General features: G+C 39.6%; 1 protein-coding gene across 2 annotated transcripts; it reads left to right on the forward strand.

The window, feature by feature from the left end:
- The first annotated feature begins 45,842 nt into the window (after positions 1-45,842).
- ZC3H12C (zinc finger CCCH-type containing 12C) lies at positions 45,843-116,528 on the forward strand. Of its 2 annotated transcripts, none has more exons than XM_060104556.1 (6): positions 45,843-46,176; positions 79,881-80,629; positions 99,130-99,269; positions 105,356-105,590; positions 108,512-108,618; positions 109,258-116,528. In XM_060104556.1, the coding sequence occupies exons 1-6, from the start codon at positions 46,153-46,155 to the stop codon at positions 110,652-110,654; spliced, it is 2,652 nt and encodes an 883-aa protein (XP_059960539.1). In that variant the 5' UTR covers positions 45,843-46,152; the 3' UTR covers positions 110,655-116,528. The 2 variants fall into 2 exon arrangements, with proteins under 2 accessions (XP_059960539.1, XP_059960540.1); XM_060104557.1 differs by lacking the exon at positions 45,843-46,176 and adding an exon at positions 46,313-46,398.
- Positions 116,529-144,179: the final 27,651 nt, after the last annotated feature.

Genomic DNA, 144,179 nt, shown 5'->3' on the forward strand with positions numbered 1-144,179 from the left:
ACCAGAACCTTCATTCATTGCTGGTGGGTGTATAAAATGGTACAACCACTTTGGAGAATACTTTGGCAGTTGTTTATAAAGGTAAACAGATCTTTACCTATGAACCAGTATTTCCACTCCTAGGATTTACCAAAGAGAAGTAAAACATATTTTCCCCAAGAAAGAAAAAAAACTAAAAACACCCTTTTATAAGACTACATACAGAAACCCTGTTTATAGTTGCCAAATAGTGGAAACCATCTCAAATGTCCATCTACAGGTGACTGGGTAAAAAAAGTGTGGTATATTTATACAATGGACTCTTACTTAGAAATAAAAAGGAACCACCACTTTCACAAGCAGCAACATGTGTGAATCTCACAGATATTATATTGAGTGAAATAACCTAGACACAACAGAATACATGCAGAGTGTTTCCATTTAAATGAAGTCCAAGAACAGGCAAAGCTAATGAACAGTGACAAAGTCAGAAAGCAGTTGCCCCTGAGTAGGAGAGGAATTGACTAGAAAGGGGTATGAGGGAATCTTCTGAGGTCACGGTCTTATATCTTATTTTGGGTGGTGATTAAATGGGTAAATGCAATTGTCAAATGAACTGAACACTTAAGATTTGTGCATCTGAAGGTTAGTGTGGGTACATCATACAGCAATTTTTTTAATGTGACTTTTTTTAAAAAAATGTATTAGAAAACTAGAAAAAAAAACTGGAAGGAAACTTCTTTTACTTGATAGAGTAGCTTCCTGAAACAGACATCATAAGTAATAGGGAACCATTAAAAACAGTCCCATTAAAGTCAGAGGTGAAACAAGGATTCTTAACACCACTGCTATTCAACATTATCCTGGAAATGCTTGTCAAATAATAGTACAAAAAAAGAAATAAGAGGTAAATAAAATGGAAAAGAAAAGACAAGTTTCCCATTTGCCAATGATTGTCTACCTAAAAAATTTAAAAGAGTCAACTGAAAACATATTAGAACTAATAAGAATTTTAGAGATGATCAGACATAAGATCAATATACAAAAATCAATTTCATTTCTGTTTCCTTGATCTTTTCAAAGCACAATGAAAACTATTCCATTCACAACAGAATCAAAACTACAAAACAGCTATGAGTAAACCTATCAAGAAGAGTAAGAGAAAACAACAAAGAAAGCAATAAGAAGTAAGCATTTTTTTAAAAAGACCAAACTAAATACAAAATTTGTAAAGTTTCTGGATGGAAAAACTCAAAATTGTAAAAATATCCATCTTTCCCAATTAATCCATAAATTCAATTTAATACTAGATAAAGCTTCAACAAGAATATTATGAATCCTTAGCTGATGCTAAGTTTCATATGATAAAGAAAATATGAGTTAATAGCCAAGATTAAAAAACAAAAATTATAAGAAGAAAGCACTCTTCCAGATAGTGTTTAAAATATTTTGAAGGTACAGTAATAAGATTAATGTGATATGGATGTAGAAATATATAGATAAATAAAACAGAATACAAAGTCTAGAAACAGACTCATATGTAAATAGGACTTCAGTATATTCCATAAAAGTGGCAACATAATCAGTTAGGAAATGATGTACTCATTGAACAAATAGTATTAGAATAAACATCTATTTGGAAAAAATAAAACAAAACAAGACCTTCACTTTAACTTACATAAATACAAAATGGCAAATGTAATAGAGCTAAAGATGAGAAACAAATTTAAAAATTAGAATTAGAAAAACAAAAAAATCAATTTTGAAATCTTAAAATTGAAAAGGCTTTCTTAAGTTATAAAACTCCATAATTCAAAATGGGAAAGATTGATGGATTTAATTAAATAAAACTAAAACCTTCTTAATGATGAGATTTGCCATAAAGTTAAAACACAATGCCAGTAGAAAATAATACAACATAAAACAAATAGAGAATTAATATTCAATCCACATACAAGTCAAAGGTTGTATAAAGGTAATTGTCAGAAGATATCTAAGTGGCTCATAAAAACCTATCAAAAGTTGTCTGACCTCTCTAGTAATCAAGGAAATACATTTTAAGATAATATTTTTTAAGATAATATTATATTCCTCCCATCAAACTAATAAGAATTTAAAAGATTTATAATACCTAGTATAAGCAAGGAGGATGTGGGAAAATAGATACTGCTAGTAGATAAATTGGTAAACACTTTTTGGAAGGGATTTGGCAGTACTTAATGAAATTTTAAATGCATATACCTCTGGTCCAGCTATTTCATTTCTAGGAATTTAATTTACAAAAATTTTGTACATGTGTACAATAAATACACATTAGGATCTTCATTTAGTACTGTCCAAAACATTTAAAAATATAGCTACATATTAAAAAGGAAATTAATAAGAAAATACTGTAGTTAAATAAACCATGAAATAGTCATGTAGAATGTATTACTGTTACTCTAATGAGGCAGACTCGATTTTCTGATATGCAAAAATCTCACATGCATAGTGCAATTTGTAAAGCAATGCATATAGAATGAGCCCACTTGCACATTTTAAATATATATATATCTATATTGTGTAAATATTCAGAAAAAGACTGGAAGGATATACTTCCAAAAGTTATAGAGGTTACTTCTGGGAAAGGAAGTGTTGTAAGTAAGGATAGACAGCTTCTAACATTTGGTTCTGTGTATTTTCTATCATTTGACTCTTTTTTTGTTATACCTCTTTTATTAGATGGGACTATTTGAAATTGCTATTTGACCATTTTGACCTACAGAAATATAAACTTCATAAGATTCAGTTTAATAGAGTAAGAGTTTTTGGTGTATTGCCTGTGTAACTAAAATGAATGGATAAGAAAAGAAAAGAGAAAACTAGAATATGTATACACTCCCTCAGGACTGAGTTAAATGAGTAGCATTAGCCAGGACTCTAAGGATTTATGAGAAGCTACCCGAGAGAAGGGCCACCCTCCGTCACTTCTCATTTAAAATGGCTGCCCATTCATCATGTTGTCCTTCCGGCTGTTTGTCCAGGAGTTTTATAACCTTTTCAGCTTTAGAGAGACATGCCCCCTTGCCTCCTCACAGACCCTAGGACGCTGCCTACTGAGTGTGACAGTGGTTCCAGAACAATGTGTTCCTCTTTGAACACAACTTGACATTTTTGTGTGTGGGAAGTAAAAATACCACATTTTACAAGAAGCACTGAGAAATGTGATAGTCACTATTTCTACACCTCCATTAGTAATTTTCTAAAATAATCCTGAATTCAGTGGCGTATTACTGTAAAAGCAGTGACCCAGGCATCTCTTTTTTTTTTTAAGCCATTACCGAAAACCCCATTAGCAATCTTATTTGAATAGACTGAGCCTTTTCCTGTAACCACTACAAACAATTTTAAATCAATCCACCTTTTTTCTTACTTGAATATAGAATTGTTAAAAGCTTCATTTATTTTTTTAAACCATGCATTTTTATATTTGCACTGATTTACAGAGAATATATCATCTTAGTTAAGAAAAGAATCTCTCCTAGTCTATTGAAAGATGACAGGTATAATCACTTTTAAAATTTTTACCGAAGTAAATTTGAATAAGGTCTGTAGGTCACATAATAGTATTAGATTGATGTTAATTGCCTGATTTTAAAAATTGCTCTGTGGTTATAGAAGAGCATGTTCTTGTTTTTAAGAAATACACACTGAAGTATTTAGAGGTAAAGGAGTCAATATATCTCAACTTATTCTAAAATATATCAGAAAAAAATTATACACTCACTTATAGAGAGAACTATAAAATAAATAATAAAACACGTGTGGTATGATGTGAACATCTGGGTAAATATGGATAAAAGGTAAACAGGAATTTTTGTACTATTTTGCAACTTTTTAAAGTCTGAAATGATTTTAGAATAAAGATTTTTTTAATCTATATTTTCTCCCAAAGTGATCCATGGATTCAATAATGATAAAAATTTCTACTGCCCCTCAGTGCCTCTGTGTGCCACGTGTTGGGGCAGGCCTTTACAATTCCTGTCTCTGGGAAGTGACACTATTATCTTCACACTCCTGAGCTTGTGAAGGCCTTGGCTAGGAGTTCAGCCATGCTGTCCTGGGCCTGTGGTCAGCCCCTGATCTATGGCTTTAGAGGCTGTTCTAAGCCTGCACCACTCTCTTCAAGCCTCCTTTCTCCCTCACTCCCCTAACACCCTCCACCCCCTCAACACATTAATTCATTTCTTTGTTCATTATGCAATTATTTCATTTATTTTCTGTGTATTCTGAATCTCTTCCTCTCAGCTGACCCCCTTCAAGCCATACATGCACAGTGAAGTTCCCCCCATCCTATTTAAAAAGTCCATCCCTAACTCAGTGTGCTTCTCTGGCTTCCACCCTCTTGTCTTCCTTTCACAATCAGGCTTTTGAAAAGAATAACCCGTATCTCCAACCCTTACTTCATTCACAACAGTGGAAAGAAAGAATCTATATCCTACGCTGTGATTGATTTTTGCCAGTTTTTTTGGTATAGGCTTCTAATAAACAGGGAAAATTTTAATTAAGAAAAAGATAGTGATGGTGTCTTCGGGAAGGAAAAGACAGGTTTTCTCCTAGGTATGCAAAACACACAATGAATCGAACAAATATCTCCTGAGTATCTATGTACAAGGTGCTCTGTGAGGGATTATCTACTGGATGTTTAAGAGAAGAGTCTTGTTCATAATCTATTTCTGGCTATAAATATAAATCTCACCACCAGAAACAAAATAAATGCTAAATACAAAGATTCTTAAAGTAGTGGGATACTATCAAATAATCTCAACTTTTCTAGGTCAAATAAGCTACTGGCAACCAAGGACAAGGAACAAAAACTGCTGCCAGGTGAATCTGAGCTGTAATTCTTTCATCACCATAGGATAGTCAAGTAATGTTCTCACTTAGTCTTAACCATACCCAGAGAAAACCATAATTCAAAAAGACACATGTACCCCAATGTTCATAGCAGCACTATTTACAATAGCCAGGACATGGAAGCAACCTAAATGTCCATCAACAGAAGAATGGGTAAAGAAGATGTGGTACATATATACAATGGAATATTACTCAGCCATAAAAAGAACAAAATTGGATAATTTGTAGAGACATGGATGGACCTAGAGAGTGTCATACAGAGTGAAGTAAGTCAGAAAGAGAAAAACAAATATCGTATATTAACACAATATGTGGAATCTAGAAAAATGGTTTAGATGATCTTATTTACAAAGCAGAAATAGAGACACAGACCTAGAGAACAAATGTATGGACACCAAGGGGGAAAGGGGTGGAGGGTTGAATTGGGAGATTGGGATTGACACATATACACTATTGATACTATGTATAAAATAGATAGCTAATGAGAACCTACTGTATAGTACAGGGAACTCTACTTAATGCTCTGTGGTGACCTAAATGGGAAGGGAAATCCAAAAAAGAGGGGATATACGTATATGTAAAGCTGATTCATTTTGCTGTGCAGTAGAAACTAACACAACATTGTAAAGCAACTATACTCCAATAAAAATCAATTTAAAAAAAAGAAGAAGGCTTAAAATCCAGGACAGTTTGAGGCTTTGCTTGCTCCTTTGGGTTCAAAGTATCCAGTAGACCCCAATCTTGAGTTGAATGAGCCCCTTCCTGTTGCCTTCTCCCTCCAGGAGGGAGTTGTAGTTAGTTTCCTCACCATTCCCTGAGGGTAAGTCTTCATTCCCTGAATCTGGACACTTATCACTATACAAAGACAACTTGGAGCTGCAGGAACAGGGGGCAACATTCAGCATTGTTAAATGAAAGGATGAATGAATGAATTGTATCTCTAGTATCCAGCACATAGATGAAATTTTAGGAGTATTTCTTGAATAAGTAAGTAAACTCACTCCAATAGAGAAAAGTCAAGGCAGAATTGCTGGCCTTGCAATTATAATCCCAACCTTTCCCCACTGCCCTCCCCCATCCCCAAGCTCACCCCATTACTTGGAAATATTTGAGGAATCAGCAGAAGCTGAAGACCAATTGATCATGTTTCATCTAGGATCATTTCTAAGCTAAATGCAGGTAAAAGCAAAGAACTTGCATAGCCAGCTCAGAGGTGTGGGTGATGGAGAGCTAAATGCCATGAGACAGTACTGCACAGTTTTTCTCAGTTTTTAGTTTTATTTACCCATTCATTCAACAAATAGTTCCTGAAAAATTATTGTGAGCCGGACAGTTTTCTAGTCACTGGGGGCAGAGCAATGGACAAGCCAACAAGGTTCTTCTTTCATGGAGTTACCATTTCATTCATTCAAATGAAAAATAATGACTGTGCCAAGCCCTCTATAGGGCAGTAGATATACGTTCCTGCCTCCAAGAGCTCTACATACATATATATATATATATACCCAGAAATTAACAAACACTGATATATTGGAAAGTAATAAATCCTGGGGCTTTCAGGGCAGGTACTGAAACAGGAAAGGGGATGGGAGTGTGGAAAGAGCATGCAGTTTTAAATAAGGTGCTCAAGGTTGAACTCACTGAGAAAGTGATACTGGAGCAAAGTCCTGTAGGAGGTAAGGGAGCAGGACGTCCAGGGAACAGCATTCCAGGCAGATGAAAGCAAATGTAAAGGCGCCAAGTTGGGAACACTCTTGGCTTGTTCAAGAAACAGCAAGGAGCCTAATATGACTGAAGCAGACTGAATAAGGAGAAGAAATAAGATGAGGTGGGGGCAGAGGGAATTATGTTGGGTCTTGTTGGCCATTTTAAAGATTTTTCCCTTTCCTCTGAGATAGGAAGCCATCAGATGATTTCTAACAGAGGAATAACATGATGTGACTCAGGTTTTAGCAGGATCACTCTGGCTGTTCAGCTAAGAACAGGCTCTAGTGTGGCAGGGAAACGCTGTGATATCTGTGGGATTTTGTAAGCTGATTGTGAAAATATAAGAAATGATGCTCCAAGGAGAAGAAGGGATAATTGCTGGGAAATGTCCTTGAGTGGGCAAGAGGGGGATGGCTCTGGTACCCAAGTGGAGGAGCTCCCAACACAGAGGTTTAACCAATAGTCATAGGGGGAAGGCAGAGTTTATGGGCATAGATGAATGTAAGTGGGTAAATGTGATGGTGGGAGCTTGTGTTATCTGTCTCACATTTTCCTCAATTTTTCAGTGAAGTAGGAAACAAGACCATCAACTGAGAATGAAGATGGAGTAGGCGGTATTACAAATTTGAAGAGAAAAGAATCATCGCTACACGAATGCATTTTAAAATAATCCCTTAAAAAACTCATAATACACGTAATACTAAAATTTTGGCTATAGATGTGGTTCCAGAAAAAAAAGATCGAAAATGTTTTTACACACACACCATATGTAAAGCCATCTGAGTGCAACAACATGTACAAACCAAGTGACATGATTTGGCACTTTTCCGTGAAACAATGAAAACGGTAAGTCAGTTCCCTAATTCTATTGAGATTTGAATCAGGTAAACATCTCTTTATTACTGAAGTCTTTTAAATTTAGGTCATTGCATAGGAGTGAAATACTGGAGGGTAAAACACGTGTCCAGAGTTAAGCAAGTGAGAAACACTGGTTAAGGAGCAAGATTGTAGGGTCTGTCTCACACCCCCACACTGAATTTCAGCCACCAACTGCCTTTCGAACTGATTTCTGTGTTGTACCTCCCCCAGAGGTGAGGAACCTGGAATTTCCAGGGTTGTTTCACCCCTCCAGTCCCACTACAGGAAAACATGCTTACAGTACACTCAATGCCACTGCTGCATTTTACCAACTGGGTAAGACAACCTTGTGGTGTACCATGCAAAAAATTAAGGTGAAGTACAAAGCCAAACACACCTATTAAACATTTTTAAACCCAGAACATTTTAAAGCATGAGACACTCTCTTGGTATCTTGGGAAACTGTCTTCCAGCTGAACCTTTGACAACATTGTCCAGCGTCCAAGACTGCTTGTTTGTGCACCAAACTGGGCTGTCGTACTGCTATGGCCTAGGATAGGGACTCAGCTGTCCCACAGCACAAAGATCATTTAGCCAAGAAGACACGTGGGCATGGTGAGAACCAGCAGTGAAAGGGGAAGGCAGAGGCCACAGGTCCTTGCTCTGGGTCGTCAGCAATCTGGGGACTTACCTTGGAAGTAAGTGGCCTCATCCTGGAAGCTTTGAAGGTTTGGCCCCACATGGAGATCTTAGCCCTAGAATTGTTATCTGTTTTGCATTTTCACTTTCATTTTTAACCCATTGGATTTTAATTTTTTTAATTTCTCAATCTCTTGGCTTTATTTTAACACTTTACATTATTATATTTATTTTTGAAAGATCTTCTTGGCATATGATGGTTTTCTTTTGCTTTAATATTTAGTCTATTTTACCTTCCTTACTATTCAATTTTTGCCTTTTAATATTTTTAACAATATTCAAAAGCCTATATTTTATCTAGTTTTCTAGTCACTTTTAATTCTCTTACTACTTTTTATAATAGCTATATTTCTGTTTGTCTCTTTTTTTAACTAGTTGCAGGATTCCTTCTGATTTCTTAGCATTGCCTGGGGGTTCCCCTATTTCTTCCAGTTTTAACAGCCACTTTCCACCCACCCTACACACACCCAAACTCCCAGCTGAAACCTTTAACACAGACTATTCAGAAGACCCAGCAGCCACGATTCCTTCCTCAGACAATAAATTTCCTATTCTAGCTGCACATACTAGCACATTTGGGATGATGGTTGCTTCTCACACTGCACTCTGTGATGTCCTTCTGTAATGTCCTTCTAGCATCCATGGTCTCTGCTGTACAAATCAATGGATGGGAGCCAGACCTGTGGAGGATCACTACACAGCACAAGGGAGAGGAAGGTGCCAGGTTTCTTCCAGAGAGGTACCACAACATGCTGTTCTCAAGCTTATTTTAACAAGGGGGAGTCTCAAAACTTAAAACAACTCTGCTAAGAAGTCACATTACGGACCAACAGAACCTTCAAAATATAAACTCCCTCAACTTTCTATAAGTAATATAATTAATCTAGACAGGGTGGGTTGATAAGTGTCCATGATGAAAACAATATATGATATGATGCTGTTCATGTATGAATTTATATTTTTATATATACTCCTATAAAGATACACAAAAACAATGATCACCAAAAGTTAATGATGGTTATCTCAGGGTAGTGGAATTGAGATGAACCTGACTTTCTTTTTTTGTCTTTATATGTTGCTTGAATTCTTTAAGAAGAGCATGTGCTACTCTTATTTTATATAAATTTATTTATATATTATATCTGTGGAAATAAAGACCAACCAAATGAGTAAAGCAAAGCCTATTTATTCAGAGCTTGCTATAGCAAAGGCGTGAACTCCATCACTTGTGTTAGGCTCAGAGAGACTCAAAGGCAGGCAGAGGAGTGGGAAATGTTATAGCGGCGAAAAGAGAAGGCTTCAGGTGTGCCCTGACTGAAGGCTGTGGGCACAAGGAAGCTGTGGCTGGGCTAAGACTGGGGCATCCTTTGAGATTGGTTAGGGGTGCACATTTGGCTTTCTCAGGTTGGTCCTCAGCTGGAAGCAGGGACAGAAATCAGGGAAGCCATTAGTTATTAATCTAGTTCTGATCATTTTGGAGTGATTGTTAAGGAAGTTATTGTTTAGCTTCCTGGATTACCACTAGAGATAGCAAGCTGGCTTCCTGCAAGACTGATTTACAATGGGCTGGTTTCCTGGGCTCATTATTGTAGACAACGGGGTTGGTATCATGGGCAGGTTGCTGCAGGTTGTGAGTCAGAGTTCTATTTGTATTTATGGTCTGGCCATTGGCTGTTTGTATATTCAGTCTCTCACACTTTACTATATGTATAGATAGATATATTTATACTTATTGACAAACATATCTTATATAATAACTTTAAATTTTATATAAAATGACCAATTTAAATTTTATATAAAAATAAAGCTATCTAACTGTGAAAAAGGTAACAAAATGATATTTAAATAAAGTAGACAAATGAATGGTATAAAGGAAAAATGCCTCCTCTTCTTAGCCCTTACCTTAATGTAGTATTGGTTCCAAAACCTATTTATACACATCATCACACTATCAAAAATAGGAGTTTATTAAACTGAAATGGGAAGGACATTCCTACTTCTATAGGAATCTTTTTTAACTAGCAGGACTTCTAAATTCCATTTCCAATTGCACTAAGTACATCCTGCTGATAGATTGATAACCCCATCACCCTGCTGCAGGTGTTTGCTGAAGACTATTAGGCAGCAGGAATGAACCTGTCTTGGTTAGCTAGGTAAAAGGGCAGGCAATGTGCTGAACTGGCCTGGAAGCACCGTGATCAACCATCCTAGTCACTTGCCCCAGGTCCTCTCATTGAGGAAGTTAAAGGTAAAAAACACCCCAGATGAGGGTAGTTGGGGCAAGGGAGTTAACAAACAAGTAAGCCAAGCACTACAGCAGAGATGCACATAGCTCCTTAAATAATCCTAGGGTCGCTGGGACATGTCTTTTCTTTGCAACTGAAAAGAGCGAAGCTAACATGTAACCACTCAAGTAATAGATGATACTTAAAATTTTTGAAAGTATTTCATTAAAAAATGTAAAATATCAAGATAGGAGGCCCTATGTTTAATTTGATTAACCAATGACAAAGATGTGTTTATTGACAGTTTTCCACCGTACCTCTTTCAAAAAAAGATACTGGAAGCACAAATAAAAACTGTCTGAAAGGCCTATTTCTTCCAGCTTTATCGTTCTAAAGGGACCTTGTATGTCTCAGGTTCCTCAAGTTTCATAGACTCTAAGCTGTTCTCAAACTGAACCTGGTCACTGGTTTTGCAATTCATCTGAATATACCTCTTAAATTGAAGTTTAGGGTGACCCTGCTTTGTCACACAGCCATTTAGTACTTACTCCACTACTGACTATGTAACATTCTCATCTCATAGAGAAATCAGAAAAGAAAAATTTAAGACTGTGGAGTGAATGTCTGCTTGAGAATAAGTTTGCATTGTTTTCCTTCTGTTCTCCCTGAAGACACCTCTTAAGAAGGGGTGGGTAGAGATTTAGTGCAGCCACATTTAGGTCAGGGCAGGACTGTAGGGATTAAAGTTAGGCAGGCTACACATATATACAATGGAATATTACTCATCCATAAAAAGAAACGACATTGAGTTATTTGTAGTGAGGTGGATGAACCTAGAGTCTGTCATACAGTGTGAAATAAGTCAGAAAGAGAAAAACAAATACCGTATGCTAACACATATATATGGAATCTAAAAAAAAAAGGTCATGAAGAACCTAGGGGGCAGGACAGAAGTAAAGACGCAGACCTACTAGAGAATGGACTTGAGGACATGGGGAGGGGAAAGGGTAAGCTGGGACGAAGTGAGAGAGAGGCATGGAAATATATACACTACCAAATGTAAAGTAGACAGCTACTGGGAAGTAGCCACATAGCACAGGGAGATCAGCTTGGTGTTTTGTAACCACCTAGAGGGGTGGGATAAGGAGGGTGGGAGGGAGGGAGACACAAGAAGGAAGAGGTATGGGGATATATGTATATATATAACTGATTCACTTTGTTATAAAGCAGAAACTAACACAGCATTGTAAAGCATCTTTATACTCCAATAAAGATGTTAAAGAAAGAAAGAAAGAAAGAAAGAAAGAAAGAAAGAAAGAAAGAAAGAAAGAAAGAAAGAAAGAAAGAAAGAAAGAAAGAAAGAAAGAAAGTTAGGCAGCCTGGAAAGGAGAATGTTAGGATTTAGGGCTACTACGTTTCCAAGGGGTACATGGGTAGTTAGAGTGGTCACCTTTAGAAAGGAGAGCAGAGCCCCACTGACTGGAAAAGGTTAGAGAGTAAAGAGGTGAGGTCACTGGGGACAAGGAGAAGGACAGGACGAAAGAGCTGTGTCATAGAGAAGAGCAGGCACCTCCATTACTACTGCTTACAACTCTCAATGCCCTGTCATTGCCCTTTCCTTAGGGCAGCTTGCCTCTGGACCAAGCTGCATGAGCTCAATATACACTCTGGTTATTTATGTTCACACAAAATGAGGGTAGGCACAAGTGGTCTTCTGAGAAGTCAGGTGATAACCTCCAGTGGTATGTGTTCTAGCCCCACTTCTTTTTAATTTATACATTCATAGCTTGAAATTATACTTTAGATGCCCTTGAGGATGTCCCCTTCCATATATAACAAGAAGACAGGTATCTTCCTACATGCTATTAACAAGGTTTTATCATGAACAGGGAATGGATTCATAATCAATTGGTCCTTGAGTCTATTGCCAGAAAGAGAGGCTTGGTATTAATTATGTGAAAGCTAAAACACATTGTCTTTGATAGTCTCCAAAATTAACTCCAAAGTTTAACATAAACACTTACCATAAATTAATTTGATTCGTTATCTAGAGATACATTTTGTTGTTAATTTATCTTAGAAAATATCACAAGAAAGCAACTGAAAAGCTCTAAAATCCATCTCTTCCTCTTTATCAGCTCTGCCACTCATTCTTCAATGTTTCTTGACTGGACAACCATAAATGAGTTCTCACAAGAGTCCTTGCTTCTGGTCTGCCTCATCCTGGCTACTTTCAATGAACTCATTCTGCCCATACAGATGTGTGAAAATATAAAAGTCCCACCATTTAACAGTCCCAGTGTAGGTTCTCGCTTCCATCCTTGGAATTTACTCAAGCTGCCTCCTGTTCCATGTATTCCAATCTGGTACCCTTTGCTCTTGTCTCTTCTGGATTTCTGACCTCAGCATTAATGGTTTCCTTTGGACAATTCTACTCCAACTCAACTCCAGTATCTCTCTCAGACAGAATCCTGATATTCACCTCATATCATTCTCCACCTAGCATTTGGGTAAGAGATACCTCTAACCCTCCCCACACCAGTCTTTTAGCACCTATGCCAAGGGAAATTGGAAAGTTTCTAGTCTTAATTTCTTCATTATCTATCCTCTAAACTGAAGCCAGATTCATCTCCTAAAATTAAACATGATGTTTCCTCCCTGCTTAAAATTCTTCAGTGGCGAGCAGCATGAAGCGGACCCCAACAGCCGAGGAACGAGAGCGCGAAGCTAAGAAACTGAGGCTTCTCGAAGAGCTTGAAGACACTTGGCTTCCTTATCTGACCCCCAAAGATGATGAATTCTATCAGCAGGACTTCCGGGTAAGATGGCGGAAGAGTAAGACGCGGAGATCACCTTCCTCCCCACAGATACACCAGAAATACAGCTACACGTGCAACAACTCCTACAGAACACCTACTGAACGCTGGCAGAAGACCCCAGACCTCCCAAAAGGCAAGAAACTCCCCACATACCTGGGTAGGGCAAAGCAGAGAGATTCCCGCACAGAGGAGCGGTGCCGAGCGGCACTCACCAGCCCGAGAGGCTTGTCTGCTCCCCCGCCAGGGCGAGCGGCGCTGGAGCTGAGGCTCGGGCTTCGGTCAGAGCGCAGGGAGAGGACTGGGACTGGCGGCGAGAACTCAGCCTGAAGGGGGCTAATGTGCCACAGCTAGCCGGGAGGGAGTCCGGGAAAACTCTGGAGCTGCCGAAGAGGCAGGAGACTTTTTCTTCCCTCTTGGTTTCCTGGTGCGCGAGGAGAGGGGATTAAGAGCGCCGCGTAAAGGAGCTCCAGAGACGGGCGCGAGTCGCGACTGAAAGCGCGGAGCCCAGAGACGGGCGTGGGACGCTGGGGCTGCTGCTGCCGCCGCCAAGAAGCCTGTGTGCGAGCGCAGGTCACTGTCCACACCGCCCTTCCGGGAGCCTGTGCAGCCTGCCACTGCCGGGGTCCCGGGATCCAGGGGCGGCTTCCCTGGGAGAACGCACGGCACGCCTCGGGCTGGTGCAACGTCACGCCGACCTCTGCCGCTGCAGGCTCGCCCCGCACTCCGTGCCCCTCCCTCCCGCCCGGCCTGAGTGAGCCAGAGTCCCTGAAGAGGCTGCTCCTTTAACCCTGTCCTGTCTGAGCGAAGAACAGACGCCCTCCGGCGACCTACACGCAGAGGCGGGGCCAAATCCAAAGCTGAGACCCAGGAGCTGTGAGAACAAAGAAGAGAAAGGGAAACCTCTCCCAGCAGCCTCAGAAGCAGCGGATTAAAGCTCCACAATCAACTTCATGTACCCTGCATCTGTGGAATACATGAATAGACAACAAATCATCCCAAATTGAGGAGCCAGGAGTCAGTGCTGTGCCTCTGAGGTGGGAGAGCCAACTTCAGAACACTGGTCCACAAGAGACCTCCCAGCTCCACATAATATCAAACGGCGAAAATCTTCCAGAGATCTCCATCTCAACACCAGCACCCAGCTTCACTCAACGACCAGCAAGCTACAGTGCTGGACACCCTATGCCAAACAACTAGCAAGACAGGAACACAACACCACCCATTAGCAGAGAGGCTGCCTCAAATCATAAAAAGTCCGCAAACACCCCAAAACACACCACCACACGTGGACCTGCCCACCAGAAAGACAAGATCCAGCCTCATCCACCAGAACACAGGCAGTAGTCCCCTCCACCAAGAAGCCTACACAACCCACTAAACCAACCTTAGCCACTGGGGACAGACACCAAAAACAACGGGAACTACGAACCTGCAGCCTGCAAAGAGGAGACCCCAAACACAGTAACATAAGCAAAATGAGAAGACAGAAAAACACACAGCAGGAGAAGGAGCAAGATAAAAACCCACCAGACCTAACAAATGAAGAGGTAATAGGCAGTCTATCTGAAAAAGAATTCAGAATAATGATGGTAAAGATGATCCAAAATCTTGGAAATAGAATAGACAAAATGCAAGAAACAGTTAACAAGGACCTAGAAGAACTAAAGACGAATCAAGCATCGATTAAAAACACAATAAATGAAATAAAAAATATTCTAGATGGGATCAATAGCAGAATAACTGAGGCAGAAGAACGGATAAGTGAGGTGGAAGATAAAATAGTGGAAATAACTGCTGCACAGCAAAATAAAGAAAAAAGAATGAAAAGAACAGAGGACAGTCTCAGAGACCTCTGGGACAACATTAAATGCACCAACATTCGAATTATAGGGGTTCCAGAAGAAGAAGAGAAAAAGAAAGGGACTGAGAAAATATTTGAAGAGATTATAGTTGAAAACTTCCCTAATATGGGAAAGGAAATAGTTAATCAAGTCCAGGAGGCACAGAGAGTCCCATACAGAATAAATCCAAGGAGAAATACACCAAGACACATATTAATCAAACTGTCAAAAATTAAACACAAAGAAATCATATTAAAAGCAGCAAGGCAAAAACAACAAATAACACACAAGGGAATCCCCATCAGGATAACAGCTGATCCTCAGCAGAAACTCTACAAGCCAGAAGGGAGTGGCAGGACATACTTAAAGTGATGAAGGAGAAAAACCTGCAACCAAGATTACTCTACCCAGCAAGGATCTCATTCAGATTTGATGGAGAAATTAAAACCTTTACAGACAAGCAAAAGCTGAGAGAGTTCAGCACCACCAAACCAACTTTACAACAAATGCTAAAGGAACTTCTCTAGGCAAGAAACACAACAGAAGGAAAAGAACTACAATAACGAACCCAAAACAATTAAGAAAATGGGAATAGGAACATACATATCAATAATTACCTTAAATGTAAATGGACTAAATGCTCCCACCAAAAGACACAGACTGGCTGAATGGATACAAAAACAAGACCCATATATATGCTGTCTACAAGAGACCCACTTCAGACCTAGAGATACATACAGACTGAAAGTAAGGGGATGGAAAAAGATATTCCATGCAAATGGAAACCAAAAGAAAGCTGGAGTAGCAATTCTCATATCAGACAAAATAGACTTTAAAATAAAGACTACTAGAAGAGACAAAGAAGGACACTACATAATGATCAAGGGATCAATCCAAGAAGAAGATATAACAATTGTAAATATTTATGCACCAAACATAGGAGCACCTCAATACATAAGGGAAATATTAACAGCCATAAAAGGAGAAATCGACAGTAACACACTCATAGTAGGGGACTTTAACACCCCACTTTCACCAATGGACAGGTCATCCAAAATGAAAATAAATAAGGAAACACAAGCTTTAAATGATACATTAAACAAGATGGACTTAATTGATATTTATAGGACATTCCATCCAAAAACAACAGAATACACATTTTTCTCTAGTGCTCATGGAACATTCTCCAGGATAGATCATATCTTGGGTCACAAATCAAGCCTTGGTAAATTTAAGAAAATTGAAATTGTATCAAGTATCTTTTCCGACCACAATGCTATGAGACTAGATATCAATTACAGGAAAAGAGCTGTAAAACATACAAACACATGGAGGCTAAACAATACACTACTCAATAACGAAGTGATCACTGAAGAAATCAAAGAGGAAATTAAAAAATACCTAGAAACAAATGACAATGGAGACACGACGACCCAAAACCTATGGGATGCAGCAAAAGCAGTTCTAAGAGGGAAGTTTATGGCAATACAATCCCACCTTAAGAAACAGGAAATATCTCGAATAAACAACCTAACCTTGCACCTAAAGCAATTAGAGAAAGAAGAACAAAAACATCCCAAAGTTAGCAGAAGGAAAGAAATCATAAAAATCAGATCAGAAATAAATGAAAAAGAAATGAAGGAAACGATAGCAAAGATCAATAAAACTAAAAGCTGGTTCTTTGAGAAGATAAACAAAATTGATAAACCATTAGCCAGACTCATCAAGAAAAAAAGGGAGAAGACTCAAATCAATAGAATTAGAAATGAAAAAGGAGAAGTAACAACTGACACTGCAGAAATACAAAAGATCATGAGAGATTACTATAAGCAACTCTATGCCAATAAAATGGACAACCTGGAAGAAATGGACAAATTCTTAGAAATGCACAACCTGCCAAGACTGAATCAGGAAGAAATAGAAAATATGAACAGACCAATCACAAGCACTGAAATTGAAACTGTGATTAAAAATCTTCCAACAAACAAAAGCCCAGGACCAGATGGCTTCACAGGCGAGTTCTATCAAGCATTTAGAGAAGAGCTAACACCTATCCTTCTGAAACTCTTCCAAAATATAGCAGAGGGAGGAACACTCCCAAACTCATTCTACGAGGCCACCATCACCTTGATACCAAAACCAGACAAGGATGTCACAAAGAAAGAAAACTACAGGCCAATATCACTGATGAACATAGATGCAAAAATCCTCAACAAAATACTAGCAAACAGAATCCAACAGCACATTAAAAGGATCATACACCATGATCAAGTGGGGTTTATTCCAGGAATGCAAGGATTCTTCAATATACGCAAATCAATCAATGTGATACACCATATTAACAAGTTGAAGGAGAAAAACCATATGATCATCTCAATAGATGCAGAGAAAGCTTTTGACAAAATTCAACACCCATTTATGATAAAAACCCTGCAGAAAGTAGGCATATAGGGAACTTTCCTCAACATAATAAAGGCCATATATGACAAACCCACAGCCAGCATCGTCCTCAATGGTGAAAAACTGAAACCATTTCCACTAAGATCAGGAACAAGACAAGGTTGCCCACTCTCACCACTCTTATTCAACCTAGTTTTGGAAGTTTTAGCCACAGCAATCAGAGAAGAAAAGGAAATAAAAGGAATCCAAATCGGAAAAGAAGAAGTAAAGCTGTCACTGTTTGCAGATGACATGATACTATACATAGAGAATCCTAAAGATGCTACCAGAAAACTACTAGAGCTAATCAATGAATTTGGTAAAGTTGCAGGATACAAAATTAATGCACAGAAATCTCTGGCATTCCTATATACTAATGATGAAAAATCTGAAAGTGAAATCAAGGAAACACTCCCATTTACCATTGCAACAAAAAGAATAAAATATCTAGGAATAAACCTACCTAAGGAGACAAAAGACCTGTATGCAGAAAATTATAAGACACTGATGAAAGAAATTAAAGATGATACAAATAGATGGAGAGATGTACCATGTTCTTGGATTGGAAGAATCAACATTGTGAAAATGACTCTACTACCCAAAGCAATCTACAGATTCAATGCAATCCCTATCAAACTACCACTGGCATTTTTCACAGAACTAGAACAAAAAATTTCACAATTTGTATGGAAACACAAAAGACCCCGAATAGCCAAAGCAATCTTGAGAACGAAAAATGGAGCTGGAGGAATCAGGCTCCCTGACTTCAGACTATACTACAAAGCTACAGTAATCAAGACAGTATGGTACTGGCACAAAAACAGAAAGATAGATCAATGGAACAGGATAGAAAGCCCAGAGATAAACCCACGGACATATGGTCACCTTATCTTTGATAAAGGAGGCAGGAATGTACAGTGGAGAAAGGACAGTCTCTTCAATAAGTGGTGCTGGTAAAACTGGACAGGGACATGTAAAAGTATGAGATTAGATCACTCCCTAACACCATACACAAAAATAAGCTCAAAATGGATTCAAGACCTAAATGTAAGGCCAGACACTATCAAACTCCTAGAGGAAAACATAGGCAGAACACTCTATGACATAAATCACAGCAAGATCCTTTTTGACCCACCTCCTAGAGAAATGGAAATAAAGACAAAAATAAACACATGGGACCTAATGAAACTTCAAAGCTTTTGCACAGCAAAGGAAACCATAAACAAGACGAAAAGACAACCCTCAGAATGGGAGAAAATATTTGCAAATGAAGCAACTGACAAAGGATTAATCTCCAAAATTTATAAGCAGCTCATGCAGCTCAATAGCAAAAAAACAAACAACCCAATCCAAAAATGGGCAGAAGACCTAAATAGACATTTTTCCACAGAAGATATACAGACAGCCAACAAACACATGAAAGGATGCTCAACATCTTTACTCATTAGAGAAATGCAAATCAAAACTACAATGAGATATCATCTCACACCAGTCAGAATGGCCATCATCAAAAAATCTAGAAACAATAAATGCTGGAGAGGGTGTGGAAAAAAGGGAACACTCTTGCACTGCTGGTGGGAATGTGAATTGGTACAGCCACTATGGAGAACGGTATGGAGGTTCCTTAAAAAACTACAAATAGAACTACCATATGACCCAGCAATCCCACTACTGGGCATATACCCTGAGAAAACCATAATTCAAAAAGAGACATGTACCAAAATGTTCATAGCAGCCCTATTTACAATAGCCCGGAGATGGAAACAACCTAAGTGTCCATCATCGGATGAATGGATAAAGAAGATGTGGCACATATATACAATGGAATATTACTCAGCCATAAAAAGAAATGAAATTGAGCTATTTGTAATGAGGTGGATGGACCTAGAGTCTGTCATACAGAGTGAAGTAAGTCAGAAAGAGAAAGACAAATACTGTATGCTGACACATATATATGGAATTTAAGAAAAAAATGTCATCAAGAACATAGGGGTAAGACAGGAATAAAGACACAGACCTACTAGAGCATGGACTTGAGGATATGGGGAGGGGGAAGGGTAAGCTGTGACAAAGTGAAAGAGCGGCATGGACATATATACACTACCAAATGTAAGGTAGATAGCTAGTGGGAAGCAGCCGCATAGCACAGGGAGATCAGCTCGGTTCTTTGTGACCGCCTGGAGGGGTGGGATAGGGAGGGTGGGAGGGAGACGCAAAAGGGAGGGGATATGGGAACATATGTATATGTATAACTGATTAAATTTGTAAAATAAAAAAAAATTAAAAAAAAAAAAAAAATTCTTCAGTGGCTCCTTGTGGTCTGACTTCAAGAGATAGTAGAAATTCCCCGTGGCAGACATGGTGGACAAAGTCCTTTGTGATGTTGCCCCAACCACGTAATTGTGGTGCACAGGCTTAGTTGCTCCGTGGCATGTGGGATCTCCCCGGACCAGGGCTCGAACCCGTGTCCCCTGCATTGGCAGGTGGATGCTTAACCACTGAGCCACCAGGGAAGCCCTAATCATTTGTTTTTAATATTTGTCTTCTCACTAATTATCTTTGAATCCCTAGTTCCTCGGATAGAAACTGACCCATAATTATCATTGAGTGAAGGAACTAATAAATGAATTAATGAATGTTAGTGTAGATCCAAAACACATTCTTAGAATAAATGTAACATTACTTTTAGTGTATAACTCTACCAGAGTTGGGTAATATCACTGATTTTTTTATGGTGAAAGAGAAGAAAAAGAAGTAGGCATTCTTTAGTTTGAACAATATTTTGTGAGAGTTTCTCTTGGGACCCTGGTGATTCCTTCACATTCTTCAGGAATTCTGAAATAAAAGAGGTTGTAATGGAAAAGAAGAGAAGGAAATTGAAGGAAACTCAAAATGATAGCAGCTCATGGTTTTGCCAGGTAAAAACATTAAAACTTTTTTTTTGATAACAATTTCAAATATATGAGTTACTGAGAAAAACATATTAACCAACAAATATTGTACAAGTTAAGAGGGAAGGAAAATTTGCATCCAGTGATGTAAGTCTGTAGGTGATGCTATGAGGAAACATCATGCTGGCAGGCAGGCAGGACATCAGCCAGGAAAAGATGACACTGTAGTATTGTTATTATTTGTTGAGTTTTACAAGGGGCTCATAATTTTGCTGTTGTTGTTGTTGTTTTCTATCATAATCAAGGAAAAATAAGATATTTCTGTGTGGTATCAGAAGATAAATAGAACCCTGAGATCTGTTTTACAATGTACATAGCTGATTATATATGCTTTCGATGGTTTTATTAAATTTTTTTAATTCTGAAAAGTTGGATGGGAGGAAGAAGTTTCCTCCCCTACCCTACATGTCTCAGATGCTTTTGATTCTCTGATCTATTTCCATGTAGAGATAGAAATGATTATCCAAGAGCTTATACATTAATAATAGGATAACAATATGACCTCTATTGTTTTTATTTTCAAAGCACATATCGATCTCAACCAGCCACTGACAGAGACCACTGGCATATCAGGCACTGGACAGAGAAGGCAGCCTCAGCATTATCTACTTCCTACTCAGCTCCTATCAAGAGCCTCTCTGAGAGTGGTATGATTTAGAAATTATCTTTCATGATATGCAGTCCCTCTGTTCTTCTATGGTAGAAGATATGTTACTATGTTACTGCACCGAATCAAATCAGACTGCCAGATGAGATGTTTATCAACAAAACCTGCAAGAAATAGTAATATTAAGTCCCCTATTTGATTTCCCATAAAAAAATAAAATCACTGGAATCATTAATGACCATCCTTAACAGAAACTTTCGTGTGTAACATTTCTTAAGATAAAAAGAAAAAATAATAGGACTAGGAAAATCTCAGTTACTCTGAGATATTGTGTATGATTCCTCCTTTCTATTAAGTGAAGTCAAAATTTCAGCCCAGTAGCTTACTTCTCCAGGTCCTCTGAGCCCAGTTTGCAGTAAAAGCTCTGCTAGTCATTATCAGGTAATATGGCTGCTCCAGCCCTAACTTGTTATCTCTTGAGTTTACAATCCACCTTCTCCATTTATTCTTGCTTTTCCTTTATTTGCTTTAGGCTTAAGCCTTTTTTAGTGGTAATTTCTTAGTCTTATTCTTTTATTCACTCATTCAATAAAATGTATTGCCGTGTATTGAGAGCCCACTATGTGCCAAGTCTTGGAGCTTGTGATTAAGACAGAAGCAGTCATGGAGTTTACAATCTAAGCTAGGAATCAATTCACGCTAAGTTATTTTAAGCTCTTTTACAAACTTATGATCTCTCTGTCAAAAATTCCAGGCTCTTTGCAAATGTCTCATCTCCCAGGTTGGTCTCTCTGAACCAGAGGGCTCTGCAGACACTACCAGACACATGGCCATCAAGGACCTGCATAGCAGAGTAATGCAATTTTCCATTCTACCCGTGTGCAGCCCCTGACCCCAAGTTCATAATGGCCTTCTAGAAAGAAGCAATTTAACATAGGTGCAGATTCTGCCAGAGGCTACTGACTTTTGAGGATATTCTAACTCCAATGATATGATCCTTGTCTAACCCTTCCCGACTTCCATTCCTTGCACACTAAGCTTAATCAACACCAAGCTACCCCAGTTTCCTGAACACACCATGTCTTTCAATTCTCCACATCTTTGCAAATGTTCCCTCTCACCCTTCCTTTGCCAACTTGTCCATATGACATAGTGCCATCTGTCATTCAGATCACTGTTTAAGGAACGCCTCCTCCATGATGCCTGCTGTCCTCCCTCCTCCCTTTCTCTTCTCCTTTCCCAAAGTAATTCCTCCCTCTTCTGTGCTGGAGAGTTACAGTGCAATGGTTTCTAGCTTAGTCTCTGAATTCAAATTAACCTGAGTTCATCTCCTGGCTCCACCACTTAGAAACTACGTGATCTTGGACAATTTATTTAACCTTACTAGGTCTCAGTTTCCTGATCTGCAAAAGGGGACAATAATAGTATCTATCTCATAGGGTTGTTAGAACTAAATAATATAAGAAATTAAAAGTACTTATGTACTATCACATAGTAAGCACTTTTACCATTGATCATATGACATTGGGTTGTAGTTATTTATTTCAGTTTCACTCTACCCAACTAGACTGGAAGCTTCTTAAGAGCAAGAATTATGTCTTATTCATCACAGGGCCTGACATACAGTAAATGCACAATAAGTGGGTTTTTAACTAAACCTAAAAGTGGCATAAAATATGCATAATTCTTTGCAATTTAATGCAATTCAAATGAAGGACTTTTAAATAACTCCTACTGTACTAACTGCAATTAGAGAGCATCCTTCTCCCACGCCCTCTTTAAAATTTCCTACTCCTTTATGGCTTAACATCAGTCACTCAACAGTTATCTATCTAGTGCTGACCATGTGCCAAGCAATGTGCTAGGCAGTGGAACTTTCTTAGTGAACATGAAGCAGTTCCAAGCCTCTAGAGAAGAGACAGAGAAGTAAACCAGCTTACACAATAAAGTCCCATGGGAGTCACAGTGGGATAACATACAAAATGCCATGGGAAAACTTAAGAAGAAGCAACTATGCAAATTTTGGAGTCAGAGAAATGAAACCTGGCTGAAATTCAGAATGCAGGGCCTTTGGGAGGTATACTCTTTACCCACTAAGTTAATAGTTGACCAACCAGCTGCCCAGGGGCATCCCTGGTCCAGAGGCCCCCTTCTCTTAATATTAATGACAGGTTCTAGGGTACTCTAGAGAGCAGTACCTTAGGGTCTTGGGCGACCCTAACTTCCTTGCAACATTACTGCCTAAAGGATATTCAGCCTTTAGATGGTGATATAGTTAAATGCAAATACGTTGTGAAAAACACGAGATGCCTGGGCCAGTATCATCTGGAGCCTCCCAGGCCTCATAGAATTCACTGCAATAAGTCTTCCTCTTTTAAACAACCACATGTCTTTTCTTGGAAAGATCCAGGTTTTTTCAAAACACCTGTTAAAATTATACATGCATAAATTATTTTACTATGGTCAGAAAGATCTTAATTCTTTTTCCTGTAATCTGTGCTCTACATACAAAACATTCTGTGACAATCTCTAAGTTCTTTCATTAAATAAAACATTTATTGAGGTACTATGATTATTATCATTACCCCAAGGGTTAGCATAGCTTGAGTTTTTAATTCTTTGTTTCCTGACTCAATTATCACACACACTCAGTTTTCCCACACCTGTGGGTTTATTTATATAGTGAAGTAATTTGGGGAAAGTGTAAATACACCAAAGAACATAAAAGTCAACAGAATCCCTCATCAAAGATTAAAACGGCTTTTGGCTGTAGCTTCAGGGACTCCATTCTGGAACTTCCAATCTGTTTAGCAACGGTCCCTTCCTTTTTCTGAGCAGCCCACTGGGGCAGTTCTCTTTAATGAACGCCTTTTCCTTTCCATGTGAAGTATACCACTCCCCGCCCGTTCCATTTCCAACAGAATATAATTCAAGATGTTGAATTTGAGTTAACTGAAAGGTTGAATTCTGGATGTCAGGCAGAACTGGATTTGAATTCTGCCTCCAAATCATTAACTAGCGGTGTGACTTTGGATAAGTTACTTAACATCTCTGAATCTAGTTTTCTTATCTGAATAGAACTATTGTAAAGATTAAGTGAAATAACATTTATAACAAGTTTAACTACACATTGTTCTAAGTGTTTTATATGTATTAACTAATTTACCCTTTACCAGGTGTCCATCCCATAGGGGGCTAAGGGATAAATACCATGTGACCACTTTACTGTGAGTTCTACCAGCCCACATCTCTCCTACATGCCATATTCTGTACCTGCCAGTCACAAAATAAAGGCAGTTTTTCTTGCTGTGGCCAGCCTTGACATGCTACTAACCCTAGGCATCCAGCCCTGACCCCTTCTGAACAGGGCCTTCAATGTGCTCAGTGTGTCTGCTTGGCTCAGATAGGCAGCCTGCAGCCCTTTGCACTAGCTGCAAATGCATCTCTGCATTTTAATCCAGCAGAGCTGGCTTTGCTGACATTAGGGACATGATGCAAAGCACAGCTCTTTAGTTTCCAAATGAATGAAGAAATGGCACGTTGAAAGAGAGGCTGGCCACAGAATCTAGCTAGAAAACAATAATGACTCACAGGAAAGACAAAGACTGAGTAAGCACCAACGACAGGCCACTCATCCCTTCAACATCACTCTGGGAAAATATGGTCTCACTATGGAGCAACCAAAAACATATGGACAAGATCTCCCAGGCTTCTGAGGATAGTCTAATTCCTACCTGGCTTATAAATTTCATAACTTCTAAATTAGCTACACTAGGACTTGGGGGAAGATGTACAGGGACCATGGATAGTAGAAATATTTACATGTGGCATGCATCTGCGTCATGACTGGCATTGCTAATCAATTATGAAATGACTATTAGATAGCTTTGATAAGAGACCTTGTTATTTACAGTCTGGATGTTGGACCACAAAATATTCCACTGGTGACAAAAAGAGATTGAAGCTAGTTTCTGTATGTATACACTCTCAGAGGTCTGGGCAGAAATCTAAAAAAAATCTAAGAATACATAAAATATTTAGTGTGATACTCTTTCCTTAATGATGATGATGATGATGATGATTATCACCACATAATGCTACCTAATCATGGCATATTTTAAGTAGAAAAGTACCTTATTAATACATAAGCTTTTCTTTTAACCTATTCATTATTTTTACGGGTGATTATTCAATATATTAACAATTATCTTTGAGCAACAAAAAACACATCATAGGGCTTCCCTGGTGGCGCAGTGGTTGAGAGTCCGCCTGCCGATGCAGGGGACACGGGTTCGTGCCCCGATCCCGGAAGATCCCACATGCCGCGGAGCGGCTGGGCCCGCGAGCCATGGCCGCGGAGCCTGTGTGTCCGGAGCCTGTGCTCCACAACGGGAGAGGCCACAGCAGTGAGAGGCCCGCGTACAGCAAAAAAAAAAAAAAAAAAAAAAAAAAAAACACATCATAATTTTTAATACTAGTAAATGTTCAAAATTTTGAACTAAGCAAATGTTTACATAATATCCCACAGGGGAAAAATTACTTTGGTAAAAGGGTCTAGTGAATCAGTATTGCCTTCACTTTCTTTGGGATTTCTCAGGAATTGCCAACAAGTACTGGGAACTAAAAGGACATGTCTAGAAGACTGCGTGTGGTATGTTAAAATATTTTGAATTAACTAAATCAAGAGTTTGTTGACCAAAACCAAGCATTCTTAGAAGACAAACCTTGTATACACTTTTAATGTTTTTGGCTCCCCAGCATCTAAACCTCTTTGCTATGCATGAGAAACCTTATGAGATAGAACCCACCTTCTACTACAGAAGCTCAGCACTCCAGGTATTGGCTTGGCCAGCTAGACTGCTGTTGGTACATGGTCTAGATTCCTCTGATTGGATGCACCCACCTCAGATTTTGAACCAGGACCAAAGAAGGAGGAAGCTCAGAGTCCATTCTGAATAGATTAATAATAAGCAGGGACAGAAGCTGCGTTCATTTTCCAAAGCACAGTGATTCCAGGCCACCTCCAATGCCAGCATCAGGCTGAAGGCAGGGCAAGCTGTGGCATCTGAGCCTATCATAGAGACAGTGATATCTTACTGGGATGCTTCTGAGATATAATTTTGGACATGGTACCTGGTTCTATCACTTACAAGCCCGGTTTTCAAGCCCTTCTGTAGATTATATCAAAGACTAAACATTTTAAAATAAATTTTTTGTGTAAGACCAGAATCCTGACTATTTTGTTATATTTATTTTTAACTATTTTAAAATATAGAACTCATTACTCCAGCTATATGTGGTAGTTTGAGAAGGGGGTGGGCAGTTGGTAGCCATTGCAAAAACATTTGCTGGTAGTCAGGGGCATTCTCACTTTGAATTCCAGAATCTACCTTCCAGGTGGCAATGACTGTGCACGGACATGTGATGTGAATCCGCATTTAACTGTTCTCTCTTACTTGTTCTAGAGCCCTCACACCACACTATGGCTCCCAGACCGCTCTTCCTCTACCCCTAAATGGCCCACTCAGGGTGCTCGACTAGGAGTAATTCCGATTCCCATTCACTGAGAACAGCATTGAAATCCTAGGTCCACCTTTTTTTCCGCTGGACTTTCCCTCATTTAGTTCATTCTCTTTCCCCTTTCTTGTCAGAGTTCCTTAGTACAATATTCTGCTTCTTTGAAGAAAGAGCTTTAACTAGCTCTTCTACCCCATTTCATCCTACTTCTTAGGAGGTAAATTCATAGCAGTCAGTTGTGTATGTGGAGACTGTCCTTGTTGGCGTTACCCTATTATGTCTCATTAGTATTAAGGAATGTCTTCTCTCCATACCTCTGAAATATGAGAGAATCTTTTGTGGGAATTTTACCTTTGTTCTATTCCCAGAGAGTGGTGCCACTTTAAGTAGTATCTTAACAAACTTTTCAGTAAATAACTTAACTATTCAATTGAAACCACCTCTCCTTCTAAACAAAAAAGTTTATTTGGGACCTGGCTGATTCAAGGTAGTGACAGTTCACATAGAGCTTTCCAAAGCTAGCATCTGTGAAATTATGAGCATATCCACTTGATGGAGAAGTTAGGTGTTAAAGAAAGTTACTAACTTGCTCAAAGCACAGAGCTGGTTCAAAGTGGAACTGAATTGCTGGGACTCAAAACCCAAGCTTCAAACCCCTACTTTTCCTCTACATAACTGTACTTCTCAACTATTAGTGTCATTTGTGGTGCCTGCCACACCCAGAACCCAGAACCACTTCTAGGGGAAATTGCCCATCTTGAGTCCCTACTGACAGGGCAGCCCCCAGCCACGGTGGTTTGATCACACCCCTCTGGCCTCCACTAATTGAACAGGGGTGGGCAGCTGACCCAAAGGAAGCCAATTCAACAGACTGATTGGCAGTCTATGAGGTTGCCTGACACAAAAAGTTTTGACTCAACAGAGGTGACCTGAGTCAACCAGATCCTAGCTGAGTCTTACTCCTTCTAACCAAGAGGCCTAATTGACTCAAGCTTACTGTAGATAATTGTTGTATACATTATTCTAATTAACACATTGTGTGGAACAACCTTGTTCAATTTTCTTTTTCACCACTCTCATGTAAACATGTCCTAATGGAACAGGACATCACATGTTAGAAGTTCCCAATCTTTTATCCTCTGATAATTGGTTTTTTCTAGGAACTTTTGTTCTGTGGATTCCTTGACCCCACAGTCTTGGTCCTCTCTCTACTTTTTGGTCTGTCCTTCTTCTATGTGCTAGGCAGCATTCCTAGTGCTTTACACAAATTTTCTTATTTAAGGTTCATAACAACCCCATAAGATAAGCACTATCAGTATTTATATTTTACAGATGAAGAAAACGAGACACAGAGGTGGTGGTTTGGATCAGGGTGGCAGCAGAGGAGAAAAGAGGGCAGATTAACAGATGTATTTTGAAAGTGGAACCAGCAAGGCCTGGCCACTGGCTTACATGTGGAAGTGAGGGAAGGGGAGAATCAAGAATGATACTGAAGCAACAGGGTGAATTATGCAGCCATTTGTTCAGCCTCTTTGTCATCTCTAATTGGATGTTCCAGAAGCCCTTCCAGAAGACAAGGTCAACATGTCTAAAACTGAATCTTATTAATAATTCTTTCCATAAGACCTGCTCCTCTTTTTAATATATTCTTTTTCAAAGAGTGTCACCATCACTGTTATTAAATGGCAAGTATTTTATAGAAAGCAATGCCAATGAGAGAAGCAGTTAAAACTACAGTTTCAGATCCTACTATAGTGAAGATACTTCTAGTGTTCAAACTGTTGTCTCCAACTTACTATATTTACTAGACATTTAGCTCCCTCATTTGACCATAAGCTTCTCAAGGGCAGAGATTATGTCTGTAATTAGAGCTAACATTTACTGAGTATTTTCCAAAGGTCAGAGCTGTGTTAAGCATTTGTCATGCATCATCCCATGTAGTTCTCCCAACAGCCTTATGAGGCAGGGAATAGAGCACAGTGGTTAAGAACAGGGGCTAGACTGCCTGGGTTCAAATCCTGACCTTGTCACATGATTTGGGGGAAGCTACTCAACTTTTCTGTGCATTGGTTGTCACACTGGACTCTGGGAGAACAGAGGAGGGACATGTAACTCAGATAGATGAGATCAAAGACAGCTTTGTAGCATGAAATGAATCGCTGAGCTGAATCTTTGTTCACAAGGGTCAGAGTGTTGAAGGCAGAGAAAGCAGCCTATGTGGAGGCCCAGAGGTAAACAAAAGCATAGAACCTGATTGTTTTAAACTGTCAGTGCAGTTTCCCAAGAGCAAGGAAGGGTCACAAACTCAAATACCTACAAGAACCAGGCAAGTAAGGTAAGTAAAGAGACTGGCCAGGGGTAAGATAACAGTAAGGTGTGAGATCTGGGCAAACAGGAGAGCACAGGACTCACCTATAGGGGCCCAGACTCTGCTCCTGCCAAACTCCTTCCTGCTCACCAAGCTCCACTACACTGTCCTTCACTCTCTGCATTGGAAACCACTGAGCTTATACTGCCTCCAAGCTCCTTCACTTTCTGTTTCCTCTAACTGAACGTCCGTTCTTTGCATGGCTGGCTCTTGCATCATTTCAGTTCAAATGTGATTTAAAAGAGGTCTTCTCTGATGACCACCCACAAGCCAGTCCCAGACCTTCTAGTGATTCATTCTTATTTATTTTTTTCAGAGCACTTGCTACTATGTGAAATTATTGTACTCCTTTGCTTATTTGTGGATTTTGTGTATCTGTTTAATTATATACTGGCTAAGTAATATAAGTACTCCTGGAGCAGGAAACATTTCCAGCACCTAAAACAATAGCTAACACAACAGTAAGAGCCAAGAAAAAGGTCATTTATTCATTCTGAATTCATAAAAAGTGCTTTTATTGTGCACCTACTCTGTACCAGGTACTATAGGCTGCAGAGATTGAACAAACATCAGAATGTAGGTAGTAGTTAATGCCAGAGGAATGGGTGAGAAAACCCAGGACATGGGTCAGACAGGAGTTCTTTGTAGTAGAAAGAAGAAGAAATATCCCGAAGATACTGATCAGGGGAGATAAGGGGGAAGCAGGAGAGAAATGGTATCACAGAAGCTAAAGGAAATCAGAGTTCACAATGTAAATCACAACTTGATTAGATGATTTGCTGCTGGCTGATTATGATGTACAGTAGATACCTAGATAGCTAAGACTCCTCTCATTACATTTTCTCATTATTGTGCCCATCTGGGGACTTCTGAAGCCTCACCTACATATCTACTGTCTGTCTAGTTTTCCTGTAATATATCTCAATAGTGATGCCATGTCTGTTCTCCTTTTACCTATTAAAAAATCTTCCCTGCATTCTCATCTTCAAATAAATAAATTTCCATTTATATATTCATCCTATCTGGAGATACATAAATACATATATATATGTAATATATATATATATATACATATATATATATTATAAGTACTAAAAAAATAGGCAAGGTTAGGGGATGGATAGTGACCAGAATGTATATGAATGGAGGATATATGTGATATTCTAGATAAGGTGTTATGGAATGGCTTCTCTAACAAGATGGCATTTGAGCAGAAATCTTAAGGACATTAGTGAATGAGCCTTGTATATATTTGAGGAAGAGTGTTCTAGAGAGAGGGAACAACAAAACCAGCAAGAAGTCCAGGGGGGCTGGTGGAGAGTGAGTGGGGGTGGGGGGGGTGGAAGAAGACAAGTGGTTGGCAGTGAACAGGATAGACTGAAGGAAGCAGCAACTGCCTTCAGCTTAAGGATTCTCCAAGTCTGCCTTAGGAAGTTGGGTGCAACCTGCGCCCAGAACACAGTAAGTGCCCAATAAACATTTGGTGAATGAATGAATCCCTCAGGTGACAGAGAATTATTTGAGATCTGCATCATGGAGAACACAGCTTACTGAATGAGTCCTTAACTCAGGCAAGTTTGGCACTTAATTATATTTAAATTAATGTTTTCTCTAGATTTTATTCAAATGTATGTCTTACCTTTCTGAGAAAATATTTGGATTTTTTAAAGTTATGGACCATGTCTTTTATGATTCCAACTTCAGTACTGGAACTCAAAAAAAATAAATCAGGAAAGGCAGTGGAATATAGATATATAATGGAAGAAAAAGAAAAAAATATAAAGGGTGGTTGGTTATATCTGGATGATGGGATGAGAGATGATTTGTATCTTTGAAACCTTATGTTTTTATGTGTCTTAAAACTTTCTACCATATACATGTATTCTTGTTATAATTTAAAATGATACATTAGAATACTACAAGGTACTAGCTATTAAAGTCAGTGAAATCCACCTCCATTAACCCTTGTTCAAGATCCATATAGCTGAAGTATTTGAGTCTCAATTTCACTATTAGTCAGCTACATATATTTAAAAAGCCTTGGAGAGAGAGACTTCAAGATGGAGGAGGAGTAAGACATGGAGATCACCTTCCTCCCCACAGATACATCAGAAATACATCTACACATGGAACAGCTCCTACAGAACACCTACTGAACGCTGGCAGAAGACCTCTGACTTCCCAAAAATCAAGAAACTCCCCACGTACCCGGGTAGGGCAAAAGAAAAAAGAAAAAACAGAGACAAAAGAATAGGGACGAGACCTGCACCTCTGGGAGGGAGCTGTGAAGGAGGAAAAGTTTCCACTCACTAGAAGCCCCTTCGAGGGCAGAGACTGAGGGTGGTGGAGGGGGGAAACTTCGGAGCCACGGAGGAGAGCGCAGCAACAGGGGTGTGGAGGGCAAAGCGGAGAGATTCCCGCACAGAGGATCGGTGCCGACCGCCACTCACCAGCCCGAGAGGCTTGTCTGCTCACCCACCGGGGTGGGCAGGGGATGGGAGCTGAGGCTCGGGCTTCGGTCAGATCCCAGGGAGAGGACTGGGGTTGGTTGCATGAACACAGCCTGAAGGGGGCTAGTGTGCCACGGCTAGCCGAGAGGGAGTTCGGGAAAAAGTCTGGACCTGCCGAAGAGGCAAGAGACTTTTTCTTGCTTCTTTGTTTCCTGGTACGCGAGGAGAGGGGATTAAGAGCGCTGCTTAAAGGAGCTCCAGAGACGGGCACAAGCCGCGGCTACCAGCGCGGACCCCAGAGACGGGCATGAGATGCCAAGGCTGCTGCTGCCGCCACCAAGAAGCCTGTGAGCAAGCACAGGTCACTATCCACACAGCGCCTCCTGGGAGGCTGTGCAGGCTGCCACTGCCAGGGTCTTGTGATCCAGGGACAGCTTCCCTGGGAGAACACACAGCGTGCATCAGGCTGTTGCAATGTCACGCTGGCTTCTGCTGCCACAGGCTCGCCCCACACTCTGTGCCCCTCACTCCCCACGGCCTGAGTGAGCCAGAGCCCCTGAATCAGCTGCTCCTTTAACCCCATCCTCTCTGAGCGAAGAACAGATGCCCTCAGGAGACTTACACGCAGAGGCGGGGCTGGATCCAAAGCTCAACCCCAGGAGCTGAGTGAACAAAGAAGAGAAAGGGAAATCACTCCCAGCAACCTCAGGAGCAGCGGATTAAATCTCCACAACCAACTTAATGTACCCTGCATCTGTGTAATACCTGAATAGATAACAAATCATCCCAAAAGGAGGTGGACTTTGAGAGCAACTGTAGACTTGGGGTTTGCTTTCTGTGTCTAATTTGTTTCGGTTTTAGGTTTATCTTAGTTTAGTATTTAGAGTTTATTATCATTGGTACAATTGTTTACTGATTTGGTTGCTCTTTTCCTTTTATAGATAGATAGATAGATAGATAGATAGATAGATAGATAGATATAGTTTTTCCTTTTTCTCTTTTTCTGATCATGTGTATGCTTCTTTGTGTGATTTTCTCTGTATAGCTTTGCTTTTACCATTTGTCCTAGGGTTCTGTCTGTCCTTTTTTTTTTTAGTATAGTTTTTAGCGCCTGTTATCATTGATCATTGGTGGATTTCTTTTTTGATTTGGTTGCTCTCTTCTTTCTTTTTCTTTTTCTGTCACTTTATAATTTTTTATTTATTTTTAATAATTTTTTTATTTTAATAACTTTATTTTTCTTTCTTTCTTTCTTTTTTCTCCCTTTTCTTCAGAGCCATGTGGCTGAGAGAGCCTTTGTGCTCTAGCCAGGTGTAAGGCTGGTGCCTCTGAGGTTGGAGAGCTGAGTTCAGGACATTTGTCCACCTGAGACCTCCTGGCTCCATGTACTATCAAACGGCAAAAGCTCTCTCAGAGATCTCCATCTCAACACTAAGACCCAGCTCCACTCAACGACCAGCAAGCTACAGTGCTGGACACCCTATGCAAAACAACCAGCAAGACAGGAACACAACCCCAGCCATTAGCAGAGAGGCTGCCTAAAATCATAATAAGGTCACAGACACCCCAAAACACACCATCAGACATAGTCCTGCCTACCAGAAAGACAAGGTCCAGCCTCATCCATCAATAAACAGGCACCAGTCCCCTACACAAGGAAGCTTACACAACCCACTGAAAAAACCTTAGCCACTAGTGGAAGACAGCAAAAACAATGGGAACTACGAACATGCAGCCTGTGAAAAGGAGACCCCAAACAGTAAGTTAAGCAAAATGAGAGGACAGAGAAACACACAGCAGATGAAGGAACAAGGCAAAAACCCACCAGACCAAAAAATGAAGAGGAAATAGGCAGTCTACCTGAAAAAGAATTCAGAATAATGATAGTAAAAATGATCCAAAATCTTGGAAATAGAATGGAGAAAATACAAGAAATGTTTAACAAGGACCTAGAAGAACTAAAGAGCAAACAAACAAAGATGAACAACAAAATAAATGAAATTTAAAATTCTCTAGAAGGAATCAATAGTAGAATAACTGAGGCAGAAGAATGGATAAGTGACCTGGAAGATAAAAGAGTGGAAATAACTACCACAGAGCAGAATAAAGAAAAAAAAAATGAATAGAATTGAGGACAGTCTCAGAGACCTCTGGAACAACATTAAAAGCACCAGCATTCGAATTATACGGGTCCCAGAAGAAGAAGAGAAAAGGAAAGAGACTGAGAAAACATTGGAAGAGTTTGTAGTTGAATACTTCCCTAATATGGGAAAGGAAATAGTTAATCAACTCCAAAAAGTGCAGAGAGTCCCATACAGGAGAAATCCAAGGAGAAACATGCCAAGACACATATTAATCAAACTATCAAAAATTAAATATAAAGAAAAAATATTAAAAGCATCAAGGGAGAAGCAACAACACACAACAGAATCCCCATAAGATCTGCTGATCTTTCAGCAGAAACTCTACAAGACAGAAGGGAGTGGCAGGACATATTTTAAATGATTAAAGGGAAATAACTACAACCAAGATTACTCTACCCAGCAAGGATCTTATTCAGATTCAACAGAGAAATTAAAACCTTTACAGACAAGCAAAAGCTACGAGAATTCAGCACCACCAAACCAGCTTTACAACAAATGCTAAAGGAACTTCTCTAGGCAGGAAACACAAGAGAAGGAAAAGACCTGCAATAACAAACCCAAAACAATTAAGAAAACGGTAATAGGAACATAAATATCAATAACTACCTAAATGTAAATGGATTAAATGCTCCAACCAAAAGACACGGACTGGCTGAATGAGTACAAAAACAAGACCCGTATATATACTGTCTAAAAGAGACCCACTTCAGATCTAAGGACACATACAGACTGAAAGTGAGGGGATGGAAAAAAGATATTTCGTGCAAATGGAAATCAAAAGAAAGTTAGAGTAACAATTCTTATATCAGACAAAATAGACTTTAAAATAAAGACTATTACACGAGACCCAGAAGGACACTACATAATGATCAAGGGATCAATCCAAGAAGAGGATATAACAATTGTAAACATTTATTCACCCAACATAGGAGCACCTGAATACCTAAGGCAAATGTTAACAGCCATAAAAGGGGAAATCGACAGTAACACAAAAATAGTACAGAACCTTAACACCCCACTTTCACCAATGGACAGATAATCCAAAATGAAAATGAATAAGGAAACAAAAGCTTTATATGATACATTACACAAGATGAACTTAACTGATGTTTATAGGCCATTCCATCCTAAAACAACAGACTACACTTTCTTCTCAGGTGGTCATGGAACATTCTCCAGGACAGATCATATCTTGGGTCACAACTCAAGCCTTGGTAAATTTAAGAAAATTGAAATCGTATCAAGTATCTTTTCCAACCACAATGCTATGAGACTAGATATCAATTACAGGGGAAAATCTGTAAAAAATACAAACACATGGAGGCTAAACAATACACTAATAAATAACCAAGAGATCACTGAAGAAATCAAAGAGGAAATCAGAAAATACCTACAAACAAATGGCAATGAAAACACAACAACTCAAAACCTGTGGGATGAAGCAAAAGCAGTTCTAAGAGGGAAGTTTATAGCAATACAATCCTACCTTAAGAAACAGGAAACATCTCGAATAAACAACCTAACCTTGCACCTAAAGCAATTAGAGAAAGAAGAACAAAAACACTCCAAAGTTAGCCGTAGGAAAGAAATCATACATATCAGATCAGAAATAAATGAAAAAGAAATGAAGGAAACAATAGCAAATATCAATAAAACTAAAAGCTGGTTCTTTGAGAAGATAAACAGAATTGATAAACCATTAGCCAGACTTATCAAGAAAAAAAGAGAGAAGACTCCAATCAATAGAATTAGAAATGAAAAAGGAGAAGTAACAACTGACACTGCAGAAATAAGAAGGATCATGAGAGATTACTACAAGAAACTATATGCCAATAAAATGGACAACCTGGAAGAAATGGACACATTCTTAGAAAAGCACAACCTTCCTAGACTGAACCAGGAAGAAATAGAAAATATAAACAGATCAATTGCAAGCACTGATATTGAGACTGTGATTAAAAATCTTCTAACAAACAAAAGCCCAGGACCAGAAGGCTTCACAGGCAAATTCTATCAAACATTTAGAGAAGAGCTAACACCTATACTTCTCAAACTCTTCCAAAATATAGCAGAGGCAGGATCACTCCCAAACTCATTCTGTGAGGCCACCATCACCCTTATTCCAAAACCAGACAAAGATGTCACAAGGAAAGAAAATTAGAGGCCAATATCACTGATGAACATAGATGCAAAAATCCTCAACAAAATACTAGCAAACAGAATCCAACAGCACATTAAAAGGATCATACACCATGATCAAGTAGGGTTTATCCCAGGAATGCAAGGATTCTTCAATATAAGCAAATCAGTCAATGAGATATACTATGTTAACACATTGAAGGAGAAAAACCATATGATCATCTCAATAGTTGCAGAAAAAGCTTTCAACAAAATTCAACACCGATTTATGATAAAAAAAAAAACAGAAATTGGCATAGAGGGAACTAATGTCATATAATAAAGGCCATATATGACAAACCCACAGCCAACATCCTTCTCACTGGTTCTCATTGTTTTCAACGGTGAAAAACTGAAACCATTTCCTCTAAGATAAGGAAGATGACAAGGTTGTCCACTCTCACTACTATGATTCCACATAGATTTGGAAGTTTTAGCCACAGCAATCAGAGAAGAAAAAGAGATAAAAAGAATCCAAATCGGAGAAGAAGAAGTAAAGCTGTCACTGTTTGCAGATGACATGATACTATACACAGAGAATCCTAAGATGTTACCAGAAAACTACTAGAGCTAATCAGTGAATTTGGTAAAGTAACAGGATACAAACTTAATGCACAGAAATCTCTGGCATTCCTATACACTAATGATGAAAAATCTGAAAGAGAAATTAAGGAAACACTCCTATTTACCACTGCAACAAAAAGAATAAAATACCTAAGAATAAGCCTACCTAAGGAGACAAAAGACCTGTATACAGAAAACTATAAGACACTGTTGAAAGAAATTAAAAATGATACAAACACATGGAGAGATATACCATGTTCTTGGATTGGAAGAATCAACATTGTGAAAATGACTCTACTACCCAAAGCAATCTACAGATTCAGTGCAATCCCTAACAAACTACCAATCGCATTTTTCTCAGAACTAGAACAAAAAATTTCACAATTTGTATGGAAACACAAAAGACCCCTAATAGCCAAAGCAATCTTGAGAATGAAAAATGGAGCTAGAAGAATCAGGCTCAACTTATACTACAAAGCTACAGTAATCAAGACAGTATGGTACTGGCACAAAAACAGAAATATAGATCAATAGAACAGGAGAGAAAGTCCAGAGATAAACCCATGCACATATGGTCACCTTATCTTTGATAAAGCAGGCAAGAATCTACAATGGAGGAAAGACAGCCTCTTCTATAAGTGGTGCTGGGAAACTGGACAGCTACATGTAAAAGAATGAATTCCGAACACTCCTTAACACCATACACAAAAATAAACTCAAAATGGGGCTTCCCTGGTGGCGCAGTGGTTGAGAGTCCGCCTGCCGATGCAGGGGACACGGGTTTGTGCCCCGATCCCGGAAGATCCCACATGCCGCGGAGCGGCTGGGCCCGCGAGCCATGGCCGCGGAGCCTGTGTGTCCGGAGCCTGTGCTCCACAACGGGAGAGGCCACAGCAGTGAGAGGCCCGCGTACAGAAAAAAAAAAATAAATAAATAAACTCAAAATGGATTAAAAATGTAAATGTAAGGCCAGACACTATAACACTCTTAGAGAAAACATAGACAGAACACTCTGTAACATAAATCACAGCAAGATCCTTTTTGACCCACCTTCTAGAGAAATGAAAATAAAATAAAATAAACAAATAGGACCTAATGAAACTTAAAAGCTTTTGCACAGCAAAGGAAAACATGAACAAGATGAAAAGACAACCCTCAGAATGGCAGAAAATATTTGCAAATGAAGCAACTGACAAAGGATTAATCTCCAAAATTTACAAGCAGCTCATGCAGCTCAATATCAAAAAAATAAAAAACCCAATCCAAAAATGGGCAGAAGACCTAAATAGACATATCTCCAAAGAAGATGTACAGATTGCCAGAAAAAACATGAAAGGATGTTCAGCATCACTAATCATTAGAGAAATACAAATCAAAACTACAATGAGATATCTGCTCACACCAGTCAGAATGACCGTCATCAAAAAATCTACAAACAATAAATGCTGGAGAGGGTGTGGAGAAAAGGGAACACTCTTCCACTGTTGGTGGGAATGTTAATTGATACAGCCACTATGGAGAACAGTATGGAGGTTTCTTAAAAAACTAAATTAGAGCTACCATATGACCCAGCAATCCCACTACTGGGCATATACCCTGAGAAAACCATATTTCAAAAAGAGTCATGTACCACAATGTTCATTGCAGCTCTATTTACAATAGTCAGGACATGGAAGCAAGCTAAGTGTCCATCGACAGACGAATGGATAAAGATGTGGTACATATATACAATGGAATATTACTCAGTCATAAAAAGAAATGAAATTCAGTTATTTGTAGTGAAGTGGATGGGCCTAGAGTCTGTCATACAGAGTGAAGTAAGTCAGAAAGAGAAAAACAAATACTGTATGCTAACACATACATATGGAATCTAAAAAAAATAAATGGTTATATAGAACCTAGGGGAAGGACAGGAATAAAGACGCAGACGTAGAGAATGGACTTGAGGACACAGGGAGGCGGAAGGTTAAGCTGGGATGAAGTGGGAGAGTGGCATGGACATATATACACTACCAAATATAAAATAGCTAGTGGAAAGCAACCGCATAGCATAGGGAGATCAGCTTGGTGCTTTGTGACCACCTAGCCGGGTGGGATAGGGAGGGTGGGAGGGAGATGCAAGAGGGAGCAGATATGGGGATATATGTATATGTATAGCTGATTCACTTTGTTATAAAGCAGAAACTAACACACCATTGTAAAGCAATTTTACTCCAATAAAGATGTTAAATAAAATAAAAATAAAAAGCCTTGGAAAATGCCAGCTCCTGCTTTTGTACGTAAAGAATTGACCACCATGACAATACAAGTAATTGTTAGACCCAATCCTACCAACACTCTAAAATGTTCTTGCAAACACATATTTTAGCAAAGGCAACACAGAAGGTAGCAATAATACATTCATCAGGAAAGTGTCTTCTAGTAAACAAGTTGTCCTTGCCAAAGTTTACGGAACATTTAGCTGCCTCCTGTAGTTTTCCAAAATAAAGTGACAAGTCCCTGAATTTCTCTAGCAAGATCGCCATTTAAAAGCAGAAACTGCCAAAGACAAATAATTCTCACTTTTTAAAGTAGATGCTTGTAAAAAACAACCCAGAAGGCCTAGCCCTTCTCAGTAAAACAGGGGTCTGTGTATGAAACTAAAAAAAGCAGAGGAAGTCACATAATAACTGAAGAGTTAGAGAAACGTTTAAGGGGAATACTGACGCTTCAAATTAGGTAAATATTTGGACAAAAATGAAGGGCTGTGAGACATAGTAATAGATAAATGGGGACTTCCCTGGTGGTCCAGTGGTTAAGACTCCAAGCTCCCAATGCAGGCGGCATAGGTTTGATCCCTGGTGAGGGAACTAAGATTCTGTATGCTGCATGGCACAGCCAAAAAGAAAAAAAAAAAGAAAAAAGGAAGAAAGAAACAGATAAATGGCTGTACTATATCCCAAACTGTTAAAAGCCATCAGATAGCTCCAGTCTATTTATCTCTTCAGCCTAGATCATCTCCTCCCTGGGCCTGTGGCACTCGCTTGTGGAACTCGTCGCTGCCTGGCTGGACTCCTCATTTCCGACTCCTGGATGCTCTTTGGCTGAATATCCCCTGGAATGTCCACGTTCAAACAAAAATAGCTGACAGTGTAAATGTCCCATTGATTTCTACTCTACGGATGGAAGGGAGTACCTGGAACCACCTAGGTTACCCATTTCCTCTGTATTCCTCAGACCTTAGCGTCTAGGCTCACTCACCCCTATCCTAGACTCTGAAGCCACTGTAGACTCTAAATCAAGGTGACTCTCCCACCTCAGCCACCCAACTCTCCAGCATACAGTGACTCAGCAGCAAACTTGCTCTGTTTATAGTCCTGCTCTTCCTGTAAACTGCAGCCCTAATTATGCAGCTATCTCTTCTATTTTATTGTTGTGCTATTTTTTGTTTGGAGAGATTCCTTCATTTTAATTTGTTTTCTGGTTGGTTATTTTTCTTTTTTCCTTTCTTTTGTTTTTAAGCCAACACCTACCTTGTTCTGCTACTTCAGTAGTTGGTTCCTTGTTTTGTTTCTCCACGTTTAATTTAAGTATTTTTCTAATTCTCCAGTTGCTTTGAGGTTTGAATTCTGCTTTGCTTGCTTTTTCAGATACTAAGCCATAAAACTTGGTTCCCTTGGCCATGTCTTTACTATGTTCTAACAGATTAAGGCCTAAATAAGTAGCCACAGGCTGGAGAGTCACTGGGTGTTATGGTCCCCAGTTTCAGTAGTCTAGAACCAACCCAAGTGCCTTCTACATGTCAGGCACAGGAGAACTGAGGACACTGCCAGGAACAAGACAGACAAAGCTCCTGCCTTTGTGGAGTTTACGTTCTGGTGTGAGGATACCCAGTAAAATAAATAAGCAAATACAATCCTGGGTGATGAGTATCATGAAAAAAACAAACAAAAAAAACCAAAACCTGCTTCATCTGCCCAGGCCTACTGCTGACTTGTGATGCCTACAGCTTATAGGAACTTCTCCTGCATCTGCTGATGAGAATGTCCCTGAATGTTTCCCTTAGTTAAAGCAGTTCCCATCAGAAATCTTCACAGAATCTGAGTTTGGAGCTTTTGACAATTACGTTGTTATAAAAAAAAAAAAAAAAAGTGACCAGTTCCACTAACGCTGGCTGGGAATCCTTTAGCAATTATGGGATCTCCCCTTCCACACGATCACAGGACTCTTCCCCTCGTCTGGGAAGCCCCGGACTCCACACGTGCACCTCACAGGGCTCCTTCAACTTCCTCTTCTCTTTCTCTTCCTTTTCAACTATTTTAAAAAATAATATCTGCTTATTTATAGAATCAAATAGAAAGGTGTGGACGATAGTACCCATCACCAATGAGTGTAGACTTAAAAAACTTTTTTTCAAATAGCTAATTCAAGTATCCAATTTAAAATTCAAAAGTCATTATTGGGTATAGACTAAAAAGTGAATCTCTCTTCCACCTTTTCTTCCAAATCATCCAGTTTCCCTGCCCAAGACAACACTTAGCAGTTTCTTGTGTGCCCTCCCAGAGATGTTATATGCATGTATAAGCAAACACAGAGACATTCTTTGTCTTTCTCACAAATGGTAGCATACTATATATACTGTACCTTACTTTTCCAATAATCAATGGGTCTTGAAGTTTATTCCATACCCATAGAGCCACTTTACTCTCTTTAATAGGTGAATGGCATCCTAATATATGGCAACACTGCAACTTATTTAAATAGTTTCCTATTAATGGACTTTTAAATTGATTCTAATTTTTTTACTTTGTAAGTAATACTGCAATTAATAGTCTTGGATATAGCCTTTTAACATAAGATGTACTCTAACCTGAAATTTCCATAAATATGTTTCCAACTACCATCTCAGTTTTGTACATTTGTAATTCTATATACCAATTTCCTTATAAAACAGGAGATACTTTCAGAGGTGACGAGGATGTTTTTGGTACACTTAAAATTCCATGTTGAAACAAAAATTTTTAAACTTCTGGGAAGGATGAACTACAATGACAGGTGTGATCCTTGTCAAGATGGCAAAATGCCACCTTAGGAGCATTTCTTATTTTAAGTGTTTACTGTTTTCAAAATTTCTATATTGGTCAAATATGGTGAAATTAGGGCAGCCACACTGTCTGGCTCAGGTAGAAGAACAAGCACACAACTGTATGACACAACAGTATTGAAAACCTTGCTGCCTGGCTTCCCACATGCTGAAAACCAGAGTCATGCTGCTAGTATGGAATCCTGTGGTAACTCATCAAAAGAAAGAAGCCCTGGGATTGGCCAACAGCCTGTATCTCATGCCGTCTAGTTCCTTTCCCTGAGAGCTTAGTATTGAAAAGCAACTCTAACCAATCACTGAAGCACATGGACAAGAGTGTGTTGTATCCTTCCATGTCCGTCTTATATAGATCATGTGCTTGGGAAGTGGTCAGTTAGGGTAATAATATTAAGGAAACATTACATTTCATGGGCTGTTGGAATTAACCCTAACTTCTCTGAAAGACATAAAAGAAACTGTGAATGAAAAATCACAGTAGTCACCTGGCTATGTGTGTGAAGCTCTTCAATCAGAGGAAATCAAGTGCTGGACAAAGAGCTGGAGAGGAAGGTGCATCCAAGGGACTATTGACATCACTTTAACTAAGGTAAGTGTTTTGGCATAAATGATAAAGTAGGAGATGTGAGAACAAGAGAAATAATTCTCTTGCATCACCAAGTGTAACCAGTGGGTCCACACATTTTCACTAACTCTGGATAGAACTAGAAGTAGTTTCCAGGGTTGTGTGCCAGTTTTGAACCTGAGGGTGACTTATGGGCCATCATTTTTGAAGCTCTGAGAGGTCTTAGATAAGGTGGCTGGGCAGTTGGAAAATCCAGGCTGAGGCAGCCAAGTAGGGGATGATGAGCACCTGAAACTCTGTCTTTTAAGGTTCAAATGTGAATCTCAGTGTGAGGTAGTCTACTTGGGAGATACATTTTAGAAAGAAGTGCTGACATTGCAACCATTCTCCCTCCCACCTTCTGCTCACAACCTGTCCTTTCCAAAGCATTTGCTTTTAACTAGTGAGGCTATTCCAGGGCTTTGCCTGTTATGGATCCATAGCCACTCAAATTCTTTAATTATGTGCAATTCGAAGTCACAATTCCAGGTCTAGACTTGAGTTTACAACTAAAATACAAACAGGCTATCCAGAATTGGTCATAGCAAATGTGCCCTACTTGCCTAATGCCTATTTCGAAGTTTTAGTATCAGACATTCAAAAATGTGATCCTCATTTTCACCATTCGCAAGCTGAAAAGTGGGGTCAGATTCAATGATTTCTAAGTTTTCTTTCATCAGTCTGACATTCTCTGAAGCATGAAATGTCTTCCCTATACATTTTCTTTTCCTTTTAAGTAAATAGAACTTGGAGTAAAGAGAAGAGGAAGTCCCTAATGCTCATTTATCTGAGATTGAAATTTTCTTTCAACTCTGGTTTACTTAAGATGAAAACCATAGTTGGTTATTGTTATAACAGCGACCATTTAAAGTGTTCATACTTACTCTCTCAGTAACAGATAAAAGCCTCATTTACCTAACTCCCTGCCTTTTCTAGATAATACTATGAAACATTTCCACAAGCATATCCCCACTATTACCACAAATACATGCCTAAAACCAGATTCCTCTAAACATTTGCTCAAAACAGTAGTTCCTCTATCCTTAACTTCCCCTTTTTTCCAGTCGTTGATATTACAGGTTTCATATTCACACCCCCAAGTCATTTTGGACTTCTCCCTTTTCTTAGCTTCATCTCCATCAAATGTATCCAATCATTTACAAAGCTTCAGTGATTTTTTTTAAGTCACAATGTCTCACTAACTGGTCCCTTCCTCACTTCCCTCACAATTTCTTCATTATTCCCTGTCAGTGCTCCCATCTTGGCCTTCAAACCTGTTTCCCTGCTTCAATCCTTGCCCTTTCCAAACTATCTAATAACCAATACAATATCGGGTTTACTAAGTTGGGATGCTCTCCATGTTACCTTCTGTTCAAAACGTTCACAGACTTCCCAGTGTATATAGGAAACATTGAGCTCAAACTCTGTCTCTGTCTGTCTGCCTGTCTCTGTCTGTCTCTCTCCCTGTTTCTCTCTCCCTCTCTTATTTGCAAATCTGTGTAATTTGTTCCTAATTTTCCTTTCCAACTTCTTTTATCCCTATTTTCCAGATTTCCCTGGCAATCTATTTTTGTTTATGCTGTACCACTCATATGCCCTTCCTTATCCTCTCTGCTTATCAAAATACTATCCATCTTCATTATCGAGCTTAAATGTCCCCTTTTTGAAACCCAGAATCATCTTCTATGTAAGTCTTTCCAACCATTCCAACCTAAAGTGATTCCTCTGTCCTCTGAAACTTCATTGCATTTGTTACCCGTGACACATATTTAACAGTTAAGAATTCTCTTGCCTTCTTAGTTTTCTTTTAACTTTCATGTGTTTTTATCTCCCAACTACATAGTAAGGTAATTAAGGGCAGTTACTGTATCATTCACGTAATGAGTCCTGAATTGTAGAGTTAGAATGCCTGTGTTTTAATCCTTGCACTGTTATTTACTGACCTTAACCTTGGTCTCAGTTTTCTCATTTGTGAAATGGAAACAGTGATAGTTATTTCCTTGTAGGGGTTTTGTGGGTGTTATGTGAGAGAATATATGCAAAGTGCTCAGAATAGTACCTGGAACATGATTAGCACTCACTAAATGTTAGCAACTATAATAGTTATTCATACGTCTCACTTCCAAAGTTCCTAGTATAATGCCTTGGCCCATAACCATGCTTAATCAATATTGAGTGGAGTTCTGCTGAGTCAACTGAAGGAAATAAGTAGACTGTGTGGGTGGTATACTGTGGAATAGGGGAACTTCCTGGCCTCACTAAAATCATGCCATAAATGCCGTCACGTATTGTTGTCAGCAAGCCAGCCTCTTTCTAAGTCCCTGCCACTCCCTAATACTGCTCAAGAGGCTTCTGAGGGTTTGGCTCAGCAAACAGGGAATTCTTTCCCGAGCATCCCTTCCTTCCTGCCAATTCAAATGGATCTGGCTGCAGACAGAAGGTTGCCAAACTTCCTAAGGTGGTACTAAAAATATGGACCAGAGAATTCTCATATGCCCCCAAAAAAGCCTACCAGTCTACTATTTCATTTACTAGGCTCCAAGACTGGCCTGCTGTAGTGGAAAGCAGGCTCAGTGAGATGCTTTCCTTTCATCTCGCAGCGTCAGCATGCCATGGACACCAGCCAGCAGAATGCTCTCAGCTGGGACCCCATATCATCCATAGCTAAAGAGCAACAGATGCTGGCCAATGAGGCGGGGACATCTATGCTACTCAACTGAGCCATAAAAGCAGGTTTTTTTTAAAATAGAGAAACTATAAAGTTTGAATCCCAATAAGCATCACGGATATCACTACCATTAAGCAGCCCATGGATCAGATTCAACGGATCCATGCTTAAAGCAAGTATGCCCTCATTAAAAACAATTCAGAGAGGCAAGAAATAATTTTGTTAAGGGTGAAAAGTGTGATCAAAGGTGTGAACTCAGGTCCACTGAAACAAATATGTGCTTTGGATGCAGACAGACCTGGATCCTTCCTATGCAATCTGTGGACTTTTGGGAAATTTTTCTAATCTCAATATTCTGTGGGATAAAGGGGATTATAACACCTAGCTCAAGTGGCCGTGGTGACACTTAAACGAGATAATGCACTTAAAGCAGCTGCCAGGTCTGTGGCACGTGGTAGAGGCACAATCCAGGGACGGAGATATTCCTTTCCCTCTCACTCCAAAAGCAGATGCATTCTGCCCAAGGCTAGGAGTGAGGCGCCTGGTGACAATTCCACAGGCAGGTGAGTGAGATGATTTGAACATTTTTGAAATGTTGGCCTAGATTGTGCTGGTTGTTGGACAATTCACAGAAGTAGAAAGGCCCGCTGCTTTCAGTGCTTTCACACTTGCAACTCAGGAGCCCACCTCCGTGCAGAGGGCTCTCCTCCCAACCTCCCGAAGGAGATCTGGATTCAACCTGGCTTTCACCTCAATTTTGACATGTTGCCACTTCCAGCAAGGCCAGTTTCCTTACTGAAAGAAGTCCTTCCCCTGGGTAAAATCCCAACAGCTTCATTTGTTTAAATTCCCTTATTGGTCTTGCTAATGCCGGGTGTGGTTTTTCCTCATTACGGAATATTGATAACAAGCAAACCAGCACGGGAAAGGAAGCCAGCCGCTCGATTCCCTTGCTGCCCAGGGAATGATCCGTGGTACTGCCGGGTGGAAGAGGCGTAGCTGAGCCGAGAGGCGCCGCCGGCCCGGGCAGGGGGAGCGGAGCGGGGAGGTCGGGACCCCAGGGCTGGGCGCGAGGAGAGGCGGCGCGGGAACCTCCTGCGGCCGCAGTGGCCGGGCCAAGCCCGACAGGTTCCAGCAGCTCCCCTCACCCCTCCCCACGCCTCCCGGGTTTTCCCCTGGGTTCGGGGTTTCCTGTTTCAGTTCTCGGTGATCTCCAGCAGCAGGTGCTGGTTTGCCAACCTCAGCTCCAGACGAGGCGAAGGAGGAGAAGGAAAAGAGGAAAGGGGAGGAGGAAGCGGCGCAGCGGCTGCGGCTGCCGCTGCGGGCGGGCGAGGGGCGAGGGGCGAGGCGACAGCGGGAGATCCAGGCTCGCTCTCCCCGCGGAGCAGCGGCGCGGGCGGCGGGCCGAGCCGGGGCCCCGGCGTGTGGCCGGTGTGCGCGCAGGCGGCATGGGGGAGCCTCCCACTCGCCCCGCGCCCTAGCGGCGGCCAGAGGCTGAAGGAGAGGCGGCCGCCCGCCGGAGGGTCCCGGGGCGGCCCCGCTTCCAGGGCATGTGGTGATGGCTGATGAGAAGAGACTGCAAGTAGGTTGAGCAACAGATCCGGGAGCGCGCGCGTGGGGCGGCGGGTGGCGAGTGGTGCCAGCCGGGGGAGGGGGAGCCGGGGCTGCGGCCGGCGGGGAGGGCGGGCGGGCGGGCGGGCGCGGCGCTGAGCGGGGAGGGCCGAAGTGGCTGCTGTCGCTGCGGGCCCCGCTGCCGGCTCGCCGCTTCCTCGCGGGGCCGGCCATGCCGGGTAGCGGCCCCCAGGTTTGTCCCTCGGGAAGGGGGTGGAGGGGCGGACAGCGGCGACAGTGGCCCTGAGGGAGCTGGGCGAGGGGAGGGCCGCGGGCCGGGAGGCCGCGCCCGAGCGCCGGGCGGAGGGGCCGGGGCTGGGGCGGCCGCGCCGGCGGATCTCCAGGCCCAGGCGGGTCGGGCCGCTGGAAGTCGAGTCCCTGAGCCCCGGCTGCTCCCGGGGCTCGGGCGGGGTCGAGCGAAAGCCCAGCGCATCCTCCAGGGCGGGAGAGCCGGCCCCACCGGGGATATCGGGCGAGGGGAGGCCGGTCTCTTCGGCCCCGCGGCCTAGGGCTTCGGTCCACTCCCGGCCGCCCCAGGGCACGGCCGCCGAACATGGAGGCGGACCCGGGCGCCCCGGATGGAGACGGACCCACAGTCCCGCTCCTGGGGCTCAGACCTCGCGCGCTGCGGGGGGAGGCGGGGGGGGGGGCGGCGTGAGGCAGCATCCGACAGCTCGGATCCAGCCCCAGCCATTAGCTTTTATTATCCAACCCTCCAGCCAAACCGCCGCCCCCAGGCGGGCCGTGGCGAAACCCCCCTCTGCCCCCGCGTCCCCTCACCCCTCAGTCTCCAGCCAAATTCCCATTTTCACCCTGCGTTCATTTAGCCGGACCGGTCCCCACGTTTAACTCCCTACAAAGAGGTGTTACAAATACAACTTGGAGAAATAAATCCCGCATTCCCTCCCTCAACTGTCTCGTCCTTCACCCCTTCAAGACCTTAAAAACAGCCTAAGCTTCCAAGTACTGATCACTCTAACTGGACTTCTTGCCGTTTGGGTAACCGTTAACAATCCTGGTCTGTGCTCTGTGTTTTGTGATAAAGAGAAGAAATACTAATCCAGATTTAGGGAAAGTTTTCCTGTTGGTTGCAAGAATGTGTTGGAATATCCCCAGGCCCGTGAGGCGCTTATTGATTCAGGTTTTTTTTTTTTTTTTTTTAACCATCTTAGAATAGTTGCAGAGATACTTGGGGCTCAGTATATTTAGAAATTTGGGAAAATTCATCAGTTCTTCACTTATTTCCCCATTTAGTTTTTCTAATGTATATTATAAACAGAAAACCGTGGATATGCCTCATACAAGTTTTTGGACTTTGGAGAACTACAAGAAGTAGGAATGTAATGTGTTATTTTTTTTTAAAGTCTTAATATATTTAGGGTATGAGGGTATGACTTTCATTTATTTAATCACATATGCAATTAATTTTAGTCGCAATTTCTCAATTTTGATGTTATCTGTTGTTCGAATATAAGGATAGCTTCACCAAATATTTGTAAAATTGTCTTACTGTTGATAACCCCAGGAAGATGCTTATTTCAGACTTGCCTCTCTATTCACCTGCTTTCTTCCAATTTGGCATTTGGATTTTAAGTTACCTTAATCTGTCTACTTGAAGATACCCTAAACATCAGAATGGTCTAGTAACTGTGTATCTATGATTTGAAATGTTTCCATATTTTTACTTAGTTTAAAAATGGATTTTGCTTTCAAAGTAGGTTACATTTCTACCTCTAGCATCTGGTCATCACACAAGTACTTAAACTCTATATATAAAGTAAAATGAACTTTTAAACAAAACAACAGCAAAAAAGAGGCCACTATTTTTTTAACCTGCTTTTAATAATGAAAGTCTAATGAACTAGTTTATTATAATGGAAAATATTAAATGATAGGAAACAGAAACTTGGAATGTTTGTATGCTGATGGAAGTTTTTATTAGTCATTTCCTTTTACTACATTTTTGTTTTAATTATTATAGTAATAAAATTATCCTATTTTATACTACTGGCTTCTTTGGAGCTATGTTTTCATGGATTACATCTGCCAAATTGAACCCCAAGTGTTCAATGGGTATAGTGTTTTTTAAGTATTTTTCTCATTCTACAACTGGGTGACCTTGTCTTCATTCTAGCACACCACAATGTTTTCTACATTAATTTTAATTACTGTAACAGATGTAAAAGTGTTGCTATCATTTTATAGTTTTAATACCATTTTTATATCATTTTATACCCTTTTAGTGCTTTCCATTGCTTTTCTACATATATTCAAAAGAATTCTACTTTCATTCTTATTTGATAGCAGTTTTAAAGAAGCAAACATAAGATTTTAAGTAGGAGGTTTTTTTTTTATCATTTTTGTATTAGAATTAGAATGTAGGATTGTAAACTAATTGGCAGTTATTGCTCATGTGAGACTGGTAAACTTCTATTACCTCAGCAAATAATTATTTATTATCAATCTAGGTGCTGTATAAGGACCCTGACCTCTAAAAGAAGAGAGATTATTAACAGGGAGCACATAAAGCTAGATGGAATATTCTACATGCCATTAGCAAAGAAGTAGGAAATTCAGGCACTGGGAAAGGTGGCATGCCAGGCCTTAAAGGTGGGAGTCATTTCCAGATGAATACCCTGAGTCAAGGAAAGCAGGGAGGAGGTGATCCAGTGTGTCTGGAGCGTTCCCCGGATGGTAGGAGTAGTGGATGATTAAGGTGGCAAAGATGGTTTCAAGGGTATAGTTTTTGTTGGAAAGAAAAATATTAAGTAAGAAGGTCAGTGAATAACAGAAGCATATTAAATCAGGAATTCAAATTTAAGCCTAAAATATCGTGATTCTGGGCTTCAAAAATACCAAATGTTCTTTAAAAAATTTGTATTTTAAGTGCTGATATGCCTCCTGTATGATCATCTCTAGGTCCATCCACGTTGCTGCAAATAGCATTATTTCATTCTTGTTTTATGGCTGAGTAATATTCCATTGTATAAGCATACCAGATCTTCTTTATCCATTCATCTGTTGATGGGCATTTAGATTGCTTCTATGTCTTGGCTATTGTAAATAGTGCTGTAAGGACCATTGGGGGTGCATGTATTGATTCGAATTATGGTTTTCTCCAGATATATGCCCAGGAGTGGGGATTGTCGGATCATACGGTAGCTCTGTTTTTAGGTTTTTAAGGATCCTCCATACTGTTCTCCATAGTGGCTCTACCACTTTACATTCCCACCATCAGTGTAGGAGGGTTCCTTTTTCTCCACACCCTCACCAGCATTTATTATTTGTAGACTTTTTGATGATGGCCGTTCTGACGGGTGTGAGGTGATAGCTCATTGTAGCTTTGATTTGCATTTCTCTAATAATTAGTGATGTTCAGCATCTTTTCATGTACCTTTTGGCCATTTGTTTGTCTTCTTTGGATCTTCTACCCATTTTTTGATTGGGTTGTTTGTTTTTTTGATATTGAGCTGTATGAGCTGTTTATATATTTTGGAGATTAATCCCTTGTCGGTTACATAATTTACAAATATTTTCTCCCATTCTGTAGGTTGTCTTTTCCTTTACTTCATGGTTTCCTTTGCTGTGGCACACTGTATTTTGGATCCAACAGCATAAAGATAACTTTCAGATCTGTGATGTGGAGATATCAATTCTCCATCTTTGGTTTTTATAGCTGACATAATAATAGCTATTGTGTATTGTGCACTGATGTGCTAATGTCATGCTTATGCTTGCTTTTATTATCTTCATTCTATAGATGAGGAAACTGAGACACAGAAAGTTTAAATAACTTGTCCAAAGTCACACATCTAGTAAATTGCAGAGGGAGTTTGAACCCTTGAGTCTGACTTTAAAACTCATGCCCTTGGGGCTTCCCTGGTGGCGCAGTGGTTGAGAGTCCGCCTGCCGCTGCAGGGGGCACGGGTTCGTGCCCCGGTCTGGGAAGATCCCACATGCCGCAGAGCGGCTGGGCCCGTGAGCCATGGCCGCTGAGCCTGCGTGTCCGGAGCCTGGGCTCCGCAACGGGAGAGGCCACAACAGTGAGAGGCCCGAGTACCGCAAAAAAAAAAAAAAAAAAAAAACTCATGCCCTTAACCACTGAGCAGTTCTGCCTTCCTGTGATACTATTTTTAGTTCTGTAAAAAGTGTGTCATAGTGTGTGTGTTCGTATGTTGATACACATTGTTTCAAAATTAAGAGATGCATGATGATTCTATGCCCGGTGAACTAGCATAAAGTAAAGCCCATAAGCAGATGTCTGAACACTCAAAGCATTCTGCCTTTAAGATAAATTATCAGATCTCTAAAGGTAGATAGGGGGCTTCCCTGGTGGCGCAGTGGTTGAGAGTCTGCCTGCCAATGCAGGGGACACGGGTTCGAGTCCCAGTCTGGGAAGATCCCACATGCCACGGAGCAACTGGGCCCGTGAGCCACAACTACTGAGCCTGTGCGTCTGGAGCCTGTGCTCCGCAACAAGAGAGGCCACGATAGTGAGAGGCGCACACACCGTGATGAAGAGTGGCCCCCGCTCGCCACAACTAGAGAAAGCCCTCACACAGAAATGAAGACCCAACACAACCATAAATGAATAAATTAATTAAAAATTTTCAAAAAAAAAAAAAAGGTAGATAGGGAATAAAAATCCCAAGTTCTTCCTGCTTGCCTGGACACTGTTCCCCTACACCCCCTCATCTTTTGCCTGGCTCACACCTCATTATTCAGGCCTCAGCTTAGATCTCACTGGGTTTACTCCATTGTGGGTTAAGATTGATAATAGTAGGTGACACTTACTGTGCCAAGCACTGTTCTAAGTGCTCTACATATATTAATGCATCTAATACTTACTGCACTCCCATGAAGAAGTATTTCAATACTTTTTTTTTTCCTGATGAGGAAACCAAACTACAGTGTGGTTAAATAACTTGCAAGAGGTTTCACAGTTAATAATGGCAGAGCAGGTGTCCCAACTTAGGCTAACTACCAAATATTAAGGTCTCTTTAACCTAATACATGTTAATAAGTATATTATTGTGAGATTTAAACTATATAATAGAATCATCTCTCTTGGTAGTTTATAGAGCTTGGTGCCCCACCTTTCCATCCCCATTTAACATTCACTAAGGATTTTCTCATGACATTAAAAATATTTCAAACATTTTTTTCCTAAGAGCATATCATTTTACTTAATCATTCTCCTATTTCAGTTAGACATGTGTTTTCCCCCAGTATCTCAAAATCATAATGCTTTAGTTGAACATCCCAGTAAATATTTTTTTTCTGCACCTGTGTTCTTAGGATGGTTTCCTAGAAGTAATGATCAAAGAGAATAAGCTTTAAGGTCTTTGATGGCCAAAAAGTTTTCCAGAAAAGCTGTATTGGTATGTACACCTGTCAGAAAAATGTGAGAGAGCTGATTTCATTCCATGTTTGAATGAACTATTAACTGTAAAATTTTTTGACAGTTTGTTAGATGAACATTAATATCTAATTTTAATGCTGACCTTTTTCTACTTATATTTTAAGATATTAAAGTAGGCAGGTTGATTAAGAATAAGCAAAGAGAAAAGTATCTTCTTACCCATAAATAACTTCTGTAAATATTTTGATAAACACTCTCCTATTTTTTATTCCTGTAGTTATACTTTACAGAATTTTTACTTGAGTTTTAAATTTAAAATACAAGCATTTTCTAATCACCCATCTTTAGGCAAAATTATTTGTTTACTCCCCTGTGTTTTCAAAATACTTTAAATCCCTCTATAACACTTGTATATTTGGTGATAGTTAACCGTTTCTTCTTTATTTCTTTTTTGCTTTCTGTGTCTCTGCTCTTCATCTATAAAACAGAAAAAAAAATACTAGCTAGGGCATAGATTTGTCATAAGGATTAACTGATAATACAGAATGTTTATAACAGTACCTTATACTGTGCCTAGGATCTTCTTTATCTTATTTGTAGTCTTTAGGCAAGGACTCTGGTTCACATTGTTTTATCCCAAGTCTTCTACAGTGTTCAATACCTAGTAGATACTTCATGAATGTGTTTTTATTGTTAAAGGCCATAAAGCATGTTCTTTAAATGGATCTGCTGATGTGGTAGGGTGAACAAAAGTCAGTAGATGGTTATGAGATGATTGCAGTAATCAGTAGAGCAAATAACACAATTGGTGTACCCAAACATTTTAAAATTAACTTAGGATGTATGATGTGATTTCTTGAGTGGTCATATGCATTTACCCTTATCTACCCCACTTAGCTGGGGAAGGATATTATAAAGGCGAATTTCTAAAAGTTAGTCTTAAAGTCTTTCAAGAACAAAACATTTTAACTATTTTAAATGGAAAACTTTAAATACATGGATTATATTTTTCTACCTTCAAGTAACATGTAGCCTATAACTTCACTTATTATGAAGCATAATAATAGCTGACATTTATGGGGTACTAACTTTATTCCAGGTACAGAATTAAGCACTTTACTTACATTATCTAATTTAGTTTTACAACAATTGTATAAAGTTTATACTGTTGTTTTACCTATCTTCCAGGTGATAGAACAGGGGTTATCAAGATTTCTGATTTATCCTATCTAAATAGCAATGCTTCTTGCTTTTTTAAAAAAATAAAAAAGATGGTGAGAACAGCAGAACTCAATGATTTCTGTTGATTTATATTAATGATTTTTGGTCTTCTCTCCTTGCTGTTAACTGTTCCTTGCTGACATTGTCACTTCTTCCTTCTAATTTGAAGAAGATAACTGCTATGGACTGTGAAACTGAATGACAACAGCTAATATTATGGCTAACATAAAAGTATTTAGGCAGCAATTAAAGGCCTTTAGGACTCGCAGATTGTCTAGGTTGGAGAACTGAGAAATTGCACTTTCAGAGAGAGTAGTTGGGGCCTCTAACAATCAGATAGACCTGGGTTTGAATCCCAGCTCTGTCCTTTACTGGCTGTGACCTTAGACAAAACTCAGTTTCTCTTTGATTTCTTGTACTTTGCAAGTTGTTTTTACTGATTAAACTAATGAGTATAAAAGTGCCTGGCACATAGAAGGCAGTGAATGTTATTATAAAATGACTTAGCAGTATTCACTGAATTGATTAGACAGAGATTTTGTTTGTTTGTTTTATTTTTCTGTCTACTTATTCACTGGCTCTTAATTGTGTTCTGGGTAATTGGGCTTACCAGATGAAAAATACCTAAAAAATCAAGTTTACTGTTATTGGTTTTAATATGTCAGTTTATATTTTAGATTTTTCAAAGGGCTTTCAAATTTATTACTTCATGTCATTTAGGGTGAAGCTAAAATTAGTTTCTGTTCTTTGTTCTTAGTCATCTACTCATTTCCTATTCAAAATTACATGGGCTTAATTTTATCCTTATTCTGTGACTTAGTCTGTTTCAAATCTTGGCTTTTACTTTATAATTTATTTTTATTATTTTGTATACTTATAGGGAGCAGTTCTCCCATATAATTGAGGCTGCCTCCTCATTGTTGACTTAGATGTTTTTTAAGTCATCGTTTCTTTGAATTGCACCACTGAGTTGACGATTTTATGTATTAGATACTTCTTGGAATTTTGCTGTAATTGTAAATGATTAGTACAGATCTAAAATGCTGGAAGTGTGCAATAAATTATCTATTTTGATAAAGTAGGCATTATTTCTATTTTTGCTAAGATAGAAAAATGCCTTAAGTAACATAAAAATTGTGTTCATAAAGTATGTTAAAATTAGCAATATCATGCATAGGAAAAAATAGTTTTAAATAGGAGAGATGTTTTCCAAAGTGCATTTCTATTATTTTGACTACGTTTTATCTTTTAAAATTAAATTTTAAGTTAAATATTTTAACATTTTTATTTTATCACATTTTTAAAATAGAGAAAAAGTAAAAGTGATAGTGAAAAATCATCTATAATTCTCCCCTAGAGATAACTTAAAGTTTTGGTAATGTTTTCATTTTTTTTAAAATCTCCTAGTCAATGTAAACACATCCTTTAAAAAATTTGCATGCATATGTAGTTTTGTTTCTTGCTGTTCATTCAATATACCATGTTTTCCTATATCATTAAATATCCTTTTAAAAGATTATTTTTATTGGCTGAATGGCATTCAGTACATTCAAACACTGTAATTTAACCAAACTCATCTTGTTGATTATTTAGAGTATGACCAATATTTTTATTGTTATAGTGAACAATGTGATAAATGTCCATGTATGTAGATCTTTGTACACATTGATGAATATATTTTAAACAAATTCCTGGATGTGATCATGCAAATTGCCCTCTAGAAAAGTTGCACCAATTTATATTCTTAGAAATGCATGTGTGTCGCTCTCTGCACCCATCACAGTTTCCCTTCACAGCCTGTCTTTGTTAATTTGATAAACAAGAATGACATAATTGTGCTAAGAAGCTCCTTCAGTAGAGTCAGAGAGATTGAGTATGAGTTCCTGTTCTGACGCTTGTGTGATCATGGGCAAATTTCTATATTTTCCTAAGCCTCAGTTTCTTTGTGAAATTGTGATGATAGTACCTATTATCATGGTAATATCATATAATATCATGGTTGTGGCTATTAACCAATAATGTACATTGAAGTATAAGCCCTTGAGAGATGTTAGCTATCATTATTAATTATGAATGAGATTTCACCTCATTATATTCTATACTTGGTATGCCTATATTTTATACCTTGTAGTGGGTTTTATAAAGGAAAGTTAGTCAATTTTAAATAACCACCTTTTATATACTGTTAGTTACATTGTAGAACTTAGTTCCAATATTTTTTCAGTCGACTCTCTTGATTTTCAGGATATATTATAAGTGACCCCCAAATAATATAAATTTTTAAAAATATGTCAACTTTTTTTTTCTTGTCTTATTGCATTGGTTGAAACCATAGAACAGTGATATTAGGCATTTGAGCTTATTTCTTATTTTACTGTGTCTTTCTCCTTATTATTTCATTTTTTAAATGTCAATGGCTATTGTTTCCTGACATAGGTGTCCCCTGCTTACATACACATATTCCTGCAAATATCTATAAAAGCTGAACGTGAGAAATTTGAAAATAGATTTATATATTATGGGAGAATTCCCTTAAATTGTTAAATTCCTAAGTATCTTTTAGGCACATCTTCAAAAATATATTTTCAGCATTTGACTCATGTTCTCTTCTTTTTAAATTGAACATACAGTCAGTTTAAATAAGCCTAAATGTCAGTAAGGCTGAAATTTTGCTGCTTTCAACCCACTTAATGATTCCATCCTTTTCTCAGTGATACAGACTTTGAGATCCACTTTACTTTTCACCATTGTCTGCTATTACATTATATTTATAAAATACTAGTTAAAGTAAATGAAACAAATTTGCCCCTTGGAATAAAATCCTTATTCAAATAAAGTGTTAGGGTCATAGTCCCAGAGCCCTCCTTACTCAGCTTCTGAGGCATCTTTCAGAAAACTGTTTGAAAATGACTACCCCCCAAAAAGATTCAAATAATTTACAAATCACAAATATGACAGTGCTACTGAAACTGAAGTTTTCAGAGGCTAGCAGGAAACCCACCCTGTGATATCATAAGGTTTTTGTTAAATAATTTTTGTTCCAAAGTCCTGATTTAGCATGTTTTAAAAAATGATTAAGTATAGCAACATATACTATATGAAGATAAGGTATTCACAGATCTAGGTAGTGTCTTTCTATTGTTGGGTTACTAAAATTTGGATCCTGGACTCTCTTCTTTTTTGTACAGTTTTCCATCCATGCAAAACTATATTTTTAAATACCATCTACATGCTAATGACTACCAAATTTTTATCTCCAATACTGACTTCTCTCTTTTACCCAGCTGTCTTTGGACAGCTCTACTTGGATAGCTATTAGTATCTGAAGCAAAATTATCTAAAACAGAACTTTTGTCCTTCCAAATCTGTCCCTTTCCAAGTCTTCCCCACTTTATTAAATGTTACTACCATCTTCTCAGCTGCTCACACCAAAGATCTAGAAGTTCTTGATTCTTCATGTCTCTTTCATCTTCCACACCCATCCAATGAAAGTCTTTAATCAATACTTATGATTAAGTGAACTGAATTAACAGTGTTCAATATTAGAAAAATCTATTATCATAGAATGAAATCTACTAGTTAAATGTGTATTGTTATAATTTGAATATACTATATAACTTACCTTTCTTATATTTAGAACTTTTGTATAAAGTATAAGTAAGATTATACATATATTTGATTAGTTTTGGTGCCATCTTTGTTAGGTTTTGTCATAATTAGGCTAGCCTCATAAACCAGTTGGGATGCTTCCCATGTTCTTAGGTGCCCTAGAATAATCTCAGTAACAAAGGATTTTGCCAGAAAACACCCATAGAAAAAATAGGTATAGCATTCTTTGTCAGGAATGGAATAGAGGGTATAAATCTTTAACAAAGTTTTTATTTCTTCCATGGTTATTCACTTACAACCTTTTCTTAAGTCGGCTTCAATTATGGATTCTTATTTATTGGCATAAAGATTTATGCAAAGAATCCCTTCTATTTCATTGAACATTATATTTGTATTGTTAATTTATAGAGTTCCTCAACCTCTTGGTCACATTTTTAGGAAGTTATTCACTTATTCATTTATTCATTTATTTATTCATTCATATTTAGAACCAGCTCTCCATTATATTAACCATTTCTACATTTTTTTTTGCTTCCCAATTTACTTATTTATGCTTTTAATTTTATTACTTTGTCTACCTTTATTTTGGCTTGTTTGCTTATTTTAACCTTTCTAATTTAAATGTTTAATTCATTTATTTCTTTTTTCTATTAAATACATTTACACCATTAATTTTTTCATTGAGTATTAATTTGGCCACATCCCATAGGTTATAATTCTATTGTCATCCATTTTTAATGTCCATAAGTTTATTTTTTATTTTTCTTTTAAGGGTTATCTGGAAGAGAGTTTTAATGTACAGATATTGGGAGTTTTAGGGGTTAAAAAAAATTTTTTTTGGTATCAGATGCTAACTTCTCATTTTTGTGTCTCATAGTCAGAGTATACTTCCATTCTCTATGTTTGAGTTTTTCCTAAATGCCTTGAAAAAGTTGGTCAGTCGAGTGCAAATGTCCTCTGTATCTTATCTTTGAAGTCAAGAAGTCCCTAGCAATTACTCTGTGAGTACTTCAGATAAGGGCCATTTTAATTGTTGTTGCTGTTGTTGATTAAATATGCATATACCCTGGAATTTAATGCCATCATCATCATTTAAGGCCTGTGGATAAAAGAAGTAAATCTAAAGCTTTAGATTGTCAGGGCTTTTTGTCATCTTTTTGTAAGGATAGGATGGTGTAACTTTCAAAATAAGCTGATTTCTAAGTTTGTTTGAAAAGTATTTGAGTTCCTTAAATGGGGCATCTCTGCCTGCAGATCTCTACACCTCTTGGCCCTTGTGTGCTCCCTTCTGTGTGTGTTCTAGGATTTCCTGGGGTTGGAAGTTGAGCCAGCAACTCTGTTTTTCCATGGGCCCTACTATGCTCTTTACCAGTTTATAGTATTTCAGGGTGCATCTTTCAAATACTCTCACCCCCCAAATGTAAAGCTTTGGAAATAACAATTAGTTCTTCTTTCCTGACCTGTTTATGGATGGGATGAATAAATTGGCCAAGAGAAATGACAGAATTATAGAAAATACTCCACATTCTTTAAAATGGATGATGGACAATTCTAGTGATCCCTATAAGTAAGAAAAACAAAATGCTTTAAATTGCTGCTCTTTTATTTCCCATTAAGTTTTCTATTTTTCAGTGTTTTTTCAGGTCTTTTGATTACATTAAATAGAGGCTCTGCTAGGTCCTAAGGTCTTTAATCCCTCCCTTTTAAATAAGAACCTCAGTAGGGAATCAGAGGCAGCTAATGTTTGAAGTCAAATACTGATCCACAAATTAGAAAATTTTTCTGTACTAGGAGAGAGACTAGGTTTAGAATAGGTAGTATAAGTGTGATTTTGAAAAAAAAATCAGGAGTTGGCTTATAAGAAAAAATTTCACAAAATTAATTCTGTGAGTTTGGTTGATGTAGAAAATTTTAACTGCTAGCTTAGGTGACTGGGAAGCATGTGCCAGGTTGACAGCTGTAACTTAGCTTCTAGACCATCCCATGCTGGGAGAGCACCTGAGTGAAGATGTGGCAGGTAGAGAAAACACTTTGGGATTCCTGAGTGATAGCCAGAAGCCAGAATGCCAATTTGGCAAGAGTGCTACCAGGTGCTGAGTCTTGGGCCTGAGCATTCCTCAAAATAACAAGTAGATCATAAATGTTTATTTCCCACTTTGATAGCAAATGAGTACTTAAGTTTTATGTGCATTTTAATAGATTGAATACTATTTTATGATAAACACCTAATATAAGCTAATCCAGTTCAACATGGATTTATATTTGATCAAAATCCTGAAATAATTTTTTTCTCAATGTGTGCTAACCTCTTCCACAACTTTCTGTATTATCTCTTAAACAAATAATCAGAAGATAAAATAAAACAATCAGTTATTTATTTTAGAAATACTGGGTCTAGGGACTTCCCTGGTGGTCCATTGGTTAAGACTTTGTGCTTCCACTGCAGGGAGCATGGCTTAATCCCTGGTTGGGGAACTAAGGTCCCACATGCCAGCATGGCATGGCCAAAAAAATAAAAATAAAAATAAATAGAAATACTGGGTCTAAAGACTGATTAATTTGTTTTATTGCTAAATATTTGCTTCCCAATGAAGTAGCTTTTTGCTTACTAAACCCAAAGGCTTAAGAATCTCTTCCAAGAGTGGGAAATGCAGTAAGTCGTTCTGTCCTCCCTGCACCCCCTTCTCTCCATGCACATGTGTGCACATGCACACACACGCACACACATGCACACACAAGTGCAGAGGAGGAAAGGTGCCGACAAGGAAGGAGGTCCAGAGACCAGGATTACGCTAAGATTCTTATATTTAAAAATCTTTCATCAATCGTTTTATCTAAATAAATAGTCACTTGGTTTAACAAGCCATCCTTAGAGTATCCATTGTACTTATGCCCCTTCCTCAAGAATCTTTCATACTTAAATATTTAATAATTACTTTAATCATATAAACATCACAGTACCCTCACTGATCTTTCTTTTGGAGTTTTGATTTTTGCGGGAAGGGAGACTGGACGGAGCAACTAGTCTGGGAGTATCTAGACGACCAAGTGGCAGCATTAAGCCTCTAGGTATCTTGAGAGCTGGGAAAGAAGACTGAAGATGCGTTAGAAAAGGAGGCAGAAGAGCAACAAGAACGCACTTCCTGCTCCTGAACATTGGTGGTTCCCTGCCGGCGGTGCTTGTCCTCGCCTTTCACTCTTCACCCCAGTCAGTCCCGGCCTTCTGCGTCTTGTGGAGGCTGGGAAAGGACTGCAGGGTTGAGGGTGGTAGGCTGGTTAATTTTGACCGAGAATTAGAGGCTAAAGTAGAGACAACGTTTGCCTCATTGAACCAACTCTGTTTTCCCAATTCACCGCTATTCCTTCTTTTTTTTCCTCTAAGTTATTGTCCTTTTATTTATTCCCAGTCTTTAATTCATACATAGGTGGGCATACCTTTTTTCTCTCCTGCCCCATTAAATCCATTCTCCTGGTTTAAGTTCTTAAAAGAAAGAAAGAAAAAAAAAACTTACCCTCCCTACCCACCAAAATATCTTTCTATATCTTATTCCTTTCCTGCCAAACTTGTTAAAAGAATACATATGCTCTCATCTCTTCTTCAGCACACACTTACTCCTTAACTGGGAGTTTTTAGCCTGTGTTCTGTGGTTCCCCAAAGGGTCCATGGATAGAATTTGGGCATTCTGTGATGTTGGATGGGAAAAAAATTATGTATTTATATTCATACCCTCTGATTGAAATTTACCATTTCCCTCAATTATGAATGTAAGCAACAAGTCCAATTTTAATAACAGCATATATGACTGTGTCATCCACAGAAATCATAAATGTTTCCCTATCATGTTACAGTTGAAGTAAATACTCTGAAATATCATTTTTACTTTTAACTACTTCAAAATCATGGTAGTTATTAGGTCTGCTGCTACATCTTATTTTAATGTGTTAATAAAAGGCATATATTTTACTATATCACATTTTTACATATTTTGATGACTATTTTAATATAATTGGCTTCTTTGTAATGCAGTCTTTGTTTTTGCTTTATGCATGTAAAAGCATTACTTCGAAAAGAGGTGTATAGCCTTCATTAGACTGAGAAAGGATCTATGGCATAAAAATTTGGTTAGGAGCAGCTGCCTGTTCACCCCACCTGTCTTCAAATCTCCAAAAAAGCTCCCTCAGTGGTCACTAATCACCTTTACCCAATGTCCTCAGTCATTCTGCAGTGTATCTGTATCATTTGGTGCCATCAGTTATTTTTTGTTACTCCTTCCTCTTTTGTCTTTAGTATCAAATCCTTACTGGACCCATTGGCTCATCTTAGAAAGTATCTCTTATTTGTTTCTTTTTTTCTGCATAACTTTAGATACCAGTCACATTTTGCTTAGACCATTATGTATTATAATACCTTCCTAACTTGTCTTCTTTGAGTTTCTTGCCCCCTCAAACCTAACAGAGCTGGAATTACCATCCTAAAATGTAGTTAGAAACACATCATTCACATTCTCAGAAACTTTCAGTGGTTCCCCATTACCTTTCTTTTTTGTTATCGATAATTTTAATTTTTATTTTATATTATAGTTGATTTAATTACCTTTCTAAAATGTGGGTGGAAATACACCATTCCCTTTTTCAAAAACCTTCAGTAGTTTCCCAGTAACAAAGTTGAAACACTAGTATGGCATTCAAGACTTTCCATGAACTAACCACATCCTAACTTTCTAGCCTCTTCTACAGCAGTATTAATCTCACAGTATTCTGTATATTTTATCATCTTTCATGTCTCTGGGCCTTTGATCCTGTTTTCTCTGGGCAAAAATCCTTTCTTTCCCTACCTTACCCCACTCCCCATCTTGCCCTACCACAGACACATACACCATAGTATATATAGGAATGTGTCATCATCATCATTCTGTTCTCAGCTTATATGTTGCCTCTCAGAACCTTCTCCAATCTGAGCCAATGTCTTTGTCTCTTGTATTCTATGGTATATCACTATTAACAGCATTAATTTTGACATGAGCTATATTGTATAGGTATTCATCTATTTGGTTTCTTTAGTAAATTTATATTCCTTAGGGTAGCAACTGTATTCATGTTTGTACCCTCTCTCATCTTCTTCACTCAATGTCACTTTCTCATAGTAGGCATTCAAATAAATGTTTCTTGAGTGAATACATGAATTCATTGAATACTGGCTTAACCTCTGATTTAGCTTGATTGGGTAACCATGGACCAGGCTGCTGTTGTCCTGCGTTTGTTTCATCAGAGTATTACTTTTAAAATGTATTAGTTGTATACATTTTAAGATAGAATTTGATCACCTAGCTAACATCTGTAAAAATGCTGTAAGAACTAAATTACTCCATATTTAATGATATTACTATCAAGAATATAGATTCCTAAGTCATAGGATTTTTTTTCATAGAAGATTTGTTAAATAACAATTATTTAAGGGAGAAAATTATTATGGCTTTAATTTTTTGATAGTAACTTACAGATCTTAAGAGAAAGCTAATTCTTAAAAGTACACTAATTTATTACTTTATTAAAAGTTAATGAGATTATGAGAGAGGTGGGAGCCGATGGCTGATCTTTGTCTACAGCCATTTATTTTAAAATAATTTTGCACAGTCCACCATCTATATTGCTAAACTGAAAGAAGTATTTTCTCATTTTCCATAAAAAAACCTTTGTTTCCTTTCAGGTGCTTGTTATAATTTCTTCTAATTTTACTTCCATTTTCTCCCACATCCCTTCACTTCTGCCCACCATCAGATCAATGTATTTCTTCTAAATTACTGATTCCCAGCCATTTTTATACTCATGTTCCTTACTAAGCTTTCTACCATTATCTTCTTTTTTGAATATGTTTTTCCTCCAGTTTTATCAAGATATAATTGAGATAAAGCATTGTATACATTTAAGGTACACAGCATAGAGATTCAACTTACATACATCAAGAAATGCTTATCACAGTAAGTTTAGTGAACATCCTTTATCTTATATAGATACAAAATTTTAAAAATAGAAAAAAAAATCTTTCCTTGTGATGAGAACTCTTAGCATTTACTCTCTTAACATCTTTCACACATAATGTACAGCAGTGTTCATTATCTGTATCATGTTGTACATATTACATCCCTAGTACTTATTTCTCTTATAACTGGGAGTCTGTGCCTTTTGACCACCTTCATCCAATTCCCCCTCCCCCCACCCCCTGCCTCTAGTAACCACAAATCTGATCTCTTCCTATTTTTTGTTTGTTTGTTTGTTTTTGAAGTATAATTGACCTACAACACAATGTTAGTTCCTGTTACACAACATTGTGATTTGATATTTCTGTACTTTTCAAAACAATCACCAGGATAAGTCTAGTTATGATGTGTCACCATACAAAGATATTCATAGTTATTGATACTATTGTCTTCTAATTATCCTTATTAGCCAAAGTATTCCATGACACTTAAATCTTGAGTAAATTTTCTTACAAAAATGGATAGGTATGTTTGGCTTTTCCAAACTAAATGTCATTCCCCTTTCCCTCTGAGAAACATTGTTCTAAATTATTTTATTAATTTAACAAAATTCATGTTCTGAGATTATGAACAAAGGCAGAACTTTAGAATTATATTAATGAGAACATAAAATAATGAAAATCAGGTTTTCTATTTTTTTGTACTGAAATTTCACTTTTAGTATAAACTTTTAAGATAATACTTAATATTTACTATGTGCCAAACACTGTTCTAAGTTATTATATATATGTGTATATATATATATATATATATATATATATATATATATATATATATATATATATATTACAACCCTGTGCTGTTGGTGTTGTTATTATCCCCATTTTATGGTTGAAGAAACTGAGACAGAGCAGTTGTGTAATTTGTCCAGGATATTTGGATACTTTTTGGGAGAGGGTGTGTTATGGTGTTGGTTCTTTTTTTGTTTTTTTTTTTGTGGTACGCGGGCCTCTTACTGTTGTGGCCTCTCCCGTTGCGGAGCACAGGCTCCGGATGTGCAGGTTCAGCGGCCATGGCTCACGGGCCCAGCTGCTCCATGGCATGTGGGATCTCCCCGGACCGGGGCTCGAACCCTTGTCCCCTGCATCTGCAGGCGGACTCCCAACCACTGCGCCACCAGGGAAGCCCGGTGTTGGTTCTTATATCCATAAATTATAAGATCTCTCTCTTGCTCATCCTCTTTTCTTTGGACCCCATGCTGGAGTAAACTCTACCCTAGAACTTATAGTAAGGGGTCAGGTACACGTTTCAGAATACCAGTAAATCAGATATTAGAAATAGTGCTGCCTGTATAGGAACACATGGCCCAGTCTAGTCTAATTCCCTTTGTTACGTGGGGAAATTGGTTTGTCATTGAGAAAAAGTTTGGATGGAATACCATATCCCTTTTCTAACATCAGCAAAATAGTGGTACCCAAATGTGGCAAAGCAAATAAAGAAAATGACAAGCCAGTCTTATGATTTTTTTTTTTTTTTTTTTTTTTGGTACGCGGGTCTCTCACTGCTGTGGTCTCTCCCTTTGTAGAGCACAGGCTCCGGATGCGCATGCTCAGCGGCGATGGCTCACGGGCCCAGCCGCTCCGCGGCATGTGGGATCTTCCCAGACCGGGGCACGAACCCGTGTCCCCTGCATTGGCAGGCGGACTCTCAACCACTGCGCCACCAGGGAAGCCCCAGTCTTATGATTATTGATGTAAAAATTCCTAGGGAAATACCAGCATATACAGTATAATCCTCCAAAATGTAATCATGTTTCTATATTAGTAAATCTGTTAATATAGTTCACAATATTAGTAACTCAAGGAATAAATTGTATGATCGTCTTAATTTTTTTTGTGCGGTACGCGGGCCTCTCACTGTTGTGGCCTCTCCCGTCGCAGAGCACAGGCTCCAGACGCGCAGGCTCAGCGGCCATGGTTCACGGGCCTAGCCGCTCTGCGGCATGTGGGATCTTCCCGGACTGGGGCACGAACCCGTGTCCCCTGCATCGGCAGGCGGACTCTCAACCACTGTGCCACCAGGGAAGCCCTTAATATATCATTTTAATGCAATACACATTTTTAATTTTTTTCTTAAATCTTTCATGTAAGAGGAAAACATTTCTGTAAGTGACTTCTTAAAGGCTACATATTGTGTGGTGTGTAAATGTATAGTTGTATATAAACATATAATTACATACAGCTAACACTTAGTGCATACTGTGTGCCTGGCACTGTTCCAGGTGTCAAGTGTTTTACATGTATTAGCTCATTAAATTTGAAAACAACTATTTATGTGTGTGTGTGTGTGTGTGTGTGTGTGTGTATGTGTATTTTTTTTAACAGATGAGGCATGAGGAGGTAAATTTGCCCAACGTGATAGATGTGTATGTTTTATATGTATATGTGTGTACAACCTAACCAGTCATCAATATAATGCTTAATAATAAAACACTAGACACATTCCCATTAATATCAGGAATGACACAAAATAACCATTGTTAACATTACAGTGTAATTAGACAAAAGTATGAAGCAAGAAATGTAAAAATTGGTAAGGAAGAGGCAATCTGATGATTTTACATTATTATATATGCCTAGAAAACCCAAGAACCTCAGTGAAACACTAATAGAAACATTGAGTTCACTGAGATACCTAGTTCACTAAAGTTTTTATGTACAACAATAAAAATAATTATTTTTTAGACACCAACAATAACTAGTTAGAAAATATAAGGGAAGGAAAAAACCTCCATTCACAGCAAGAACAAAAGCAAAATAGTTTAAGACAAGTTTAAAAAGAAATTTATAAGCCCCCTACAAAGAAATCTAGGGGGCTTCCCTGGTGGCGCAGTGGTTGAGAATCTGCCTGCTAATGCAGGGGACACAGGTTCGAGCCCTGGTCTGGGAGGATCCCACATGCCACGGAGCGGCTGGGCCCCTGAGCCACGACTACTTAGCCTGCGCGTGTGGAGGCTGTGCTCCGCAACAAGAGAGGCCGCGATAGTGAGAGGCCCGTGCACCGCAATGAAGAGTGGCCCCCGCTTGTCACAACTAGAGAAAGCCCTTGCACGGAAACGAAGACCCAACACAGCAAAAATAAATTAATTAATTAATAAACTCCTACCCCCAACATCTTTAAAAAAAAAAAGAAATCTAGGAACTGTATTGAAAGAGGAAATTTCAATCAATTATTCTTGATTAAACAATATAGTAAATCAGTAGTGCTTTTTTAAGCAAGGATTACTACAACACAATCTCCATCAAACTCCCAACAGCAGCTTTTCTATTAAAACTTGTCAAACTAATTCTTAAGTAGCTGGAAGCATATACATGCAAAAGATTCTCATATGATTCCCACACTGCGTAAAGTTTTGAGGTGCGTTGCCCTTCAAAGCTCTGCATGACATAGCTTGTCTTGACCTTGACCTTTCTGACCTCATTTGCTGACTCCTCCCCTTGCTCACTTGCTGCCAGTCATACTGGCCACCTTGCTGTCCTGTGAACGCTCTCATCTCTGGGCTTTGTACTTAACCCTCCCTCCTCCTGTTACACAGTCCTTTCACTTCATTTAGGTATCTGTACAAATACCACCCTATCATAAAGGCCTTCCCTGATTAAAAGTTTCTCTATAGCATTTACCATCACCTGACATGTATTTACTGTTTACATTCTCTCCCTCTGTGAGTTTGGTGAGAGAAGAGACTGGCTTTGTTCTTGCTGTATCCCCAGCACCTGGCACCTAGGAGGTGCCCGTTTGCTGAATGAAACTGGCATTAAAAATTACAGGTAAGATCACTAAGAGTTCTGAAGAGAGGATGAAATTACAGTCAATCTTGTTTTTCTTGAACAGTTTACCCTTGAACATCAGAGGCATTAGGGGCAGCGACCCTCTGTGCAGTCAGAAATCCGAGTATAACTTCACAGTTGGCCCTCCTTATCCAGGGTTCTGCATCCCCAGATCACCAACCAAGAATCACATAGTCCTTATGTATCTGTTGAAAAAAATCCACATATAACTGGACCCATGCAGTTCAAACCCACTGTTGTTCAAGGGGCAACTGTAGTTATGTTCTATGAAGTCACTGCAAATACTGAACCATTGCTTCTAGAGGAAATACGGGATTAGGTTCCTGCAAGCCTCCGGTCAGAACATTTTCATGGACCAATCAATACATAACCTTGTTGTACATGCAGTACTGTTTAGAGACACTTTATTAAATATGTACTGTTGATTCATTAACACTGAACTCACAGCCAACAGCACCGTAACTCGTGCCTGAACAAAGCTTACCTAACACGCATATTTCTCCACAAGGCACATCACAGACTTCTTGCACTTAGATAGCACTTCAGCACTAGACTTGGGGGCCATTTAAACAGCAAATTCACCAACAGAAAGCACAAAAATGCAACAATCATAGCACTAACAAGCCCTTTTTAGGACACTTGTTTCAGCATGAGGGCTTTGTTCAGCCTCTGCTGGAATGCCTGTCTGGCAACTCAAATGTTCCACCTCTCTGCACATGCACATGGCCGTGGGGCGACTGTAAACACCGTGAGGATTTATTGGGGTTACAAATAAATTTTAGTGAGTAGGCAAATTTGCAAGTACAGAATCCACAGATAACGGGGACCAACTATACATCATTTTTTCAATAAATATTTACTGCATTTCTGCTATGTGCCATGCTCCCAGAGTTATTTACCACTCAGACATTTATCAATTCCTAACCTTATGCCAGGCCCTGTGCAAAACTCAAATAATCCAAAAATAAGTTTAACAGTGTTCCGGGAAAGGTTCCATGGCAGAGTTGGGATTTTAGCTGAATGTTCAATACGAGTAGATAAGATTTTAACCTGTGAAACTATGGAGAAAGGTATTTTAGAAGAAAGAATCTTAAACTTGGCTATACATTAGAATCACCCAGACCAAAAAATAAATAAATAAACATCTCTAGGGATGAAACTCTTACACCAGTATATTTTAAACCTCCCCAGAGGATTCCAGTGTGCAGCCAAATTAAGAGAACCACTGCTTTAAATCCTGTGTTTGTCTGGAGTGTAGGTTATGTGAAGGGATGTGTAAAGAACAAATAAATGTGGAAAAGAGGTTTTGGCCCAGTTATTGAAATGCTATCATTTAGCACATATTTATTAAGCACCTGCTGTTTGCCAGGCACTCTGCTAGTTGCTGGAGATACAGCAGAAAACAAAACACAAGAATCTCTGGCCTGTTAGAGTTTATAGTTGAATTGTTTTGGCAGCTGTTTAGGATGATTCATAGTCTAGATTTAACTTATAGTATATGATGATTTGCATTTAGAAGGGATCTTGTCCTAAATGCTCAGAATTCTAAATTTAATGTCTAAATTACTATATCATCCTCTGATATGAATAGAACTCTGTAAAGAAAAATTGTGTTGTGAACTTCTGTGCTAATTTGACTGAGCATTTTCTAACACAACCATTCGTTTTGTTAGCCTCTCAAAGTTTTTCAGTTTCTTGCACACTGAGACAATTGTCTAAAATCAGTAGAATGAGGACCATTGGAAGTACTAACTCAAGCATTTCATTTTCTCAGCTATAGGTGTTGGTGTGTAAGGAGCTATTATCTGTCTTGATTATTAGCAAGAATTTATACTTAGATCAAACTTATAATTAACAAAGAACTTTTATTGGGTCATAATTTGCTGTATACCATGTTTTATATATTTTTTCCTGAGTTCCCTTACATTTAATGTACCATTACATGTCTTCTAGACCATTAGCAAGAACAGAGACCTCTAATAATAGAGTCCTCTTTTAATTCTGTCTGATACAATTATTCTTTATAGCCTGAATCTGTCAATTTCACTTAAACTTTTGGTCAAGTTAGTTTGCTAAATAGAGTTATTTAATACCCGAAGAAGAATAAGACATGCACCGTCCTCAGCTGGTACACTCAGCCTGAGATGAAATGATGTGCACACATGAGCTCGCGCAGGTGGGAAGTGAGGGGTGCTGTCAGGAGTGAGAGGTACAGTGCTGTGGCATCAAAAGGAGAGATGGGTTGAGTTCTGACTAGGCTTGGAGAATGATGTTGTAAATCTTATCATTATTGTCAGAGACAAAGTGCCATTTAACTACCATCCACCTGTGTTATAATGCAGAGAATGTGTCTTGCATATATTTTATATAAAATTACACAGTTTTGGTCAGCTTTTCCTCAGTTTTAGTTGTACTTAATATAACTGTGTTTTGTTAATGTGGATGATATCGTGCTTTATACTTCTTCTAAGATCATCTATGTCCTTTTTTCCTCACGAATTTTCTCTATCCTGCTCCGCCACACATTAGCTGCTTTAGCAACCTAGTACATCAGCATTTTTTGGATGTCATTTGTATTCTCTGAGCTTTTCTAAAATTTCTCATTCCTTGAGTATTTACAAGTTATATAGGAATTGAAGATCATCTTTTTAAAAGACTTGCTTGTTTATTTGAATTTTTAAAAATACTAAATGGGGGGAATTTCCTGGCAGTCCACTGGTTAGGACTTGGCACTTTCACTGCTGTGTGCCCCCATTTGATCCCTGGTCAGGGAAATTAAATCCCGCAAGCTTCCCCCCCGCCAAAAAAAAAAAAACTAAATGGGAAGCTAATCTTTGGGAAATATTTGAAAATATAACCCAAATAATGATATGGGTTATATTGTCACTTAAAGTGACTATAGAAAAGTTTCTTTATTTTTAGACCACTGAGAAGAAATACTGTTTTTGTGGATTTCCTATTTGTCTCTGAACCCTGGAGAGACTTGAAAGATATCTGCTCTTAGTGATACGGCACTGAAATATTTTTATAATCAAACCCTAAGAATTTTGACTTGAAGAAGCATTATCTTCTTTCTTTGTCACAGAATTGGTTTTTTTTTTAACTTTATCCCTTCATACGTAGTTTTAACGTGGTCTGTTAATTTATGTAAGTCTTTTCATCACCTTTTTTTCCTTAATAGTTCTTTATAACAAAACTTATTATTACTGAACATTGTTTGAGGGGGTCTTTTTCCTGCCTTAGTTCTGAACCAATTGAGAAATAAACAAAGGAGCCAGGTAGATGGACATCAAAATACCATCTCTTTTTTTGATGGAGCTATTGCAGAACATGACTTAAGAGCACAGGATAAAGGACTTAGCAACATTGAACCCCCAAATTAAAAAGATGTAGTCATCCAATCTCAGGCAGTGCTGGAGAGCAAAGCAACTGTGTGCTGTCTGCACCTGGGCAGATCCCAAGAGAAATGTGCAGAGGAAGGGGCTGCACTTTGCTTACACAACTCCTCTTCCCAGACTTACCCCTCAGGTAAGTCATCCTCAAGTGAGGCGGAAGAGGCCAGAGCGTTACTCCAAGGGATGCCACTCTAGTTAGGAAACTGAAGCCAGAGAAGGAGACTGCAGGAAAAGACCTCTCATCCCTGCCAGGCTTGAGCTCACTCAATTTCACAGCTGCCTTGAATGTTGAAAGCAGCCCCAGCGGCAGAGCCAGGGCTACAGGAACATTGCAAATCACTGCGGGCTCTTTGATAAGCTCACCCTGTCACAAAGAGAAATAAAAACTAGCAGGGAGCATTTTGTTCATATGAATGCCTGCATTCAAATTTGCTGGAGCCTGTTTTTTACTGGTCCTGTTTTTCACTCAGATGTCTTCTAGATAGCAACACACTGCTGGGTACCATATAGGTTTTTTTGCTGTGTGGATTATCAAAGATTAAATGGATCTGCCCTCAAGAAGCTTACAGCCTGGTTCATAAATAAGTGCTATATTGTGCAGTACAGACTATTAATGTTATAGAAGTTCAATAAAAACCAGACTGGTCCAAGAAGATTTCTATAGAAAAATAAGCCTTGTGCTGGGCTTAGAACAACAGATGTGATCTGGGTAGGTGAGGTTGTGCAAGAGAACACTTGGGTGAAGGGACAGTTGTCTCAGCATCTGTGACTTCACTTTTGCTATTCCTTCACCTCAATTGAAGTGGGAAATAAGAATACAGGGCTAGAGGAGCTCTGGTTGTAAGAATCTTGAAAACAAAACAGAGGACCAGAGATGTGATCTGCTGAGATTTTTTTTAAACCTAAGCGTGGTGTCATTGAAAATTACTTTGGCAGGGATGTACTTAGGGGGCATTCAAGGAAGGAGATAAGTTAAGAAATGAAGGTAATCTAAGCCTAAGGAAATGAAATATATTAAAGCTCTCATGTCCATCTGATTTACTAAATATGATAACTTTCAGAGGTTAGAGTTAGTGCCTAATTGATTTTACTCCATTCTTTTACACCATGTGTATAAATTAGGTTTTTGGTTGGTTTTTTTTTTTTTATCAAAAATAATGAGAGCTTTTGGTTAAAAATTTAACCTTTCAATCTTCTGGGGACAATTGGGAAAATTTGATTTAATAATCTTACTTCTATGGAGGTGTTTTAGGATGAAAAGAATTGTAGATTGAAGGAGAACAAATCCATATTCGGAGAAAGGTACCCGGGAAGGCGGCTTGGATCACTGCTGACAAAGAGAATTGATTCCAACACTAGCATCAAAACCCACATGTTTCACATTCATACCTCAGCAAACAGTTGAATTTTCAAATTTAGAAAAGCCCTTGACATTGACAGATTTTAGTGTTATCACTAAAACCACACTGTCATAACTGTGCCCTGTGCTCAGTCATTTATTGCAGTGACCCAGACAGCCCAGTACAGCTGTTTGCGTTTTCTCTGCAGTGGGAAGTGGACCAGGGCCATGTGACTAAGAAAGGCAGGCAAGGGCCTTTTTCACCTACAGATGTTTTAATGTGCTTAACGTTATCCAATACTAGCAACCAAGGTAGTCTAAATACCACAGCAGGATCTGATTAGCTTTTTCAGATCACTGCCTTTATTTGCTGTTTGCAAAAAAGCTTAATCCAGTGCTAGGGATCAGGCTTCCTGCTGAGCTCTTGGGTAGTTTTCTCTCATTCTTTGTGTTCACAGTGGCAGGAATTAGTGAGAAGATTCCTCCTCCTCCTGAATTAAAGCTATAAAGTAGTAACTATAGTAGCAAAGAGGTAAAAAGAAGAAAGAAAGCCCAAGGGAAAGAGGGACTGTCTATTCATACTAAAGAGTGTCTTTTTTATATACAAAAGGGAAAAGATTTTAATGTAAATTCATAAATATTTACCTCGCTATCTCTAGTCAGTACATAGCTTAAGTTTTATTAGGTTTTAGTTGTAACTACTTTGCATGAATATATGTCATATTTTTCATCTTAATCTTATTTAATCAAACTCAGTTTTACCAGAAGTACATTTACTAACCATAATAGTGGCCTTGATTTATCTTTCTTACTTTTTTCAGAGTTGATGATAACTTTTTACTCATGAAATTAAACGAAAAAAATGACTACCACACCAACAAAAGAAATTCTAACTTGATTTCTGTGATGTTCATATGCTTACTCAAGACATAAAATTTGAACTCTATGTAATTCACATTATACCTTGCAATAAACTATAATATTAGAAATGCTTTATCTTGATCTTTTGTGGGCTTATGGAATTAGGCTATGGGTGTAACTATTGCAAAAACATTACTGTAACCCTTGGCAGAAAAAGAATAGTTCTTCCTTTAGAAATTAGTTTGACATTCAGAATCTAATAATTACATTTAGTTTAAAAATACTTTCACAGATTTTTTAATTTTCTAACATTTTTGGAATGACATACTTTCATGGAATATTAAGCTCTTGCTGAGGAAAAATATCTATAGACAAATGGTGATCTACAAATACCATACTTTGTATTTTAGTTTTCTTTCTGGAAACAGCAATAATTTTTAGGCGTTTAGTAGGCATAAGGAATGTTTTCGGTGAGGCAACTGAAAAATTTTAACCATTTAGAGTAGATTTTTCTCTTATTTTGTAAATAGAGTACCTCTCATTTACATTTGACTGGGCACAATAAGGACATGCCCAAGAGTCCCAACCAACATTAACTTTTTTTCCAAGTATTGTCACATGGTCCTAAATGTGAGTGGCCTCTGTTTTTGTGTGTGAGAAGAGAAACTGATTTAGATTGTTTGAGATTGTTTGGGGTGCTTTAACCAAATTTTATACCTTTAGGGTACTTGATTATATAATGGGAAAGCCCAGGCTCTGCATAAATCAGCCTATCTCAGAAAATTGTATTTTAAGACGAGCTTTTTCTTTCACTCTTTTAATTTGCACTGGAATGAAAAGGGAAGACCTGTGTGTGTGTGTGTGTGTGTTCTACATCACATAAGTAGGTAGTAGAACTGCTTTAGATTGCCTTTTTCTTTAGTGAGGAATTAGTATCACAACACCTGATGGTGTTTAAATTTTGATTGAATTTCTGTAATCAGAGGTCACTCAAGATACAATTTATGCAGCTCTCAAAAGCAAGTAGTCCATAACATTATAAATACTGTAGTCTGGAACTTTGAAATAAATCAGGGATGACAAGCTTCCTCACTGACAGAACTGATTTTTGTATACTCATATCCTTTAAAAGCATTACAATGTTTCTTCTTTGTAAAGTTAACCCGTTCCTGAACTGAAATTTGAGTATTACATCTTACAAATTTTATGAAACACAAATATAACAAATAACATCATGTATATCAAAACATAATGAACGATTTTGCTTTTATTTAATTACATGATTAACCAGTATCCATAATAAAAAAATTTTACACTGTTATTTGACATAAATAAAGTGGGTAGTTCTGGTGATTTTAGGTTGAAGTTAAGTAGTTTTGTCTAAATATTAAGTTTAGATGACTCATTTGGCACAAATTTGGCCAAACTTGTTTCATCTTATGAACTTTAAAAAATCAGTTCTGTTTGTACGCTTTTAAACCTTTTTCTTTTGCAATCTTATTTTCATCATCCCTTTTTTTGTTTGTTTTATTCTCTTGCCACAAATGAACCAATACTTACAAATATTTTATATTTCCCAGTATTTCCAGGGAAGTAGCTTTGCTATAATCTCTGTCTCATTTCACCAGTAAATCATTTATTAAAGAAAAGGGATTGCTGCAGTAGTTAATTGCTACTTTGACACACCTTGTTTTCTTTATTTCTCAGAAACAAAAAGCTAATAGACTAGAGGATAGCCTTGACTTTTTGGAAACATGCAACTTTTACTACTTTAAAATATAATTGGTTTCTTTGTTTTGTTTAAAACCAAGGAGGAAAAGCTGGTCTGCCCAAGCCAGGTGTTTCTTGTTGGCAGCCTGCTCCCTCATGGCTCTGCTCTCAAAGAGCAGCTGCCTACTACAGCTTTGTATGGCCTATTGTTGCCGCACACCCCTCGTTAATACACATGCTGCCCGGGGCAGACCCGAGAATGACATCAACTTGCTTATCTTAGAAACCTGCAAACCTGACGCAGGGTGCTGAGGTTGGCTTGCATCTGCCTGGCCGACTAATTGTGAGCTTCCCGGCCTATGATTGGTTGTTATTCCACTCGGTAATAGGTTAAGCAAAGACATTGCCATTCCATCTGTTCACCCATTCATTGTTCTTCTTGCTTGCCTGGAAGTCTGCAGCTAAAATTGTGTTAAGGAGTTACTGCTGAAGCTGCTACAGAAACCAATGTCTTTGTATTTTCCTGCGAATGTGAGTATATGTGCTACTTAATGCCTTGGAAGTAAAACTTTGCTAAGTATTCAGGATATTAATTTGAACTCTGTTAAGGATAGAATGCACCTCAAATGAAAGCCTACAAATTATTACATAGTGCCAAAATACCAGAAAATTAAATTCTTTCTGTAAAATATGTCTGTGAAGCAGATTTTTTACATTTTTATATTCTGGAGTTATATAAATAATTACAGTTTCATAAACATTCACAAGGCATTAGGCATGTCATGTAATCGTTTGTACTTAAAGATAAGTTATAGCGTGTTCTGATATTTTGATAAACAATGAATTTAGATTTTATCTTCTTGTCACATTCTTAGGTTTCTTAAGGTGTCACTGTCAGACCTAGGTTCTGTAAAATGATAGTAAGATTTAATAGATTTTTCCATTGTCTTAAAAATCTAGCTTGGGGAGATGGATTGCTATTAGATGTTTCAGCTTGTTTTAATTATGATGATTAAGTATTCAATTGCTTTGTCAGCAGTTTCAGTACTCATGTATAGTTCACAATTTCTTCTCCCCCCCCCCTTTTTTTTTTTGCTTACATTAGTTTCAGATATTAGATTGAAGATGTCACTTGGAGAACTGTTGCTTTCAAGAGATCTGTAATGGGGAAGGGAGGAGACAAAGACTTTCATCTATCAGTTGAGAGGAAAAGAAAGAGCATAAAGGGTTAAAAAGAGGTTTTCATTTCTACCACATGCCCTATTGTGTGAACATATGCATAAGTCTATTGAAAGTTTTCAGAAGATGGGCAGGCCACCAGTTGCTGGTCTCCTGCAGTTCCAGTAGACATCTGTTGCCCCAGAGCATTAACCAATCTGTTCAAAGGGACATCCTTCTTTTGTTAGCTAGAGAGATGCAGACAACAGCACTCACTAAAATACAGTGGTAATTAAATACACAGAGACTACAGCAGTAGGTATTTATTACATATTCATTATTTTATTTTCATTGTTCTCATGCTATTACCATTTGGATAACAATCAGAACCCACTTTATGGCATTGTAGCTTGATGTTACAAACATTGATTTAACAAGTTTATGGTCTAATATTCTTGATTAATATGATGCTTTTAGAATAAAAAAAATTTACTGGATTTGAGATGAAGGATTATCTAAGTTATCTAATGAGAACTTTCAGAAAATCTCACTAAATGGGGGAATGTTTGTGTATGCAACAAATTTCTAGTTAATAGCCTTTATATCATATAATCTGCTTTCAGCTAGTATAAAGCTTCTTTTTGGCAATTAAAATAATTGGTTACACTTTATCATCTATAAATGTCATCTATAGCATGACCTTTTAGTTCTTTTTCAACATATAGTATTATTTGATTTTTAACTTATTAGGACTTCAACAAGAAAAATTGTTTTAGTTTCTAGTACAATATTTGGAGGAAATCTAAAGCTCTGTAAGCACAGAAATCTGTTTTCAGACCAATATATGTTTGCTCAGTACCTTTTGTGTTCATGAATATAGTGTAAAGGCCAATTATAATAGGTCTCTGATAACCTAAAAGTTAAGCCGTATTCTTGGAGTTTTTTGATAACTATAGGAATATAAACATTGACCTACTTTGTGTGTGAAACTTTCTCTAGGCTGCTTCATTAAATTAGGAAAATTACTCTTGTTAATAGTTGATTAATTTAAAGATTATTTATATGTGTTTGCATTTCAGTAAATGGCAAAACTTAAAAGTCTAATTTAAAAATTTAAGGAGAAAAGTGTTTTCTCCCTTGCATGTAATAGTAAATTTTGTGCTGTTATTGTAGTCTTTGTTAATCATTTTCAAAGTTATATTGATGATTTTTTTATATTGATCATTTTTAAGACACTGAACAAAAATAAAGATCACATACCATTCTTTGTTCTAAGATGTAATAATTCCTTGTTAAGTTTTACACATTGCATTAAGTAGTACTGCAGCCTATGAAGATATTTTTGTCAGCTTTTATATCTTAAGACTTTTGTCAGCTTTAAAATTTAATTTTTTGTTGAATGATTTCAAAATATTGACTTTTTTTTTAGTGCCATATTAATTCAGGGCAATCTTTTTTTTTAACATCTTTATTAGAGTATAATTGCTTTACAATGGTGTGTTAGTTTCTGCTTTATAACAAAGTGAATCAGCTATACATATACGTATATCCCCATATCTCTTCCCTCTTGTGTCTCCCTCCCTCCCACCCTCCCTATCCCACCACTCTAGGTGGTCACAAAGCACCGAGCTGATCTCCCTGTGCTATGCGGCTGCTTCCCACTAGCTATCGGTTTTACATTTGGTAGTGTAAATATGTCCATGCTACTCTCTCACTTCGTCCCAGCTTACCCTTTCCCCTCCCCGTGTCCTCAAGTCCATTCTCTAGAAGGTCTGTGTCTTTATTCCCATCCTGCCCCTAGGTTCTTCATGACCAATTTTTGTTTTTTTAGATACCATATATATGTGTTAGCATACAGTATTTGTTTTTCTGTTTGTGACTTACTTCACTCTGTATGACAGACTCTAGGTCCATCCACCTCACTACAAATAATTTAATTTCGTTTCTTTTTGTGGTTGAGTAATATTCCATTGTATATATGTGAAGGGTGATCTTTTACTAATTACAAGTGAATAAGGAAGAATTTTAGAGATTAAAGTTTTAAAAACCAAATCTTTACCATTTGAGTCAATAAAAATAAGTTATTTCAAATTTATATTATGTAATAGAGAAAATATATGCAGCTTATAGGCCTGGTAATTGAACTTATTTGTCCTTATAGTCTGTTGGTTTATAGGAACTAAAAATTATTTAACTGCTTGTTTAGTACAAGATGACATTGGTTACCTCAAAGAAAGTTATCCAGTGAAATCTGGAAGATGAAGAGAGGCCTGTCAGTGTGAAAAAAAAGTTCAACCAAAATATTTTGAAAGAAAAGTTATTTTGCCTAACAAAATTAGGTGTACATTTTTTGAAGTAGTGTAAATCAAGCTTACACTTATACCTAATATTAAAAATCATGTTAGCTCACTTGGAAACATTATATTTAAATAGTATATATAAATTATACGAATTATCACAAGTTCAAGGTGTGTGGTATTCACTAAATACATTTGAATACAAATGAGTTTTATCTAGTTTAATATTATAAAAAGTAAACAATGGATAATCCCATTTTTCTCCCTATTTAATCATTATAGCCATATAACCAACACTTTTTAAATATTAGACTGAAAGTGATACTGATTTAAATATTGGGCTGGACAAAAAGTTTGTTTAGTTTTAGGTAAAAATAGCAGACATTTTTCATGTTCATGAAGAACTTTATTGAACAGCGTATTCACTAACTGAAAGAACTTTTTGACCAACCCAATACGTTTTTAGGGTGGATAATTTTCAGTTTAAAAACTTTATAATATCTGGTTTTGCTTCTTTGAAAAATGTGGAAATTAAGAATTCACTATTCTTTAAACATAACATTTCATTCTAATGTTCCCCACCGGCTCTATTTTTCATAAAGTATTAATCTTGTTTAAAACAGTCCAAAAGAAAAACACTACAGCTCAATATTAAAATAATATTTCTTAGTTCAATTCAGGGGTTTGGTCAGTGAGTCATTATCTTGAAAAATTATCTCACAACAGCACTTATGCAAAATCCAAACTTTTCAGGGGAGATCAAAAATGTTGCCCGTTAAATACACTTCCTGCAGTCAGAGCAGATTGTGGGGTTTACAGAACAATGATGTCGGAGCTTCCAGATTGGTTTGGCAGCTGCATTGTTCTCAGATGGTAAACCAGACGCACTTAAGTCCCAGTCTCTTTTATAGGCTTTTGTTCATACCAAATTATTCTTTTACTGTGCTAGCATTCATGATGGCACGTTAAAAGACTGCCGCTTAGCAACCAGCTCTGGTTGCCAGGCAGCCCAGCTTCCAATAGGTTTTCCTTGTTTAAGATACTTTTGGTGGGAGCTCTACCAAGGACACAGTGCAGATTTTTCTTTTTAACTGTATCCCTTTATTAGGATGCTGTTGTGATTTGTTGCTTGCATTATGGTGTCAGTATATTACAGTAGTTAATAAATCACTGAGTATTAAGATTTGCTTTCAAAACTGCTTCCTTTAATTCTAATAATTGGGCTCATGCATATCCATATTAATAGAAAAAAATTGAAATGGTTACAGCTTCGTAATGGAGCAGATGGATATAGAGGTCTCCCAAGGAAAATTTCTTTTTATCAGTTGTGCAGTCAGGAGCCAGGAGAGTGTGATGTTTCTTTAAAACTAATGAATGCTATATTAGTAGAACAATGATGTTAAATTTATCTGTCTTCTCAAGGGATAAAACTGAAGAAACTCCTGTAGAAGTGTGTAGGAGTTCTACACTGAAGGAATTTTAAGAGTACTGTTATCAAGCTAAAGATTCCACGCTCTGTTCTCTATTATTTACCATAGTTAATACAATTTATTTCACTGTATAGAAATACTGCACTCTCTAATAAGTTCACTCTAATGCATTCAAATGTGCAACTTCTTAGAAAATCACTTAGCATTTTCTCTTAACATTTATATAATAGCTCCTTTCTAGTGTAAATAAGATGTTGAGGAACTGTAGAATAAAATGTTTTTCCAATTTTCTTTTTTAGGTTATTTAAATAGGTGTTCTATGACAGTCTCATATTCAGCTACCACTGGCTTACTAATGTTATCCATGCGTAGAACACTGGAATTGCCTTAATAAGTAAACTACTGATGTGCATATAGTCCTTACAATGAAGCACAAGGGAAAATAATTTTATTTTGCTAACCTGTTCCTGGTAGAGAAATAACAATTATTCCCAGTAGACTTTTAGGAAAACAGTAAAACAGCCAAAGCCTTTTAAACAGTAAAAGCATTCCTCTAGGGGGAAAGTAGAATAAAAGATGACTTTTTAACCAAATGCAGATAATAATTAGCTAATTACCTAATATAATACAGAAGTATTTTCTGCCATAAAATTCAAGAAATTAAGATAACATTTATTCAGTGTACTTAATTATTTGCTAATTTTATTTATCAGCAAATATAATTATAGGAATATTCCATTCCTATGCTTTCTATAAATGTGCATAGAATAAGAGCTTTTTCCCCTGGAATGAAATAGATTGTAGCCCTTGGCACTTAATAAGGGTAGCACAGTGTTGTATTCTGTTACTGTGGTCAGGATTTACAAAATAAAGATTATTAGGGCAAAACTATTCATCTCTTAAGTGGAATATAATTCACTTTGTAATTATTTCATTCCTTGTTGGCTGTTGTAGAATGTATGCTCTTTCATAGCAGTAGTACTCTAAATCATTTTTGAAAGTCTTTAGATTGTTGTTACGCTTGATCCAAATTAACAATAACTTTTAAATTATAATAAGTTAATGTTTTCCTTTTCACATAGCTTTCTCTTTAAAAATTTTTTTTCCAAATTTTTGTGAATTATTTTAGAGAAAATGTACATAACCTGTCATAGCACATCTAAAACAGGTTTTTTTTTTTTATAATATTCTGTGTGTCACTATAGAAACTTAGGCCTTCTAACTGTGGGAAAATCTCTTCCATCAGGATTGAGAAGCAGCATGATATAGTGGGGAAAGCATGGGTTTCGGAGTCAGACAAAACTGGGTAAACAAACAAAGTTTGTTTATCAAACTTTGTTTGATATCAAACAAAGTTGATATTCAATAGTTTGGTAATTCTCTCCCAACTTCTTTATTGAAATAGAAATGATACTGAAATATCATTCAGTAGATATGAAATTCTAAATATTTTACATTTTTCTCTAGGAATACGGGGTGCTTTGCATTCAAGAATACAGAAAAAACAGCAAAGTGGAGTCAAGTACACATAACAGCTTCATGGGCTTGAAGGATCATCTGGGGCATGACCTAGGCCACCTTTATGTGGAGAGCACTGACCCACATTTAAGTACATCTGTACCTTGGTCAATGGTAGAAAAACCAACAATGGATAAAGTTAATTCCGGGAAGGAAGAAAAAGAGGTGTCTGAAGAGAATGCGAGCTCTGGTGACTCTGAAGAAAGCACAAATTCTGATAATGAGTCAGAACAATTGAGTAGCATTTCAGTAGAGCCATGCTTATTAACCAAGACTCACAGACAACTATGTAGGTCTCCGTGTTTAGAGCCTCACATACTCAAACACAGTGAAATTTTGCAAGACTTTAAACCTGAAGAGTCTCAGCCAACCAAGGAAGTGAGGAAACCTCCTGATGTGGTGCGAGAGTACCAAACAAAACTGGAGTTTGCACTGAAGTTAGGTTATTCTGAAGAACAGGTTCAGCTTGTGCTAAACAAACTTGGTACCGATGCTTTAATCAATGATATTTTGGGAGAACTTGTCAAACTTGGAAATAAAAGTGAGGCTGAACAAACAGTTAGTACAATTAACAGTATAATGAGGGAAACGTCTTCCCTGGAATCTCAGCGGTCTGAATCTCCGATGCAAGAGATTGTAACAGATGATGGGGAAAATCTGAGACCAATAGTTATCGATGGCAGCAATGTGGCGATGAGGTAAGTGGGGAAATCTTCACTCATTATTACCAAATAGTCTTTAAAACATATTTCTAATTTTGTGACTGTTTCTTTTCTAACAGTCATTAACGTCAAGGTTGTTCTGCATCCCAACATTAACTTCCATATTTCTAATTGTGTCTCTCTTAGTTTTCTCTCTACTTCCAGAGTGATCAACCACTCTTACCTCATTTGTCCCTAAATAAAAGACCTCCTTTTCCCTAGTTATGTCTTTTTTTTCCCCCTCATCTGATAAATTACTATGGTATAAAAATTAGCATATATTCCCAGTATAGTGTTAAACATTAGTTTTAATTGAAGAACTTGAGTATGATCATATTGAATAACTTTGGAACCTAGAGAGATAAATGGCCTATTTCTATACAAAGTCAAATAACCATAAGATAAAATCCCAGTTCTTTGAGAAAATTATTTTTATTGATTTCAGGAACAAATCAAAGCCATAATTTCAGGGGTTTTTTTTTGTTCTATTTAAGAAATGTAAATCAAAAATAATTTTTTAGGAACTGGGGGGAAAAAAACAAAAGCAAAGCTTCCAGAGAAATTTCTTTATGGATTTTGATGGCTAAAAACGTAAAGTGCTTCTAAATTCAATTAGTATATAGTTAACTGCCCACAGTGTTCAGAATACTGTGGGGATATAAAGATATGGAAAGGCATCAGTTCTTCTTTCAGAAAGCTTAACATTTCATATATTGTTTCTCAAGGTGACCTGAGGATAGCTGTCAAAGAATCATCTGGGGAACTTGTTCTAACTAGTGTACATTCTAGAGCAGTGCTGTTCAATGGAAATGTAATGTGAGGCACATATGTCATTTAAAATTTTCTGGTACCTACATTAAAAAATTAAAAGAAACAAGTGAAATTAATATGAATAATATGTTTTATTTAGGTTAATATAGCCAAAATATTATTTTGATGTGTGTTCAATAAGAAAATCGTTAATGAGATATTTTTGCATTATTTCTTTCATCTTAAGTCTTAAAATCAGATATCTTACACTTATAGCACATCGCAATTCAGACTAGCCATACTACAAGTGCTTAATAGCCACATGTAGCTTGTGGCTACATATTAAACAGTATAGTTCTAGAAACCTACCAAGTCCACACACAGACCTACCAAGTCTAGATCAAGGTGTAGCCGAGCCATCTCCTTTCGTAACAAATACCCCCACTAATAATGATGCCTACTAAAATTTGAGAACCACTGTTTTTTAGGTGATAGCAGCATTTCTGCATAGAGTATGAGAAGGACCAACTTGTAATCCTCAAAATAATACTGCTTCCACCTGATGGAAAGGTTATCTCTCATTTATAAGCAAATGAGATTTGCAGTATTTAAATTACTTGTCCAAGGTAAAATATAATTCAAACCCAAATATGTCTGACTTCAAAGTCTATACACTTTTCATCATAATGAAAGGTAAAAACAAACTGAAAATGTTCAAGCCAGATCTTCCAAGGCCTTCAATGGCAAGCTAGAGAATTTAAACTTGGCTCCAATCCAAAGGTAATTGAAGATTTTTGAGGAGGGTAATGTCAAGAGTAGAGCTGTGCCTTAAACTGATAATCTGGCCATGATATTTAAAGTGGACTACAGGAGATAGGAGATAAATTTGAATGCAAACAACCCTTTCTAAGGGAGTATAAAGGGCCTTAAGTGTCATAGAGGTATGAAGTGTACCTACAATCTTGAGAAGTCCTTCAGTAAAATAACCTCTCTGTTGTCTAATCTTTCCCCAATTTAGCCATGAAATGATTTTTTTTTCTTGTAATAATCCAGAACTAGTGAACAGTTACCTTAGCAGAGTGATAATGAGTAAAGCCAAAACACCATGGAATCGCCAAGCGAGAGAGTAATGAAGGAAGGTAATAGGTCCTGGAGAAACACCTACAACCATAGCCATATACCAAAAGCACCAGAGAGGTTCTTAAAGGGAGAATCTGGAGATTCTTGGAGAATCTTGGGGAATCTGATTCAATGGGGTATAGTAGAGCCCAAATAACTGTATAGTATTTTTAAAGCTCCAAGGTATTTCTGATGCATAGCCAGTGTTAAGAACCATTCAACATGGAAAGTATGGATATCAATAGGTTGGGAGGTAGAAGAAACTGATGATCCAGGGAAAGAGCAGTGTGAAAAATACCAGTCTTAGAAAAAAGTTTAGTGTGAAAAATACCAGTCTTAGAAAAAAGTTTAGTGCTAGTAAAACCAAGAGACATACAAATGCCATCAACTCAAGGAAGTGGAGGCTTTAAGGAGAGAGTATCGTGTGGGTAGAACTGAAAAAAAAAAAGATCCAGGGACATGACAGCCAGGAAATCATTGTCTTCAAGTATGCCATATGGTGTTAAAGATAGAAACCCAGTTACAAGATGTCAAGAAATGAAGGAATAGAGCTAGACTGTTTTTCTCAAAAGTTGACAGAGGAAGGGAAGAAAGAGGAGTAAGAGTTGAGAAAGGATTTTTAGTTTTATATAGAACAGAACTATATAAGCTGAGGGGATGGGGAAAAAGTCTCCACAACAGCAATAATATGAGAGTTTAATTTTTGAAGTAAAGTTCTTTGAAGGAGGAGACAATCAAAATACAAATAGAGAATTTGGCATTGGAGGTAAATACACTTTGGGATAGTCAGAAGAACACCTTGGAGGGGAAAAACAGCATCAGACTTATAAAACTTAGAGCCCATAGAAGTGAATTTTTTAAATGGTTATTTAGATAAATGATGTCACAGTTGGAGCAACTCACATGACTGAAACCTAGTTCCCAGTGGCAATTGAAAAGTACTTAGATAACTGAAAATTTGCATAAAACTCTAAACTTTACTTATCCCACATTATGAGATACAAAAATAAATGGCATAATTAAGGCATTTCAAGCAATCTACTATATGTAATTAGAAAACACTTCCACCCCTACGCTATTTTGGCCCCATTCTGTTTCTTTTTCTATAAAGATGGGACAATGCACATCATATGTTTTAATCTGACATGTAACCTGAGATGCTTCAGGCATTGCAGGAGAGAACAAGTTGACAGGAAATTTTATTATAGCAGCGTTATACTGTCGGTCACAATGAAATGTCGTACCAAGTCCATAACTTTGAAAGTGCCAGGATTCATGGAAATGCATAGTAAACTTTTACATTCTGCCACTTACGAGATCTACATAAAGTAATAAAAGTCATTTAGAAACGCATATCTACTTCAGATTCAAAGTCTTAATTTAACAAAATGCAGAGAGATTTTACCCATTTCCTGTTGCATAAAATATAGCAAAACATGCTTTTACTTTTTTTTTTTTTTTTTTTTTTTTTTCTGCGGTACGCAAGCCTCTCACTGTTGTGGCCTCTCCCGTTGTGGAGCACAGGCTCCGGACGCGCAGGTTCAGCGGCCATGACTCGCGGGCCCAGCTGCTCTGCGGCATGTGGGATCTTCCCGGACCGGGGCACGAATCCGTGTCCCCTGCATCGGCACGCGGACTCTCAACCACTGCGCCACTAGGGAAGCCCCATGCTTTTACTTTTTAAGTTAATGTCGTACTCATGTTACTTTAGCAAACCTATTATATAATAAATTTATATACATCATAATAAATTATAATAGGTAAATGCAATGATGAGTTAAGAATAGAGTACTATTTTATTTCCTTTCTGATTTCTCAGGCAGATATATTCCACAAATAAGATGAATATATTTTAGTTTCATTTAAATGCTAACAGTGGAACTGATATAAATGATTCTTTAGATGTAAATTAAAAGTAGGAAAGAAAGGCATTTTATTAAAATTACCAAAATAGACTTTAAAAAATAATTAATTCTCTACACACTACCTTTGTGATTCTGAGTAACTTGTTTAAACTCTCCAATCTCAGTTTTCAGGATTGTAAAAAGAGGAACTCGTCTTGCAAGCTTGTTATTAGAATTGAAGATAATTAATACCAAGTGCCTGGCATGTAGTAGATGCTCAGTAAATTACAGTTATTACTACATTAAAGAGCTATATTCTGTATTTTAATCCATAACATAATAACTAATGTAATGAAAACTTAGTTTTTCAGATTTTTTAAAATAAATTTATTTTTGGCTGCGTTGGGTCTTTGTTGCTGCTAGTTGTGGTGAGTGGGGGCTGCTCTTCGTTGCAGTACACGGGCTTCTCATTGCGGTGGCTTTCCTTGTTGCAGGGCATGGACTCTAGGCGTGCGGGCTTCCGTAGTTGTGACTCGCGGGCTCTAGAGCACAGGCTCAGTAGCTGTGGCGCATGGGCTTAGTTGCTCCGCGGCACATGGGATCTTTCCGGACCAGGGATCGAACCTGTGTCCCCTACATTGGCAGGCAGATTCTTAACCACTGCGCCACCAAGAAGTGCCAGCTTTTCAGTTTTTTTATTCAACATTTAACAAACAGCAGTTTAGGAGTCCATCCTATGATCTATAGGTATATTTTAATTCTTTATGTTTATATCATCAATTGTTTTCAATGATTTCTCTGGTTTCATAAAGAAGACTTGGGCTCTTAGATCTGGGTGACACCAAAATTGCCCAGGGACAAGCCATGTAACCATAATATACAGCATAGGTCCCAAAATTGCAGGAATCCTGTGTTGCTTTGCAGGAAGCATGCTTCTACTTTCAGCTTATTAATATCTCTTAAAAATGTGCCACATTGATAGAAGTTCTGGGTAAGTTTGCTGAATAAGCAATTCATTCAGAATTGACAAATACCTAGACCGTAGTCTAGCATAATTTGTGATAGCATTTCAATGTGAGGTATAAGAGCAAAGAGGACATAAGTATTCAAAAATAGAAAACAGCAAACTAATAAGTTTAGGTAAAGCCCTAAACTTTTGCACAAAAGTACTTGTTTTTTGAAATATGAAACAGAATAAATTTATATTTAGTGGAACTGGACTAACTAACAAGTACTGACAAAAAGCTGCAGTTAATTTTAATTCTTAAAAAAGCAAAAATGAAAAAAACTCTCAGTAATTTAGCAAATTGGTCATTCAGCAAATAGGCTTCTTTCCATAGTAGGGCAGATACTTCATAATATAAGTATACCATGAAATGTATACTCCAGATATAGAAACAGAAACAAAGCATAAGTAATATTTATCATATTTCTGAAATGAAATTCTCATGATATTGTGATTTTTATTTCCTCTAAGTAGCTTTACAATTCTTCAAAATCTGATTCTATTAAACCTGAGGTAGTTTGGCAATGGAGTATAGAATTATTCTCTATCCACATGTATCCAGTAGTTTAAATTCATTTTTCCTTAAGAGAGTCCAGTGTTTTAATTTACCCATGGTTTTAGGTTCAGATGACTTGTTCTGCCATTAACAAAGTACCATCTTGTGAGCCGTCAAGGATGGGAGTGTAAGTTGGATGTTGTTGCTCTTGGATTCCTAAAAGTCCTTGATTTCTTCAGTATGCTTCCATGACATAGTCACCTGACTTCATTAAAATTATATCTCCATATTTCTACTTCAGCTTCTACCAAATATGTGAAATAAGAGTGGTGAACAAGAGAAAACCCAGAGCCTCATCACTACCTCTACACCATGTGTAGCACAAATTCTCCAGTTTCGTGGAATGGAAGCTAGGCACACCAGCCTTCTCTTTTTGATATGAACAAACTATTGAGATCCTCCCCACCCTGACTCCCCTGTCATTGCAAAGTCCTCTCTCTTGGTCAGTGAATCCAGGCTTTTGGTTTTAGATAAAATCTCCTAACTGGTGGGTAGGCCTTATTGCTGCATGTTTGGGCAGAGTATTAGGATAGATATTTTGTTTGCTAAAAATCTCAGGTGGACCACTTTTGACCAGTAGGATCCATGCTTGTATTGCCTCTGTGTTAATGATGGGGGACCACGAAAAGAATTTAAGCAAGGGAAGAGTGGCATATCACATTTACGTTTAAGAAAGTTCACTCTGTAGAGAAATTTAGAGAAGGATTTGAGCACTAAGACTGCAGACAAGGGGACCTACTTATATTTGAAAATATATGCAAAAGTTAAGTTGTAGACAACTCCTGGAAAAAGAAGAATATTGCTTTTATATACCAGTCTAATGGCAGAGAGTACATAAATAAAACAACTATCTGCTCGACCCCTACCCCTCAGAAAGACTCGTGTTAGAAACCAGCTGGTGTTGTATAAATCTGAATCTTAACTGGGGTGTAGAAAAGCACTCCAGGTAAATCACTGAAGTCATTTTCTTAAAGTTTGAACAGAAATCAGATATAGTCAGATTATAGAGTCAGAATATGAACAGAAAAATGCCCAAGTTGTAACAACTTTTCTTTATATCAAGAATTGTGGGCTAAGCCTATATATTTATAAAATATGAGCAGAATTTAGCAGTCTGTATAAGTAGGATTTATTTATCTAGATTAATCTTTTTGAAGGTACAAAGGCTTTTATGTATCTAATCCTGTTTGTGAAGTTGTATGGACTTGAGAACTCTTTTCACTGTGAATTAGAATATTGAAGACCATCTTGCCTGGGCTCCAAAACTTGCCTTCAATTGTTTGATGGGTTTGCTGTCCTGTTGCCTGTTTACCATTTTAGTACAGCCCTGTCTCACAGTTAATAAAATCCTCCAGGACACCTAGTCCAAGTTTTTGATTTAGATTACAGGTGTGAGACTACAGCTTGCCAGGGTTCATTCAAATTTGGTTTTGGCTCTCAACAAAAATGTATCAAAATTATGTGCAGTAGATCTGCATGGTCCAGTACAGTGACCACTGGCCACATGTGGCTGTTGAGATTTTCAAATGTGTCTAATCCAAATTAAGATATTCTGTAAATGTAAAATACATACCAGATTTTGAAAACTTAGTACAAAAATATGTGAAATATAACAACTTTTATGCTGAATATGTGTAAAAATGATCATTTTTGATACATTGAGTTAAATGAAATATATTACTAAAATTAATTTCACCTACTTTTTACTTTTTAAAATGTGCTATTCTAGGTCATTTTAAATTATATTTGTGGTTCACATTATACTTCTATTGGGTAACCTCTCAGTGAAATGCTTTTTAAGTTCCAACTTAGTGGGGGCTTAACATCAAGTAAAAGACAGCTTGATTTCCCTCTAGATGAGTGTCAGTGTCATAGGTACTACTTACAGGTTAGTTGGCAGTGTCCCATTTCTCTTATTGTTTTAAAGAAAATCCTTAGGTAATATGAAAGGAATCAGAGAATCAGAACTAGTTTTTTCTGTTGTTTGATTATATCAGTGTGGAGTCTGACAAAGACAGATGTTAGCTCTGTTCCACTGCATCTCTTTATAACCCTAAGTATATACTTCTACCTGTCATCATTCATGAATTTTCATAGACCAATGGTCAATAAACTTTCCTGTTATCTCAAATATGCTTATTTAAACCCTAACCTAGGAAATAGCAACATTAATAATCCTATTACATAATGAATAAAGTTAATTATAAATCACCTAACTAGTGATTGTAAGAAATGGGAAAAGTCACCCAATTATAATAGGAAAAAAAGTGATTCGAGTTTTACATTTCCTAACTGTCTTAATATTGAATACATTATTACATCTACTTAACAGGTATGTTCTGTTCAGCATCTTTAGACTAATGACCACTTGGATCTAGATTAGCTAGATGTGCTTCCTATTATTGATTTTGGCTTCAAATTATGGACCTTACAAGGTGAGGACATCTTTTGACTTTCCTTTTTCCTTATCCTTTCCCATTCTCAAAATTCTCTTGGCCACACTGCTCTTGTGTCTATACCAACTGGAGGGTAATAATAAACTTTCATGTTAAGACTTCCACTGTAATTTTGGTGTTGAAATTTTCATTGTCCTAAATCAGTAATTTTCAGACTTTTATTTTCCTTTGAAGTGGTACAATCCTGCAAATCTTAAAAGGAAGCCCAGTATTTAAAACAAACAAAAACATAATATCGTTTGAATTCGAGGGTATAAGTGGGGGCTGTGTTTCCCATTTAAAAATTCCCTTCATTGCTCCCTAGAAGGGCCTCTGGGATTTCTATTTGGAACACAACTTGATAGACCTGATTAAATTATCTGTAACAAGGGAGTTTATCTGTAAGAAGGGATTTAGTTTTCTGGGTATGTTGCATCCTGACCACTAGGTTTAGGTTCAAAGTGATCTTGGTGTAGTGGGAAAGAGATCAGAGATTAAAAGTTCAGTAGCTATAAGAGTGACAAAATAGACATATATCACTCGTTATGAGCCTTCAATATAAAAGAAAAAGTTCTAGATGCCCATGAGTCAGCATATGGAATTATAGATTCTTAAATACAATATGAAATTTAATTAGACTACAATAATAGGAAGGAAAATATTCTCTTATTTCCATATTGAAGATGATATCCAGCTGTACTCCTGTTTCCTTGCTTAAGGGAAATGGGTTAGATGTAGGAGAATTTCTTCTTAACAATCATTAAACATTGCTAATGCATTAGTATTTGAAAGAGTTCTTTAAAATTAAAATCTATTTTCATGTATACAACATGGGTTATGTACAATCAGGCCTAAAAATTGAAAAAATAAGTCATCAAGTATTTGAAGCGCACCTAGGTGTATTAATAATTTAGTGTTCGATAAATATCTATTATTATTATTATATTAATATAATTATATAAGCTAACTATATCTAAACTTAAAGGACTTTGGTACTAAAGATTCAAATATGGTTTTCTAGTTTAAAAGTATACATTTTACTCATACTGTTCATTGTAGGCACTTCACTGACAAACTTGTATCCTTATCATTATATGCAGTTTGATATAATGACCCATTAAAGTCACAGAAGTTTTATAATCATACTTGATTCTTCCAGTGAAGGGTTGTAGCAAACTTGTAGGTCAAGTTTTTGATTTAAATAAAAGATGATATATCGAAGGTTATAAAAAAGCAATGGATTGTTTTTTTGAGTCCCCTGATACCTTGATCTATTTTTGTTATTTTTTTAAAAACTAAAACTGTTTACTGATCTCCACATATCAAACACATTGATCTAAAAAATCACAGTTTACCATCAGTAGTGAGATTAAAGCTATTCAAGCTTTACTGGTTTCATTTTCATTCCAAAGCAAGCTCTTTTCCATTTTCTAAAAATTAGGACCAAAGGGACATGAGAAAGTGAAGGCACTAATATTTGTTGAAGTCTTCTATGTGCCAGGCACTCTGCTCAGTGCTCTGTGGATGTTACCTTGTTCATTTCTCACAACGCTGTAATGTAGGCAGGATTATCTCCATTTTAAATAAGAGAAGATTGAGGTTGAAAATAAGTAACTTGCCAAGGTCACACAGAAATGTACTAAAGAAAATACTTAAACTCATGTCTAATTCCAGACACTTTAATTTTCACTATGTTGGCCTACTCATGAAAAGCCATCTCTATTTAGTAGTAATGCTAGTAGTAGTATTAATAGTACTAAGACTGTCATAATAATTAGTAGTGCTAATTTACTATTACTAGTACTAAACATGCCATTCTAGGTATGATTGTTACAATTAGATTTTAGATGAGTTATGGAAAAACGTTTTAAGAATGGCTTTCCTTTGATCATATAAGGGATATACTTATTACATAAATATAAGAAAATAAAAATCAGCTATGATTTCCAAGGTTCTTTGCAAGCATTATAAGTAATATGTTAATTCAGGGCTTCCCTGGTGGTGCAGTGGTTGAGAGTCCGCCTGCCGATGCAGGGGACACGGGTTCATGCCCCGGTCCGGGAAGATCCCACATGCCGCGGAGCAGCTGGGCCCGTGAGCCATGGCTGCTGAGCCTGCGCGTCCGGAGCCTGTGCTCTGCAACGGGAGAGGCCACAACAGTGAGAGGCCCGCATACCGCAAAAAAAAAAAAAAAAAAAAAAAGGAATATGTTAATTCAAAGCAAATACTCAAACTAGAGCAAAATCAAATTTGAGGAAATAAAAGATAATTGGAAAAAGACTCCTTATTTCTCTCTCTCTCTTTTTTTTTTCAATGCCATGAAAAGAATTAAAAAGAAGTAGTCCCGTGTAGATGCCTTCATTCCCTTGTTAGATTTCTCCATGGTTTTCAATTTGCTCCAGTCTACCACGGGAATATAACAGTTATAATTCTAAAATAACACTTTCTATCCTGTGATTAACCTAGTTAATGATATGTGTGTATATAACTTAACAAAGTATAATACATGAAATTATGTTTCCTAGACACAGCAAATGGAATGGTTCGCCCATTGTCCCTCTCTTCTAGGTCCTGTATTGAGACAAGCTACATTAAAGTGTGTGGTTCCCTGAATTTTTCTCTGCATTACAAAATACACCTTTGTAATCTGTTAACTATCACAGGTGACTAATTTAATGGCACATAATAAGCAAGTGTACTTCAGTTCTCTAGTGGGAAGTATATATGATGTTTTTATAAGATTTAGCAAATATCATATTAGTTTGAGTGCTTATGGAATTGCCCTTCTGTTGAAGACAGAAAAGTAGAACTGAGGGGTTTTCAAATTTGTTGCAGTAGTATATATGAAGAGATTAAAGATAATCCCATTAGATACAAGACAAAGTGAATTTACAGAATAATAGTTATGATAGTGAAAATCTTATGAAGAATATGTTTGTCAAGATAATTTGTGTTCATTTTAGCTCCCCTTAGTTTCCAATTTCTAGTTCACTAGAAGGTGCATTTGTCTGAAACTCCAAGTGGGAGTCCCTGCATAGAAGAAATGGGGAGTCAGTTACCCCAGTCCAGACCTTAGTAGCCCTTTTCACAGCTTGCAAATTAATTTCATCTTATTGTCTGGAATAAGCTCTACAATGAATTACAGAAATCTGTTTGGGAAGTTGCAATGATTAATAAATCAGCAACTAGTTTTGCACATGGCATATTAGTTGTGGGATATTAGAAAACCTCTCATGCAAAATTTGGCCCATAGCATGGCAGACCCCTAGCACATATTTACTTTCAGTATAGATAAGCACATATTCACTAACTCAGGTGGCTTGTCTCCCAGGAGCTTCAAAAATCCTCTACCTGGAGTCCAGAATATGGTAGCCTTTAGTTTATACAGGAGATCTCTTCCCAACAGATGAACAGCATTAAGGGACAAGAGAAGCATGTTCCTCCAACAGAGGACCTATCTGCTCAGGAATCTCAGATGAGAAAGAACAGGTAGAAGGTTGTCCAGAGATACCCACAACTTATATGTTTTTCTGGATGTAGGTGAAACAAGAGAGGTCAGTAGAAATTGCAGAATACATGCATGGTTCCAGTATCTACAAGAAAGGACAGGAAAATATTAAGGCAGGAAAAAGAAACATATATAAGGCTTTTCCATTCCCAGCTCTGAAGCTCCTCTATTAAGTCAGTTTTTCTCATTACTTTGCACCATTTGCTAATTGGTTCCTGTCTGATTTCAAGCAGAGAGGGGGTGTCTCCTGATGGAGATGGTAATGTTTCATAGGTAGCATCCCTTGTATCTTCCTCAGTCTCTGGCTATCTTCTTACAATAGTAATGTACTGACTTTTCATCGGCAAGTCCTATCTTATTTGTTGGTAGCCCCAGAAAAGTATTTGCTCCCTGTGTGAATAAGTAGGCAGGTAACACTGCAATCTTGAGTTTCTTTTTGGCTTCACCTTTCTCCATTTTTTTTCCCCCAAACTGGATTACTGTTGCCAATACCTGAGAAACTGTCTACTTTTTGACATACAGATACCTTTTCTCTTACTTGTGCTTGCAACAAGGCTACCAAGGAAATGGAGAGGATTAAGAGTCTATTCTGATCCACCCCTGTGTCCATCCCCATTCATTTAGAAAATGCCTTGGTGAACCACTGATGGAAATCACTGGGGGACTCATGCAGCAGCAGCACTGCAGCTTCCCTCAGGCCACATTTTGCAGAAAGACTGCAAAGTCTGCCATCAGCAGTGCCTTGCAATGGGTGTCCTAGGTTTGAGGAGCAGCCAGAGTTATTGCAGAAGGTGCCTGAAGCCAGGACACTCCATTTGCCCCATCACACCTGTTCCATTAGTCAAGCAGAATCATCCAAGGCAACATTCCAAGTTACAGTCAGTGTCCATCCTCACACACAGGGCTGTAAACTGAAAACATGCTGTAGAAAACCTTGGCACATCTTTGCAGATCTTTCCAGGGCACTGGAAAATAACTCTTAAGATGGATATCAGCTAGGGGAAAGGGATGTGGTACCCTTACCACATCTGATCCACCCAGCAGTACTGGATAACTTCTGAAGGGTATTTGAATCCCTGTAGCTCCAAAGGGAGAAGGCTGATTTTCTCTACACTGAGATGAAAACTAAGTTGGTTTGTATGACACTATAGTTTCAGGCTCATTTTGCAGTTTAAAAGCCTGACTCCTTTTGTTTCCCCTTCCCTCCAAGTTATCAGGGAAACCATTTGCCAACCTGATGCCTTAATTCTAAGACAGTTTCTTATCCAGATTTTCAGACTCCTTGTTCCTTCCTCTTAATCATTTCTGCTTCCTTAGCTATGTTTTGCATGTTGAGTGTAGGGGGAGTCTTGGAGGTGGAGTCCATACCAGAACATTCAGATAAGGCTGGCAATTCTCCCTCTTCCAAAGGGAAGTTATCCCCGGATCCTGAAGTCTCTGGGAACCATCTGTCCAAGAAGGCACCGTCTCCTCTTTCTAGGTCCCAGATAAGGCAAAGAAGGCGAAGGGGGGAGAAGGAGCAGTAACAGAGAAGTGTTGAGAACCTGGAGAAACAGAAATGTGCTTTCAGTTTCTTAATCTCTTCCTTCAGTTTTTTTAATTCATTCTTACTGGCTGTCCAGTTCATTCTTTCATTTATTTCCTGAGATCCAGAGATACCAATAATCCTTTTATTTTAAGTAGGGTTTTTCTAAAAATCTGTGTAAATATACCAATTTGTCTACTTCAAATGAGCCTTCCTCTGGCCATTGCAAAGCAGGATTTTTATAAACATGCCTATTCAAAACATGACAGAGTAAAATAAGCCCTTTAAGAAAGAGACCTGGCAGGCTCTTTATATTTTCTACATTAAAGCCAGTGTTGAATCACACGCAACCTTCAAGCCTCTATTACCCATTTTGCTCAGCAGGAACTCAGAATTAGCAGTGAGAGTTTGGCATTTTCCCTGGGAAACCAATCCCACTGAGCCAAAGTAGTCAAAGGAACACGTTTTAGCAAACATCCAGGGTCTCCAACCTAATCAATGGTGGCTACAAACCTTCTAACAAATTCACCAGCAGGACTCACTTGAGGTATACCATCTTTATTGCCAAAGTGTTGAAATACGAAAGAAATTGAGGCTCACAGGAACAATGCCAATTCATAAATATAGAACTAGCTGTTTTTACTACTGAGGAGAAAAACCCTAAATGCATGCAGATACAGCCTGTAAGGTGGCTACAGAACTATAGTGAATTTTCTTCTCTATTTATGGAATTAGAGCTACAGTTTGTAAACATCATCCTACTCTTTTAGTAAACACTCAACAGACAGTTAATTTGCACCAGTAGCTACATTGTGCTCACTCTGACATCCTGTTTTTCATAATTTTTTTTAATCAGGCTTACTCTTTTTATAATTCTTTATCAGAGCCTCCTACCCTTGCCCCTTATATAGTAACCAGCACATATGATTAGTCACATCCTTCAACACGCCTCATAAGTTTAGGTCAAGTTCAGTCTCCCCCAGCCTCTCCCAGTCTGTAAGTCCCACCTGCAGTTTGGAGCCAGCTGGTAGTTGTCTGCTCAGGCTTTTACTGTTACTAGGGATGATTCTGGGCCTTGGCAGCTAGTAGGGACTTCCAAGACAACAGCAGCCATTCCAGAGATTTCCTAGCTGGCATTCATTTGTTTGGCCTGATCAGGAGAGGATTGGCTGGGGAAGTATTGGACACCCAGGGACCAACCCTACACATCCCCACTTGCCTGCTTCTTTCTGTCCCAACCATAGAGGAGAAGACATTAGCCTGCCCCCATGTGAGATCTGAGCCTGGGCCAACTGCTGATTGCTTTAAATCTGATTTCAACTTACTGTGGGGTTTTACTCTACCTGGATGTGGAATTACTATGTTTGAGAGAAAACACACCTTCACCTTTATAAAGCATTGCCAAATTGCTCTCCTGAATAGTCATACCATTTATACTCCCACCTGTAATGTATGAGTTCCTACTTTCACACATCCTTGGCAACATCTGGTGTTTGCAGACTTTTATTTTTTCCAGTATGATGGGTGTGAAGTGGTGTCTCACTTTAGCTTAATTTGCATTTCTTCACTGTTGAGCATCTTTTCATATGTTTGTTGGTCATTTGGGTTTCCTCTCTTGAGAATTCACTGTTCATATCTATTGCCTTAAAAAAAAAAAAAAAACTGGTTACCCTTCTCAAGGTATAGGAGTACTTTATGTATTATGAGTACTAGTCTTTATCCTATGTATTGCAAATACCTTCTTCCAGGCTATGGCATTTTTATTTTTTTATGGAGTCTTTCTCATAAAGAAGTTTTATGTGGTGCTCAAATGTATCATTCTTTTCCTTGATAGTATGTGATTGTGATTTCAATTCTTTAAGAAGAATTTCCCTATCTATATACAATTTATTTTTATGTATGGTATGAGGTAAAAATACAATTTTATTTTTTCCACATAAATAATCAATTGACCTAGTGCCATTTGTTAAATGATCCATCTTTTCTTCATCTATCTGTAATGACACTTTTTTTTTTTTTCTTTTTGCGGTATGCGGGCCTCTCACTGTTGTGGCCTCTCCCGTTGCGGAGCACAGGCTCCGGATGCGCAGGCCCAGCGGCCATGGCTCACGGGCCCAGCCGCTCCGCGGCATATGGGATCCTCCCAGATTGGGGCACGAACCCGTATCCCCTGCATCGGCAGGCGGACTCTCAACCACTGCGCCACCAGGGAGGCCCTGTAATGACACTTTTATCATTTATACACACGTGTGTGTATGTGTGAGAGAGAGATATCTTAGGCTCACTTGTCTGTTACATTTTTTCTGTTTTTTAATTTTTGCCAGTAAAACACCGATTGGATTTCTGTAGTTTTATGCACAAGTATTGATAGCTAGTGGGGAAGTTCCTCCTCTCTTGTTCTTCAGAATTGCTTAACTATCCTTGGCCTTTTATTTTCCCATACTAATTTTAGGATCAGCTTCTCAAGTTCCATAAAAAAACCCTTTCAGGATTTTTATTGGGATTTCAATGCACTTATAGATTAATTTAAGAATTGCCGGGCCTCCCTGGTGGCGCAAGTGGTTGAGAGTCCGCCTGCCGATGCAGGGGATGCGGGTTCGTGCCCCGGTCTGGGAGGATCCCATGTGCCGCGGAGCGGCTGGGCCCGTGAGCCATGGCCGCTGAGCCTGCGCGTCCGGAGCCTGCGCGTCCGGAGCCTGTGCTCCACAGCGGGGGAGGCCACAACAGTGAGAGGCCCGCATACCGCAAAAAAAAAAAAAAAAAGAATTGCCATCTTCATACATTGAGTCTTACCATCCATGAAAATGGTATATTGTTCCTTTCATTTAGGTCTTCTCTTACTCCCTTTAAAACAGGTTTTCAATTTTCATTTTCTCTATAAAGCTCTTGGGATATCTTTTCTTCTTTAGATCTGTTTCGTTTTTGTTACTATTAAAAATGGCATCATTTTTAAAATTAAAATTTTAAATTGGTTTACTGGTGTATAGCAACACTAATCTTTAATAACGTATTGTCAAAGAACATTGTATGATAGATTCTTGATGTCTGTTGAAATCTGTTCTGTGGCCTAGTGCACAGCCAATGTGTTCTTGTTCCATGTGTTCTTGAAAAGGTTTTCTCTTTAATTTTGTGCAGGGTTTTGTATATGTCCATTAGATCACCTGTAATCGATTATTCACTTGTCTGTATTCTTACTAAATGTTTTCTGCTTCACCTGTCAATTAGTATGACTCTGGATTTGTTCATTTCTTCTTGTCATCCCGTGATCTTCTGCCTTACACTGAGTTCACAATTATTATAGCTTCCTTGTGAATTGTTCCCTTTTTACTATTATATAATAACTTTTTACCCCTGGTAATGTTTCTGCCTTAAAATATTTTTTTTCTGATATTAATAGAGTTTTCTGTTGGTTTATGGTATGAGTAAGGTAGCAGTTAAGGATGTGTTTAGCTGCAAATAACAGAAAACTTAACTACAGTTTTTTAAACAAATGTCGGGGAGGTATTTTTTCTCAAATAACAAAATCAGAGATTGATGTGGGTCCATCGACAGTTGATATGGTTCTGTTTGCCATTCACAGTGTGGTGCCTGTCATCCTCTTGCTTGCGTTCTCCCTAGGAGGTTTTGTGCGAAATGGGTGTGGGGCTGTGGGCAGAGGGGAAGAGCGGATAATGGGAACAACCTGTTGTCAGTGTCGCACATGGTATAATACCTGGGTTAACATCTGTAGAATCTTTGTCCCATGTTTGTAAGTGGTTTGCTGTTTACACACAGTTTATGAAAGTTCTTTAGTTAGAAAGATGGAATCTTCTCTTTCTACAGTAAAATGTGATGGTTGTCTTTACCAAGTGAAGTCACCTGGAAGAAAATGCTTATGCAGTCCTCTCTTTAGAGCCAGAAGCAGTTAAATTCTTAAGTCTCAGTAAACCAAATGTCATAATGACTAGCAAAGCATAATACATTTAGATCTCAAAGCATTAATGCAAAATAAAAATATACTTGGGTCTTAGCAAGTTGAGTTTTGTATTTAGGAATAATTAGTATATGTATCCTCACAAGAGAATGCCATCATTTTTTTTAATTTTTATAAATTTATTTATTTATTTTTGGCTGTGTTGGGTCTTTGTTGCTGCGCACGGGCTTTCTGTAGTCGCAGAGAGTGGGGGCTACTCTTCGCTGTGGTGTGCAGGTTTCTCATTGCGGTGGCTTCTCTTGTGGAGCACGGGCTCTAGGGCTCTTGGGCTTCAGTAGTTGTGGCATGCGGGCTCAGTAGATGTGGCTCACGGGCTCTAGAGCATAGGCTCAGTAGTTCTGGTGCATGGGCTTAGTTGCTCCACAGCATGTGGGATCTTCCCGAACCAGGGCTCAAACCCGTGTCACCTGCATTGGCAGGTGGATTCTTAACCATTGTGCCATCAGGGAAGCCCTAGCCATCATTTTTTATATTTTCTCAGAAGACTGCTTAAATTTCAGTATTTTCCATGAAACCTAGCATCGCTCTGTGTCATTTGCTGGGGCATTGTTGAGGCCATCAGGTATCCCTTCTTTCCAAGAAAATGTGCCTCAAACTCCCTCTTCCCTTATCCCTTTCTCTGAGACTTTCAGTGCATCTGATTTCACCTCTAATCTTGCCCCAGACCATTAGGACAGGTCTATGGAACATAAACAGTTTCTGAGGTTTGCATTTATAACCTTCAATACCTATAAAGCAAGTTGGTCTATTTCTGTTTTGTCCTTCAAACATGAGTAGTCATATTTAGATAGTTTTAGGGCTTCCCAGGGGACCACTAGAACAGTATATTAATATACCTAATGTTTGATTTGTGCTAAAAGTTAACAGAGCATTTACTTACCTTATTCCATTCAGTGCACCTTAGCCCAAGAATAAAGAATGTCTGTGTCCATTACAGATAAGAATGGAGCCTTCAGTGCTCAAATTGTAAAAAAGTGTACTTATTGCATTCAAAGCAGGAGACTGTTTCTTTTAAAACATAAGAATAGTGTTACTTTGAATTATTAGGTTAAAGTACACAAGAAGAGCCTGGTGCTAGATAAATATTTATTGAATGACTACACTTTTAGTTGGGCATTTTCTTTTAGGCACTAAAACTGCTAATCCAATTTTGAATGCCCTTTTGTCATCATTAATCCTTGTGCAACACAATATTGTTAAACAGAAACCAGGTGTCTTTTCACTGAAGGACGGAAAGTGTTTCTTGTATGAGATTAAGCATTGAGTTTTTCACTTGAGTGCATGTGTGTATGTTGTTTTACATTGGTCACCTGATAAATTTTGTGCATTGCTTAATCACTGGATAGAAATATACACATATGAACTCTTGAAAAGGAAGAGTTTTTAGAAACTCTTAAGTATTCCATTCCACTGTTTTTACAGATTTTTTTCCTGTGTGACTCCTTTTTTACATATGACTGAAATTACTCTCACTGTGGCTGAGGCCCTTTTTTCCCTCTCCTTTCAAAACGAGCTTGTATCTTTCTAACTACTTAACCTTTACAGCCTCACATTTGAAAACTCAGTTTTCTTTATTCTTCACGCAGTAATCATCCCAGTTTTCTTTTTATTCTTCACAGATTTTCCACTCCTCGGTTGTCTTAATGTTTCTCTGAGCCATAAAACTCTATCTTAAATTTGAATTTCTTATTAATATTTTAATTATTTTATCACATCTGTTTACAAATTTGAATTAATGGAGTCAAATTTAGGTTTTGTTGTGTTTTAAAATAATCTTTTAGCCATGGAAACAAAGAAGTCTTTTCCTGCCGAGGAATAAAATTAGCAGTGGATTGGTTTTTGGAAAGAGGCCACAAGGATGTTACCGTCTTTGTTCCTGCTTGGAGGAAAGAGCAGTCCCGACCTGATGCGCTCATCACAGGTGAGCCCGCAAGCTTCCGTGTGTACCTGAGCCAGTGTCTCGCTGAATAATCTGTGTGTCTGCTTCTGTTTACTAAGTTTGTGTGACTGCCATATTCACTTGGGTGGGACATTAAAGTTATTTTCGAGTTTAAAAACTATTGGGTTATGTTAACTAAACAGTAATTCTTGCTACATAAGCCAGTTCTTCTTTTTTAATTTGGAAACTTTTTACTTCAAATTTTGTAAAAATTCTGACTTTTAGAGGCATGCTAGGAGTCAAGAGGCCTAGATTCAAATTCCAACTGTGCTAGGTACTGTCCATGGCACTTTGAGCAGCACACTGACCCTCTTTGGACCCCAGTTTTCTCATCTGCTGTATGAAATTAGGTGGTAATCAAATTCTAGTGATTGCAGATCAGTAAAGACCTGTGAGATCCTGGGAGCATGCTGTCTGGTGTGAAGTAGAGGAAATGACTCGATCCCAATAAAGTATCAGTATTTTGCATTATCTTGTAATTTTTAAATGTATGAGTTTCAGGCAGAGGTGTCCCCTGTAACTGTTAATTATTGCTGCCCAACATTTTGCTCAAGTCAGTGATTCTCAACTGGCACCCAACCCTTCCCGCCCCTCTCTGCCCCAACATTAACAAAACTGAGGAACCTGTGTGAAGAAAACAACAGTACTTGTCAAATCAATGCAATCCCTATCAAATTACCAATGGCATTTTTCATAGAACTAGAAGAAAACATTTTACAATTTGTATGGAAACACAAAAGACTCAGAATAACAAAAGCAATCTTGAGAAGAAAAAAAAACAGAGCTGGAGGAATCAGGCTCTCTGACTTCAGACTATACTACAAAGCTACAGTAATCAAGACAATAAAGTACTGGTACAAGAACAGAAATATAGATCAGTGGAATAGGATAGAAAGCCCAGAGATAAATCCATGCACCTATCGTTACCTCATCTATGACAAAGGAGGAGAGAATATACAATGGAGCAAAGACAGCCTCTTCAATAAGTGGTCCTGGGAAAACTGGAGAGCTACATGTAAAAGAATGAAATTAGAACAATCCCTAACACCATACACAAAAATAAACTCAAAATGGATTAAAGATCTAAATGTAAGGCCAGACACTATAAAACTCTTAGAGGAAAACATAGGCAGAACACTCTTTGACATATATCACAGCAAGATCTTTTTTGACCCACCTCCAACAGTAATGAGAGTAAAAACAAAAATAAACAAATGGGACCTAATTAAACTTAAGCGCTTTTGCGCAGCAAAGGAAACCATAAACAAGACGAAAAGACAACCCTCAGAATGGGAGAAAATATTTTCAAACAAAGCAACTGACAAAGCATTAATCTCCAAAATATACAAACAGCTCATGCAGCTCAATATCAAAAAAGCAAACAACCCAGTCAAAAAATTGGAAGAAGACCCAAATAGACATTTCTCCAAAGAAGACATACAGATGGCCAGCAAACACATGAAAAGATGCTCAACATCACTAATTATTAGAGAAATGCAAATCAAAACTACAATGAGATATCACCTCACACCAGTCAGAATGGCCATCATCACAAAAGCTACAAACAATAAATGCTGGAGAGGGTGTGGAGAAAAGGGAACTCTCTTGCAGTGTTGGTGGAAGTGTAAATTGATGCAGCCACTATGGAGAACAGTATGGAGGTTCCTTAAAAAACTAAAAATAGAGCCACCATATGACCCAGCAATCCCACTACCAGGCATATACCCTGAGAAAACCATAATTCAAAGAGAGACATGTACCACAGTGTTCATTGCAGCACTATTTACAATAGCCAGGACATAGAAACAACCTAAATGTCCATCAACAGAGGAATGGATAAAAATGTAGTACATATATACAATGGAATATTACTCAGCCATAAAAAGGAACGAAATTGGATCATTTGTAGAGGCGGGGATGGGCCTAGAGACTGTTAAGCAGAGTGAAGTCAGTCAGAAAGGGAAAAGCAAATATATATTAATGCATATATGTGGAATCTGAGACAATGGTATAGACGATCTTATTTACAAAGCAGAAATAGAGAACAAACGTATGGATACCAAGGGGGAAGTGGGGGGGCGGGTGGGATGAATTAGGAGATTGGGATTGACATATATACACTATGATACTATGTATAAAATCGATAACTAATGAGAATCTACTGTATAGCACAGGGAACTCTACTCAGTGCTCTGTGGTGACCTAAATGGGAAGGAAATCCATAAAAGAAGGGATATATGTATATGTATAGCTGATTCACTTTGCTGTACAGTAGAAACTAACACAACCTTGTAAAGCAACTATACTCCAATAAAAATTAAAATAAAAACAAATGGAGTGACCACCCACCATGTACCCCAAGGGAAGATTATTTTATTTTTATCTATAATTATTAAATTTTATTAAATTAGAATAAGAATCCATAGACAAGTTATGGTGGAGCCCAGAGCCATGGAGTCAGACCATAGCCTATATAAACTGTAGTGGGAGGGGTGGGCATAATTCAGTCGGCAGTACCAAGACATTGGATAACTCTTTGAAAAAAATATACATAAATATACATATTTAGATCCTTATCTTACACCATATAATGCAGATGGTTGAAGAATTAATTGTCAAAAATCTCCATTAGAGATTGTAAATAGTCTTTGAATGGCTGGGGAAGACCTTTCTAGAATTAAAATTTTTAGAAGAAATTGTGAAGGGAAAGGTAGATTTAATTGGATCAAACTTCTGTATTTTGGGATGTTCTCTTCACAATGAGAACATTTTTTATTTGCTTAAGAAAAAGTACAACAAATAAAATAAACAAAGAATCCGTGTCCTGAACATATAAAGAGCTCCTACACACTGATAAAACAGTATATAATTGGTAACATAGTAGGAGTAGACAGTTCACGGAAGAATGCAAGTGCCAGAGAAGAGGGAAAAGTGTTCAACCTCATTAGTAATTAAAGAAATGAAAATTTTAAAAACTGTTATTTTTTTACCCGTCAAATTAGCATAGATTAAAAAACTGATAATACTCAGTGCCTGGAGGGAGTTACTCCTATACTGATGTGGAAACGTAGATCATTACAACCTTTCGGGAAAAGTTTGATCTTAAAATGTAAATACTTGGATCTACTAGCTCCCCTTCTAGGAATAATTCCCCAGAAAATAAACAGAGGTACAGGCAAAGATTTTTGACCACTAATATATCCAGTACAATGTTAGTTAGAAAAAAAAAAAAGGAAAAAAAACATACTTTCATCAGAAGAATGGCTCAATAAATAAGTATATATCTATATGATAGAATATGTAGTATTAGAATATTTAGGCAGAATTTTTAATGATCTCAGGAGGTACTGACTCTCTTACGTAAAAGGCAGCCTTTGTTATTGTGTGTATGTGTGCACATATACATACATACATACATATATGTGTATAGAAGGAAAAAAATACACAGAAAATGATTAGAAGGAAATATGCCAAAATATTAACAGTAATTGCCTCTGGGTCATGTCCTTATGAACTCTTATTTTCTCCCTACTTCTTACTTTTTCTTACTTTCCTAAGTTTTTACAGGAAACTACAATACGTTAATAATCAGGGGAAAGATAAACTGAAAAAGAAAAACCAATGTTTAAACATGTAAATGAAAGCTTCTTGAGTGTGAAAGGAATATGAGATCACGAAGGGAAAATGGTAATACTCAGTGTGAGATGTGGCTGAGTTTAATTTTTAAAATACCAGCACGCCAGGTCTCTGGAACTCATCGGTATGCAGTTTACTTTGTAAAATGTGTACCACTGTAATCAGAGGTTGTTAGGTGTTTTCTCCCCCAGGTAATAATTCTTTTGACTAAAACCCTCAACCAGATAATGCCTGGTAAATTGAATAGTCCAGTCTTTTTTCACCATACCAAAAAAGAAACTTGATAAGAAATATTTTAAAGTTCTCAGATATAGATTCAGACTAGCTCGTTAGCCAGACTTCCATTGATTGAACAAATATTTAACAAGCAAGCACGAGGCTATGTATCAGGTACTGTGCTAGGAACTAGATATTCAGTTAACTTACCAGCTAGACTGAATTCATATTTATTTAGGTTAGGACTATTTATCCTAATTAATTACCACTAATTTTCTTCCTAATTAGTATCCTTTTAACCTCCTTAGCTGGTAAAGAAATGCAAATTAAGCAAGATGGTGATGACTATTAGGCCACCACCTCAGTCCCCCAGTCACTTCCAGGATCCAGGCATATCCTATACAAGTAAACACAAATAAAGGGCCACGGATTATGCATGAATATGGACAGTGAATAAACTGGAAGCCCTCAGAATACATATCTTTAAGTAGCTTACATATTCCTTTCACAGACATTTATTGAGGATCTACTGATGTGCTAATATGTCCTTGTGCTGAGTGCTGATGGGCACACAGATAAGTGAGCCACCTGCCCTCAAAATGTTTGTTAGGGGGCACACAAAATAACTATAATATGGCAAATCTTGTGGCTGAGACTGGGCTTTTGATTTTGTATTGGTTTTCTGTGATTTTCAAAAGAGATCAATAATTACATGCATCTATTAGGCAAAATCAAGTTGAAGGACACAGTGTTTATTGAGAGCTTGCCCGGCACTCTACTAGGTGCTTTTACATGTGATAACTCATTGACTCCTCATGGCCTACAAACTGCATTTGAGGACACGACAGAGCAGGTTCAATAAGACCACGATTGCCAGATAGAGAAAGTGGCAGAACCTGAAATTTATCCACGAGTTGCTGACTTTGACATTCATATTTCTTCCACTTCTACTCTGCTGCTTTTCTAAACCAAAGTTCTGGTCTTAATGAACTCATTTGTCTGGGACATCATGAAATCTGTATGCCAAGCTGACCCATGTCACTCTTCCTTCCCCCTTTCCCCACACCCTGCTCATACTTCTCTTGTGGCGATCACAACCCCTGCTCTCCCAGTTTACAGGCTCGTCCGGCCCAATAACTGAGGCCTCCCTTGAGGAGAAAGTGTTCTTCATCTTGAGGGCCACTGACACTTAGACAGCACATACCATAGAGTAGGCATGTAGTGATTATCCGCTGAAAAGAGAGATTTTTTTAAAAAATTAGTAACTCCAGTTAATAAGCATTGAGGAGAAGTGAGCCTTTGTTTTAAAAAAAATCATGACATCTGTCAGCTTATACCCAGCACTCTGTGCCAGAATTTACAGGGGTGGGAAGTCAGGGAGTGGAAAAGCAAAAGTAGGAAGAAGGCATGGCGAGGAGAGAATTTTATCATTAATCAAAATATGAGTTCTGGCACCTTTTTTAAAAAACCCACTAACAAGTCAGTAGAATTAGAAAGTACTGAAAGAGTGTGCCCACCAAAGAGAAAATGGACATTCCCTTACCTGTCCATATTTAATCAATGTCTGTTTTCCCCATATAATCACTTCTAATTTCTTATTCACTCAGTTCAGCCCCACAAGACTGCTGGCCTTTGTTAGCACCTGCTTCACAGGAAAGGACACAGAATGCAGAATGGCCATGTCCAGAACAACAGTTCTGACTTCACTGCCTCCTTCCTTTTTGAAACTCCCACCATCACATCCACTAGTTAGAAAAAGAGCACTACAAAATAAACAAATTTGGGGAAAAGAATCTGTTGCTCACACCTGAACCCAACACAACTGCTTCATTAGGATGGCGTAGTGCTAGGGATGTGTGAGAAGTTGGTTCACAGTGTAGAGCTGCAGGCTCCAGCTATCAAGCAAAAGCTTTATGTAATGAAAATCAGAATTTGCTCAGTCATGTTCAGGTTTTATGCTTTTAAAGTTTTAAACTTTTCATGTTTTTCAGGTTCACTTTTTTGGCTATTTTTTAAACCTTTTTTATTGAAAATCCTGAAGAAAAACTATTACTGGGGGTTACAAATTTGCTACATCTACAAACTGTAAATCATAATCCCTAATTAAGTGGTTACAGGTATCCAGTTCATGTTATAAACACTCACTTTGTATGAAGGTTGCGAGATGTGTTTCGTATGTACTTATTACTGAAATTCTACCCTGATTATTCCTGCAGATCAAGAAGTTCTACGTAAATTAGAGAAGGAGAAAATCCTGGTGTTCACACCGTCCCGGAGAGTGCAGGGGAGGCGAGTGGTGTGCTATGATGACAGGTTCATCGTGAAGTTGGCATTTGAGTCGGATGGTATAATTGTATCCAATGATAACTACAGGGATTTGGCAAATGAGAAGCCAGAATGGAAGAAGTTCATAGATGAGCGACTATTAATGTATTCATTTGTCAATGACAAGTAAGTAAAACCACTTACTTACAGTAACACTGTTTCCCTGAAAATATAACTATCCCTGGGCAGCTGCTACAGAAGCCCTCTCTCTTTGCCACTGACCAGACCTAAGACAGTTTCTTCTAACCACTGATGTCCCCACTAATCCTCAGTGAGAGTAAGAAAACGACAGAGTCCTGCCTCGGGAGGCCCTGTGTGAGTCGCAGGCTGCCCTTCCCCATAAGTGACTAGCAGAGCAGGTCTTCTGCGGCTGATTGACAAGGAGTAACTGACACAGGGAGACTGGCACTCTTCAGAGGATGCAGATGTAGAACATACTGACCGCTAGAACCCTGCCTTTTGAAATCAACTTAGAGCATTGAGAGCTTACTTCAATATACGATTTTTTAAACATATGATTTTTTAAAATTTAAAGCAATATAAGGCTAGTCATGATTAAGTTGATGAATGGACAGGTGACATGAACAAGATTGTCTCCTGAGAAATAAGTACCCAAGGATCAGTGCACCCACACAGTTCAAACCCATGTTGTCCAAGGGTCAACTGTATTTACAAATATATGGGAAAAGCTCACCTGTTGATCATCAAAAATGCAAACTAAATCTACAAAGAGCATATTTTTTCACCCATTTAATTCACAAAATTAAAAAACATTTTTGCATATGCCTTATGCCATTAAGAATAAAGTTTGGCATGGTTTAGCAGAAGTCTTAAAAATACCCTCTCAAGCCAATAATCTCGTTTCTTAGAGTATATAATGAGGAAAAAAGTAAGCCCAAATATGTTCATTTCTGTATATTTATAATTGCAAGACTTCAAAGGCAACTAAAGGTACTATAGAGAAGACAATTAAATTGCAATACGTCTCCTAGTGGAATATTATTCAGCTATTCAGAATTATGATTATGGGGCCTCCCTGGTGGCGCAAGTGGTTGAGAGTCCGCCTGCCGATGCAGGGGATACGGGTTCGTGCCCCGGTCTGGGGGGATCCCATATGCCGCGGAGCGGCTGGGCCCTTGAGCCATGGCCGCTGAGCCTGCGCGTCCGGAGCCTGCGCGTCCGGAGCCTGTGCTCCGCAACGGGGGAGGCCACAGCAGTGAGAGGCCCGCATACCGCAAAAAAAAAAAAAAAAAGAATTATGATTATGAAAGCTGTTAAGAAACATGGAAAAATATTTATGTTAAAAAGACAAAGCATAAAATTACATCTGTGTTTGTAAAGTGATATGTACATATAGGAAAATGACTAAAATGCAACACGTAACTGGAAAATAATTGTGTTAAGATTGTAGGATTGAGTGATTTTGTCTTCTATTTTTAAACTTTTCAGGTTGCCATATTGTTTTTATAATAATCTTAAACATCATAGTTGCTAAGTGTTATTACTCAGGCATGTTGACACTCCCTTAAGAGTTCAAACATTATTCACATTTTGTGGGTAAACACTTGGTTTATTTCATGTTCAAACAGTGACATAACTAGTAGTCAAACTCTGCAATCATAACCTTGTTACAGTATTCATGCCATGAATTCTTGCTTCCATTGGACAATCAATCCAAAATAATAGGTTTATTTCCTTAAGATTTTTTTCTATCTCAGCTGAGAAGTACCTTATTATAGGGGGAAGAGAATGAATGTGGAATTAGACAAGTTAAATCTTGGCTAGGCCATGTGAACAGAGATAAAAATACTCAATTCATCTAAGCCTAGATTAGAAAAGTGTATTCATCTGTAACGTGGAACTAACACTTCAAGGGAATATTGTGAGGATGAGATGTAGTGATGTGTGCAGGGTGTCCGATATGTACTAGGTGTTTGGGTAGTTTCAGTCTACTGTTCCTCTCTCCCACCTCTCCCTTCTGTCCCTCAGCTGCTCCTCCTGGTGCCCACCTGCCTCATATTTCTTCACAAGATTAATGTTCATAAAACTTCTCCTAAAATGTCATTGTAGTCATTTTCTAAAGTCCTCACAAAATCCCAAGACTAAGAAAAGGAAGAATTAATTAGAACATGGTAGGCTCAAAACTTACTTGAATTAAAACAAATACAGGTTCAGCTTGAAACATTTTAATTTTGTTTTCATTAAGAAAAGAAAACTTCCTGTACTGTTTTTTTTTATCCTATAAATGTTTTATTTTTTTTTAATTTACTCATTTATTTTTGGCTGCGTTGGGTCTTCGTTGCTGCGTGCAGGTTTTCTCTAGTTGCGGCGAGCTGGGGCTACTCTTCGTTGCGGTGCGCAGGCTTCTCTGCGCGCAGGCTTTCTCTAGTTGTGGCGAGCGGGAGCTACTCTTCATTGTGGTGCGCAGGCTTCTCACTGCAGTGGCTTCTCTTGTTGCGGAGCATGGGCTTTAGGCACGCGGGCTTCAGCAGTTGTGGCACGCAGGCTCAGTAGTTTTGGCTCACAGGCTCTAGAGCACAGGCTCAATAGTTGTGGTGCATGGGCTTAGTTGCTCCGCGGCATGTGGGATCTTCCCGGACCAGGGCTCGAACCCGTGTCCCCTGCATTGGCAGGCAGATTCTTATCCACTGCGCCACCAGGGAAGTCCCTATCCTATAAATGTTGAATCAAAATACTTGGATTAAAATTTCAAAAATAGGGCCTCCCTGGTGGCGCAAGTGGTTGAGAGTCCGCCTGCCGATGCAGGGGATACGGGTTCGTGCCCCGGTCTGGGAGGATCCCATATGCCGCGGAGCGGCTGGGCCCGTGAGCCATGGCCGCTGAGCCTGCGCGTCCGGAGCCTGCGCGTCCGGAGCCTGTGCTCCGCAACGGGGGAGGCCACAACAGTGAGAGGCCCGCATACCGCAAAAAAAAAAAAAAAAAAATTTCAAAAATATACCTTGGGGTGAATAATCTTTACACTCTGTCTTTAGAATTAAATTGTCAGCCTCCTACTTAGGTATAATTCTGTATTATATCCATGACAGGTTCATGCCCCCAGATGACCCTCTTGGCAGACATGGCCCAAGCCTGGATAATTTTCTGAGGAAGAAACCTATTGTTCCTGAACACAAAAAGCAGCCTTGTCCATATGGTAACTTTCTTTATGAGTATTTAATATATGCCTTTAGAACACAATATGTTGTTAAACTTTTGCTATTAAAAATAAATTTTGGATGGCATATAGTATGTGGTTCTTTTGAGTGTAATTAAATTTAAGAAAAAGTCTATGGAAAAAAATTATTATTTTTACCTAGCTGGGGTCAACGCATATGCATTTCCCTGAATTAAAACATGGTTTTGATTAACTCTACATGAAGTAAGTTTTCAGGTAGGTAAAAATTTGGAGTTCTTTCATCTAGCTACACATCAGATTAGCTTGGTTTTGTCACATCACGGCAGTACATTGTGTTCTGCAAAACAGAATGTCCTACCTGATTGCAGAGTCACAGTGGAAGAGAAGAGGCAGGTAGGGATTAAGGACACGGGGTATTAACCAAACCTCTGGAGGTGATTGTTACTCATCCAGCCAGCTTTCTTATTGCTCTTGATAGTGCCAACGGGATAAGACTGAAAGGCGGCATTTCTCAGAAACAAGTAGCAGAGTAGCAGTGAGCACAGCTCTCATTTCTGCCCTTGTTTCTTCTTCACGTTAAAAGAGCAGTGCCGCACTGGGTGTCAGGGGTCTGGTGGAATGAATGGCCCTTTGCCTAACTGATTTTACTCTTCACAGGAAAGAAGTGTACCTATGGACACAAGTGCAAATATTATCATCCAGAAAGGGGCAGTCAGCCTCAGCGGTCAGTGGCTGATGAACTGCGTGCCATGTCTAGAAACACAGCAGCCAAAACTGCAAATGAAGGAGGACTGGTGAAAAGCAACAGTGTCCCCTGCAGCACTAAAGCCGACAGCACTTCCGATGTCAAGCGAGGTGCTCCAAAGAGGCAATCGGATCCAAGCATAAGGACTCAAGTCTACCAAGACCTAGAGGAAAAGCTTCCCACCAAAAACAAACTGGAAACCAGGTCTGTACCTTCCTTAGTTAGTATACCGGCTACTTCTACCGCAAAACCCCAAAGCACTACATCTTTAAGCAATGGCCTTCCATCTGGAGTTCATTTCCCACCTCAGGATCAAAGACCACAGGGACAATATCCTCCAATGTTGATGGCAACCAAAAATCATGGAACGCCAATGCCTTATGAACAGTATCCAAAATGTGACTCACCTGTCGACATTGGATATTATTCCATGTTGAATGCATATTCAAATCTGAGTATCTCAGGCCCACGAAGTCCTGAAAGGCGTTTCTCCTTAGACACAGACTATAGGATAAGCTCTGTCGCCTCTGACTGCAGCAGTGAAGGGAGCATGAGCTGCGGGAGCAGTGACTCATATGTGGGGTACAGTGACCGCTCCTACGTCAGTTCTCCTGACCCACAGCTGGAGGAGAATCTGAAGTGTCAACACATGCACCCTCACAGCCGCCTTAATTCTCAGCCCTTCCTGCAGAATTTCCACGACCCCTTAACCAGAGTGCAGAGTTACAGTCACGAAGAACCAAAGTACCATCACAAACCTCCCCTCCCACACCTGGCCGTGCACCTGCAGCACACCGCCGTGGGGGCCCGGTCCAGCTATCCTGGCGATTACCCGTCTCCTCCGAGTTCAGCGCACTCGAAGGCACCACACCTGGGGCGGTCCTTGGTGGCCACGAGAATAGACAGCATTTCTGACTCTCGGCTGTATGACAGTTCTCCTTCCAGACAAAGAAAGCCTTACGCCCGCCAGGAAGGGCTGGGAAGCTGGGATAGGCAGAGCTACGGGATCGATGTGTACAGCTACCGGCAGACTTATTCTTTGCCTGATACCTCCACGCAGCCGTGTTATGAGCAGTTCACCTTCCAGAGCCTCCCTGAGCAGCCAGAGCCCACCTGGCGCGTCCCGTACTGTGGGGTGCCACAAGACCCCCCCAGGTACCAAGACAGCCGAGAAAAGATTTATATCAACTTGTGCAACATCTTCCCACCTGACCTTGTGAGAATTGTCATGAAAAGGAACCCTCACATGACAGATGCCCAGCAGCTGGCTGCAGCCATTTTAGTGGAGAAATCACAGCTGGGTTATTGAAAGATGATGCATCTTTGTGGTGTTTAGTAGTTTTTTGTTCAGCTCAAATGCTGAGGGAGGTTTGCTACAATAGCACATGTGATCTCCTTCTCAGCAAGGAGGTTATATAGTATCCATTTATGTGAAATACTGTATCATGGAATCTGTATGTATAGCCCCACATAGTGGAAGTATCACGGGATTGCTTTACATTCAAACTTTTTTTTAATATTTCCTTTTTAAAGCTATATCCTTGGCTGGAAGTTTTTCCAGTTTGATTTATTAGATGTATCTGTGATCTTTGATATTAATCTTTGGTGCATCAGGGGTTTATATGCAGCACTTTTTATCCTTGTTTCATGTTTTATTAACTTGGTGTTTCTCTATCAATTGCAAGCAATTACAATACCTTCAGAATGTTGAACATTTGAATAGACCTAGCAAACTATTTTTTCAAGCCAAGCATAATTGGAATCTTTTACAGCTTTTTAAGTTATTTTTATTTGGGGAAAGTGGGTTTCTTTGTGCTATAATCATTATTTATAGAAACAAAGATATACTACAGCACTGACTTTATATTTTAAACAAAATGAAAGTTACCAGTTTATGTTGAAATGGGTAACAGTATATATCAGAATGATTTACAGTATGGCACTTTTCGTTGTTTTATTTTCATTTGGATTTTTTGTGTTAAGTAATTTGTTAATTTAATATGGTTGATTTAAAGGAAAGCAGATGCAATCAATGGAAAAATTGTTTCCATTTTTTTTTTTTATAAAAAAGGCAAAAGCCATCAACTGTTACAGTTTAGAGCTTTGTTATCCAGCTATGATGTGCTTCTGGACAGTAGAAATGGAATTGAATTCCTAGACTTCCATTAACCTGTATTTTTTCATGTGTTTGTCTTTTTGTTTGGGGGCACAACAATACTGGATAAAATAACCCTTTTGCAGTACTTGCCTGTTTTTAATGAATCTAATTATTCTCAATGCAACTTTTATATTTAATATACCCTTTAGCTTTCCTGCTATTTATCAAGGCTGGCCTGAGGTGGTTTTATGTGTTGAGGATATGCAACATTTATTGATACTGCACTATAGAAATGGTGATGCAGGAGTTGTAAATGGTAACTTAAAATTTTTGTAAGATACTGTATATTTTCCATTTTCCTGAAGGTAGTTTTTTTTTGGGGGGGGCCTGTTATATTATTAAGGCCAGATTCTTGCCACAAATAGTGTAGTTTTAGATACAGACTAAAGTCTGTTCTCGTATTAGTAAGGGATATTTCTGGTTTCAAAGTCATGGGTTTTGCTGAGCGTGGATTCCTTTCTGTCGCTGGTTAGAAGAGAGATGATGCAATCAGTGGCAGACAATTGTGTGACTGACACGACTTCACCGCTGCCTCCAGTTTTTGACTTTTATTTAGTGTAACAGAAGCATTCCGATCTGTTTCTGGAGTGTGCCTAGGTGCCCTGGTTATCCTTAGTATTCTACCTGCTACAGTTTGAAGTAAAGCCCTGAAAAACCAGAAATTACCTTTTACTGTTGATACAAATTGTATCTTTTTAACTATAAGAACTATTTTGATTTGTAGATCTAGTTAAAACACAGATGTGTAACTATGATTAGACTTTTGGGCAACATTTTATCCCTTATTTAAATACAAATTTTTAAAGTAAAATTGAGGTCTAGAATAGGGTAGAAAATAAAAACAATTTAGGTGAATAAAAGTGTCTGTCTTAGTTTTATATATTAAAATATATTAAATGAATTTATTGGCATTTTCTTTCTCCTAAAACTTATCTAGCGTGAACTTAACTTAAAATAAAGGTAAAATGCTGCCTGAAAATAACGTCCAAGCACCTTTGACTAGGACAACATTTTCACTACTCTTGTGACACTGTGTGTTGCATGAAGTAGGATTTGGGTTACAGTAAATGCTTCTAAAAGGCATTGTGCATATTGACATATCCAATAATCTGAACCATGTTCAGCAAACCTAATTCAGGAAAGTGGGGTTCACAGTCGCTGCTGCCGCCTGCTAGGTGAGGTGCCCCTCGCTGCGCCCGCAGAGGATACGGGCACTGCCGCATGGACCCGCCGAGGCGTCCTCTGAGCGACCTGCTCACTTGTGAAATCGTTCTCCTGATTTTGTCGGTCACTCTCTGTAACAAGTTTAACGTAGATGCTAACCCAGTGCCAAAAGTAGAGTTACAAACGTGGAGTACCTTTCATCTCAGTCTTATTCTAAGCTTGCTTTTTTTTTTTTTAGTATGAAATCATTTTTAAATTGTACAAGTAGGTTTTGCTTCCATTTTCTTAATTTTTGCATTTGAATTATTTGAAGATTCTGCCAAATTTTATGAAATTTCTTTAAATGAGGTCTTCGGTGAAATGTGTAACACACCCTTTAATTTGACCTCCTAATGTCTGTAGCTAACTATCTCTCATTGCTTCCCGGATTTTAGACTATGGAAAAACAGTGGGGCTTACCGCCCCATGGCCTGACGTGAATAGCTCTGAATAGCCACGCTGAAATCCTGCAGTGTAGTTGACTGTGAGTTAAGAAATAGTTTTCTTATGTCAACAGGCAATTTGTCCCACCCCACCCGCGCTTTTTTTTTTTTTTTTTTTTTTGAAGCACCGATGTTGCTTTCAGAGCTTAAGAATGAGGTATTTGGCTGACTTTAGATGCAGCAATTTCTTAATTATCTAAAGCAATAAGTAAAAGGATCCATCATTAATTAAATTCAGAGCTGATCCCAAAACTTCATTTTAGCCAAAACTTTCACCTTAATCGTATCTTCAGACTTGCTAACAAATAACCGGAGAGAGGTATGTTAGTAAGTAGTAGAACTGCCAGAAGTGGTCAACTGATAGAAGAGGAGGATTCAGATTGGAATATTCTGCCCCTGAATAATTGACAGTTGACTGTTTTACACAGTAACTAGCCGGTTTGTTGTCTCTGTGTCTTAGTACAGAGGGAGTAGTACCCAACTGGCCAAATTCTGGCCCTTAGTATTTCCTCCTTTCTTGCATGTGACACCTAAGTTTTCAATCTCCTTTTTGTGATCACTGTATCCTCATAGAGTTTGTCATTGACCTAAAACATTTGAAAGAAATGCACACCAGTATAAAATATTTGATACTGGGAGAAACTTGAACTTTGTGCTTTTATGAAAATTCATTTATGAGAATGTGTAATATAACTAAAAAGAGTGTTTATATATATATATACATACATGCATACATATTTGTTAAGAAGTATTAAAAATGGGAGAATGTTATGCTTTTGATGGCTAAGTTTTCCTTAATTGAACTGTTTCTTTGAGTTATGGACAACCAAGTCTGGAGTCTGGATAACCAATGATAAGATTTAGAACCACTTGAATGGAAAGCAACTCTTTACTGGCTTTATTCCTGGTATTTTTAAAGAATTATTTTGATAATTTTAATAGAATGTGTAATTTTAAAACACACAAAAAAACTTAAAGTAGTATTGCTTATACAGATTATTTAACATGTCTTTTATGGACGTATCTATATGTATATAGACAGTAATATATTTATAAAGCAAATACTCTATGTCGTAGTCATTAGTTTGTAATAGGTGGGAAGATGGCCCTGGATATGTTTGTGTGTGTTTTGAAAACTCTTGAGCTGTTTTTCCCCTGACTTAATGGCATATACCCTAAGGGATATTTGGTTTTTATTATTCTTTTTGCTATTCAACTTCCTTATTCAAGATAAAATAAGATGTACAGTTTCCCGGCCATTCTGTTAGATGTGGCTGATCCATTTTATTATCCTCCAACCCCTGGAAAATTCCTGAGTGACCTGGAATCAAACAGGTTATGGCCAGAGAGATCAGTTATGTTCCAAATATGTTAAACATGGGAACTCAGCTGGGATGTTGAGCTTCTTTGGTATACACCAACAAATAAAATGAAGTATAAAATACATGAACTACACACGTGCATTTGAAGAGAAAGCAGAGTGTTCATAAAAGTAGAGAAACATATGCATTATTTTAGATTGCTGGGAAACCCCCTAGGGCAAGGGTTGACAAACTTTTTCTGTAAAGGGTGGGATAGTAAATAATCCAGGGCTTTGAGAATCATATGGTCTCTATAAACCACTCACCTCTGCCCTTACGGTGTAAAAGCAGCCACAGAAAATATGTAAGTGAACGGGTGTGGCTGTATGCCAATGAAACTTTATTTTACAGAAAGGGGAAGCAGGCCCGATTTGGTCTGTGGGCCATAGTTTGCTGATTCCTGCCCTAGAGGGAGAAGAACAGGCATGTTAAGCAGTAAATCCTGATCTATGTTAACGTAAGAAATTATATTTTAGTTGGCATTCAAAGAAAATCCGTTATTGATGGCCTTCGAAAGATTTGTGAGACAGTCACATATGAAAGCATCTTAATCCACTTATGTTTTTTTGCCTGGTCACACCCATTATTTATTAGAGATATTTCTTGTGTTTAACCACCCCGAAAAAGCATTGTGTAAAAAGAAGTTTTAATAATTATTTTTCATGAACTTTCTATTTCTACTGATAAATGGGAATCCTTACCTGCCTTTTGTTTTTTTAAGGGCCTAATGGACCAAAAATTCTGTTGTGTTTTGAAAATTAGCATATAATTAGCCATAAAATATTGTAAAGACTGCATTTATCAGTTACATTTTTCTGCTAGTTTTTGATTTCTAAAAAATGACAGATCTGCCCTTCTTTAAAAATGGTTTTAAAGAAGATCAATATATTGTAAGTTTACATACTGTAACTTTATTCTGTAAAATTAAAAATTGTGACTAGTGTAATTGTGAGTGCACTTGCTGTATTGTGACTTTATAGGAAACAAAGTGTATCCCTGCTTTCTCTGTCCAAACCTTTAGTATAGATTTTTTTAAGACACTTTAGGACTGTCCTTGGTGAATGATATTCTTAACATGATCCCGTGTGATTTTAAATTCATTGGAGTACACACCACTGAGCATGTTCATTCACAGTGCTTCACAAATTGTTTAACATCGTAATATCATTTCTGCTGGAACAGTAAAGTTTTGAACGTTGCCATCCACTTAAGTAATTATACTTTCTTTTTAGGATTGGAATATAACCCTAGCTTTTAACAGGTGTTTACTGTTTTAAATGGTTAATTTTTTTTCTTTAATGCCCTCTGTTCACCTGCTTTTTGCTTCTGTTATAATAACACTTTCGTGTGTTGGAAGCGGCTTTTTCCCTAAGGTCTTTAGTCTTTTGGATTTAAAAACAATTTAAGGTTTTGACCACTTGACAATTTGGCAGTAAAAAAAGAAAAAAAAAAAAGTCTGTGCGTGTTTCAATTCAATTTTATAGAATGTGTAAAATTTTTTAAACCATGTACCCAATTTTCTTTCCAGATATTTCAGGTGAATAACAAGTTATTCATTAAAGCTTTTGACCCCTTTCTTGAAGCAGCTTGTGCCTCAAGGGAAAAAGACATTGAAGAGCAATGGTTTGTTTTTATAAAGAATATGTTTTAGATTTCCTTCAGTTTTTGGAAATTATAAACGTCCCAGCTAATACACTCATCCACATGCACACTTCCACAGAGATGTGGACACAGCATTGCCAGTGAACCCAGTTACTGATTTTATCTTTTCCTTCTAGGTTTTCTCCTTCCAAACCAGAGTTATTTGCTGAGTGTAGAAGTTCCAATTTGATCCTTCAAACTTTTCTTATAAGAAAATAAGTCAAAGAATATGTTTAGAGCAACCGTCTGATAAACTGATGTGATTCTATTTATCCTATGCCTGTTCTGTGTGTTTGTGTAATGGGATTTTTACAACTCCAAAAAGCAGTATTTTAGACCTACTGGAAATCCGAATCAAAACAGCTATGTGATTCTGCCACTGAGAAAAAACATTAAAAAATTTGTTTTTCTTATGGTGGTTTGTTTTTGTTTCATGAAAAATTGGACATGCAACAGCACAGACACCACATAAGTAAAAGCGTCCTTCCCTAGTCCCACGGCCTCCCTGCGTTCAGTGGCTAGTGACACAGGCATCCTCTGTAGGACAAGCACACGTTCAGTATCAATGGTTATGTTAGAACCATAATTAATTCATATGAAAATCAAAATTAAATGCCAAAGACAACTAGTCCTACCTTACGGTTCTAATCATTTCTATCAGTGAGTCTTTGTTGTATAGATCTTTCTAGTTTCTGCATCTCTCCTTGCATGAATCAAGTTTAGTATCTTACTAATGCTGCCCCCAATAGGTTCACTTTGTTTCTTTTGTGACCTGCTAGGAATTTTCCATTTCAAATATGGTCACAATTCTGAAATGATCTCACGATTTGCATGCTAAAACATACTCATGTCCTGTGTCAGTGTATAAGAAACCATTTTATTTCAGATAGCAGATCTTTTTCCCCTCGTTGCTTTTCAGACTTTTGCTTTTCTTACTATTTTTTCCCCTAAAGTTGCTATTTGCCATGGTCGGGTATTCTCTTTTTTCCCACTTAAACTGTTTAACTGGGGTCTTATGCATCTAGGTAACTTACTTCAGCTTTGTCAGCAGATTTGATTATTGATGTTCAGCTGTGGTTGGCAGGGAACTCAGCAGATCCACAAGAAGTATTAGGTGGGAAAATCTGAGCTCAGAATCTCAGAGAATATGAGATTAGGCTACAGTGCTGACTAGAGCTAATAGTTTATTTCTCCCCCATCTTTGTCTAAAGAGGAAGGATTCATACACATTGATGAATCAAGTAACATTTGGGAAGAGGAGACTGTAAAAAGCAACTGCAATGGTAAATTTATTCAAAATAAAACAAAATGCCTCTAGTTGGGCCTCTCAGTTAAAGTATGTACTTTATAGCATTTATGCCCTCAGTCTTTGATGCTGTTTTTGAGTTAATGATGTTCATTTGGTGTTTTAAGGCTTTTATAAGGATTCTTTTTAGTCTTTCAACAGTTTAAAGGTTTTCTTTTAAGATCTTTAAAGTAACCTTTTAAAAAATGTATTTCTCTCTACATGCAACCATCAGCCTGGGCATTAAGAATACAGCCTCTGGAGGCTTGATCCCACTGCACACATCCTACAGGCAGAGATGGGCAAGTTACGGAGGTAATAATGGCCCAAACCCTAGGTTTGTTAAGACTAAATGAGTCAACCCTCCGAACAGGTAGATCCATAGTGTGCATTTAATAAATGACAGCCATTGTGAGGTGAATGCGAGGTGCTTATACATAGTCGTTTTCAGATGTTTTCATGAGAGCCTTCCTATTTATACGTTATGTTGCAGAGGAGTTGGATTTTAGCCATCAGTGTAATATATATTCCATGCCCACATGGCTTTCAGGAGTGACACTTTAAAGGGTTCTTCTTGGAACCCCATGTCCTTGCTACCCCTGTTGTTAGGCCCTTCTTGGCTTAAGGGTGTTGTATAATATCTTAATGGGGAAATAAATGGAATAACAAAAATAACAATGATAAAACAGAAGGCAACTCTTCCAGAAGCTCACAGTTCAGTAGGTTGTGGGCTGCATGACTGACTCCCCCGAGCTCCAGTTTCGCTCCTGAAGATGACACTCGGCAGACCCGTGTGCACCCCTCTCCCCTGACCCGAGTGGAAGGGGATGTTGGTCCCTCAATATCAGAATCTGCAAAGCCAGTCTGGACAGAGAAGCCGGTGCTCTGTGGTTTCAGGTGGATGATGCACATTTCCAGGGAGGTGTCACATGAAACTGGGTGATTGTTTTCAACTTATCATTTCCTCCTGATTTATAACTAACTGCTGCTCTTAAAGTTGGAGAGAGAGGGCTGGTGGGGAGAGCACTCCCATGCGAAGGTTTTAGATCAACTATGGATAAGTTAAACTAAAATCCCATGCAATAGGCATTATCCCTATTTTAGAAATGAGAAGACTGGCTTTAAAGCACTTGCTCAAAGGCAAATGCCTCTCTGCATGCTTCCAAAATCCTTTTTTCTTTTTACTCTGCTGGAAGACAGTAATAGGAATGGGCCCATGATCATCTTTGGTGTGTATTTTACTAGAATTTGGGTCTGAGGAATGATCACCAGTGGCACTAGCTGCACATTCTTAAACATGCTGACTTACCTGGGGGCGGGGCAAGACCCGGAAAACTCTGAACTAGAACTTCTGTTCCCCCCCCATCCACCCCCTGTCACCTTCCACGCTCATTCGTGTAGCTTCATGACAAAGATGGCTCTTGTGTGGGAAGGAAGTTTACCCGGAGAGCTGCCTGTCCGGAGGTCTGTGAGGACAGCCCCGGCCCAGGACCCAGGCCAGCTGCCAGGCTCATCGCACAGACCTGCAGCCTCTCCGATGAGCAAGACTAATGAGTTCTGTGGTGGAAGGAAGCTGTTTCACATTCTGGACCCCTGTCTTCACTCCTTGGCGCTCTTTGTAGGCCTCGAGAGTAAAAGGCAGTACATTCAGTTCTCATGTTTCCAGTCGTGCACAGAGCCCTTCGCGGGTGTCTTTTGAGAAGCCCCATTTGGCTTTCAGACTCCTGACAACGCCCTCTGCACACACAGCACCTTTTATGTGAGGCAGCTGCCATTTGCATTTCCCATGCTTTCTATTTGCACAAATGCAGCATGAGATTAGAAACAGAAAAGTTTAATTAGGTGGTTGAACAAATTCCCTCCCCAGCTCCCCAGGAGAGCCAGATGAGGGAGAGAATACTGAAAGAAGGGGAAATAAAATGTTGCCATGCACTTCCGGTCCGCCCGACCCCTGGCCTCCCGCGCTCTGGTCCCGGGGCCGGAGCGGCTAGGCTCAGAGCACAGGGCACCCTCCACCCTGGGGCCGCTGACACCAGACACTCGAGTCCCTGGCACAGGCTTTGTCACCACCTCATCCTTCAAAGCTCTCCGCTCCCTCCTCCACTCTCCAAAGATGTAATTATCATTCATTTCAATAATTGTTTCAAATACGCATATGAAAAGAGTAAGGGAGGCGGCAAATACAATTTTGTAACTACATGAAATGCCATTCAATAAACTCCAGAGATTTCTTGGTTTGCTTTGTCTGTTACCAAATTAACGAGAGCAGGACAAAGCGCCTTGCGCAGTTGTGAAGGCAGCACACGTTACAATGCTGCAAATGATAAAGCGGGTGAGGCAGGAGATAGATGGGCTCCAGGTTAGGCGTTTACAACTGGCCTTCTACTTACATTTCATGGGGCAGGAAAAGTGGGCTTCAGGCCGGACACGTAGAACTAGCCCCCTGCTTGCATTTCCTGACACAGGAGGTAGGTGGGCTCCAGGTCAGACATTTAAAATCAGCCTCCTGTCGGGCTTCCCTGGTGGCGCAGTGGTTGAGAATCCGCCTGCGGATGCAGGGCACACGGGTTCGTGCCCCGGTCCGGGAGGATCCCACATACCGCAGAGGGGCTGGGCCCGTGAGCCATGGCCGCTGAGCCTGCGCGTCCGGAGCCTGTGCTCCGCAACGGGAGAGGCCACAACAGTGAGAGGCCCGCGTACCGCAAAGTAAATAAATAAATAAAATAAAATCAGCCTCCTGTTCGCTCTCTTGAGATAGAAGCAATGACAGAGACAGGGTAAATAGCCAAGCTTTGTCTCCTGTGGACACCTTAAGATAACAGTCACGGCGAGAACAAAGAGGGGCAAAATCTTGTTTGAGTAAAGGATCAAAGGATCTCCGCTTCCCGCCTCCTTGGTGCAAGGGAGACACTACACATGCGCAGAAAGACTCCCTGGGGGTCAGGGAACAACTCCAGGCCATGGTGACTCTTGCCTCTCCCAGACGCCTTCACATCGGGATCCATCTTGACTGAGAGGTGCGTGCGCAACTAAGGGGAGGGTCCTGAGACAGATGGCCGGGGTTGGGCGGGGGGGCGCATGGACAAAGCAAGATGACTGGCCAGAAGCGAGACGAAGACCCGAGAAACTGCCCCCTTATAAAGGATTTAAACTTCCCAGAGGAGCCACTCTCTCTGAGTTCACCCGTGTGTCTTTCCGCGTGTACTCTGCTTTTCCAATAAACTTTTTACTTTTCTCTTTACCTTCCGCCCCTCGACTGAATTCATTCTTGGCAAGGCAGGCGAGAACTAGAGATCCAGGCCCTAGCTGCTGGCCCCTGTGGTCTAGTCGTTAGGACTCCCGGTCCTGGAACGAAGATCTTGCTTCCAGCTACCGCTCGCTGCCGCTTGCTGCAAGCTGCCGCTTACTGCTGCTTGAGTCTGAAATCACAGGGAGGTGGGGTGGAGAAAAATGCACTTCCCGGTCCAAGCTCAACTTCATGGATTATGTGGAGCTCGGGCAGGCGGGGAGCTGTGGGAGGGGCGAGAGAGGGCCTGGACGAGGCCACTGGCCCAAGGGGCAGCGTGGGTGATGGGGCCACCAGTCCCAGGGTCTTACTGGGCCTGGAGCGGAGCTCCTGCCTTCACACGCCCTGCCCTCTCTTCCTGCTTCTGAGTCACCCAGAAAGGTGAGCATCCTCAGCTCTGCCCCGTCACCCTCCCCAGCCAGAGTTTGCCTGGGGACTGAGATCACCAGGTGGCCGTGGGCCTGGGGAAAGAAGAAAGAAGAGGATGGCGACTGGCTCTGAAAGATCCCCCCATCCCTCGAACAATTTAACATACAGACTTCTGATGCCACTTCCCAGATTGGGAGTGGGAAGTGCCAGGTGGTTAAAGGGAAGGTGCAGGGAACCTTTGAATGGAGCCACAGGCTCTAGTTCCGTCGTTAAAATATATGTGCATTCAAGGATCGAGCAACCCAGCTCTAGCGGCCCGAGCAGAAGTTAGAGGGCAGTCGCCACAGCTCGCTTGCTCAGGTCCTGGGGAGCCCTGCGGGTGTGGTTCCAAAGTTGCGGCCCATCTTGCAGGTCTGTGTGTTCGTTTAAACAGGTAGCAGTGTCACCAGACTGCCTTGCGGAGCCTCCTTTGCTGAATGGGAGGCACAAGACAATTTCCCCTGCTCTGCCTGGGGTCAAAGTGCACCACCTCCCCAGCTACCACCGGTAAGCTCTGTCCACACGGCCCTCCCCTCCGAGAGACCCAACGTTTTGGAGGCTAACTGTACGGTCCCAGGGGAAATGAAATGGTTTTGAGAGACATTGGGTCTTTGGGGTTGTAAAGCAAAAACTTGTAGTTCGCAGTAATACTGTGCCTAGGCCCTGGGGCAAAGCAGACACGCTAACAGCACGGAGAGCTGGGTGGAGGGAACCAGCGAGAGGGAATGGTGAGAGTCCAGCCACTCTGGCCTGGGGAACAGCGGTGCTAAGTCCTGCGCGGGAAGGTGCGGGGCGGGTAGGGGTGGGCAGAGCAGCAGCTTTGGAGACACACAGACCCGGCTGCCAACCTAGTGCCCCGTTGCCACACTTACAACCCTGAGCAGGTCCTTAATCTCGAGGCGGCTCAGCTACTTCCTCTATTAAAAAGGGGGATCTTTTTACCCACCTTCCAGAGGTGTCAGTATAATTAAATAAGAACTAGAACCGGGAACATAATAGTGGCTGAAAGACATGAATTCCCTTTCCAGCCAGAGCCCTGAGCCTGGCCCAGCCTCCCTCTGCCTCCCCCGCCACCCCCAAAAGCTTGCAGGGCACACACAGCAGCTCTGCAAGGCCTCCATGCCACCCTTTCCAGACCTCACTTCATCACCTCCTGCCCAGCCTCCCCACTGCGCTGGCTCAGCCTCTAGGAACCCCGCTTCCCTGGTCGGCCTCCCTACGCGGCCCCTCTCAGATCCACCCTCTCCCTGTAGCCAGACCAGACTTAACCAGCACTTCCTAGAAGCCTTTGAAGCCCCACACCCGACACGCACACACTTCCTGTGTGACGCAGCCAGAGCTCCTTACAATACTCAGAGCCCCCCTCACAGTGATATCCAGGGCACCTCTGTCCCCCAACAGCCGCCGTGACCACTGACCCTGCAAAGTATGTGCTACAAGTGCTTTCATTCCTCTGGGCTGTGTCCTGCAGGCTCCTCCGCCTGGGCAGCCTCCCAGCAGACACGAAAGCTTCACAAAGAAAGCAGCCTTGCACCTGGGTCCCAGAGGTCGACTGCTTTGGGGAAGCAGAAAATATAAAAGTCAGAAGAAACTGACCGGGCGGGGAGACGTGACAGAGCAACTTCCGAGGACAGAAACAGAGAGGTTCAGAGCGGCCGAAGGACTTAGTTCATGGAGAGAATGGGAGGCCAGCTTGCAGACACTCAGGGTGGAATGACCGGTGGGGCGCGTGAGCCTGGTGGGATGCTGGCTGCACACGCGTGGGCACAGCTTTCTTGTGGTGCTTTGCACTGACCGCCTCCAGCCGGGGCCGCACCCCCTCATCAGGTCATGCCTGGCTCCTGAAGCCATTCGTGCTTGAGGTCCCCGCAAACAGGCAATACTGGGGCCAGTAGAAGTACTGAAGATTTTTACACAGGGTCACAACCTTGAGGAGGAGGATGAAACAATGGGAAGGTCGGCGATGGGGAGACTGCTGGCTGCAACTGCCCGCCCGCCCGAGGGTGGACACAAGGCCCGTTCAGTGGGTGGGAGCGGAGGACGGCCGGGCACGCCTCTGAAGCCCAATCAAACTGGGCCCTTTATGCGGGTGATGCTGACTAGGGCTTTGCTGCGTGGGCCTTCGTGACAGTAAAATCCTGCGCCTGAGGCAGAGTAGCGACTAATGCCACACCCTGAAGTCCTGCGCTGGCCCAGAGCGGCTGCCCAGCAAATGTCAGTTCCCTGGCCTATAAACTCTCTAGAACGTTAAGGCCTCATCGTCCCCATTCCACTTTTGCCCCCAAACCTACTCTCCACAGAGCAGCCAGAATATTCTGCGTATATATTATAAATAGAGACAGTCACTCCCCTACTGGAAACCCTCCCTAGGGCACCCTTTATCCTTAGGCTTCTGCACACTGCTCTTGACCAAAGCTACCCAGTTGCAAAATTTGAGGTCAAATGTGTAGATCTGCCTCGTCCTTCGGGTCCCATCGTGCTGTGTGGCAGCCAGGTCGGACTACAGCCGGTGCCCTCAATACAGCCAAAGATTTCCTGAACACCTCCAGCTTTGGGCCTGGACTTGCTCCTCCCCCACTGCACCTTCCAGAATCTGGGGGCCAGAACTGAGGCTGCTCCCGGCCGGCACGCTCTCCCATCACCTCTGGGATGGCAGGTCCCATCCTCCCTTGTCACCCGCTCCCCAGGCCACTTCGTGGGCAACAAATAGCACCATGATCACCCTGGCTCTGCTCTGTGGGACTGCAGCCCCTGCACTGGCCTTCTAGCTGCTTCTATAGCTTCAAAACGAGGCGCCCTCCTATCTCAGGGTCTTTTGACTTGTGCTTCCCTCTGCCTGGTTTATCTTCCAGGTACCTGCATGGATCCTTCCCTCAATTTCTACTCCAGTGTCGCCTCCCCAGGGAGGCCTTCCTGACCACCAGTAATAGAACTGCAACCCCGGCGCTCCCTCAGGGACATGACCCATCTCCATTTCTGCGCAGCACTTCTCACCACGTAGTGTGTTTACTACTCATCTTCCTCAGCTGGAAACAGAATTCCATGAAGGCAAGGGCTTGAAATGTTTGGTTGCTCAATACGTGTGTGATGAAGGAACAGATTACATTGCAGGCATCACCTGGGAGGGAGCCTGGCTCTACCTGAGTGAGCACTGCTCAGGTGGTGGCTGGGACCCAGGCTGCACACACTCAGTGGTACGGGGCTGCAGGTCCAAACTCTGAAGCCATGAGCTACTTGAGGTTGGCCCCTTCCACTGCCCTGGTCCTGGGGGGACAGGAGGTCGGGGAGCTGGAGCCTCAGGGCTTGGCTGGCAGTGGGGCCAAGCGCCCTGTGCCCTGGGGTTACGATATGTGGACTTGAAGGGTTTCTCACCCTTCAATGGACAAACTCAGAACACAGCTGTGCAGTCCAGAGCTGAGCTATCATCTCCCACCAGAGTGAGGAAAGGGAGGTATCCAAGGCCTGGTCACCACGCAGACGAGGGTGACATTTACCAGAGCATTTTCTCTTTTTTTATTATTATTAATTATTTATTTATTTTGGGCTGTGTTGGGTCTTCGTTGCTGCATGCGGGTTTCCTCTAGTTGCTGCGAGCGGGGGCTGCTCTTCATTGTGGTGCGCGGGCTCCTCATTGCGGTGGTTTCTCTTGTTGCGGAGCATGGGCTCTGGGCGCGTGGGCTTCAGTAGCTGTGGCATGTGGGCTCAGTAGTTGTGGTTCATGGGCTCTAGAGTGCAGCCTCAGTAGTTGTGGCTTGCAGTCTCAGTAGTTGTGGTGCACGGGCTTAGTTGCTCCGTGGCATGTGGGATCTTTCCGGACCAGGGCTCAGACCCGTGTCCTCTGCATTGGCAGGTGGATTCTTCACCACTGCACCACCAGGGAAGCCCCAGCAGAGTCATTTTCCATCAGCTCCAGCATCCCCAGCAGCAGCCTGAAGAAAAGGGCAGCTTTTACTCCCAGGCATTGTTAGTCACCTCACACCTTGGACCAACGGGCACACGTGAGAGTGAACTTGATGACTGAGTACAAACACTCCCCATGTGGCCATCTGTAGGCTCTAGGCCCCCTCCTGCCCTCCCAAAGCCCACTCCTCCCCCACCCCCCCCCCCACTCCCGGTGGCTTTAGGACAAGGAAAGAACATGGGAAAGGTAGCTGGTGGGATAAGGCACAGCAGCTGGGCTTGCTGCTTGAGCAGCTTTCCTGGAGGACAAAGTTGCAGCTTCCAATTCTACCATGAATTATCGGCGAGTGAGGCACCACTAGGCCCGGCCCTGGCGCCAGGGGAAGTGGGAGGCCAGGGACCCCTTTCAACCACTCATTCTGAGACCACTGCCTGGGACCCAGCGGATGATCCTAAACAGTGGTCAGATGCAGGAGTGAAAGAGCCGCCTTCTCTCAGGTGACCTTGTTCCCCATTGTCACGCACAAATGCTCCTCGACACTCATCCCAAATTCTTCATTTCTACCTTCAGGTCACCTTTAGGGCCAAGTGAACAGGCTCCCCAGGGTGATAGGACTAGCACTGCTGCATTAAATTAAGCCAAAAGGAACCAAAAATGGGTTCTGAGCACCTACAGACTTTATTTGTGGGGAAAAAAGTGTGTTGTAAAAATCAATTTATTCTTTTATAAAAAGTACTTTCTGGGACTTCCCTGGTGGCGCAGTGGTTAAGAATCCGCCTGCTAATGCAGGGGACACGGGTTCGAGCCCTGGTCCGGGAAGATCCCACATGCCATGGAGCAACTAAGCCAATGCGCCACAACTACTGAGCCTGCGCTCTAGAGCCCACAAGCCACAGCTACTGATCCCGCGTGCCACAACTACTGAAGTCCACATGCTCTAGGGCCCGTGAGCCACAACTACAGAGCCCACGTGCTGCAACTACTGAAGCCTGCATGCCTAGAGCCCATGCTCTGCAACAAGAGAGAAGCCACGACAATGAGAAGCCCGTGTACTGCAACGAAGAGTAGCCCCCACTCACCACAACTAGAGAAAGCCCACGTGCAGCAACAAAGACCAAACACAGCCCCCAAAAAAGTACTTTCTATTGTTTATAGAAAGTAAAGCCCAGAGAGGTTAAACAAGTTGCCCAAACTCACACAGCAGAAGATGGCAGAGTTGGAATTAGAATGAGTCTCGCTTCAGGCCACAGAGGCCAGTCCACTGTGAGGACAGGAAGAGTAATGACTCACACTTGCTAACATGGGCTCCTTGGTTCAGCCACCACACTGGAAAAAGGTGGTGCCAAAGAGATGCGGGAGGTTCATGGTGCAAGAGGTCTGTGTGTCCACGTTCCAGGGCACCAGCTCCTCTCAGGGAGCCCTGAGGTCAGTGTTGCCCTGTGTGCAGTAAGGGTCTGCAGGTGAGGGGCTCCACCCAGACCTGCTGTCCTTGAGGAGGAGGTTGGGTAAACTGTTCCTGTCCCCTTCTTTCTCCACCACCACTCCATACCCTGGTCACCTACTTCATTTCTTTTAGTGGCCCCCTCGAAGGGACAGGCCACAGGCCACAGGCCAGCCTGGCTGTCTTCCCATGCTGTCGTGATCTGCTGGGAGTAACGGAAGATCTGTGCACAAGGGAAGCAGCACCAGGAACAGTGGGGCTCTCAGCAGGGGGGGTCTGGCACTCCTGGGGCTGGGTGATTCTTTGAGGGACCACACTGTAGGATGTTTACCAGCATTCCTGGTCCCTCCCTGCTAGATGCCAGTATCTCATACACACCCACAGGTCCTAACAAAAAATGTCTCGAAGCATTATCAAATGTCCCCTGAGAGGCGAATCGCCCTGGTTGAGAACCAGTGGTGTAGAGAATATAAATACTGTAGGATAATGCAGAGGAGAGGGAGTGTGGTGAGTGCCCGAGGGCAAAGAAGGACAGAGTCTGGCCTGGAAGAGTCCAACCGAACAGCGTAGCAGAGATAGTGACGCTCACCAAATATTCCCTGGGCTCCCCTACCTCTCCCAGCCCCCCTGGAGCTAAGAGGGGTCATTTCTGACCAGTGAAATACGAACAGAAGAGACAAGTGTCACACCGGGGCAGGTGGTGGGAAGCCCACATGGGGTTCCCCAGTCTCTACCCGCCTGCGACAGTGCCTAAGAAACCACGTGTTCTGCACGGTGCAGGGAAAACCAGGTGCCTGCAGAGCCGCGGGGAGCAACGTGCCCCCAGATGCACACAGAGCAAGGGATGAGCCTCAGAGGCCTGGATGTTGTAGGGGACCAGGCTTGAGCCCCGCCCTTTCTGACTAATGAAAACGAGGACAGGAGCCTGTGGGAAGACCTGGGGGTGAGAAGCGCAGCTGTGACAAGTGAGAGCAGGCCAGGAGGGGAATGCGTGGTGGTGAGCGGGGACACAGCCCCATAGCAGTGGCCGGAGGGGCCAGAGTGAAGTGCCGAGAGGTAAGCGACAATGCACACTGGATGCCTGTGATTTTTAAGAATCCATGAGTCTGTTGAGTAAAAGAAACCATCCACTGAAGAGTATGAGCGGAATGACTGCATTTATATAAAGGACACAGTAGTAAAACCTAGTTCTCCTGTTAGAATTCAAGACAGCACTTACCCTTGGAGGAGAATCTAGTAACAGAGAAGCACAAGCGTCTCTGGAGGGAAGAAATGTTCTCTTTCTGGTCTTGTGCTGATTCCACAATGCATTCACTTTGTGAAGATTCTTCACACTGTCCACTAAACTGCAAATGTTTGTACTTTATATTTCAATGAAAAGTTTTCTTCAAAGCAGTAGCTTCAGCATTAACAAAAAGACCCAGTTAAATGCTGATTTGTGCACGGCACTCTGCAAGGTTTTATCAAAGGAGAACCGCACACACATCTTGGACTCTGTTTTTAAATCCGCATTTCAGGGCTGATTTATGGCTGGCGTTGATTCATCTCGTGTTTTACTTAGAACAGAAATGAGTATAATCCATAACCATCTGTTCCTGCCCAAGGCTGTGCGTTAGAAGAGGACACTGATTTGCGAGAATGACTCATACAGACCGAAGAGTGTTTGCTGGCCCCAGCTGACCCAGACAGCCTTGAGAACATTCAGCTCTGGGGCTTAACGGGACCAGTAAACAGAACTCCTTCTCCCATTCCGGCACCCCCTAGGTCTGTAAGTGTGGTCCCCAGTCCAGCAGCCTCACCTGTGTACTTGGGAGAGGTGCACGTCCTTGGGCGCCACCCCTGACCTGAGAATCAGACACTCTGGGGGTGGGGACAGCATCTGTGGTTTCACAAACCCTCCGGATGATAATCATGCTCATAAAGCTTAAAGTAAAAAGCACTGGGTGAAATCAACTCAGAATTAAAGCAAAAGAATGAGCAGGTGAAGCCCACAAGATCACCTTTATCACGGATGAAGCTAATGCTGGGAATCTAGGCTTATGCCTAAGGCAACTGGACTCCCTAATAGCGAATCCCAAATGAGACAGGCACCCCTCTCCTGTGGGAGCCCAAGCCTGCCTCAGCAGAACGAGGGCACGGAGGAGCCGACAATCATGTGCGCTTCCTGTGGACAGAGAACAGGACTGGGTACACAGCTCCTCTCCACACTCACTGCTCAAGCGATCCGCCCCACCTGCCTGGAAAGGAAGGAGGGGGCCAAGAGGGCAGGAGTGCTGTGCTAAAGAGTAGTGTCTGCCCACCGATGCGCTCGTAAGAGTGGATGTGGATCATTCGTGACTGGAAGAGATCAGCTTTTCTCCCTTTGGGTGGCTACACCCCTGTCAGCTTTGCTTGACCAGGACTGAAGTCCAGCACTTCCCAAGGGCCTGAGGTGCTCTTCATGGCACTGCCCCATCTGGTGGGTGTGAGCAGTCCCTGAAGAAAAGTGGCTTCTGGTTCTGAGGCTTCAAGTCCCCACCTGTCCGTCCCAGCATGCAGTGTAGACAGCAGCCTTTCTGCCCAGCCGAGAAGAGAGCCCAGGAAGAAATCCAGCCAGTTTCCTCTCTCATGGGAAGTGAGAGCTAAACATGTTGTTTCCTCAGAAGGGGTGTGACGAAAATGGTGCTTTAACTTGTCATTATCTTCATGCATTTGTTGTTACCTGAAAATAAGCGAACTTCGTAACCCTCCTCTACCTCTCAGCTGCCCACCTATGCCATCCCCTGACCTTCCTCTTTAGCATTAAAAGTAGGCTAACTCCCTTCCCTTTCCAAAGGAGGAGACTCAAAGAACAGAAAGGATCTTAGAAATCATTTAGTCCAAACACCTCATTTTCCAGCAGACACGTCAAAGGCCCAGGGCACTGAAGTGACCTATCCAGGGTCTTAGTCACGACCCATGCCCAGGCTTGACACCCACCGTCTGAAAACCCTCAACCCTCCACAGCTCCACGAACAAGCTTATGAACTGCTGGTTATATGGCATTATCTATAATTATGTTTATATCATCGCACTATAACCAGAAGCAACTGATAATCTGTCCTGTCTCTTTTTTAATAGTTACCCCCTGTATTACCAGTCCAGGCTAGACCAGTCTGTGTGTGGAAGAGGTATGTACGGTGGTAACACATGGAAATTTGCTGTGGCGGCAGCAGCCCACGCTGTGCCTTCTTTACCTGTTGACCTTGAGCCTCAGGTTCTCTGATGGATCTGTTAAAAGGTGAAAGTAAGAACACACCTGGCATGATTGTTCAGACAGTTACCTGATCAGTGGTTCAAGGGCCCCAACCAGGTGATTTCCTCAAGCGCTTCCAGTCTGTATTGTTTTAATACATAATATGCAGTCTTTCAGGTGCGGCCTGTGAACCTCGGCCACAGGACACCAGCTTCTGGCTCCACTGCATCCCCAGGCCTTAGGGCTGAATGGTTCTACACCACCTGCCGCTTCTAATCAAGGAGAGGCCTGGCAAACAGCAATTTGATAAGAAACCACACAAAGTATGTGGTTATCTTTTAAGTTATAAAAATGCCTGATAAGCAAAGATTTCAAATAAATTATGAGACCAGTTTGGGAACAAATATTTCTTGATAGTAGACAAACAGCATTATTTCTGCCAAATAAAAAGTTTATTTGCTTATGTGTCCACTTTAGAAGGGCACTGTTTCTAAAACAACCAGACTTACTTAGTGCCCTTGAAAAACATCAGGGACAGATGGAAAATTCAGTATCATGTTGGCATATTTTGTGTGGTTTTTCTGAAAATCTTTAAGGGGTAACTTTGTGACTGGCAGGTGAGTACCTGTCATAATCCAAGCACAATACATTCCTGAAGGACTTAAGAGTGACTATAAAATAGCTGACTCCTGTTGCAAATTGTCACCCAATCCTCTAAGCTTCAGTCCTCAGACATTCAAGCCACCTCGGAGCGTCAGGAATAGTGCAACCTACTGAATTAATAATGTGGCTTCATGTCCCAGCTCTGCCACCGCACCCCTCAACCTTCTTTCTCCAAACACTGGCCAACTCCAAGCTAACACTCTGTGAAATCGAGAAGATGAGAAACTGAGAAGGGGCAGGCAAGCCCGCTGGTCAGGAGGGCAATTCCTCGAGAATGTGATATTCACTGCCTACCACCGGTGTGCAGAATCAAGCGGAAACTAAATGCCCCAGGCTGGTGTTAGAATATATTTATTGCTACATTTATATACAGTTATACAAACAGCCCAGACAGAAGAGGGAGTATTGCAACAATTTCTCCAGATGCCACAGATGTGTGCCAGGAAACAGAGCTGCATATCACTGGTTTTGCTCTCAGTTCAAAGCCCAAAATAAGTCACATACATTTTTTTTAAGTGGAAAGTTCTTGGAAATTCTCTCCGCATAGCCCTCTTTACAAGCTAGTCATGCAAAAAAAGTGGGTTCTCAGAAGCCTGTGCCTTCAGGCATCGGTTGCGGGGATGGTGCCTTGAAGACAGGATGCAGAGGATGCTAGCTTAGGACTGCCGGGTGCAGTGCAGAGTTCCCGTCCTGGCCCATCTCTCTAAGGTCTGTCCCTAGGAAAGGCAATCGAGAGGGGTGAGGAGAGAGACAGAATAGCAAGACAGGGAAAACCAACAGTTGACTGAGGTGTGGAAAGAACCATCAACAAGAGCCCTGATTGAGGGAACATCCGTCCATCGGGTTCCAGCTGAGATTCTGGACTTTGGGGGATACAGACATTCAGAACATCAGGCATGTCTTAGTACGACCTTATCCTAAAGCTCGCCTTGTGTGTCAGATGCCAGGGACCTGCATGAAGACACAGAAAGTGAACAGGAAAGTTAGGGAAGAAAGAAGAAAACTAAACTTTTAAATATTACCACAATAGGGTTGAAAAGGGCAAGACCCTGATCACCTTTCCAGTAACATGTAGCCAAGACAAGAGTTTACTACTGAATTATGAAGGGAGATGGAATGCCGCCAAGGAAACACGATGACGTACAAATTGCACCAAAACAAAGGTGGTTCCACAGGCTCTCCACTCTGACCTCAGCCTTGCTAAAATTATTTTTGGTCTCAAAAGCAATCTAACATTGGGGCTTCCCTGGTGGCGTAGTGGTTGAGAGTCCGCCTGCCAATGCAGGGGACATGGGTTCGTGCCCCGGTCCTCGTGCCCCGGTCCGGGAAGATCCCACATGCCGCGGAGCGGCTGGGCCTGTGAGCCATGGCCGCTGAGCCTGTGCGTCCGGAGCCTGTGCTCCACAACGGGAGAGGCCACAGCAGTGAGACGCCCGTGTACCGCAAAAAATAAAAAAAAAAGGAATCCAACATGGTAGATATTGCAATATTCAGATCCAGAATCATGATGTGGGTATGAGATCATGGTATAAACACACTCTCCTTCATGTCACAGTCTTATAAGCCTTTGTGACATGAATCACAAGAGAAGCAGCCTGTGAGGCAGGTGTCCCCAAGGGATTGGTCACCTTATTTACACCAGCTCTGTCTTACCCACCTCAGGCTACTTCCCCCACAACCCCCCGACCCCAGGGTCTAGGAAACAAGGTCATCAAATCAGGTCTAACTCAGCCTCCTAAGCTAAAATCAGCCTAGCACCTCAGAGAAATGACAAGGCCTGAAGGTTGAGAGCAAGAAGCCCGTGGGTCTGGATGCGCCAGACAACCAGAAGCCTTTGGGGTTGATTCATGATTTGGATACAGCCTGACACCCGAGGCTGCAGGGTGTTCTATCCCTGAAGAAACCAGCCAGCTGCAGTTCATCCACGGCTATCCATGTAATTCCTCGCCACCATAATCCCACGGGCCTGCCTGATCACAAGGAAGAGGTTGAGGATTCTGATGGAGAAACCCTCAGGACAGTGGGAGTAGGACCGGAAACCTGTCAAAAGTTCCTGTCTTTTTTCTTGGGTCAATAACACTACAATCAACTAAGGAGGGGCCCAGCTGTTCTTCTGAGGCTGTCAACTATGTGACTTTTCAAGCTGATGGATGCAGCAATTGCCAACTCCCTTGATCCTTTAATAAATTCATCTTTGGACAATTCAAAACCTCTGTCATTTGATCTTGACTTTTCTGGTAAGTCATGCAGAAACTTTCTTTTCCTACTTCTGATGGCAACAGCAGAGTCAAACTTACTCAAAGGATTTGCTCTAAAAAGCAAAAACGCTAAAGGGTGAAAATCAATGAGGAAAAATTGCAAAACATCAGGCAAATTTCAGTTGGAAGGATCTTACCAATCAGCAAACAAAATAGCAAGAGTTACATAAATGCCTGCACTGGAAGAAATGATTTAAAGATGAATAGCTAAGAACAGTATTGTTTGTGGCAATCTATGGATCATTAAGAACATGTTTTTGTTTTTTTGTTTTTGTTTTTGTTTTTGTTTTGCGGTACACGGGCCTCTCACTGCTGTGGCCTCTCCCGTTGCAGAGCACAGGCTCCGGACGCGCAGGCTCAGCAGCCATGGCTCACGGGCCCAGCCGCTCCACGGCATGTGGGATCTTCCCGGACCTGGGCACGAACCCGTGTCCCCTGCATCGGCAGGCGGACTCTCAACCACTGAGCCACCAGGGAAGCCCAAGAACATGTTTTAACCAAGGATTTTAGCTCAAATATCAAGAATAAGATTAACTGGATTCTATGGAATCACAAACATCCCTTTCAAAATGAGTGAAAGCAAACAATGATGGATGTGTCACAAGGCCTTCAAGTGGATTTTGAAACAATGAAAATATTTTGGTGATGTCATGGAATGTCAGAGATTCTTGCATGACCTTAAACTCGTTTCATAGCAATCTAAAAGTCAAGGTCATTAAAAAGAATGCAATAATGCCATTTGCAGCAACATGGATGGACCTAGAGATTATCATACTAAGTGAAGTTAAGTCAGACAGAGAAAGGCAAATACTATATGACATCATTTATATGTGGAATCTAAAATAGGATACAAATGAACCTATCTACAAAACAGAAACAGACTCACAGACATAGAGAACAGACTTGTGGTTGCCAAGGGTGAGGGGGGGTGGGCAGGGAAGTATTGGGAGTTTGGGATTAGAAAATAAAGAAATAAAGAAATAAAGTCAAGGCCAAAGAAGCAAATCATTTCTAAAAGTTCCCCAGCCTAAGTGAACATATATCACCATTTTTTCTATGTCACATGAAAAGAACCTAAAAAATAATATTGTTATAACAGACAGTTATTCCACATCTTAAAGTGTTATCTAAAATATATTACCATATAGCTAGAGATTGGTTTATAGAATTGTGGGAGGTTTAATCAGCAAGTTGGGGGAACTCAAATGTACCATTCAAGATCTACAAGATAAACCACATGGCTGTAGTTTTATTTAGAAATGGGATGGGCCAAAAAATCAATTAAAGAACTTTGAAACAACCTCTTATCATGGTAATCACGTTGATCAACGATTTTTAAATATTTCCAAATTGAGATCAATGCATAATACTAAGCTGGCTTACGAACCAATTCTGGAATTTTTCTACTTAATATATAGGTATGGCACTTCATTTTTAAGTATATCTGAACTTTTTTTTTTTTTTTTTTTTTTTTGCTGTACACAGGCCTTTCACTGCTGTGGCCTCTCCCGCCGCGGAGCACAGGCCCCAGACGCGCAGGCCCAGCCGCTCCACGGCATGTGGGATCCTCCTGGACCGGGGCATGAACCCATGTACCCCGCATCAGCAGGTGGACTCCCAACCACTGCACCACCAGGGAAGCCCTGAACACTTTTTTAAATAAGAAAAAAAAACCTTCCAGCAGCACACAAGTGTCGTATGTGTGAGCTTGCACTATAATACTCTACATCAAGGGGGTGCTTTCACAAAGGTAAGGAAACAGTCTAAAGTAGCATGTCTAATCAGCTCACCAAGATTATAGGTAAAATTTCATTTTAATAAACTCTATCGGACCTCAGTGTTCTTGATTGGCAAGAGCCAAAGAGAGGCAAACAACTGAGAAAAAATCTGGAGGGGGTGGGATTAGGTGCTGTAATGGTAGGGCTGGCTCCGGGTCAGCTCTTTTGACTGGCATTTCACTAGATGAAAGGCTCTGGGCTGTGGATTAACAGATTCAGGTTTTACAGGGTCCCGCCAGCATTTTTGCAGTGGAGAGGCTATGGCAGGTCTAATGGGAAGGTGGGCTAGCCCTGGTCAAGGCTGCCAGCTGTACTTACCCAGTGAGGGAGGGAGCCTTCTTCCTAACTGTTACATTTGTTTTATACTGCTTTGGCAAGAACGCATCTGGAACAATGCATACAGTTTGGGTCCCCACCTTTTAAAAGAGACATCAAAAGGTTAGAAAGCATTTAGAACACAGGAGGAAGCCAAATACTGTAGTACAGAAGCCAGAAGCACCCTTTTCACCTTGAATTATGTAGAGCCTTCTAGGTAACCAAATTGCCAAAGTAATCTCCTTCCTAATCTTTAACCTCTAACTTTTCTTTTTCAATCACTTTTGAATCTCCACTATTACAATGTGGAAATAAGAATAACTTTAAATCTCCTTTTTAAAAAGATGCTAGAATTCTAATAGTTGCAGCAGCTCTGCACAAACTAGTCAGTTTCATAAGACTACCAGATCTCAAAGCCATCAAAATCTTTTTTAAGTATTAGAGTAATGCTGAAGATCAGATTTTATATTTTGAGGTTCTCTCTTGATTAAAATATCTTTCAGGCACCAACCAGACTTAGGTACCAAAATACTTTGTGGTGCCTACTTTAAAATCAACACTTGTTATCTATGAATAAGCAAATGCTCAATATACTGTACCTGCCTACTAAGACTAGGGTGAGTAAGACAAACACACAATCAAAACCACCTCCCCTGCAGCCATGTTAGCATTACAGCGGCTAAAGAGATCAATTTCAGCCCTACTTTCTCTGTTCTGTCTTCTTCATCTGACTCACTTGCCATTCTCAGACATAGCCCTTACAGACACCAAAGACAAAGTCACAATTAACTCCAAAAAGAAATTGCTAAATCAATGAAGCTTATACATGTGTTAGTTTTCTGACTGGGGAGAATATTGTTTACAGTATTTTCTATGCTTGAGAGTTAAGCAATTGGAAATGGTAATCTCTATCTTATAAATGGGTTATATATCAAAAGGGCATCTGTGGTGGGCTGTTTCCTATGGAAACCATGTTATAGATGATTAGTTTGGTTTCCAAGCAGTTTAATGCATAATGAAAAACTGAGTCTTGCAGCAAAATACAGTAGAACCCTCACATTTTGATAAAGGAACACAGAAACAATGAAACAAAGCAGTTTTACAATTTTTCCTTAATAGTGAACTTTGATGTTAAATGGGCAGAATTAATTAGAAGGTGATTAAGTAGTACTTGAATTTAAGAACACTTTAAAGAGAATTTTAAGTATTTTCAAGGCCTTTGAAGGTTAGCAGAGCTGGCATTTTGTACCAAATGTCATTTTTAAATGTATTGCTGTATCTTTTACCCTAGTAACCAGCACTATTCTCATCATTCTTAACCATAATTGAGGTAGATTTACAGTACCCATAAAGGAACAAAAGGGGAGAGAGAAGAAAAAGGAAGGAAAAGAGAATGATTGGCATGAGTATACTGAAAAATATTTGGAGGAGCAAGAGAAAGGAGGATGGGGGAGTAAAGTGAATAAATATTAAGGTACAAGAGAGAAAATAAAGTTAAATGAGGGGTTACAGTGATAACAGAGGAAACTACGTGCATACAGTTGCCTAAAAGAAAGGTGGCAAAGAGACATCGTCAGAAATGTTGAAAGTTTGCCACCAGGTGGCGCCATGAAATTAAAATACCTCTAGAAAACAGCAACCCTTGTTGGAGGGGCGGTGAGTGGAAGATACATACAAATCAGAGGGGCAGGATATTCACAATACAGGTGACTCAGTGTTCGTGGAGTGCCAAACCACAGGTTAGGATATACATCATATCAAGTTATCCCAGGAGCGAAACTTGGTTTAATATTAGAAATATCTATTAATTCAATATGTTAACAGACAAAAAGCACACACATCATCACAATATACACAGAATTTGCATTTGATAAATTTTAAACACACTTTTTATTAAAAAAAACTCTTAGAAAAACAGGTGTATATCTATAAAAGGAAGTTTCATTAACCTGATAAAGGTCATCTACCAAAACAGCAAACACATGTCATGGCACGTTAGAAGCATTCTTCTTAAATCAGAAATGAGGTGCACTTATGTTCAACATTGTACTGAAAGCTTTAGTCAAATCAACTCAGTAAGATAAGGAAAAGAAGTAAGTTATATGGATTGAGAAGACAGACTAAGAACTGTATTAATTGTAGAAGATGACTATGTAGAAAGCCCCAAAGCCTTCACAAATTATGAGAAAAAATAAGAACTGAGCAAGGTTCTTGAATATAAGGTCAGCAAACAAAAATCAACTTCATTTTTATATACCAGCCACAAATAGTTTTAAAATTAACTATTAAAAAGATAGTAAAAATAAGATGCTTAATAATAAATCTAACAAAAGAAATATATGATCTAAATGGAAAAATTTAAACTTTACTGAGAAGTATTAAGGAAGACATAACTAAGTGGAGAGATATTACATATTCATGACTGGGAATACTTAAATATTGTACAGATATAATTTTTTTCCAAATTAATCTATTAATACATTTCTATCAAAACAAGGTGGAGAAACTTTTAAAGAAAACAGGAAAAAAAAAGTCACTTCAAAGAGGAGACATGAAAGGCCCATAAATTTAAGAAAAATTCTGAACTATATTAGTAATCAAGACAATGCAAACTAAAAGCACATTTTAAACCTATCAAGTTGGCAGAAAGTTAAAAAAGCTAGTGATATCAAGTGTGCTGAAGTCAGTGTGGGTATATACTTCCTTTGGAAAACAAGTTGATGGTTACAGAGAAAAGTTGAAATGCCCCTGTAACTGAACAATTCCCCTCTCTAGGTAGAGATACTGTTGCTCACACTACTAGGAAATATGTTCAAGAAGATTTCAGGCTATATTGTTTGTAAAATAAAAAATACTAGAAACAATCCAAGTGTCAATTATCAGGGGAGTGGATAAATTATAGTGCATTCATAAAACAGACACCCTCACAGCAGTGAAAATGAATGAACCACAGCTATATTCATCAAAATGGATGTGTGTGCGCACATGTATGTAATCAAAGTAGGTAAAGTTCATAGGCATGAAAAGAAGACATTATACTGTGGATACAAACAGTTAAAATCAAAGAAAAGGGAGACATGATAGAGGAGGAATACAGAATGCCAAAGTTACTGGCAATGTACTACTTTAAACACTGATGCATGAGTACTTATTATATATATATTTACATGTATAATACTACATAAGAATATATACTATAGGGCCTCCCTGGTGGCGTAAGTGGTTGAGAGTCCGCCTGCCGATGCAGGGGATACGGGTTCGTGCCCCGGTCTGGGAGGATCCCATATGCCGCGGAGCGGCTGGGCCCGTGAGCCATGGCCGCTGAGCCTGCGCGTCCGGAGCCTGTGCTCCGCAACGGGAGAGGCCACAGCAGTGAGAGGCCCGCATACCGCAAAAAAAAAAAAAAAAAAAAAAAAAAAAAAAAAATATATATATATATATATATATATATATATACTATATATAATAACAGATTTCTTTAGATTTCTCCTAGGCACTGTTGTAGAACAATCTCTAGTTTGTAAATGTTTAAAGCTTTTAGAAACTGATGGAGGAAAACTACTACAATAGACAGGGAAGTTATAAATTTTGTTCCAATTATCTTTTGGTCTTTGAACCATTAGAATTTTGAAGTTCTCAAATCATCTAGGTAGAGAAGTCAACAGCTACTCTAAGGACACTGAGTAAAAGAAGCAACTGTGCTATTCCCACCATGTCTGACACCCTCATCTCTAAATAAGTGATTCTCAAAGTGTGGTCCCAGAACAGCAGCATTAGCCTTACCTGTTAAAAATCCAAGTTCCTAGGCACCATGTAGACTTACTGTACTGAATCAGAAACTTCAGGAGGAGCCCTGCAATCTGCATTTTAACAAAGTCTGCAGGTGATAATGATGTATGCTAGTTTGAGAACCACTGCTAGAAGTTTCTCAAATGTGTAGGGAAATCTCTTCATTATTACAAAATAAGACCCCTCTACCATGAAGTAAACAATCTAGACAGCTGAGAAAGCCACACCGCTGGCCCTTGGAAGAACGTAACTGTTTTTAAAATCCTTTAATTCAGAGGTCAGCAAACTATGGCTCATGGACCAAATCCAGCTCCCCATCTGTTTTTGTAAAGACCATGATTTAAAAATTAAAAGAAGATAATTTTAAGACATATAAAACTGTTTGAGGGCTTCCCTGGTGGCACAGTGGTTGAGAGTCCGCCTGCCGATGCAGGGGACACAGGGTCGTGCCCCAGTCGGGGAAGATCCCACAGGCCGCGGAGCGGCTAGGCCCGTGAGCCATGGTCGCTGAGCCTGTGTGCCCGGAGCCTGTGCTTCGCAACAGTGAGAGGCCCGCATACCGCAAAAAAAAAAAAAAAAAAAAAAAAACTGTATGAAAAATAAAATAAAATTGTATGAAAGTCGGATTTCAGTGTCCATGAATGAAGTTTTACTGGAAGGCCGGTAGCCAGGCTCCTTCACTTACATACGCCCATGGCTGCTCTTGTGCCAAAACAGCAGGGCTGTGTACTTGTGACAAAAACTATCTGGCACACAAAGTTGAAAATATTTAATATCTGGACCTACCTTTACAGAAGAAGTTTGCCAACTCCTACTTTATTCAGTAATTACAATCCACTAACCTTGAAGCAAAATATAATCATAGTGATTTCCTCTCAAATGTACAATTTTCCTTTTAATTCCACAGGCAAAAATCTAATAGTTTAAAAAAAATTCTTAGGAAAGTCAAATCAGAACCATTTTTATCTACAAGGTAAATCAAATAACCCACACAGAGCATCTGGAGAATGCTGTTATTTATGCTACTTTCTCTCTGTCTTCAATATTCTAATAAGTGACAAAAAAAAATGACTGGTGAATTTTAATGAAATACTCCATCACGTTTAGTTCTGAAAACTAGTTAAGCAATCTCCTCCACAGGCATTTCCTCAGGTGTTTCACTTAAACTGTGAGCCTGTCTCAAGGCTGCACTGTGACTTATTTCTCAGGCCTCAAGCTGTGGCCACCTTCCTCCCTGGCTCTTTCCCAGGCTGAAACTCTCCAGGCAATCTGATCCTCAACCTCTTGAATTTTTTCTAGACCAAGTTCAGTTCTTATCACTGAAGTCCTGCTCACCAAATTTCTGAAATATTTTATTTAACATCTATTAACTAGCTCAAACAGCCTATTTCTATACATAGCCATCTTCACTTCTCAAATTGCATTTTTTTCTAGATTTCTAAGATCCCCTGAGCACAGACCCTTCATTTGATTTCGAGGGCTTTAACACTCAATAAAAAGAAAAGGATGCTTTCTCACCCCCACGGGTGTAAATCGTATATTTCAACTTCAAAGCTTTAAGCTATACTCACCTTTTCTTGAAAATGAGAGCACTAAACTCTTCACAGGTTGGCCTTACTAGCCCACACCAAACAGTGGAATAAGTCTGGTCCCCAATTTGATGGGGTTTGATCTCCAGGTCACTGTTACTCTGTGTTCAACATAATATTTAGAGCATTCTTCTTTGGCCTCTAAACTAATGAATACATTCACTTTAAGTTATGCAGACAAGAAAATCCTCTGAAGGGCACCGTCATGTAAACATGTCTCAATTGGAAAGTTGGCATTTTGTAGTTTAAAAAAAAGGGTGGGGGAAGATTTCAATTCAAAGAAACCCAAACCCAAATGCAGACTCTGCCACTATGGTGGGCTTTGGGCAGGTTACTGAACTCTAAAATGGGATAGTGCACCTACCTCCAAGGACACCTGCAGCATTTATGATATCTTTGCACAGATTAGGAAAGTGTGTCCCTTCCTCCAGGCACAGGTGTGGTCCCAAGGTGCACGCTTGTCTGGTACACACTAAATTTGTATGTCTGTACCTCCACTTCTGCCACTATGCTTGTGTGAGCTCCTTGAGATCTGGCTCCTTTCCAACTTCATCTCACAAACAACTCTCCCCTGGGCTCACTTAGCTCTGGACATACTGCCCTCCTTCCTGTTCCTTGAACCAGTAAGCCCTTTCTTGCCTCAAGGTCTTTGCATATGCTGTTCTCTCTACCTGGAATGCTTTAAAGCGAATCTTGTAAATTGGTTTCTAGTGGGCCACTTCCAAGAGAGCAGATATATTGTTTGGCTTGCAAAACATTTTCTAAAATTTTTTAAATAGCTGATGTGTAAAATTTGAGAGATTTCACATAAAATTACATTTCTACTTAAATATTTAAAGCATTATTCTTTGGATGCTTTTTTTAAAAAGCTGTTTGCTGGCTTATCTTGGAAAATCAAAGTAGCACTGCTTTGAGGAGCTGCCGCCCTCTTTAGACAGGGCATGAAGATTCCCCCACCAGGCCCAGTGTGCTCATTTGATCCATCTGGGCATTTGCATTTGCCACCTTGATTTAAATTTAAAAAGCTAGGCTTCTCTTTTCTCAGGTGGCAACTTATATGCCAGTTCCTCACAGAGACTTTTTCCAACCTTCCGATCCCCGATTATCATCCTATTTTCCCCAACTCAGTCCCTTGTTTCTTTCACAGCATTGATACAAATTTGCTGCTTTTATAGGTCAAAGATGGTTGAATATTAGCAATTTTACATGATTCAATCTAATACGATTCACAACTTTTAAATTATTCTGCATGTGTTTCATGACTTACCATAGAAAGTAAGTCCATTAATAAGGATGTAGTCTTCTTCACTATTATATTCTCAATGATTAGTAGGTACACAGTACCTGGAAGGTACTAGGCACTAAAATATTTGGATGAATAAATTCAAGGACTCCTCCTACTAAAAGTTCCTTAGTAGCTCCAGAACATACACAAAACTCATTTTTACCTATCCTGAGGTACCTAGAAGTAGCCCAAGTTATAAGCGGACTTTCCTAACCCACAGCCCAAGGCAGTCCTACTATCCCCTGCTCAACTCTAGAGCTGGCTTTAGGCCCAGACTTCCATCAGCCTCTGCTTACATAGCTGACACCCCTGATTCTAGCACTGGAAATGACGCCTAAGGTATGATATTTTCCTGGAACCCCTGTGCAAGCCAGCATTGAGACGACCATTGGACATCCACTGAGATGTTCCCTCAGCCCTAAAGGGAAGCTGGGGGAAAACTGTACGTGTTCCTGAGATAACTGCTGACAATTGCAATAACCTCTACACCCTTGGAGATGTTAGCAAGGGGTCTGTTGTTCCCCAGATCTTTGTATGTATTAATATCTCTTGTCTACTTGTCTGTCACACTATATCTTAACTCTTCGTTTCTTCCTCTAGACTATGAATGTTTTTAAAAATTATTTATGAATCCTCAGGACCTAACTTCAAGTACTTAACAAGTGCTTAGTGAATGAAATTATTTGAATGGATTAAATCATTCAAATGACACATGCTGCACCCCTAAAAGATAAACATGCATACAGATTTTCACTTACTAGGTAGTCTCATGGACTGGAGCAGGGCTGTGGGGTGGGGTTCATGCCAGTGTCAGCTTCAGACATCTGGAGTTGATGGAGGACACTACTAGAAAGAGCATTTTCCTGTTCTGTGTTTGTGGAAAACACTTCCCAGAAGATAATGTACAGTTAAGCTAAGTGAAAAACTAGTCTTAACTCCAAAGCAATTGCTCTCTTCCACGATGTTCTTACTGCCAAAGCCAGTGTACATTGAAACATTGTAACAGACCTGTTTCCTATGGCTTTGGTGGTCACCCAGGATGTTTAACTCTGCCCTGTTGTGTTTCTGCAGCTCTCGCCTGAATGTACTCCTCTTGCTTTGGCCAGCCCTTAAATGTTGGTGCTTACCAGGGCTCTGTACTAGCTGTTCTTTCCTTACACTTTCTCCTTGGGAACTCTTATGACATTCCATCAGCATTCCAAACTTAAAATTGTCTAATAAAAGCATCACAGGCACATCCACACCTGCTTCCCCTCATGATTCTCCAGTGTTTCATAGCACCACCTTCTGAATCTCAAAAGTTTATACTTTCTCAATACAAACAGGTAGTTCCAGCACACTCCAAGTCTTTTTGTGCCTGAAGGTATTTGCATACATAGTACCCGCTATCTGGATAGCCCTCCTATCTTTGCCCCTCCCGCCCTCCCGCCATTAAGAATAACTCATTCTTAAAGGCTTGGCTTAGGAATCATCTCCTCCAGGAAGCCTTCCACCAAGATTAGATGCCTTCCTCTGAGCTCCCAGAATTCACCCATCTCATTCATTTAACAAAAAATACTGAGCTCTATCATGCACCAGGCATTGCTCGAGGCACTGAGCACATTTCATTGCACAAAACAGCAAAATTCCTGCCCTCATGAAGCTTACATTCCAGTGGGAAAAGACAGATAATAAACAATACAAATAGGTTAAAAAAATAAAATATATATAAATATAAAATATGTATTAAAATATTAAAAATATATTTAGTATGTTGAATAGTAAGTGCTATGAAGAAAAATAATTAAGAGACACGGGTAGGGAATACTGGGGAAAGTGTAATTTTAAATAGGGTAGTAAGGGAAGGCCACATTGAGGTGACATTTAAGCAAAATCCTGGAAGTGGCAAGGAAATGCATCATAAAAATACCTGGGGAGAGAAGGCATTCCAGGCTGACGTAACAGGAGCACTGGCTAGTTTAGAGAATAACAAGGAAGCCAGTTGACCTCAATTCAGTGAGAAAAGCGGAAATCAGCAGATGAGGTCTGAGAGTGCCAAGGAATCAGATGATCTTGGGCTCTGAATGACCATTGAGAAGGATATAGCTTTTACTGAGATGGAAAAGGTCTGGAGAATTTTTGAGCATGACAGGATCTGACTTACCTTTTTCAGGCTACTGTCTTCATAGACTGTAGAATATCAAGAGAGGAATCCAGAAACTCCATCAGAAGGCTCTAGCAATAATACAAGCAATCCTGGTATGTGGAACAGGGTGATAGCTGTGGAGGATGTATGCAATGGTCATTTTTTGAATATATTATATATTTTGAATGTTGGGCCAACAGGTTTGTGGTTGGATTGGGTGTGGGTTATGAGAGAAAAAGAAGAATCACATTATAGTCAAGGTTTGGGCCAGATACACTGAAAGGAGGGAAGAAGAAGAGGAAGATTGAGACAGGAGCAAGTGGGCAGGGGGTGGGAGAAGACCTCGAGTTTGGTTTGACATAGCAAGTTTGAGATGCTTATTAGATATCAAAGTGGACATGTTAGGTAGATAGTTGGATATACACATCTGGAGTTCAAGGTAGAGGGTTTTGGCTGGAGATGTGAGTTTTTAGCATACAGATGGTATCTCAAGCAATAACACTGGAGGAGGTCACTAAGGGAACCAAGTGTAGACGGGGCAGACCTGGGCCTTGGCACACTCCAACATTAACAGGTTGAGGAGGGAACATTACTTACTCATACACACACATTATTTACTTTGTCTACTGGGAGTAGACCATCAACTCTTTACTGCTCAGGACAAACCATGTCTATTTTATCTCTACATACT

Source organism: Mesoplodon densirostris, chromosome 7 (genome assembly GCF_025265405.1).
Source record: "Mesoplodon densirostris isolate mMesDen1 chromosome 7, mMesDen1 primary haplotype, whole genome shotgun sequence".
NCBI classification, from domain to species: domain Eukaryota; kingdom Metazoa; phylum Chordata; class Mammalia; order Artiodactyla; family Ziphiidae; genus Mesoplodon; species Mesoplodon densirostris.

What these genes read in the sequence shown, in the direction of transcription:
- ZC3H12C (XM_060104556.1), top strand. Translation starts at nt 46,153, where the DNA reads ATGGCTGATGAGAAGAGACTGCAA. An exon ending in ACCTGATGCGCTCATCACAG is followed by an intron (nt 99,270 to 105,355) that starts GTGAGCCCGCAA and finishes TTATTCCTGCAG; the next exon opens with ATCAAGAAGTTCTACGTAAA. An exon ending in TATTCATTTGTCAATGACAA is followed by an intron (nt 105,591 to 108,511) that starts GTAAGTAAAACC and finishes TATCCATGACAG; the next exon opens with GTTCATGCCCCCAGATGACC.